The 144,179-nt window shown below is 45.1% G+C and overlaps 2 protein-coding genes across 4 annotated transcripts; both read left to right on the top strand.

Moving 5' to 3' along the window:
• Positions 1 to 36,194: 36,194 nt before the first annotated feature.
• On the top strand, positions 36,195 to 99,009 carry LOC124234355 (interferon alpha/beta receptor 2-like). 3 transcript variants are annotated; one of them, XM_046651698.1, is made up of 9 exons: positions 36,195 to 36,453; positions 78,557 to 78,648; positions 79,686 to 79,727; positions 80,930 to 81,056; positions 82,070 to 82,242; positions 84,395 to 84,555; positions 87,986 to 88,154; positions 91,721 to 91,851; positions 96,711 to 99,009. In XM_046651698.1, the coding sequence occupies exons 2-9, from the start codon at positions 78,594 to 78,596 to the stop codon at positions 97,407 to 97,409; spliced, it is 1,557 nt and encodes a 518-aa protein (XP_046507654.1). In that variant the 5' UTR covers positions 36,195 to 36,453; positions 78,557 to 78,593; the 3' UTR covers positions 97,410 to 99,009. The 3 variants fall into 3 exon arrangements, with proteins under 3 accessions (XP_046507654.1, XP_046507656.1, XP_046507653.1); XM_046651700.1 differs by lacking the exon at positions 36,195 to 36,453 and adding an exon at positions 69,010 to 69,275 and having other exon boundaries at positions 82,073 to 82,242; XM_046651697.1 differs by lacking the exon at positions 36,195 to 36,453 and adding an exon at positions 69,010 to 69,275.
• Positions 99,010 to 99,883: 874 nt separating this feature from the next.
• LOC124234363 (interleukin-10 receptor subunit beta-like) lies at positions 99,884 to 122,848 on the top strand. Its single transcript, XM_046651709.1, has 7 exons — positions 99,884 to 100,079; positions 101,340 to 101,463; positions 105,773 to 105,930; positions 108,107 to 108,273; positions 112,004 to 112,151; positions 118,405 to 118,562; positions 122,111 to 122,848. Exons 1-7 carry the CDS (start codon positions 100,031 to 100,033, stop codon positions 122,447 to 122,449), a joined length of 1,143 nt encoding a protein of 380 aa, XP_046507665.1. The 5' UTR covers positions 99,884 to 100,030; the 3' UTR covers positions 122,450 to 122,848.
• The last annotated feature ends 21,331 nt before the right edge of the window (positions 122,849 to 144,179 follow it).

Raw genomic sequence — 144,179 nt, 5'->3', positions numbered from 1 at the left:
TTTAAATGTCCCTGTGGTTGTTCACATTGAAGAACCGACTTTAAATGGTGGCTCTTAGCCTTGTTAGTAAAATTGACCTATTGTGCTGGAAGTTGGAGGCTGGGAGAAAGAGTGACAGATTTGAAGCCAGCAGTCAGCTGCCATTTCTTAAAGGTCCTCAGGATGGGTTTAGGTTTTGTCTTTTAAGTCCATCACATTTGCCACCTCTTGTCTCTCACTGACCCTGAGGGATGTGACTCCCACAGAAGCCATGTCTCAGCATCCCTTTATGACATGGTGAATGGAGCACACAGAGTTATCTGTCCCCAGGGCACAGAGCAAACCCAGTGTCCAGTGGCTGCCTCATAGACTGCCCACCTGCAGCCCCAGTGAGCCAGGCTGGAGCCCCTGGCCCTCCATGCCATGGGAGCACGAGCAGAGCAGACCCAGGCCACCATTTCGTGGCTCCCAGTGTCACCACACATCCAGCCAGAGCGGGAGATAAGGGGGGTTTTCACTGACAAGCGCTCTCTGGTTTCCAAATGTGACGGCCATCCCTCACATGTCAATGGTTGTCCCTGCTGAGGACACACATCCCCATCACTGGTCCTGGAACTCTTCCCCTTTCTCACCGTTATTCCTAATGGAAATGCCTGGGATTTGCCTCCTCTTCTTGCTTCCCCTCCTCCAAAGACCCTTCTCTCACCCTCTATCCCCCATACTGGACACTCCTCTTTCCAACATTGAACTTCAGACTGAGTTTTTGCCTAGAAATTGTATTACCCCCGTGATCAGTTTCAGGGGCACTAGAGTCCAGCACACCGCAGGCTACAGTTTTTCTGGGGTGTCCTTCAGCTCTAACAAATATATATTTATTCAATTAAATTTTTAGACATACAGCCAGGTTTCAGGGACTGGACTGGGTGTTAGAGATACACAGATAAGTGAATCAGGGTCCCTGCCCTCAAGTTCACAGGAAATCAACAATACAAAGAGACTTACGCACCCCTGTGTTCACTGCAGCATTATTCACAATAGCCGAGATGTGGAAGCAACCCAAGTGTCCATCAACTGATGATTGGACAAAGAAGATGTGGTATATATATATACAATGGAATACTACTCAGCCATAAAAAAAGACAAAATCTTCTCATTTGAAACAACATGAATGGACTTTGAGGGTATCATTTTAAGTGAAATAAGCCAGACAGAGAAAGACAAACACCATGTGACTTCAGTCATGTGTGGAAGATAAACAAATACATGGACAAAGAGAAGAGATTAGTGGTTACTAGAGAGGAAGGGGGCATGGGGGTGGGTAAAAGGTGTAAAGGGGCACATATGTTTGGTGACAGATAAAAACTAGATTATTGGTGGTGAGCACAATGCAGTCTATAGAGAAACTAATATGCTATAATGTACACCTGAAATTACACAACGTTATAAACCAACGCGACCTCAATAAAATAAAAGAAATTCACAGGGACACCAGAAAAATTATCATGAATTCATCAAAATACAATGTGATAAGTGATACCTGTTGAAAATACCATGGGGATGAGGAAAGAGCAGATAAGTTCTGCCCAGGGTCACTGGGAGAAGGTGTCACATTTGAGCTGAATCTTAAAGAGTTCAAAGGAAAACAGGAGATAGAGAGCTGGGAGGGGACATTCGGGAAAGAGGGGGAAACTGTCATTCTTTTCACTACGCAGCCCGTACTTCAAGCAAACATGGTACTGGCTGCTGGAGACCCAAAGTGAGTAAGACTCTGTCCTTGCTCCCCGGGAGCTTTATGACATACATAGAAAAATGGGTTCAATGGTACTTTTATTGACAAATAAGCTGTGAATGTCACGTGGTGATTTAACAAATGGGGTTTTGAACAGCAATTCATTTATAACAGTGCAGTTTCCTAAATATGAATGACAATTACAGACATATACTTTGCCACATATGATCCTTCAAGATTCCCTGGGACTAGCATGCATGCCACAGAAAACAGAAAAGATCCAAAGAGCAAATTGCACCCATAATCCAAATATTCAAATAGTATTTATCAGGCATGGAGCATGTGCAAAGGACCCACGAAGTGTTCTCAGTGAATTCAAGAGGAATATGGATTGGTATATTTGAGTTTATACAAACCAATTTATAAGCACTTTATATCATGTTGTTTTCTAAACAAGACCCCATAAATAATACTAACTTTAAATACTCAACGTAGGTGTGACTTTTAATACCTAAGTCTTCCTTCAGGCCTGAGGAGTTTCCCAATGACCACCAGCATCTTCAATGGGCTACCTGAAGATGCACCGTACACGAGTGGTTACCTGGGAGCAGCCTGAACCAAGAAACAATCTACTTCTTCAGATCAAGATGGGAACCAGGAAGTGTTTTTTTTTGCCTGGAAAGGATTATACTGAAAAGCAAAATTTAACTAAAAGCAAAGGCAAGAAAGTTTATATTACATATAGGTTTCCAGAAACAGTTGATGCTCATGAGAATCAACTCAGAGTTAATTAAAACATATGCATGTATCTGGTGCCTCAAAGAATCTAAGGCTGTTACATTTCCAGACAGGTAATTATATTAAAAAAACTGATCCACTGGCATTGTGGGGGCCCCTATGATCCCAACAGAAGCATTGAACTAGAGCTCTACAAGATACCACTCCATGCCCAGGGCCTGGCACAGAGTAACTGGCAATGAATGTTTGTTGAATGAATGAATGCAATGCAGTTCCAGCTGCTCTGATAACTACAAAGATAAATAAGGCTTATCTATTGTTTTGAAAAGAAAAGATACAGAATAAATAATGGTTGAATAAACTTGAGCAGCTTAATCTACCAGTAAAGACTTAATGCCATGCAAAGGCCTATGTTTCTCATGTAAACTCAGTGTAAGAAAGGAAAAGTGGTCATGAGGAAGGAGAGAAGGAAGGATAAAGAAAAGAAGGGAGGGAACTTTCTTAAAGATCTTATTGACTCCAATTCTCCCGTGGTTTCCAATGTATTCTTCTGAGATGTCACCTTGCAAATTTAATTTTAGCCTAAAATTTTTCAGCCATAAATAGAGGACATATTTTGGTAAGATGTCATTCATATAATTCAAAAGAGTGTTCTGAAGGTGCCATATCGCATGTATGGGGGCCCCGCCGCTCAGAAACCCTAACACACACTTTCCCTTTTGAAAATAGTTTAGCACTTGAGTCTCAGCAACCCGCACATGCTTAACTCATAGTGACTCCAAAATAAGGCACAAACATTGACTAATTAATCCCCATGACAACACAGGGAAGCCCTGAAAAGCTCTGGGCAGCACCCACCCCCTGGGCATCACCACAGCTTTATTTTTAGGGATCTGTTCTTTTCAGACTTTCTCTGATCAGCACATCCCCCCGCCACCCCTTCCAAAAAACAAGACAACACAAACAACAGCCCAGGAAACCCAGAAATGTGTCACATGTTGGGTTTCTGCTCTCTCTCCTCTTCCTCTCTTTCCGTCTCTCTGTGTCTCTCTGTCTCTCATCAAATGCAGAGATGTTGATCTTTGGTGTTGATTATCAGGGTCCCTGCCTGTAATTCAGCACCAAGGACACCTCCCACACTTTCAGGAACTGCTAGGGACAGACCACTCTATCATAAATGAAAGCTTTGGTCTAAAGATCAAGAAAACCAGCCCACCAAGAAAAGTTTCTCACCCCAAACATAATTCCAGCCTACTCTCGCTGCAGTGACTTTCAGGCAAGAAATATATACATATAACCCCTACTTGAGCAAACATCTGATTAAATGTTTTCATGTATAGTACAACAAACAAGGCGGAGACCCCAGAGCGTGGTTGGCACCACATACTCTTCATTTCACAGATGCTGAGACTGAGTTCCAGCAAGATAGTGGGACCTGCCTGGAGTCCGGGGACTAGGGGCTGTTTTCTGCTGACCACTCCTTCTTCTAAGCTTTGCTCAAATATTAGAAAATCAGCTTTCTGCTAAAAAATTTTCCATTTCTCTCCTAAGAACTTTTCCCTGGTTGATAAATGTTTTAACAAGTATGCTTTTGAAGAATGTCTCTCTCGGGATTTATTAGAAATTAACAACTTACAAAACTTTTTTATCTCCTTCTCCCAACCCCCACCTCAGCCTTAATAGGATCAGCAGCTTTCATTTTTGAGCATATCCTCGGGTGCTAAGCCCTCTTCACTCAGCATCACATTAGTTCTCACAGCCGCCCTATTAAAGTCCTTACCTTTAATGTGGAGAATTTTACTATTATTTTTATAGGTGAAGGAAAAAAGGCAAAGACAGTTAAGCAACCGGCCCAAGAGCACAGTTAACAAATGGTAAAACAGGGATTCTCGTCTTTTCTGCCTTATTTCAACCCCTCCTCCACCCTCCCATGACTTCCCAAAAGTCATTAGCTGCAAGTGGATTAGTGTCTAAAAGGGTCAGCGATGTATGAAGGAAAAAGAAAAATACTACTTTTAAAAGTGCCTGTTATTTTTGCCCATTTTACTTCAAAAGAGAACCAGTCTTTAGTTTTAAGGAATATTTTAACAAACTTCTTGGTTATGAGAGGGAAGGTCAAGGGCAGAGCTGGGAATGGGGAGGGTGAGACAAAGAGAACCAATGGTTCTGCATAATCATTTGCAAAGTGGGTGCTTTTAGTTTTCTCTGGATTGGTGCAAACGATGGGAGTTTATTGAGAGGAATAACCTGAGAACAGTGGAAGTGGACAGGGACCCCACTGGAAGAAACAATCCCAGGAACCCAGGAATAATGGCCAGCAAAGTGATGGCCTACCCATGATGGGTGTGGCAGACTGTGTTTCCCTAAAATGACCACAACAATATTTCCATTCCCACATGCTCTTCCAGAATCTTACCACCCTCCGTCAAGAGGTGGAGTCTATTTCTACTCCCCTTGAACTGGGGCAGGACTGCCTCAATAAATAGAATGTGGTGGAAGCAACGCTGCATAATTTCTGAGGCTAGGTAATAAAAGGTAATATAGCTTCTGCCTGGCTCGCTCTCTCAGGATGCTCGCATTTCAAACTCAGCCGCCATGTTGTAAGGAAGCCCAGGCCACATGGAGAGATCACATGGAGGTGTCCCAGCTGACAGCCCAGCTAAGATCTCAGCCAACAACCAGCACCAACAGCAAACATGTGAGTGAGCGAGCTTTCAGATGACGCCAGTCCACAGCATTCAAGCCACCCTAACTGATGCCAAGCGGGTATAGGTAAGGAACTCCAGCAACGGTGATGATAGAAACTCAGTTGTGAGTTTTCATTTGTCTGTGCTGTAATTACACTCTGGTATTCCCAAACTTTCAATAAAAAATCCATTATACAGTAAAAGTTCGTCAGCATCATGTTAGAGATGCCTTGAGAAATGAAAGAAGGAGACTGCATCCATGCTTGGGGAGAGCAGTGGAGAGAAGCCAGTAAACTGTAGCAATGAGGAAGCTCTCAAATGTGATGGAGGAAAGAGCCAGGGACCAGTATGGGCACAGAGGTGACAGACGTTAACCAGTACAATGTAAGCTCATCCCTCAGCCCAGCACATACACACACACCAGGAATCTTAGAAACAATGAGAAGGGGACAGAATTTCTTTAGAAAGCAAGTTTTTTTTAAACTACTGGTTTGGGATGCAATCTTCTGAAGGCTGCAGTAAAAAGATAACTATCTTACTTGAAAGGGGGAGCAGAAGATAACCACTAACTGCTCTGAATGAGTTGAATGTATCAGATAACCACCACCAGGTAGGACAAATGGCTCTGGTCTGGGGGAATTAAAACAAGCAGGTAAATTTTGAAGGGATAAAAGGAATTTACAAGTTAAAATTAGGTTTGGTTTCCGTTAAAAGGCCTGGAAAAAGTGGCTTGCAGGAAATATAAGTTTCTCTCTGTCATGTGAGACTCTGGATTCCGGCATGCCAGTACTGGTATGGCTTCTCCCATTTTCCTCATCTGCCAATTCTGGGGTATGGGCCTCATCTTCATGGATGGAGGAAAAGGGAAGACGGGCTGAGGGGCCTGAGCCAGTCTCTCAAGCAATCAGCGAGGACCACAGTTCCACCTCAGCAGGAGCCACAGCTCCAGGGGAAAGCGAAGTTTATTTTGGTCACCTATCCAAATGCCACAGCCTGAGCAAATTAAACCTTTGCACTCAAATTTTCTGGTGGCTATTTTGCTTTGGATTTTGGTGAATTGTGGTTCAGTCACCAGTCTTATGTTGCCGGTGGCAGTGAAGTAAACGTAATGAAGCCGGAGGCTGGTCTTAGAAGAGCATGCTTGCTAAGGTCGTAGCTCTGCAAAAACGGGAAAATCAGGAAAATGAAAAGCCACCATTCACATGGCCAGAGCTGTTGTAGGACCTTGCTCATGGCAGGGTCAGTACTTCCAGATGGCCGTTAACTCACAGGGTTCCAGCGATGGTGGTGGTGGCCACGGCGGCGATTTCCTTATTGTTTCAAATACCCTTATGTCTGCAAAGCCCTTCTACCACTTCGAGATTCTGCATCTGGTATATTTTCATCAAAATCACCAAATTTTTTACGTGCTTCCATTTCTACCAAGGCCACGTAGACTCACCTAAAATTAGGTGGAATTCACCAAGATGGTGTCACTGCTTTGCCAGAAACAGGATTGATCATGTGGCTGGGATCCCTGGGCCTCGTCTGACAGGTTAACAAGAAACGGACAATGTACAAGAAGCGTGAAGTTTAAAGTGCTTGACGAGACAGTACCAGAACAGTCACAAAAACAGCCCATCAAATGCTGGCTCGGAGACATCCCCATGTTGAATCACGTGAATAAGAATCCAGAGGAACTTGTTGATGCTAGCCCACATTTAGAAACACCGAGAAAAGTCTCAGTGTTTTTAGGGACTTCAGAGTAAAACCAGTCATCATTTTGGAAGCCAGGCATTTTCACCTGGACCCTCTCTGTCCCTTGTGTGCATCTTAACCAACCATGGAGGGGTTCGATGATAATCTAGAAGACACATCCTGCAAATAAATTAACTGTAATAGATTAGAATAATTGAGCCCATATTTTTTATTTATTTTCATTTATTTAATCTGAGTTATTAAAATAAAAGAACAGGGTAAAATATTTTCCAACAACTAAAACATTTCATATTTCCGCCTGTTGAAGCTTCCCTCCCATGGGTTCAAGATTGAAATAAGACTCTCTCCGCATCATTCCTTGCAGCCCATAGGACACATTTGTAGTCACTCCAGCTCATCCAGACAGAATTGGAAGGAGCTGCTGTGAGTTTTACAGAAGTCATTGCTCTGTGACAAAGTTCACGGCTTCCCGTAGCACCTGCCTTCCAGTCCCACCAGAAGCCATCATTCCAGATTAAAGAAAACACTGTCAACGCGGCCGAAGCCCGGGGCTGTTCCAGTCCCCTCTGAAAACATTGCCAAAACAGATTTCTGATTGGGTCACGGTAGGTCACAGTATCCACGGGTGGACAAAATGTAGTAAAATTTTTATGGGCCACTTGAGACATATCAGATCTGTACGGAACAAGCACTGTCCAAAAGAGCGCAGTTGGCTTCCAGTTCTTTCACCAACTCCCAGCATATGGAAACTTCCCCAAGACTTCTCCTGCCTCCTCCGCAGCCTGTTGCCCCCACCCCCCGTCACTCCTCTGTCAGTCCAGACGGCGAAGCCTATTCTCTGTCAGCTTCATGCCTCAGATGGAACAAAGGAAATTTCAAAGTGGGTCTCTCTCCTTTGTTAAAACCCACAAGAGCTCTTCAACGAAGAGTGGGTGGGTGTTGGGGGCGGGGAGCAATGGGGCAGTGGCTTTTCCAGAAACTGTCATCTTTACCAAATGCCTGTCAGCCTCTATTAAGTATGAATTAATTTTGAGGAATGGTTCGTACAAGAAACCTGACCCTTTTGCTCCCCCAGTTTTATCGAAGGGGTGGGAGGTCAGCAAGGTATCCAGTGCCCCTGCTGGTCTCTCCCTTCGCAGGCAGATTTTGAGGGACAACGTGAGATCACAGAGGGCCCCGAGCATCCTGCAAAGAGATTTAGACCTCATCCCCTCGGTGCTGGGAGCCACTGAAGACCTCTGAGCAAGGAGCAAACTGCTCTCAGTTTTGTAAGAGTTTTGGAGTGTCATCAGCTCCCAGATATTGCAAAATGGCTCCTGAAAACTGCGAACGGCCTCCCCACACTCACAGGGCCCCTGATGGAGGCGTCAGTGTGGAAACCAGAAATTCTTAATCCTAGTCAGTCCCAGTTCTGTTATTACGCTGGACCTCGGGTCTCTTCTCAGAACCTCAATTTCGTATCAATAAAATTAGGAAGAAGTATTTCTTAGGCACCCATCCATGCAGAAACAAGCAAAACTTTTTAAGTGCTGTCTGAAGAAATGCTACTTATGACTTAGGCCTCAAAAATCACTTGACGTATTTTTGGAAGAAGAAAGACTTTCCAGCTCTTTATTTGCAAATTGAAAGGCTCCAACTCCTTGAGAACAATCCAAGGAAAGGCGGCTTCCCCCATCACTGACAGAAGGATCAGCAGAGGAACTGCCTGTTTTTAAAACAATGTTTTGATTCAGTGTGTGGCATATTTTATATTTATATTTACATTATAATAAAATGTATAATTATAAATATGTATTACATATAATATAATATATAATTATTATTAATAATCACACCCTGAATCAAATATATTATATATATTTTATACACACACACACATATATATAATTTCCAAGATTGCTGCAAGAATATCTCCCATCCCACGTGATCTTATAGTCTATGACTTTGAAGGTTCCTCCATTGAGAGGCAGGTGTCCATGCCCACTCTCTTTGAATCTAGACAGGCTTGTAACTCACTTGTAACCAATAGAATGTGACAGAAAAGACACTGCATGACTTTCTTTTTGAGGAAGATTAGCCCTGAGCTAACATCTGCCACCAATCCTTCTCTTTTTTTTTCTGAAGAAGATTGGCCCAGAGCTAACATCCGTGCCCATCTTCCTCTACTTTATATGTGGGACGCCTGCCACAGCATGGCTTGACAAGCAGTGTGTAGATTGGCACCCGGGATCCAAACCCCAGGCCACTAAAGTGCAACGTGCAAACTTAACCACTGTGCCACCAGGCCGGCCCCCACGACACTGCATGACTTTCAAGTCTCAGTCAGAAGACGTGATGGAGCATCCACCCTGTTCCCTGGAACACTTACTTATGCAGCGCCCTGAGCCGCCATGCTGAGAAAGGGCCCATGAGGCAGCCATGTTGTAAGGAAGCCCAAACAATCCCATGTGAGTACACACAGACAGGGAGAAAGAGATGCGCAGCCAGCCCCGAGCTGCCCCAGATCCCTGAGGCTCCAGCTGCCACCACCATCTGACTACAGCCACAGGAGAGACTCCAACAAAACCGCTCAGCCGAACCTCTCCTGAATTTGTGACCCACAGAGATCATGAGAGATAATAAAATGATTGCTGTTGTTTAAACCACTAGGTTTGGGGCTGATTTGCTGCACAGCAATGGTAACCAGAATAAATAGAACACAACAAATGATATGAGAATTGTTTCTTAACTGAGGCTCACGGGATGGTGCCCGGCCCAGTCTTGCCTAAATAGCCGCCAGCACAATGGCACAGCCTCCACCCACCCCAGCACATGGGCCTTGTCCTTCCCAGTCACTTGAAGCGACTTCCTGGTTACTCAAGAATCAGCAACTTACAGCATCTTCCCCAGCCTACGTCCATCCCAAAGCTGAGAGTGATGGACCTCGGGCCTCGGGGTGTTTGACGATCACCCGCAATAGCTCTGGCCCCTCCCTGCCTCTACCCAGGTTCTGATTCAGCAGGTTTTGATGGGAGCCAGGTAATTCTGATTGCAGGTGGAGAAATTCATCCTAAGAAGATCAGAAAACAGAATGACATGTACCACTTCTGCTTGAATCCGAGCCCTCAAATGTCTGCTCCTAGGAGCTATGTTGAGTCTGGCAGCTCCCTTCCCAAGCACAGCAAAGACCTTTTTCTGGATTAATTCTGAAGCCACAAGCTTTAGGGCTCCCAAGAAAAGGTTTTCTCTAAAAACATTTTTTTTGGACGGAGACCACTGTCTGGTGCTAAGCTGGCAGAGGCATGGAAACTCAGAGCCGAGGGCATCCAACGGCTCTCCCAGGACATCTGGGATCTCTTTGGCTGAAAGCAGGGGAAACGGGGTCACCAACTGCTCTGTCAGCCTGCTCTGTATGGACCCCTCCCCTTCCTGACCCTCACACGTCCTGTCCAACCCCTCTGGTCATTGTGTGATGGGGGATTTCCATCCTCCCAGCTGAATGGTGCCAAGTGGTGCTTACCCCATTCTCATTGTTGGACCACAGGCACTGCTCAAGTCGGCTCTTCTCTGTGGTCTGTGTGCAGCCCAGAGCCGGAAGCTCACATTCCCAGCAGGCTTCACTTTTCAGGCTTTTCATGTTATCGCCAATTGAGGCTAACTCTGACACTGTATTTCTGACATGTCCAAGTGTTCAGTTGTTTAATGTAAATGTTTAAAATAGCTCTACTTTATGTCACCCTGTTTTGGCATGCCTTTTTTTTTTTCCTAGTATGTCAGGAGTTTCAGAAAAGAAAAGTAGCCCAAGCCTCATGTTAAGCTAATTCTGATTCTGAGATGCTCAGTTCGTAAATGCTTCTCTATTCCCCTTATGCGGATTCCTCCCTTTTCTTCAGATATTTTGATCCTGACTCCACCATCAGATTTAAGCTTGCTGAGGATAAGGCCCTAGACTCCTTTGTTTTGTTTCCCCTCCAAACCATCTCGTTCACAGTGGCCCTGAAGCTGATGACGTATGACACACGCCATAGGGTGGTCGACTAGCTGTGTGGCCCCTCTGAGCTTCAGTGTCCTCGCAGGTGAAATCAGGGTGATAACACGACCTACCTGACAGGGTTTCCAGGGCTATTAAATATGATTCTACAGGCAGCACACTTAGACAATACCAGGCACACAGAAAGTGTTCAGTGAATTGTAGTTTTACACATCGAATTGTGTCCCCCCCAAAAAGATACGTTGAAATCCTAACACTGGCCTCTGCCAATGTGGCCTTATTTGGAAATAGGGTCATTGCCGATGTCATCACATTAAGGTGAGGGCCTGCTGGAATAGGGTGGGCCCTAAATCTAATGACGAGTGTCCTTAAAAGGAAAAGGAAATTTGGAGACACACAGAGGGAAGAAGCCCATGTTATGATGGGAGTAGAAACTAGAATGATGAAACAACAAGCCAAGGATCACTGGCAACCATCAGAAGCTGGACGAGGCCAGGAAGAGGCTTCCTCAGAGCCTTCGGAGGGAGCACGGCCCTGCTGACCCCTTGATTTTGGAATTCCAGCCTCCTGGGATGTGAGATGAATTTCTGCTGTTTTAAGCTGCCTGGTCTGCGCTCTGTTGTCACGGCAGCCCTAGGAAGCTGGTGCTGGGAAGTCAGGTGTGTGTTTTGAAGAGGAAGAGAGCCAGCTAGACAAGGGCCAGCTACACAAGGGCCCAGGAGATGAGGGCAGTGTTGATGCCAAGCAATGCACGGGGCAGGTCTAATCTCCTGCTGCTTAGCAGCTAAGGTCCCCCCACCAGCTTTCTTCCCAGCGCTTACTGCCCAGAGTCTGACACCACGGGACCAAGAACTACGAGAAATGCAGGCAACATAAGGTTTCTATCTATGGTGATTTAACTCAGAATTCAGTCCAAGATTTTTCTTGGGCACCTGAGGCCGGATTCTCTGATGAAGCGTGTAGAAAGCACCTCGGAACTGTCCACTCAAGACATCGACAGAGAGACTATTTACCCATCAGCTCCCACCTCCATTGGTCAAGGTTGGTTGGAAGGAATGTTACGTTCCTTGAACTGCCAAGTTTACACACAGGCCAGGATAGCCTGGACAGAAAGCAAGAGGTATCCATTGTACTTCTGGCAGGCCACACCCTAGAGCTGGTCATGATAGCAACGCCCAGAACCCAAAGGTGAGCTAGAACCCAAGGAGTCCAAAGGGGGAGGTCAGAAGAAGTTGGTCGGATAGAAGAAGTGAAAGGAAGACACAAATCGAGAAGAAAGACCTGGTTTCCGGATTGACTAATCTTGTGGATGGTGATGTTCTGTCCACTTGTGTGTGGAGCACAAGGAAAAGACGAGGTCTGGAAAGATACGGGGTTTCATGTGAGAAATTCTAAGTTGAAAGGACTGTGAGAGCCTCGGGTGATGTGGGGCAAGGTTGGTGGAGAGGTCAAGCTGGAAGAGGAGCTCCTGAGGAGGACTGAGAACCCCAGGGAGAGTGGAGGAAGCCAGGAGCCTCGTGACCAAAGGCAGGGCCCTCAGAAACCTGGATGCTAAGGGGGCAGAGGAGCTGACAAAGGAGGGCAACAACAGAAGCGAAATGGGGGCAGAACCGTGTCAAGAAGCCAAGTGACTTAAAGGCGAGGTGTAGCACCCTGGAAGGCTTCCTCTGCAAGACCAACAGGTCATCTTTGCTTCCCTCGCCCTTAAAAAAACAGCACCCCTGCTCCTTGTCCTGAGCTCCCAGTCTCTGTTCTTGGCACCACCTTCCCCTGTCACCAAGTCCTGCCACCCCTTCCGCTACGATGTCACTCATACTTGCTCCCTCTTCACCGCGCTCATTGACACCATCTAGGTTCAGAACCTTGTCGCCTCAGGTCTGGACTATCCCCTAAAAGTGTTTCCTGCTCTGGCCTCCCCTACTCCTTCCATCAGGTCGATTTTCCTCAAGAAACATTCTGAGCAGGCTGCTCCCTGCTCTTTCTCTTGCTGAGGAGCATTCCCACTTTCTGTCATCACAAACAGTGTTGCTATAAATATGGATGTATTTGCCTCCTGGTGCCCTTGAGTAGGACTTCCTCTTGGGCCTACACTTAGGAGTGGAGTTTCTGAGTCAAAGGGTATGTTCAGTACCTTTCTAATTCTCAACGTTTTCCTACTGCCCACCCACGAACCCTCCATTCCGGACAAGGACAATCACTGCATCTCTAGCACGCTTTGGAACCTTTGCCTGTGTTGTTTCCACGGCATGGAGCACCTTTCCCCTTCATGCCCAATAGTCCAAACCTTGCCACCCTCTGAACCCAGCTCAGACACCACCCCCTCTTACAGGAAGGCCTCCATGATTCCTCCCCACCAGGATTAATCTCTCCTTCTCCTGGACTCTCAAGGCACGTGATTTGTCTCCCTCATCTTATTCTACCTTGCTATTGTTCACATCTCTCTGCATGGTATTTCTGCTCTCCTGGGAGTAAAGGCAGTTTCTAGATCACGAGTGCCCCCTGTACCCACTAGGATGTAGCGTATACTACCCACCCCAAAACCCACATTCTTCTCACACTTTCTCATCTCCAAACTAGGAAAGCGTCTAATGTTTGATAATGTGTCGTGGTTAAATTGGCAGCTTTTCTCTTAGTGCTTCTTAAAATAACAGCTTGCCTTACAGCCAATGATAGCTTAGACTGCATGAAACACAGTAGGAGGTGTTCAGCCAATATTGCTAAATCGGATGAGTTTAAGTCGTTTTAAGTAGGAGAGAGAATCTAGACTCAGTATCTGGATTCAAACACATTTTGCAGCCACTTAGGGCTTCCCCACGTCCCTCCAACCCTCACCTGTCCATTGGGTGAGAAGAGGGGCACCTGGAAAGACTCACACGTTTGGCACCCATCTGGGAAGCGACTCTCTCAACGATGACGTCTTCCTCACCTGCAGGACCCCTGTTGCCTCAAGCAGCAATCTCAATAATGGACCTTTCGTTGGCGCTTCCTCCCTCTCTGTTTCACAACCAGCTCTCCCTCACCCCCGCTTGCTGGAGTCCCCCCAAATAGACCACCCACACCTCAGCCCTTGTCCCAGCCTCTGCATTGGGGGACCCCAACTGAGATGCCAGGATTGCCTTAAACCATCCTCGTGGGGGCTGTGTCTGCTCCTGACAAAGGAAGAGAGTGGCCCCAGGATCTGTGGGCAGCGCAGGGAGAGTCCAGCAATCACCAGTGGGAGCTGACCCCCCTTGGCCCCCCTCACCCATCTCACATGTCCCCACCTGTCCTGCAGGCTGGTTAGAGAGCAGGATTCACCTAGACTTGTGACAGCTTATCTGTGGCCCCATGACAAGGCTCTTAGGGAGGGAACATCTCCAGGGACAGTAGGGTGGTAGGCTGGGAATTCTGCCTGGTCTGGGAGTCAGGGGGGTGACAGGAGCAGCACAACGTGCCGGGAGCAGATGGGGCTTCCTGGGCACCAGCGCTAATTAACCAGCTCAGCCATTCAGGGCCCAGGCCCAAGCATATTGCCCATGGCCCTGGGGACAGAGCACACACGGCTGCACGCAGGCGGGAGCCCCCAAGCCCAGAGTCCAGCCCCGAGACCCCAGTCTGGGAAGAAGCAGAAGGAAGGCGGGAGAGGGGAGGTCCCGGGAACAGGTCATCTCTCCATTCTCCAGGCCAGAGGCCGCTGCCCTCCCCAGGCCAGGGAGCAGCGGCTTCCAACACAGATCTAGTCTTCTTCTTCAGCTGGTGCCAAGGACCCAAGGAGAGGAACAGAGGGAGAGGAGGGCAGGGAAAAGACTGAGGGGCCCCTGCCTAAGGGGGCTGCCACCACTGCCTACCTGCGCCAGGGAAAAGTGGAACTCTCAGAGATTGAGAGAGACACTGCCTGTGTGTGTGTGTATGTGTGTGCACGCACGCGTGACAGGCATTTGACAGCTTTTCAATCACTTCATTTCCAAACCCAGGCAGCTGCTGGTACCTCCCACCACTCTGGGGAGTCCCCTGGGGACGTGGTCACACTGAGCGCCTTGTGGTGTCCGCCCTGCCTCCTCCCAGCCCTCCCGTGTGCTCCCTCTCCCCCTCTTCTCTCACATCCAAGTGGAGAATTCATTTTAAGTGTTTCCGCTAGGAAACGAGAGGCACTGTGTGTGCTGTTAGGGGAGGATGCTGAAGGGAAACAGTTCAAGCCTTGTCATTGGAGTTGCATGCGTCCAGAAAGACATCTTTGGTCTGTTTGTGAAACTATAGACACCAAAAATGGGCTGCATCTTATGTGTCCCCAATTAATTATCAACACTTGAAATTTGACCAGGATCAAGGTGCATTTTTAAGTTATGAGCAAGAGAAAGACACAGCCCAGACACAAAGCAACCCGTACACAGCTCTGCGGGGAGCCGATCGAGCTGTATTTGTATCCAGCCTGATTTGCCTGATTCTCTCCCAGCTCAGATGTTCTGTCTCTGAGTCCTCAGTGCATAGCACTTTCCTGTCTCAGAGTAGGAATTAGTATATATTTGTTGAATAAATAAATCCTCTTTTCAAAATACAGTCCCACGGGGCCAGCCCCGTGGCCAAGTGGTTAAGTTCATGCGCTCTGCTTCGGGAGCCCAGGGTTTCACCGGTTCGGATCCTGGGCACAGACATGGCACCACTCGTCAGGCCATACTGAGGTGGTGTCCCACACAGCACAACCAGAAGGACCTACAACTAGAATATACAACTATGTACGGGGGGGCTTTGGGAGGAAAAAAAGAAGAAGAAAAAAGATTGACAACAGATGTTAGCTCAGGTGCAAATAATAAAAAAAATACAGTCCCAGGTTATACAGAGTACTAAGGTATCCTCTCTTATTGAATGGGACAAGCATGTTCCCAAGTAGCAAGTCAATAGTGACAAAATAATACAGAAATTAGCACCAGTCTACAAGGCAAAATAAATTGCTTTTGTCCTATATTGCTATGTTTAAAAAAAAGGTCCTTCCCTTTTATATACTAAAGTATTTCTGGATACAATAATCTAGTGTCTAGATTTGCTCCAAACCACCTCAGCAGACTGGGAGTAGAGATAAGGTAAGATGGCCGTGTGTGGATAACGGCTGGAGCTGTCCGATGGGTACATAGGAGTTCATAAAACTATTCTCTAATTTAAAAAAATGTGTGAAATTTCCCACTATAAAATGTTTTTATTACCCCTGTCCTAGGAAAAATTTAACTGAAACAAAGTAGAAATTTCAGAAAAATTAAGCGTACAACTCACTAGGTTGGTATCATACTCTTTTAAGACACGTGCTCAGCCACAGCTCCCATCAGTCCAGTCAAAGAAGCATAATGTCCACAGCAGCTGTGTTCAAGGACATCCTTAGCTGCTGCCTTGATGATCTGCAAATATAAACTCTAGGCATCAAAAATGAGTACTGGTCAGTTACCTTACTACTTCCTCAATGGTAACTGATCAAAAAGAAAAAGTAGTAAACAATCCTAAAAACAATGCTTCAGTTTGTGGGAAATAATTATACCTTCTTGGAAAACCTTTTTCAGAGACAAGTATAAAGGGAGAAATTAACAACCGATTTCTAGCAAAGTTCCATTACTTCCACAAGTCTTGGACAAAACCTGAAGCAGGGAGAGTAAACATAAATGCTCTCACCTTTGATGATGCTGTTTTACTGTTAGGGAGCATCTTCTATGTTGGAGTCTGCAGGATGTTTTCAGTTTTGACCATTTGTTAAGGTTTTTATCCTATATCCTTTCTGCGCAATTTGGAAATTCGGTTGTTAAAAATAATTTTAAAGTACCTGGAAATTTAAACCTTGGTAGTGATTTCAAAAGACAATTAAGTGCCCGAATATTTATTATCTAAATAATAGTCTAAGAAGTGCCATTCATCTGAACAGCAAAATAAGTCGGCATGCTTGGACTTATTCTGGGCTCCCAAATGCTCTCTGACAGATTCAGGTTGCCCTGTTACAGGGGTCTGCAGCAGATTTCCGAAAGGGAGCACATTGCAATGTCACATAACCCATCTTTAGCCTGATATTTGAGCAAGCATCGCCATTCCACAAATGCTGGAATCGTATTTCCAAATGCATCCCAAAATGACCTTGGAAATTCAGCACAGTCATATAATATTTTTGGAGTTGGCAGGGGATGGAATTAAGAGAAAAATAGTTACCAGGGGTTGGGGGGGTGTGGGAGAGTAAGAGAGATGTTGTTTAAGAGAACAAACTTGCAACTAGCGGATAAATGAGTCCTGGTGATCTAATACACAGTACAGAGGGGAGGAGGTTTGCTGGACCCTGAGGTGGGGAGCTGGGCTGCAGGCGTCTGGCCTGGCTGCAAGTGGCTTGAAAGCGAATGGTCTGACTGGTCCCCCAGGCAAGCGGTTCTGAGTTTAATCTGGGGTCCAGTCCCTCCCGCCAGCTGCCTCAACCTCTGAAAGCCCTCGTTCCTCTTGTCTCACAGGCTAGGGCAGATTCTGAGGGGGCTAGGCTTGTCCGAGGGCAGCGCCTGGCTGACCAGTCCACTGGGAGTGTGAGAAAACTTCTCTGATAAGGGGACTGGCCTGGAGTTGTAGTCACTGCTCTTCTGCGACTTCCTGTGTTTTCCACTTATTCTGGAACTGTTCCTGGTCGTCATTGCATCCCTGGGGCCTAGCGCTTTATGGGTCTCTTAGAAAGTCTGGTGGAGGGATGGACGAGCGAATGGATCCTGGTAAATGGTTCCTGCCTATATCAAAGATGGGAGAGAAGAAAGGAAATGAAGTGTTTTGTTCGGGGGCTCTTGAGACTGGTCTGTGTCAGGAACGGCTGTTCTCGTCCACTTGGGGACACCTGCGTGTGCTCTCTGGCTCATCCAGGCAAGAACCCACTTGGCATTCCCAATATGCAACATTCTTTCTTCCCTCCAGGTGAAATGTGCAACTCAGCGTAAAATTTCCATTTACCTGTGGGAAGACCATCTCCTCCAATTTCCCACCCACAAGAAGGTAGACTCAAGAACTCAAGACAGATAGAAGGTAGATGGAGATGGAGTGAACTTTTGGAAGAAAGAACATTTTGAGTGCAATAGGAGTTTCCTGAAAGTCTATTTCTACCATGAAATCGAATGGGGAGGAGCAGAACCTGCTTCTCCCGTGGAGAGAGGCCCGGAGGATGAGAGGCCATTTGGGGCAGTTCCAGATTCTCCCGAGGTAAATGAGATTCACTTCAGTTTCTCTGTAAATTTATCTTTCCATCAACTGCTGTTAAAATGTACTTACTCATCGCTGTTAAGACTAAGATTTTAATTTACTTTACATTTTCCAAAGCACTTTCTTATACGTTATCCTATCTTAGGAGGTAGCGACTACCTGGTCATCTCCACTTTGCCAATGAGAAGATGTGCCCAAGGTCAGACAGGAGTACAAGGACAACCAGCTGAGTCACCAAAAGTCAACCCGCTGTGTGATCGTTCGCTGAGTGAGCAACTCACTGAATGACCATTCACTGAATGTTCACTGAAAGTTCACTAAACGTACTGATGCCTTACGGACGTCTTCATTTCCCTGTAGATTTACTGTATCTTCACTCCGGTCGTTTTACTGCGTTTGGCTCGCTCTGAATTCGTTGGCCCAGTGCAGTCGAATGTTGGTTCTCCTGGTGTGTCGCATCTCTGGAGTCAAGCACTTGCCCAGTGCATTCTTTTTTTTCCTTCTCCTTCTTTTTCTCCCCAAAGCCACCCAGGTACATAATTGTATATTTTTAGTTGTGGGTCCTTCTGGTTGTGCTATGTGGGAAGCCGCCTCAGCATGGCCTGACGAGCAGTGCCATGTCTGTGCCCAGGATCCAAACCAGTGAAATCCTGGGCCCCCCAAGCAGAGGGCACGAACTTACCCACTTGGCCAGGGGGCCGGCCCCCTGCCCATTGCATTGTGTTTGTGTGTGACTGCTCGAGCTGTCCTGCTGTGAATTTCACCGTCCTCTCTCTCTCTGCACTTACGTCCTGCCCCTGCTGCTGCTTCCGCCTTTGGCAGCAAAACCAAAATCTGCTCAGACTCAGATTTAGGAATCTATCTTACAGTTTCAGCAAATGAGTCATTCTGTGAATTAATTTTCTGCAAATTGAACTTGAGCCTCAGTAAGCAGCAGAACCAGGAGAACTTGAACTCGAAATGCTGTGCTGTGGCTCTTCAATGCGAAGTTAGCTTCATTGAGCCTTACATGACGTAAGCTGGTCACTGGGCGTTTGTTTGGGTGCTCATTCACGTTTCGGTTTTGTTTTTTTTAAAAGATTGGCACCTGAGCTAATATCTGTTGCCAATCTCCTTTTTTTTTCTTCTTCTCCCCAAGCCCCCAGTACATAGTTGTATATTCTAGTTGCAGATCCTTCTGCTTGTGCCATGTGGGACGCTGCCTAAGCATGGCCTGACAAGCAGTGCCATGTCCGTGCCCAGGATCTGAACCAGCAAAACCCTGGGCCACTGAAGCAGAGCATGCGAACTCAACCACTAGGCCACAGGGCCGGCCCCGTCCTTCACGCTTCTTGATCAGGGTCTGCACAGCCTCTGTGTGAGTGCTGGCACCTCCGATCCAGCCTCAGGCATCAGCAGGTGCAGCCTCCGCTGTGCCTTCCTGTATTTTCTCTACATCTCCCAGCACCATTCCACATGCAATTAAGTGCCTAATAAAGGCTCTCTGCTGCTGATGACGATAATGACGATGCGATGGCTGTGATGATGATCGCAACTGGGAGCAATTGAATGAAATTATGCAGAGGGATGTGAAGATACCCATCAAAATCTCCTGATGCTGAAATTTACAGAATTGTTGACTCCTCCCTAGGGTGGGTTGGAAAAACTCCTCCCTGAAGACAGCCCATCTCTCTATATCCACATCAGGGCACTTATAGCCTGTATCACTAAGCATAGGAAAGGGTTTCCGGAGAATGTGCTTCCAGACCCAGGGGCGCATGTAAGGGATGACTAGGTGCCCTTTTCTAAATCTGCTTCTAATAGTAGTTCATCAGGAATCTGTAGAAAGGGGAGCCTTGTGGTTGTAGTGCATCTAATGGGCATTCATTCTTCCTGCTCCTGCACTGAGTGGTGGAATCTATTTTGCCTCCCCTTGACTCTGAGCTGGTCTAATAAGTTGCTTTGACCAATAGAATGTGGTTTCTATAACACTGAAGTTACCTCGTGCCAGTTCCAGATCCAGACTTGAAAATGTCTTGCAGTTTCCTCTTTTGCTCTTATTGCTCAGCTGCGTGCCATGAGGCAGACTCCTGGATCGTGAGGGGTCATGTAGAGAGAGGACCTGGGTGACGAGTGGCCATCTTGGACATTTCAGCCCCAGTCGAGCTCCCAATTGAGTGTAGCCACGTATGTGATCCCAGCTGACATCACTTGGAGCAGAACAGCCTGCTGACCTCCTGAACCGCGCAATGCTGAGAACTAATACGCTGTAATTGTTTTAAGCCACTAAACTCTGGAGCAATATGTTTTGCAGAAATACACAACATGTTATTACTCTGTTGGAGCCAACAGGAAACACAGAGAATCCACCACAGACTGCAGAACTCAGACCTCTAGAGGAACTCCATTCACAAGCCCTTCCAGCCAGGACTGGTCCATCTTAGGTGTAGATGCAGAGAAGAACAGGCTGGTCAGAGGAGCCCTGGTTCCTGTTGAATTAGATGGCCCTGCCCAAGCCTTCCCAAGGGCTCAGACACCCGCATACTTACAGGGGCTAGACAAGTCATGTGGACAAGTGGAGTGGGTGGAGTGTTTGCAAATCAATCACCTAGAAATTAATATTCTTCACTTCCAAAAAGACTGATGTATCCTTCCATTTTCTTGAAACAGGCAGCCTTTCCTGGGTGTTTCATTCTTACTTTTGCTGGAGGTATCGGTGAAAGAGAAATGGTCTCTACCGTAAGACACACGACAGCACAAGGGCAACCGCAAATGACAAGTGACACTTGGCTTCGGGCTCAGGGAGGTGATAGGGTCACGGTGGTGTCGTGGATGCTTGGTGTGTGGCCCTGTCGCTCTACAGGACTGACATACTGCTGGGAGTGTGGATGCTGGGGCCTCCCAGTAGGTCGCTCTCTGGGGATGGCCCTCAGCTGAAATGATCATCTTGCCCAAGGTCATGCCCCTTCCTTGCAGCAGCCCACACAGAAATGGTCTATGTGGGATATAAAGGTCTAGCTCCCTCCCTTGAGGCAGGACAACCCTGAAAGACCATCCTACCTACCTCCTGGAAATTTCCACATTAGAATCTCAGGTGGGTCACATGGCACGACACCAGGACATCGCCTTCTGAGTGGTGAATACCCCAGTTTCTCAGCCTCTCACTCTCCCGTCCACCCGCTTTGTCCTCCATTGTCTGAACAGAAAGTCGCTAGCCATGTTGATTCCGATCAGTGAAACTCTAGAGCCTCAGCTTTAAATTTTAACTTATTTTTGAAACTCTTGGTCTGGGATCAATGCTCACATCTCAGCAAATCAGAATTCTCCTCTACGGTGCCCTGCACGTGGTAACTTACAGATGCTCCCAATAGCTGAACGAGCTAGAAACTGAAAGACAACAATGAGTGGTGGTCTGTCCATGCCCATCATCAGGCCTTCTTCATTTCTCATGTGCCTCCAATCAAGGAGAGATTTCATCTGCATCTGCTTCTTTCAAGCCACCAATCCAAAAAGGCACAGGAATGTGGACACAAACTAAGGGTCCATCGATGGATGAATGGATAAAGAAAATGTGGTATATACATAATGGAGTATTATTCAGCTGTAAAAAAGAAGGAAATCTTTTTTGCAACAACATGGATGGACCTTGAGGGCATTACGCTAAGTGAAATAAGTCAGATGGAGAAAGACAAATACTATACAATCTCACTTATATGTGGAATTTAAAAAACAAAAAAAAACAATGTTCATAGATACAGAGAACAGATTGGTGGTTTCCAGGGGGTGGGGGGGGGGGGGGGGGGGGGGTGGAGGATGGACTAAGTGAGTGAAGGGAGTCCAAAGGTATAAACTTCCAGTTCCAAGATAAATGTCATGGGGATGTAATGTACAGCGTGGGGACTAGAGTTAACAATCCTGTACTGTATATTGGAAAGTCGCTCAGATTTACTGATCTTAAAAGTTCTCATCACAAGAAATAAAAGGTTCTCTAACTATGTATGGTGATGGATGTTGACTAGACTTAGTGGTGATCATTTCTCAATATATACAAGTATCAAATCGTTATGCTGTACACCTGAAACTAATATAATATTTATGTCGGTTATATCTTGGAAAAAAAAAAAAGGCAACAGGAAACTTGCCTGTTGCTCCCTTTCTGTACGAGGAAACGCTGTTGCTTTTGTGTTTCTGCAACAGGAAGGCAGCCAACTGGTTTTGCCCATTTACAGTTAAAGTTGTCATGTCTGAGCAGCTTGATGGCATCACATCTGCGACTCTGGCCAGTTAGCATTTGTCACCGCACTGCTGGCACTCATTTGGCCCCTGCTCCTGACCATAGGTGACTGGACTAACCATTGAGAAGAAGTACGACCCCTTACAGGTGGCAGAAAAACAAACGCTGCCATACCGGTTATCCTTTTTATCCAAGTGTGCTAGGATGTGCTGGAATGTGGTAGGCTCTCAAATAAATTTTTGTGGAATGAATGAATGGCATCAATTCAGGCAATTTCTCAATGATATTCCAATATAATTATTTAAATGCTCAGAATTTAAATGTCAGCTCCTGACTTTATCAAATAATTCTACTTTTTCCCCCAAATACTTCTGATGTCCAACTTTGAGAATGTTCTTAACTTAAGCGACCAGGCTACTGAAGGCCTTACATGACCTGCCCCCAACTCACCTCTTCAGCTTCATGTCTCGTATGCTCCCTTCTACCCACAGCGCTCCCACTGCATACAACTCCCTTCTCTCCTACAAAGGAGCAGGACTCTTCTTGCCCCAGGGCCTTTGCACACCCTGCTTTCTCTGCTGCAGCATTCTTTCACTATCACCACTAGCCCAGATTTGATGTCATTTCCCTAGGACACCTTCCTCAACATCCCCCCCCCCCCAATTCCTCTGGGTTAGGTGCACTCCTGTGTTCCTAAGGTTTCCCTATTTTAGCACTCCTCACACTGCCTTGTAACAGCCTTACTACCTGTTGTAGGGAAGCTCTTGCCAGCCTGTCCAGGTAAGGCAGGGAAGTAGATTTACTATGTGTCTTCAAGGCCTGACAAATGGGAGGTGCCCGCACTTACACATGTGAGTTTTGATTGGTTGGTTGAATAAATGAATTAATTGGACACGAGAGCTCTATTCTTGTGCCCTCCAGGAGGTAGACAATGCGGGATTCGAAGAACAGACTTTGAAATCAAACAGACTTGGGTGTGCACCCTGACCTTACCAATACCAGCTATGTGAATAAGATGATAGAAACCACTCCAGATAGCTTAAACCTAAAAGGAATTTATTTCAAAATATTAGTTAGCTCATAGAAGCTCTGTGAAACATAGGAAACCAGAGATGCCAGCTGTGCTGGTTTTAAAAATCTGTCTGACTAAGGAAAACAGTATGGAGATTCTTCAGAAAATTAAGAATAGAACTACCATATGATCCAGCAATTCCACTGCTGGGTATTTACCCAAAGAACTTGAAAACACAAAAGCATAAAGATACCTGCACCCCTATGTCCATCTCAGCATTATTCACAACAGCCAAGACTTGGAAGCAACCTAGGTGCCCATCAAGGGACGAATGGATAAAGAAGATGTGGTATATATACATAATGGAATACTACTCAGCCATAAGAAATGAGGAAATCTGGTCATTCGTGACAACACGGATGGACCTTGAGAGTATTATGCTAAGTGAAATAAGTCAGAGGGAGAAAGTCAAATATCGTATGATCTCACTCATAAGTAGAAGATAAAACCAACAACAAACAATCACATAGAGACAGAGATTGGATTGGTGATTACCAGAGGGGAAGGGGGAGGGGAGGGTGAAGGGGGTGACGTGGCACATGCGTAGTGATGGATAGTAATTAGTCTTTGGGTGGCGAACATGATGTAACCCACACAGAAATCAAAATATAATAGTGTACACCTGAAATTTATATAATGTTATAAACCAACGTTACTGCAATAAAAAAAACTTTTTAATAAATAAATAACAAATAAAAATCCGTCTGAAAATTTCTGGACACACACCCCATCAAAGGTAGACTCTAATTCCCCTCCCCTTGAGTGTGGGCTGGGCTTGGCCACATGACCTCTGAAGCTAGGTGACAGCTTCTGCCTGGTTCTCTCTCTCTTTGTCTCTCTCCCGAAGTCCACCCTTGGAACCCTGCCACCATGTTGTGAGGAAGCCAAGCGGCTACATGGGAAGGTGCATGTAGGTGTTCTGGCCACAGCCCCAGCTAAGGGTCCACCCGAGAGCCAGCATCAGCTGCCAGCTATGCAGGTGAGCAAGCCTGAGGTGGTCTCAGCCACCTGCCTTCCAATCCCTCTGACGGATGCTGAAGGGAACAGAAAGATTGTCCCAGCCGAGCCCTGCCCAGCAGAAGCAGAAGCAAGATAAATATGGCCACTGTTTTAAGCCTCTAGGTTTGGGGTGGGTGCCTATACAGTAACCGATGACCAGAACAGCAGCTCTCTGGCCAAGAGCATCACCCAAGGTGCACCTCGGGAGTGCGGAGCCAAGGCCCTGTGCCTCTCCTGCTGGGCGGAGACTCGCAGATTCACACCAGGGGTGCTGGACACCGCATTCAGTGCTAGAACTCCTCCCATGGCTGCAGGGGCATCTGACTGGTGGGGCCAGGGCCACAAACGAACCCCAGTGGGAAGGAAGGCTGGGGAGGTGAATGTCTGGGGGCTTCCTGGAGGAGGAGCAGACTCAAGAGATGGAGACCTCTCCAAACAAGGAATGGATGCTTGCAGGAGCCCAGGGTCCTGGGCGTTCCTGTGGACACCTCCTCCAGAGGCTTAGCCAAGGACTTAACCTGCCAGTGATCCAACTCGGCCCAACCGGAGGACAGCCGGTCAGGCTGGGGGCAGGCTTCCCAGGAGCCCACGAGCTTCCCAGCAGGGAGAGGCCCTCCAGCCTTGTGCCTGCATCTGAGCCATGGCTGGGCCTTCCTGTGCTGCCCCCAGCCTGCCCTAAGCAGCCCCGCTCACCCCTGACCAGGCCCTCCCCCTGCTGGGGTTCCCTGGAGTCAGCTCAGGAGAGCGGGGCATCCCATGAGTTTTCATCTTGTCATCAGAGCCAAATGGCCTGGGGAGCTCCCCCGCTGCAGGAAACCAGAAAGACCAGAGCTGAGAAACACAGAAGCCGGGCATCCTGATCCAAGATCACACGGGCTTGGTCTCTGGCAGGGAGGACAGGAGGGAAAAGAAAGGACAGGTGCATGAGCGGTTTCAGAGGAAGAAGTCCATAGATGTGTGACCCCCGAGGGTCATCGTCAGGGCCCACGCCATCCGAGTCCTGCTCTCGGCACTGTGTGGCCGTGACAAGAGGCAAGGAAAGGTGACCAGGCTCAGGAGCCCAGGGGCTGGCCAAGAGTGTGAACCTGGAAGCCAGGCAACACAACGCTGCTATTGACTAGCTGTGTAACCTCAGAAAAGCTTCCTAACCATTCTGGGTCTCAATTTCCCTTCTCTAGAGTGGGATTACTAGTGGCGCGTAGTTCACAGAGTTGTTGTGAGCATTAGACAAATCAACAGAGAGAAACGATGACAGCAGCACTTGCTCAATGAGTGGTCATTATCATTTTCTGACTTAGCTCCTTCATCTCTCTCTGTCTCGTGATGTTTTCCCTTCGCAGCTGTTACCACTGTATGACCTTATTATGTCTAGCTTTGGGTTTGCTTGTTTGCTGTCTGTCCTCCGTGGACTGTAAGCTCCATGTGGGCAGGGAATTTGTTCTGTTGTCCCTGAATCTTCAGCGCCTGGAAGAGTGCCTTGCACATGCAAAGCGCTCAGTAAACGCTTACTGAGCAAACGAATGCAGAGGCTGATACAATCGCAGAGAGCTACAGTAGGGCCTCCAGTTACGTTAATGTGAAACAGAAGGCAGTGAGGCTCTAAGAGAGGTACACAAAGCTACAAGTCTTCAAGGACAGAGAAATCCATCAATTGAGCGTTCTAGGAAAGGCTTTGGAGAAGCCATGGGGGATGGGCCCCAAAGGGGAAAGAGGGCCTCAAGGGATGGAGATGTGGTGGAAGGAGCGGCTGGAGGGAGAATCAGGAAGAGCAAAAGCAAGGTAGGGAAGGCCAGCGGATGCTCAGAACGCAGTGAGTGGTGTCCTTGGGGTGGTCCAGAGGGAGTGGATGGGGCTGAGGTTATACAGGCTGCTTGGGAGAGTGCATGGAGATTTGTTACAAATTTCCTTGTGTGCGCCTCAAAGGGAGAAATGTTCTCTGGGTCCCTGGTGGCTTCACCACGGGCGCCTGCTGCTCAGCTCCATCTGGGCCTGACCCTTCCCGTGAGCACAGACTGATCCATGGCGCCGCTCTCACGGCTGAGAGGGTCCCAGGAGCTTTCAGTCTTCTCCTTTTTTTTAAGAACGGAAAGCACGGAAGTTGGGTTTTCCATTCTGAATTCTAAAAAAAGAGAATACCCCCCGCCTTTAGAGCAATGAGGCTCCCCCAACATTATTCAACACCGAGACGGACAAGCACGCTTCCAAGAAGGCCCGAGAGCGTTGCACGCCCCAAGAGGGAGTCCAGGTCTGACTTGGCTCATCAAAGGAAACTGCCTTCTCAAAGGGAAACATGGGGGACACAGCGGTGGCCGCTAGCATGGGCATTTTCTCCTATGTTGGGAGGGAAAAGAACCAAATGGGTCGCTTCTGCCCATGTCACCGCAAACAGACCCCACGTTGTGTATTTAGAAGCAGCAGCAGTGTAAGCTGCCTGGCCCAGGAGCTGACGTTCTGTGGTTGGTAGGGTAGAAAAGACGCCCTTTTCATCGGTGCGTTTAATACCAAACAAGCAGTGAAAGTTAAAATAATTACCTGCGAACGGCTGTGTATGTTTCTGTCATCTAATTAGGTAATCTGCCCAGGTGTTTAGCACCAAGGCCTCGATGCTTTAATTGGAAAAAGTCAAGGACAGAAACTAATTAGCAGCATTAATCCAAACCAGAAGTCTAATGATATTAACCACAAATCACCATTGCAATCAGGAACCTTTCTTCTAGAACATTTTCAAAGTGGGGCAGGAAGGGGAAGGAAACAAAAGATTTTTGAGCTTTCGAATACGGACTTCTAACCGCCAGTCCCTGGGAACTTTGAACCACTCTCGGAGAGAAACTGAAAGAAAGAAATGTGATTACAAACAGGCAGCACAGAATTATAAGTGAACCAAGACCTCATTCCTACCCCTTTTTTTTAGACAAGAAAGAATTAAATACCGTCTTAAACTCGATAGCACTCAGTTCTGTTCGTACATTGAGCCTCACCCCCCTCCTGCAGACCCCTCCAACTTATAGATGATAACGCACGTGTACCTGGAACTTTCAAAGGGCAGATCGATTTTCATGACCTTAAAACTCTCCTAAAATTTCCCTTTCGTTCATTCCAGTTTTTATTTCAAAGCAAGAGAAAAATAACCAAATTCCATGAAAAAAAAATCCCCAATTCCAAAGTGGCTAATGGGCTTTGGGGTTTATAGAAAGAACCACCAGGTTGTTTTTATTATGGGCCTTTTCTGCTTGCATCCTTGGCTCTTTTCCAGAATTTTCCATTTCTTGTCACATTTTTTTAGGAGACCTGGAGGTTTGAAAACACAGGTAGAAACAGAGCACACGGTTTTGGTTTGGGGTTTTTTTTGTATCGACTAACATAAAATGATATTAGCATAATTTTAGATTCCTGACACTCTGACATTTTAAGTGATTAGATAAAAAGCAAAACAGGATAAAAAGCCCAATTTGGGTTTGAGCTGAGGACAAAAGAAGCTCCACTCCAAGGATTAGGAAACTCAACTACACTCCAGTCTGAATTGGTTGTAACGGCGTGCGTTTTTGTGTTCCACGCCTCTCCTCTGATGGCTGGGTCTTGTTCATCTTGCGGTCCAGATCCCTCACGGCCAGGGCCAGCTAGCTTAAACTTGGGCCCCACCAGGAAAAGGATGTTGAACGGTCATTTGGAGGCCCACTTCTCCTCCAATTTTCTGAACCTCATTCCCCACCTTCACTACCACCTCTGAGCCCCCAAAACTGCCCCAAATAAACAAAAATTTTTTTAAAAAATAACATTTCAAAGGATAAAATCTAGGGATTTACGTAATTCACTATCTGCCTTTTAGAAATTAAAAAAAAAAAGTTTTCACTGCCTTTGGCTCACTGTGCTTCGGGAAAACATCCCTGTGTCCCGAGGACTGGCCCTCTGAGGTGGTGGCTTAGACACGAGGGTGTAAATAAAACCTGTGTATAGGGTAATGCTCCTGGCAGCTGCTCTGGGAGGTTCTCCCGGCTTGTTTATTTATTATTTTTTTTCATTCTCTCTTTGTTTGACACACGCTAGGTTTTTCTGAGCCAGCTATCAAACACAGCTCACGTTGAGGGGTTAAAATAATGGGGTCATTATGGGGCTGTTCCCGAGGAACAGGCATAGGACCCACAGCAGCCTTGCTGCAGCTGTCAGGCAGCCCAATTGCCATCCACAAGGGAATTTGTTTATTTCTATATCACAATCTCCCACCTTGATAAAAAAGAAAAAGAAAAACACACACCCATTTCATTTGGACTGTGTACTAAGAATAATTGCCACCAATATTGATTGGCCCTTCGGGACCCCGCTGAATTTAAAAATTGCAGACGGTGAAATCCCAGCTGACGTAGCCTCGAGGAGATTGCTGCTTATTTGCGACATGTTCCTATGTTTAAACTTATCTACAAAAACTGTGAAATTAATATCCTCATGTTGAGGACAATATGGTGACACACCCGGCTGAAACGCACAGCTATTTTCGTTCTTGTTGTGTTAATGCCGGCGTCTGTCTGCGTGCGCACCATTGCCAGTCTTCCTGATGCTAAGGAATAAGTACATTTGTTTCCTGGAGTCATTTTTTCTGTTTCTTTTGAGGGATTGGGTGAATGCGTGAGGTTTCTCACTCTCCTTTGCTGCACGTTTCGCTGTAGCCGGTTTTTAACCCAGCAGGCTCTCCCGGCGGCCTCTGGCTTGGTTGCAAGTTTATTCCAGTTGCCTTCTCAGTTACCCCTTCCTCGTGCATGCTTCTAACAGAGGTGGCTTGCAGCTAGAAATTTCCCAACAAGTGCTTTTGTCTGTTAAAAGCAAAGAGGAAAATGTGCTCGAGTCTTAACCACTAAATCCACAGGCTCAGGTTTCGAGGTGCAAATACATCAAGGATGGAAATTTCCAATGAAATTAATCACAGCTTAAGAGGAAAAGTCTTTTCATTCTTATTTCGTTCTTAAATCGTACAGAAACGTGCTTTCAATTGATGCAAAAAACAAATACGACTCTGACGATGGGAATTTCATGGTGTCATGGACTGTTACTACAACGTAAATAAAAGCAGCAGAAACCACGGCACTCTGCTTTCTGTCTGTCTACAGTTCTTTGTTTCATATGTTATTATCAGAGTCGTTGCAAAACCCCACCTTCCTTCCTTTCCAGTCCACTCTCCTCCCTTCCTCATATTATACGCAAATTAAATGACTGTTTTCAACGGACCTGGGCAATACCATTTTTAAAAAATAAGTACATATAGAAAAAAGGATTGAAAGGATGTACACTAAAACTCACAGAGGCCCTCTCTGCGTGGTACAATTATCTGTGGTTTTTATTTTTCTTCTTCTGTGGTTTGTTTTCTGCTTATCTCTATGTCCTAAATCCCCTCGAATGTCTGTGTATCACTATTCTAGTAAGAAAACAAATATATTTAAAGATACACCACTGCTATAAACAGCGTGACTTCTACAGTTTATGTGCAAATTATATATAATTTCACTTCTAAGTTACTTAATGTGAAAACTATATTTACAAACAAAAAAGTTGCCATTAATCTTCCTACTTAAATTTTATGTTTAAAAAGTTGACTTTTATGTTAAATTTTTTCAAGTTCATTCTGATATATCCCAGTGAGTAATTAAAACATAGCTCTTCTTTCTTCTTTTTATTGCCTATGTGGCGGGTTGGTTAGTTGGTTTCATTTGATGTTTGGCAGTGGTTTTCCTGTTCTTTACTTTTATTGAGGATTTCATCCTGAAGTGTCTAACAAAGGGTCCCAGTTTTGCAAATCCAAGCCATAATTAATAAGAAGGAAAGCCTGTAGCATGTGAAAAATACAAATGCAAAACACACACACACACACACACACACACACACTACAATTTAGGTCGCTATCCCAAATTTTGAAAGTAGTTTCAAAATCGCAAACCAGCTAGTTCAACAAAGATGCTCTAACGCACTGAAGAAGAGCAGAAAAAAGTCTAAATTCATTGACACCTCCAACAGAGACGCAAACTAATTTAAGCAGCAACTTAAGTTCTTTTCGTACAGGCCCTCTCACTTTTTACTGAAGGCAGAACATAAGAAACAAAGAGAAAGCATATTCCTAATTACTTGGGGAAAATTGTTCTCTCCGGGGGTTCTTTAGAATCAATGTATTTAAAACTGTCTGAAGCTGAGTCCACAGTGTTGATGTTACTTGCACAGAATATTTCTGCAGAAGTCATCCTTGTGTTGGGCCCACTACAGCCCCACCCCAGGAATCTGTCCCTTTTGCAGCTCAGGACGTACAGACTCGCTGCAACAGGCCGGCTGCGTGCCTGCTGCCACATGGGGCGGTCCCAAGTCAGGAGGCAAAGAGGAAGCTGTATTCCTAACCTCCGGCTGGAGGGCCTTGTTATTATGAAATGCAACTAAAGTTTGTTTTGTTGGGTGCCATTGGTTATTTTAACTTGTCATGGCAGGTGTTCCAGAGAGATGTCAAAGTGGCCCCTCAGTTTATCTCAGCTAAGTCAGGTGGTCTGTTTATAGTCATCGTCCCTCTAATTAGAAAACATAAACCCTTCGAGTTCTAGAAACTTCCTTTCAAGATTGAGCTGTGCAAAAAGGTAATTAACGAAAAGTGATGCAACACTGCTGTGATTTCAGCAGCCACCTCCTTGCCAATTGGTATCGTTTTAAAATAAATAAATGAAGGAGAGGAGGAGGATTTCCCTTATTTAAATCTGGAAGGATCACGGCTTGACCGAGCACAGACACACAAACGTTGTGTCACAGACTCTTCTGGGAAGGGGGGGGGGGGGTTGCTGCACACCCCACATCAAAAAGAGCACTCGGAAACCTGAAAATGGTGTGGAGGTTGTCTGTAAATAAACCACGAGTTTCTCGCAAACACACTAGACAGACAAAGGAACAAGTAGCAGTTTTTTTCCAATGGGTGACGTGTGTACATTCACAATGCAATGTATTCCTAGAGGTATTCTAAAATGTGGTTTTTCTTTCTAGAAAAGATTTTTTAGGAGTAGTAGTTCGTTCAGGAAATTCTTATCCGACTTCAGAAGACAGGGCAAGGGGAACCACATCCAGGCGTCACATGTGGGGATAATGCAACAAGGTCACAGCCAGCCACTGCCTCCTAGTGCCCCTGGCTAGGGCCCCAGGGGCAGGGAGCAGGGTGACAGAGAGGAGAAATGGTGATTCTGGTGATAAAGCCATCTCCTCCGGCCATGGTCTGCCCCAGTGCCATTAGTCTCACAGAGTTGCCACATAAAATACAGGACATCCAGTTAAACTTGAATATTGGCTAAACCATGAAATTTTTTTAGTATAAATATGTCCCAAATATTGCACAGGACATATTTTTTAAAGTATGCTATAATTTAGTACACAGGCTATACACTAGTAAATGTGCTAAATTATATATATATTTATTATAATATTAAAAGTTAGAATATGGGCCAGCCCTGCAGTCTAGTGGCTAAGTTTGGCACACTCTGCTTCAGCAGCCCAGGGTTTGGTTCCTGGGCACGGACCTACGCCACTTGTTGGAGGCAAGCTGTGGTGGCGACCCACATACAAAATAGAGGAAGATTGGCACAGATGTTAGTTCAGGATGAATCTTTCTCAAGCAAAAGGAGGAAGATTGGCAACAGATGTTAGCTCAGAGTGAATCTTCCTCAGCAAAAAAAGAAGTTAGTATATTATACCAAAAACGTTTATTATTGATCTGAAATTCAACTTCAACTTCGACTTCAAAACTACAGGGCATCCCATATTTTTATTTGCTAAATCTGGCAACCCTGGCACACACTGACCCACATAGTGACTTCAGAGGAGGGTGGCTGAGGATTGGCCCCAAGCCCCCCACATGGCCCCTCCTTCACTTCCTTCCCATCTCTGGTCGGATGCCCTCTGGGGGGAGAGTCCTTCCATGACCATCCCATCCACCCGCATCCTTTTGCTCACTCCAGTCCCCATTACCCTGCCTTATTTCCCTGCCCTAGCTTATCACTGCTACATGACATGCTATATATTTTAAATAAGTAAAGTGTATTTTCTGTCTCCCCCACAGCTCCATGAGGCCAAGGATTTTCATCTTTGTTCTGAGCCCTTAGAATAGTGCTCGCCACATCGTGGGTCTCAATAAACATTTGTGAGGGGGCTGTCCCCGTGGCCGAGTGGTTAAGTTCACGCGCTCCGCTGCAGGCGGCCCAGTGTTTCATTGGTTCGAATCCTGGGCGCGGACATGGCACTGCTCATCAAACCACGCTGAGGCAGCATCCCACATGCCACAACTAGAAGGACCCACAACGAAGAATATACAACTACGTACTGGGGGGCTTTGGGGAAAAAAAGTAAAAAATAAAATCTTTAAAAAAAAACATTTGTGGAATAGCACTAATGAAACTATGTGGGGCAGGAGAAAACATTGACATGAAAATAGAGACTGAACTGAGTCGAAGGTTTACAGTCATTTCAGCTCGCCTGACAGAGCTGTGTGTTCTAGTCTCTCACGGTCATGGGCGCACGGCTCACCTGGGGAACCCCGTCGAGTCAGATGTGGTCCCATGGGTCCGAGGTGGGACCCGAGAGTCAGCATTCCTAACCAGCTCGCGGGCAATGTGCTGTAGCCATTTAGAGAGCAGTCATTGAAGAGAGGTGGATAAATGGTAAAAATAACGAGCAGATCACAGCCTGAGGATTCTGCAGTTCTGTTGTATCACAGGAAGGTGCAATGGGGGGAAATTTAAGTTAATTGATGAACAATATTTTTTCAGGAAGTAGAAACCCAGTCTTGCCGAATCCAGTAGACCCATATTTCAGAAATCATCTGTTCTTACTGGTCTCCCTTAGCTCTGAAGGAAAAAACATCTGCAAGAATAATAAAATCCAACTCTCCAAGACAAACAGGGGAAATGGTGCTGCTGCCGCGGAGAGAATGGCTTCTGTGTCATCAGAATCTCAAGGGAAGTTTTAACCGGTGCCAAGAGCAGAAGCACAGGCCCTGCCCTTTTTAGCGACCTTGAATTCTGTAAGACAGGCATCCGGCACCCAAAAGGACCCTCACTGGCCTCCTCTTGACAACCCCACCCTGAGAACGTAGGACACGTCTCTCACTTTCCTCAGTTATCACTATCCCCAGAGAGTAAGCAAAAGCTTACTTTAAAAAAAAAAAAAAGTGATTTTCACAACAGAAACCTTCTAAAAGATTGAATTCTTATTCTGTACATGCCTGTGGGGATGTACCTGCCACACCCTCTCCGTAATATGCTCCACTTTCAATAAGTTACAAGAGGGGTTAAAAATAGCTATTTTGGAATTATTTTCATTACCAGGCTGCTATCCATGAGCACCTTTTAAAAACCCACATGTTGGGGCCGGCCCAGTGGCACAGTGGTTAAGTTTGCGCACTCTGCTTCGGCGGTCCGGGGTTTGTGGATTTGGGTCTCGGGCACAGACCTACACACCACTCATCAAGCCAGGCTGTGGCAGCGTCTCATATACAAAATAGAGGAAGACTGGCACAGATGTTAGCTAAGGGACAATCTTCCTCAAGCAAAAAGAGAAAGATTGGCAACAGATGGTAGCTTAGGGTGAATCTTCCTCACCAAAAGAAAAACAAAAAAATAACAAAAGCCCACATGTTGTCTCAAGTATGATCATTTAAATAGAAATCGTGCTTACTTACCTACATTTCAAAACAAAAAAGTCAGTATAGAATAAAATTCCACTCCTACCAATTATTTTGCTTCTTTCAGATGTATAGAAAAAGAAAATAAATCATCTGTTAAACCACAGATGTATAAAAAGGCTTTTATAATAAAAACCAAAACAGCTTGAATCTGGCCTGCGATTAGGAGTAACAGATGTTTGAAATTCAATGACAATTTGATTCTTTGGCAATATCTCCAGTTTAGGTATCAATGATTCATTCAACTTTGTTTTAATCATTATTCATTGCCTGATGCCTTTCAGGACCAGGAAATCCTTAGCATAGTGAAAACTGCAAAAGTGTATTATCCAAGATACCCGAGGCTAGACTTGCCCCTGTGTTGTGACTTCCAGCAAGAGTTTTTTATCACTGAGTCTCAGTTTGCTTGCATGGAAAAGTGAGGGAGTTGCAGATTCTCTCCAACTCTGTCTATATCTGAAATGATGGTCTATCAGTTCACATCCGTTTTAAAACAGGGTACCAGCATCCCCACGCCTTCCTTCCTTGAGAAACAGCGCCACCTTCAGGTCACGATGAGCATAACAGAGCTGCCCGAGGAGTTGCTTCTCCAGCAGACACGAGATATTTGCCAGATCCACAGAAACCCTTCCCCCTGGTGTCCTTTGGGACGTGGTCACACATTTGTGAGCCTGCCAGCTGGGTTAAAATCAATGTGTATGGACATGGAGCCAAGCTGAGATAACTGGCCCACAGGGGACAGATGCATGACCTTGGTCTAATTATGACAGCCCCCTGCGATCGGAGCTCACCCACGGAACAATTCCTGATAGAAGGAAGGGAAGCAAGGAAGGTACTGGATTAACGGAAGCCTGTGAGACAATGATAACGAGCTCACCTCTTCTTTAGGGAATTCCACTTACAACAGTTTCCACCCGTTCCTATTTCAACACGATAACTACTTGGAGTTATCACTCATCTATTTTTATCAAGAAAAATTATGTAACAAATTCTTAAGTAAATACCATTCTTTCCACCCAGCAAATATTTATCAAGCAGCTGCTTAACGCCAGCACAGTGCTGAGGGGTCTCAGAAAATTATTTTAGTTGAATTTTCACAACAGCCTTTGCGAGGTAGGAATTAAGATTCCCCCTGTTTTGACACAAGGAATTTCAGAAGCAGAGAGACCCAGGAGTGACAGCTCTGGCCTTGGAGCTCGAATGTGCAGACACACACATTCACGCGGTCCTCCTGAGTAAGGGTGGACCACAATCAACCATGAGACTGTACCAGCAACTTCCCCTTTCCAAAAGCTTATCTCTCAGCACAGAGTTGTTCTGCCAGTTGCAATCAGCAATTAAGGTAGCTCCAAAACTCGGCTTATTTCTTTGAAGTACGATCTATCTGCAGAAGATAGCCCTATCTTTGCAGCCATCCTCAGCCGCGGCTTGGCTCTGTGTAAGGTGTGATATGGTGATTTGTTACTAAGTATTACTGTTTCTAAATGCTGAGTCTTCTGAGAAATAGAGTAGAGATTTGAGTGTCTCTTTGATAATATCCCCCCCCCCCTCAAATTCCATAGGTTTTCTTGATTGGGAAAGACGTGGGGCGACTGCTAGCCCAGGAGGATGCATCACAACTGGAAAGACCACGGTTCCTGTGCATCACGGAGGAGAGAGACGAGGAGCCATTGCTTGGTGCTGCAGTGTTCTGGGCTGCGTACCTCGTGCTTTCCTGTACTCATGGATGTTTAGATGACTCTAGTTGGCAAGACTGGAGTTTCCAGTCTTTGTATCTCCCACCAGACTTTACAGAATACTGGGCACAGAAGTACAAAGTCACTAAATATTTGTTGATGTGTTAGGGAACAAAGATATGACCTACATGCAGAAAACAGGAATTATACACGCTGGGGTGATTGGACTTATTTGAGACGACAGCTCAGTCATTTTAGGACAGAATCGAGGAAGGAGCCAGCCTGAGACGGAGATGGGAGCTGTGTCTGTGAACTTTGGATTGTGGGTGGGGCAGGAAAAGACTCAGAAGGAACCACACACGAGTTGGGTTGACCCTTTGGGGAAGGAGAAGTTAAGACATGACATCTCAACCCCAAGGCAGATGCCAGGAAAAGAAAAAAGAATAACATATTGTGTAAGCCAGGAACTTCTCAATTTTAAGCATCTTCTTAGGCTCAGAGGAAATTATGTTATTTAGGGCTGAGTGATCACCAAGTTGCAGCTAATTAGAAGTTGAGAAAAAAATGCTCCATGGTTGTTATCCAGCTTTTTCAGATAATCAAAACTGACAGTGTCGGTTCTATGGTGTTTCAGAAGCTGAGTCTGAGGAGGAAGAAATAGAAGGGAGTCAGCCTGGCTTGGGGCTGATGGTCACACTACAGAGGGAACCACCAAAGATGAACTGGAACAGAAAAGCAGAACCGTCTGCCTGGCATATGTCTCTGGAAGAGTGTTGTGCAGCGAGCCCCAAAAGCAGCAGCAGTGGCTGAGCTAATCCTGATTGGAACCTGGTAAGACCTTTCTCAAGCCCAATAATGATGATGGTAGATTAGCCATCCATTGTCGTTTGTCAATGTCATTCATGTTTCTAACTCTGCTAGCCTCCTCTTTTCCCTCTTTCCGCCCCACCCTCAATTACCCATGCTATCTTTGTTTTTTTAAAGATTTTATTTTTCCTTTTTCTCCCCAAAGCCCCCCGGTACATAGTTGTATATTCTTCATTGTGGGTCCTTCTAGTTGTGGTATGTGGGACGCTGCCTCAGCGTGGTTTGACGAGCAGTGCCATGTCCGCGCCCAGGATTCGAACCAATGAAACACTGGGCCGCCTGCAGTGGAGCGCGTGAACTTAACCACTCGGCCACGGGGCCAGCCCCACCCATGCTATCTTTTTATAATTTCTAATCTACAGGTGGCTATGACAACAGAGAATTAGTATTAGTTATCATTGTGCTTAAAATAAGAGTTAATAAGCTAGGAGAGAGCACTGAGGGTTGCCTCTGCAGCATCCAGAGCGTGCTCCTCCATGCATTGTGTTCTGAGGCTGCTTTCTTTTGTTCTTGGTGGAGGCTGGAGGGCTGATGTAGCTTCAGAGAGATGGAATGTTAGACATGAAGAGTTTGAGTCAGCTTCGATGCATGCACAGAAGTGAGTGCTAAATGATGTTACAGTGAGGACTGCATTTGGGCAGAGTAAGAGATGTTCCCATAGGAAGGTCCCCATGTTTTTGAAAACAGATTCACTCAACTACACATTATATTGCACACCTACTATGTGCCATGCACTGGGCGTAGAGTGACAGCCACAACCAACCAAGGCCTTGGGCGACTCTAATGGAATGTAAGCAGTGAGGCATTTGGCTGGAGCCAGAGGAGGTGAGAATTTATGCAGAGGGATAAGTGACATCTCCCTGAGGGACAAGGTCGAGGGATGGAGGGTGGTTTTACCTGGACAGAGAGTCTGGTACCTGTAGGTAAAGAGGTGAACATGAGGACAGTTCAAAATGAGGAGCAGCTGGTGACTGGCAAAGAGGCTTTACTCCTGGTGAGTTGGCGCACTTTCAGTTTCTCAAATGAGCTAGGCTTTGGGACCTGCCAGCCCACAAGGCTACTTTGTGCGAGTCTGGACAAGGCATACCCTCCAGGCTGGCGCAGCCCAGGTGTGGTCTTGGCAAGCAGAGGTGGCCTCCGTGGGAACCGGGTCCCACCCACAGCCCCACAGCTGGATTTGAGTCCTGTCGGGTGTGCGTGCTGCCTGGAGCCTTGACTCGGGTTGTCCTGTCTTCCTGAAATGCTTCCTCACAAGCCCCTCTCCCCTCCTCCTTCCGGTCTCCCCCGGAGGTGACCATCTCAGGTAAGCCCTCCCAGGTCCTCGCAGCTGGAAGTTGCTTGGTTTTCCATTCTCCTGTTGCCCTGGCACCCTATACTTCTCCCTAATTAGCCTCATCACAATTCCAGGCCCTTGTGAAATTGTCTTCCTCCCCATGAGCACTCAAGCTCCCAGAAAGGAGGGTCTGTGTCCCCCGCGCTCACTGGCGTATCCCCTGCACGCGCCGGCACACAGGGTGCGCTCAGTCAATGCTTCCTGAAGGCGTGACTGGTCGAATGAATGGGAGGTCCAAGTTCAGAGTCGGTGGAAGCTACTTTGTCCTTCTAAGGGGAATGGTTTGACCACACTCTCCCCTTCATGCAGCCTGGACATGGCAGGACAGTCCCTCTGTCAAAGGCCAGGTCCTCTTATAAGACTGGGTCGTGGAGGCTGAGTCTGGACAGGCTAGCCTCTTCTGTGCTTTCACCCCGACTTTTCTCATTTGTGTCTAGAAGAGGTGCGCTCTGTGCATGTTGCAGAAATGTGCTCTTGTCTTCCCCAGACTGTACAACAGACGGAGTCCTCACTTTGTCGAGACCATCTAGAGTAGCCAGGGGCCACCCAAGTTTGCAACACAGGCCGCCATGGTGTCTAATCTCCATTCACTCATTCGGAAAAAATATTTATTGGGCACCTACTCTGTGTACCAAGCACTGTTCTAGGGGCTGATTTTTCCATTTTCATGATAGCTTTGGGGGCACAAATTACCGTAGCAATCATGCAGGCTGAAAGTGCTGGAAAGCTTAGCACTCGAACTGCGAGCGATGCACCGGGCTGCGTCTCCAGACCTGCTGTCTTGTTCTAGGCTTAGCAACGCAGCTTGACCACCAGGAGGAGAGCGGGGTGAACAGCATGAGTCTGACTTGCGGTCGCTGTGCCAAACCACAGCACAACAGTGATTTCCTGCTTAGTAGAGAGGACTTGTGTGCGGACTGTTCCAGAGCACCAGACTAAGTTACAGATTTTCGGTTTTATCAGGAAGTGTAGGAAACTATTTTTATATGATTACAAACTGATCTTCAGCCAGACGCCCAGCACAGCAACATCTTCCACGTGGGTTGGTGCATCGTCGCTCCCCCCACCCCCACTGCGCCCCACACTGTCCTGGCCACTCAGTCCCTCCCCCAGGACCCTCCCCGCCACCTCCTCCCCGTCCAGCCTCCACACTGGGCACAGCAGGGAGGAGCCACTCCCGTTGCTGAATATTTTAATATCAACTCTGATTCCAGGTGAAGGATTCCATGAAAAATTCTATAAAGATTCTACAGTCTATATTTTATAAGAGATTTTATAAAGAAGCATCGAAGTGCTTTCTTCTTAATTCTGTGCTGTCCAAACGCAGAATTCCTTGTTTCCAGGGCATTTGGCCTTAAACTTAAAGAGCCACCAGAGGGAGCTGTTCCCTAGCATAAAAGTTGACGCAGATCCTAACAAGATGGCCACGGTTGGTCTGCTAGGGTTCCCGTAACAAAGTACCACAAACTGGGTGCCCTAAACAATAGGAATTTGATCTCTCCCGGCTCTGGGGGCCAGAAGCCTACAATCGGGGTGCCAGCAGTGTTGACTCTTTCTGCAGCCTCTCTCCTTGGCTTGCAGACGGCTGTCTTCTTTCCGTGTCTGTGTCCTGATCTCCTCTTCTTATAAGGACACCAGTCCTACTGAATCAGAGCCCACCCTAATGACCTCATTCTACCTTGTTTACCTCCTTAAGGCCCTATTTCTAAATATAGTCACATTTTGAGCTACTAGGGGTTAGAACGTCAATATATGAATTTTTCAGGGGCACAGTTCGGCCCATAACAGCCACCTGTTTTCAATTTTGTTAGCTTTGAAAAAAATGTATATTTTTAAATGTTTTTCCACTGTTTTCCAAAAATTAGATCACCTATGTTATTTTTACTCCCATGATAATAGGCCTCCAGGCTAACTGGTGGCGTAGTGGTTAAGTTTGTGTGCTCTTCTTCAGCGGCCCAAGGTTCGTGGGTCCAGATCCTGGGCGCGGACATAGCACCACTCATCAAGCCATGCTGTGGCAGCATCCCACATAAAATAGAGGCAGACTGGCACAGATGTTAGCTCAGTGACAATCTTCCTCAAGCAACAAGAGGAAGATTGGCAACAGATGTTAGTTCAGGGCCAATCTTCCTCTCATACGCACACAAAAAAATAAACAGTCTTTGAAGTTCAAAGGCCTTTGTTCCCTTGCCATATCGGTACACATCAGTGGTGTGCTCAGATTGATAGAAAGCCCAGACCCAGGCACCTCTTGGTAACGTCAGGCGCGCTCACGTATCTAAAGATACAGAAGGGAAACGATGCGGTCAGGACACAAGCAGGGCAGCTGGCAGCTGTCTGCGGAGGCCAGGTGGGGTTCCCAAAGTCCCCAGTGGGGAGTTGCAGATGCTGAAGCCAGGATAGTCAGAGCATTCCCAGGCATCGTCAAGCCCAGTGCCATAGGCTCTCTCCTCCCTCCTGAATCCCCTCTCCCGCCTCAGCTCCGTGCACCCAAGGCGGGGGTAGTTCCGCTCTGGCAGCCTGGGGTCGCACTAGGAAGCCTCCTCGGGCCTGGTGGGCCTCGTCGATCCTGCAGGTAGACAACAGCAATCTGACTTCAACCGAGCACCCTCCGTTCCCCAGGCAAACAGGGCCGAGTCCACGACGCCCCTGACTCAGGGCGTCGGAGCCAGGACAAGGGTGTTACAAGTTCCTGAGACGTCAGGCTAACGGCCCCTAGGCCCACCATGGAGCTCACCCTGCAGGCCCAAAATGTGGTCTGCCGGTCTAAAGAGCTGTCTCAAGAATGAGCAAATGCATCTCAATAGTAACCAGTTGTCTGACTCCATAATCCGTTAATTGCAAGTAAACGTCACTAGAAAATTGTTGTATATACTTCTTTATGCATTCGTGTATCAGAGATTTTATGCAAAACACACCATTAGCACCCCCGGTGCAGTAGATGCCACCAGAAAAGAACAAGTCTTTGCTTAAAGCAGGAGTCTTTGCTTGAAGTGCACTTACCTTACGTGAGATTACTCATCTCATGGGGCATGTCAGCACATTGGAGGTTTCATTTACTGTTTGAAAGAGACTCAGAGCCATAGTCTGAGTCCAAAGGTGGGAGAGGCTTTCCATCCCCTCGGGCTGTGGGACCCGCCGTTCCACGAAATACCAGGTTGTTCTGAATCAACGCTGATTCACTCAGCCATTTGTTGCAGGACCTGGAAGTCAGCTGGGCCCCTGTCACCATCCAAGTGTGATAGTCCCGGATCTGTCAATATCTCGACCCAGGATGTGAGCTCACTGGCCCCGGGTCCTTAGAATCTCCCTCTCTTTATGCCAGTACGATCTGAGGATTTCTTTGAGCTCTGCCAGAGGACCCGCTCACACAAGCAAAGCATTGTGAGCACTCTGGATAATGATGTATTGGGCGGTGGAGGGGGGGAGTGTGGGGGGGGGGGGTGCAATGGTCAAAGGTTACATCACATATTCCACAGCAAACAGCCTCACAATATGTGCTTTGATATTTTGGTTCTCCCTGTGCCCCAAGGGGGTGGGGGGAGTTGCTCCCCCTCTCTCTCCTCTTCTCCCACTCTGCACCCACCTCACTGGAGCCCCATCCTCCATCCTGGACCTCCTCCACCCCCAGGCTACCTCTAGCCCCCACAGCACTCCGGTGGGCATTTGCAGGGAAATCCAGTGCCCCCCAGTCCCCATGCCACCTGTCATTCCCAACCCCACCTAGGGAGTCCCCTGAATTCTCTGCAACATGATCCACCCTTTTGAAAGATCAGTTAAGGTGACATATAGCTTTTAACTTTCTATTCTCTTAACAATACATCTAACCAGTTCTCACTGAATGCCTTCTGCATTGTGTTCACAAAGGGGACTCTGAAGCTAGACCCTAAGGTTAGAATCGTGGCTTCACCATTTACTGTGTGACTTTGAGTGAGTTACTTAACTTCTCTGGGCCTCTTTTTTCTCATCTGTAAAACTGGGGACATGATAGTGTTACTGAGCAAGGGCTTGCCACCCAACACACACAGAAGCCAACCCCATGGCACACTAGCTTTTGAGAAAAGAAAGGCTTTATTGCGAGGTCAACTAGCACAGAGACAGATCAACCTCTCAAATTTATCTTGCCCATCCAAGGTGTAGGGTATAATTTAAGGGATCATAGAGGGCAGGCTGGTACGCAGATGTGCTCACAGGATGAGTTTCAATTGGCAGGTCAAATTTTCTCTTCCATACATGCTCCTGGCTGGCTCGCTGCCCTAAAAAACAGCTTTAACATCCTGTTGTTGACATGGGGTCAGTCAATGACGGTGACCAGGTAAACTATGGTAAACAGGGGTAAAGTTGTTATGCAAGCCATTGTCTTCGCCGTCAATAAGAGTGTCTAGAGGTTTATAGGATCTTTCTCTTCCTGGCAGAGACAGAGACACCGTTGCAAATGGAGATTTCTCTTCTAAATGTTTATTTCCCTTACCAAAGGGTAACTTCTCCTAGGTTTTCAGAGCTTTCCCGTGTCTGCTGTTTCTTAATAATTATCAGCTCTAAATAATCCTTGTGCCAGAGAGGCGTATGTTGGGGTGGTAAGTTCTGCTCCTGGTCCTGTGGTTACAGTAACAGCTCCGACCACTGAGGCTGCTGTGAGGGATGACAGTGGGTGGTGAGCAGGTACAGCAGCATCCAGTGCCAGGTAAGAAGGCAGGAGGGGCTGCTGCATGGCAGGCACGGGACAAGGCGGGGAATCACACAGCGTGGGGACAAGTCAGACCTCCAGAGGGTGTCACAGTGCTATCAAGGTGGAAGTATAGGATGCCGTGGACTTGACAGGAGGGTCACCTGGCCCACACTTGGGGAAGGGAAGCGCTTCCTGGAGGAAGAGACAGCTGAATCCAGGAAGGTAAGGAGGAGCCAGAAAAGAGGTGGAAGAGTCTTCTGGGGGGTCAGGGAACAGCATTTGCATGCAAACCCCCACAGAGGCAAAGGACGCGTTGAGGGCAGGACACTAATTGAGCATAGGAGGAGCAGGGAGTGGGGTGAGGAGAGGCCCTAATAAGACTGGAGCAGGAAGCAGGCACAGGAACAGGCGGCCTGTGGGCCCAGTGGAAGAGTCTGCATTTTATTCCAAGGGCAGTGGGAGCCCAGGAGGGCTTATGCAGGGGAGCAGAGGGACCAAATTTACCTATCAGCGAAATGGTGGGGCTGCTCTGTGGAAAGCAAGTGAGAGAAAAATAATACGATAGAGCCTTACAAACACTGTAATAGGTACAGGGCTTTGCAAGGGGCTGGGGCCCTGAAGTCCAAGCTTCATTGGCCTTGGGCTAAAGCCATTTCTTTTTTTTTGCTGGGAAAGATTCGCCCTGAGCTAACCTCTGTTGCTAATCTTCCTGGGTTTTTTTTTCCTGCCCAAAGCCCCAGTGCATGGTTGTATGTCCTAGCTGTAAGTCCTTCTAGTCCTTCTGTGTGAGCTGCCCCCACAGCATGGCTACTGATAGACACGTGGTGTGGTTCTGTGCCCGGGAACTGACGTTGGGCTGCCGAAGTGGAGCACGCCAAACTTTAACCACTAGGCCATCAGGGCTGGCTCTAAAGCCGTTTCTGATTACAATCCAATACATCTATATCACATGCATGACCCACTCACACATACCACATACCACGCATGCACCATTCACCACATGCACACCCCACATATAACATACCACACACCACAGACACCAGTCACCACACACACCATTCACCACACACACACACTTGAAACAGGTCGATACTTGTCCTTCCTGTGTACTATGTGCTCTGCTGTTTTCTATTCTACTTTTCTTATTCTATTCTAGTCCATGTCTTTCCCTTTCTTTTTTTCTTTTCTAATGATGTCTGAGACTCGCTAAATTTGGAACCCACGAATAGGTCCCAAACTTCAGTTTGGAAAACCCTGACTTGGAGGGAGGCAAAGGAGGCCCACAGGCCACTGTGGAGCGGGGCTCAGCCGTGCTGTCTACGGCTGACCTCTGAGCAGGGTCACAGAGGGACACAGCTGCCTGGGACACAGCTATGGCACGAGGCCACCTCACCTCTGTGGCTGCCCCGGCCAAGAACTCGGAGGAGAGCTGGAAGGAGAGGGCCTCTCACGGCATTGGCATGACTCCTGTGAACCCAAGAGGTGACCTCATCGGTTCTTGTTTTCAATCACCCCTTCGCTTACCGTGGCCTGTGGGTTTTCTCCTCCTTCCTCCAAACGAATGCTTCCAAGCTGCGGCCTGAGACCTACTCATGGGTCATGAAATCTCTGTCCTGAGTCTCAGACAGCATTAAAGGAAAGGAAGAAGTGGAATGGAATGGAATGGAATAGAATAAAACCAGCAGAGCACATGGTGCGTGGTGGGGATTAGTACTGACTTGTTGGGGTGTGTTTGTGTGTACTGTGTTACAACTTTTCTTCAAACTAGCTGTGAAATAGGAGAAACCATAAATACGGGGCAGAGAGAATCAATCATGTTGAGTGATTCAGACACGGAAGTACAGAATGAAGCAACTTAAGAAACTACAGACTGAAAAGTAAAGATCATATCCGACGCCCACAGCCGGGACCGAATCTGCCAGATGATGACTCAGGGAAAGCTGAATTGTCTGTCCTCTCTACCAATTCTTCCTGGTTAATATTAAATCCAGCTGATCATTCCTCCTCTTTCAAACAGGCTTGAGTAGGACCAAGCCTACAGTATTAGAGTGACTCACCCTCCTAAGAATCATTTCAGAAGCCCTCAGGCCAACATCATTCTTTGCTTTTCCTCACAGAAGCCTGTGTCAGCAATGGGCCACTGCTCAAAACGTGTGGGAATTCTGCTTCTGAAATTTCCCGCAAAGCCACAGCTCAGTCCTTGGCCAGGGTATCAGAAGTTTCCTGAGTGATGACAGCATCACTGGAATATTCAGTGTTAGTTGGGTTTGTTTCTTAAAAACAAGAAAGAAGTTTTTCTCAACTAAAACTATGACGAGGAGTCTTAAGTGGATCGTTTTTCTGATTTGTCTGAAAATTATGACAAAATTCTAAAGTTTAATTCTACTAAAGTGTATTTTTAATTAATTGGCTTTGTGAGAAAGAATTAAATTTTTTTCAATGCTACTGTCCTAGAAAATCCAGGACGTGCAGCCGCCATGGATGAATATATGTATATGCACACGCATAGGTGTGCTCACGGACGTCCCCCCCCACCCCCGGCTGTCTTCCTCTCCCTTTTCTCCAACCACCTCACCCTGGCTGACACCCTCACCCACACTCCATGGACCCAGCGTTCCGAAGATCCTCATTGATTTCCAGGCTCTAAAATGCAACAGATACATGTTGGGTCTCCACTTGACTTCTCATCAGCACTCAGTACAATTGACCTCCCACTTCTTCTAAAATTACTCTCTTCCCTCGGCTTCCACCTGACACGGCGCATTCCTGGTAGTTCTCATGTCTCTCTGGCCACTTCTTCTCAGCTTTCTTTGCCAGCTCCTCTTTCTCTACAAAACCTCGGTGTTCAGAATCTGTCCTGGGTTTTCCTCTTCTCATTCTGTATCCTCTCTGTAGGCTACGAGTTCTCAAGGGGAGGTGGCATTGGGAAACGCGTGAGGGCAATTCGGGGTTGTCACAACGATGGGGTGGAGGTTGCATTACCAGCATTTAGTGGGTGGGGGCCAGAGAAGCCAGAGGACAATGTCACCAAAAAGACAGTCCACCTCCAGGTTCAATACTCTCCCTGCACTGAGAAACACTGCAGCCACATCACTCCCACAGATTCGGGTACCATTTGCAGGCCAGTGACTCCCTCGCCACACCTCTCTCCCCAGCTCGGGCATCTCACTTAAACATCTAACAGGCAGGTCAAAGTCAACGTGTCCAAACTCAACTCCCCATCTCCCCTACAAATCTGCTTCTCCTCCAAGATATCATTCGTCAACGCTCAGCATCACCATTTGGGCTTCTGCATCCAATCCAGTCCCCAGGTCCTACGAAGTCCAGCCCCTCCTTCCTCCACATCCACTGCCAGCACCCACTCTCCACCACCATCATCTCTATCCGGACGCCTGCAGTAGCTGCTTCACAGATCTCTTTGCTTCCGACTGTCTGTCCTCATTGCAGTGACAGTCATTTTCTAAAATGACAACTCTGATCCTGCCACTCTCCTACTTACCCTCTCCAGTGGCTTCCCACTGCTCTCACAATCCAGCCCCAAATCCTATCGCTGCCCGTGAAGAAGGCCCTGTCTGCCCCTCTAGCATCTCTCACCCTTTGTTCAGTTTATTGAGCCACGGGTGGCCTCCTGCCCCTCCTCAGTGGCACTGTATGTGCCAGCTACCATGATAGTTTTGTTTTTACCCAAAATAGCTATTTTTGTTACTTAAGAAACGATTGAGACTTATCAGCAAAAAATGGATTTATTGTTTCTGAGCTTTTAAATAAATAAACTACCCAATCACTGTATTTTTAAAAAGAACATTTTATTATGTTGATCAAACCTCTACTTTGTAATTAACTCTAATTACAAACAATTAAAAAAAATCCCACCTTAGCAAGTGCCCTTCTGTCTTACACACCCGCCTTTATCTTTTACCCACCAACTCTCGTCCTCCCAGTGGCTAATGCTAGCATTTCTCCAGTATCTCAGGATCAGTTCAAATGCCACTTCTTCGAGGAAGCCTTCCCTAACCCGCTAGGATGAGTCTCCCATACATTCTCAAGGCTCCTAGTCTGTCTCCTTTCTAGAACTGGTCACAATTGCCATGAATTAACTGGCCGTGAAACTGCCTATTTAATGTCTTTCTTCACTGCTCTGAAAGCAACTGTGTGAAGTGAGGAATGGACCAGCCTCGCTCACTGAGGGCTCTGTGGCACCCAGCACAGTGGTTAGCAGAGTAGCACTCAGTAAACATCCTATAAAGTGGATTCCGGGGCCAGCCTGGTGGCGCAGCACACGTTCCACTTCAGTGGCCTAGGGTTCGCTGGTTTGGATCCTGGGTGTGGACATGGCACTGCGTGGCAAGCCATGCTGTGGTAGGCATCCCACATATAAAGAAGAGGAAGATGGGCATGGATGTTAGCTCAGGGCCAGTCTTCCTCAGCAAAAAGAGGAGGATTGGCAGCAGATGTTAGCTCAGGGCTACTCTTCCTCAGGAAAAAAAAGTGGATTCCAGTTCTACTTTCAATTAAGATGCTGAATCAGCAAGAGTGCTGACTCTCATGAGAGAAACCCAGGAGGAACTATAGAAGGAGAACTGATAAAATTGTGAGAAAACTCTGGCGGATGGAGGGGGGCTGTTGTGAAGGGAGGGGGCCGCTTTGACCAGAAGCAGGACTTGGTGAACTGGCTGTGGAAAGAAAAGAAACTGCGGGCTCTGCGCTTGCTCCTCCCCCATCAACACTAAGGGCAAACCGATGCTGACTCAGAGCTGTGGTCCAGATGTCCCCAGGAGAAAAATCCAGGCATCTCAGAAGTCCTGCGCTTGTGAGGAGCTGAGAAAAACAGGTGGGAAAAGACAAACCCCAGGCAGTTACTTTCCTTCTCTGACACCTCCCTTTCCATAGCACCAGGCCAAGGGAATCTCAATCCAAAGAACTCTCTTCCTGAATTGTTTATCCCCAGGGCAAAGGATGGAGAGGTGACCCGGGGAGTTTGTTCAACAGACTGACTGACGGTGGCAAGGGGGGTCTGGGACTTATCTGTACCCACCCATCTCCCTGGGCCAAATGTGGACCAAAGTCCAGTCTTCATCCATAAATATTGCCTGACAGAGACGCCAATTCCCATCCCCCAGCCCCACCCAGCTCACAAGTCAAAACAGCAAATGACATTTGAGCAGCATAGCCATTTCCAAGACAAACAGACAAAAACAAATACTGGATTACAGATTCCATCAGAAGAAGAAATGTTGTTCAAGTCCAAGAAGTCAAAACCAGCTCAATAAAGTATTAAGAAATAAGAGAGAACGAAACAATAATAAGGAAACATTAAAAAAAAACCCACACATAAGAAATAAAATATATCAGTAATTGAAGTAAAGAGCACATTGACGGGAATAAATAACAGCACGGATGCAACTTGAAAACAAAATGGTGAACTGGAAATCCAGATCGAGGAAATCCTTTAAAAGAAGGACCAAAAGAAGAATATTAAAGAAAAGCAAAGGAATATGAGTGATTTAGGTTTCAATGCCAACATCCAGATAATCAGACTCAGAAAAACAGAGGAATAAAATGAAAAGGAGGAAATAGGTGAAGAAATAAGGGACAGAGATTTCCTAGAATTAAAAAAAAAAAAAATGAAATACTTTAGAATGAAACAGCCTATAGAACAAGAAAGAGAAAAAATAAGGGGGGGGGGGGGGAATCACACCTGGATACTTTATAGTGAATTATGGGACTATCAAAGACAAAGAAAATTCTGAAAGCTTCTAGAGGAAAAGAGCAGTTCATACAAAGAACCAAAATCAGATTGACAGCAGATTCCCCAACGGCAACAGTGGATGCAGGAGGACAATGGAGCACACTTTTCAATATTTGAAAAAATATTGAAGGAAGTGACCTTAGAGCCTAGAAATATATATCCAGCCAAACTGCCACTCAAATATCAGGGCATGAAATAAATATTCTGTTATACAAGGCCTCAAGGCTTGAATAAGGAGAGAAACAAATCGAGGAGTTGCTGCAAGAAACATAGAAATAAAAGTGATCAAATACCTTAGAAAAGTTGGCTATCATCCTCTAAAAGATGCTAAGACCAAAGAACAAGAAAAAACATGTTTATAGTTACCCAGAATTAAAGTCTAGATCAGCACTGTCCAAGAGAAATAGCATTCTGGCCACATAAGTCATTTTAAACAAAAGGTACATGAAAAAATTAAAAACAGGTGAAATTAATTTTAATAGTACTTTTATTTAACCCAATATATCCAAAACAATATCATGTCAACATATAATCAATAAAAAACTGTTAATGAGATCTTTTACATTCTAACTCTTCAAAATCCAGTGTGTATTTCATGCTTAGAGGGCATCTCAGTTCAGACTAACCGCATTTCACATGTGGCATGTGGCCATTGTGCTGGACGGTGCTGCAATAGAAGATAATGTCAGTACGATGGTGTTAGAAATGAAGGACGCCAAGGACTATGAGAATGTGCTAAATATTTATCTAATTTGATGGGGGAAACAAATGTTAATTTGTAAAGACATTGCAAGAGTGGGACAAACTGAGTAAGAAATTAAGAGCTATTCTGGCACTAGGGTGGTTCCTAGGGCACAAAATTTAAGGAGGTACTCACCTGTAGGTGCTGACCTTGAACTTGCACAGCCCAAAGAGTGAGTGCCTTCTCAAATTTTGCACCCTGGGAACCACACTTGCTTCACACTAGTCTCAGCCCTGATTAAGACAACAGAAACAAGTCCAAGTATATTAATAATGACAACAAATGTAAATGAACTAAATGTACCAATTAAAAGACGCAGATTCAGGCTGACCCCATGGCAGAGTGGTTAAAGTTCTGCATGCTCTGCTTCAGCGGCCTAGGTTCGCAGGTTCGGATCCCGGGCTCAGACCTACACTACTCATCAGCCTTGCTGTGGAGGCATCCCAGATACAAAACAGAGGAATATTGGCATGGATATTAGCTCGGGCAGGTTTTCCCTACCAAAAAAAAAAAAAAAAAAAAGCCTAGATTGACAGATTGAGTGGGGAAAAAAATCCAGATATATGCTGTCTTATATATATGAGATACACATACTTAGGGCACACAAAGGTTGAAAACAAAAGCATGGAAATAGACATATCAAACAAATACTGACCAAATGATACCTCGTATAGCAATATTAATATCATATGAAATCAATATCTAATTGATTGTCTAAATGAGCATATCTTTGAGAATAAAAGGCATTATTAAGAATTACACCAAAAAAAGAAAGGTAAACCAGGACTCTAATTTTAGGCAAATCAGGATGTGTGGTCGTCGTGCTATATAAAGTAAATCAGAAAGAATTATTAAGGATGAGGAGGGTCTCTAAAAATGATAAAAGGTTTAATTCCCCAAGACCATATGAAGTAAAAATTGATAGAAACATAGGGAGAAATTGATCAAATCTGCTTCCACAGTAGGAGATTTCAACATACCATTCTCAGTGAATGACGGGCCAAGCAAACAAACTGTTGATGCAAATAATCAATAACTAATCTATAGATAAGAAAGATAGAGTGATATTTAATTGAGCTGAGGACTAGTCCAGAAGTGCTTACTTCTGCAGGGAAGAAAGCACTCTTGGGAAAATGTGGTTTACAGCATGGTTATACACCATTTCAGAACAAAGAACATACATCAACCATGACAGGAATACAATTTTTTTCCCAAGGTCACAAGGAGATGTTTTGACCCAGTTTAGCACATACACAGCAGGTCAACTTGATCTTGGTTCTCTGGGAAAAAAAGCTTATTTTCAAAGAAGAACTGGTATTGAGGTCAGAGAGATGGAGACATTACATTCCTGTCTTTAAAGAGTGAACACTTTGCTTTGGGAAAGTCTTCCAAGCAGATGGACAAGGCATGTTTGGTAGACCATAAGTCAGGCTGCTCTGGAAAAAACAAGTTTCAAGCCAAACCAGATTTAAATCAGAATGGCTTCCCCATATACCTCAATATGAGAAAACATTATTATTACTGTTTTTGTCAAAATAAACAAAAAAGTCATCAAGAAAATAAAAGATTTGAACATCACCTGAAAATATAGAGTTATGCATTCAAAACTTAAAGAATACATTTTTCGAGCACGCATGAAACATTTACAAAAATTGATCATATACGAGGCCATAAAGAAACCCTAAACAAATTTCAAAGAATGGATATCACACAAACCAGATCTTCTGACCACATGAGATTAAGATAGAAGCTAATATAAACAGAAATCCTTGCATATTGGGGAGGAAGGGGTATAAATTGATGTAAGAACATTGGGAGAAAGTTTGGCATGTCTTCCTAAAGTTAGGAACTCACATACCATATGATTCAACAATTTTACTCTTAGAGAAATACCTGAAGCTCTTTGCACCTGTAAAACAGGCAAAATATACAAGAATGTTTACAGCAAGACCACTCTCAATAATGTAAACCTGGAAACAATCCAAATGCTTATCAAGGAAAAGTAGAATAGATTATGGCTGTGTTTGTTTTCTGCTGTATAACAAATAACCACAAACTTCAAGGCATAAAACAACACCCATTTATTATCTCAAAGTTCTGTAGCTCAGAAGTCCAGATACATCTTGGCTGGGTCTCTGCTCGGGGTCTCACCGGGCTGGATCAAGGTGTCAGACAGGGCAGCCATCACCTCTGAGGCTGGGGTCCACCTCCAAGCTCACTGGCTGTTGGTAGAATTCAGTTCCTTGTGGTTGCGGGACTGCGGCCCCACTTTCTTGCTGGCTGTTAGCTGGAGCTGTTCTTAGCTTCTAGAGAAAACTTGTCACGTGGCTCCTCCACAGCATGACCGTCTTCTTCTGCAAGGCTAGCAGGGGAATTTGACGGCAGTTTTCAATCCCTGACTCTAGACCCAGATTTAAAGGGCTCATGTTGTTACCAAGCAAGAAGGCCCACTGCCTGATGTGAATAAAAAGCCAATACTGTGACAAGGCTTTTGAGAAAAGAAAAGGCTTTCTGGTGAGGTCGACTGGCACTGAGACAGGAGGCAAGGTTCTCAAATCTGTCTCCTGATCCAGGGTTTGGGGTAAAATTTAAGGTGTTAGGGAAAGCAGGCTGGTATGTGGAAGCTCTGGCAGGGCAGTTTTCAATCGGAAGGACTTTAAACATTTATGGTAAGGTGTAGAAAGGGGCTCTGACACCAGATCTTCCTGGACAACGGACGCCTCGCTTCCATCTTTCGAGTTCTGTTTGTGTCCTGGTCCTTTTGGTTCTGTAGGGGGGAATCTTTGGTTCCAGGTGTTATTTCAGGTCAAAATTTTCTCTTCTGCCCTTGCTCTGGCAACATGTCTTGCAGTTTTGGCTCACTGCCCCTGGAAAACGACTTTAACATTCTGTTGTTGATAAGATGGGGTCAGTTTAAATTGTCCTGTGTTACCATGTGATTGGGTCAAACTCCCTTTCTTAAGTTCCATTGATTTGGGATCTGAATTATATGTGCAAAATCCCGTCACAGCAGTACCTCAATTAGCATTTGATTGAATAGTGAGTGTATACACCAGGGCCTCGGTGGCCATCTGAGCTTGGTGGCCATCTTAGTTTGGCGGCCATATTAGAATTCCACCTTCTACAATGGTCTATTCACACAATGACTATTAGATAGAAATCAAATGTTATGAATTACAGCCACCTGCCACAATTGGGATGAACTCTAGCTATTTAATACTCTATGAAAAAATATAGTCCCAAATGATCCTAAATTAAAAACAACTAAAATTTTAAAAATATTTTTAAGGGACATATATAGATGCAACAAAACAATATAAAAAAGAAAGCAAGGAGATGATGAACCAGAGTCTGGAGGCCCCGATTTGGGGTAGGAAGAGGGGCAGGACGCTGGAGGGCTGGATGTAGGTTATTGTAAAGGACCTAGATTTGGCAGAGGGAGGGAGGTAAGTGGGTTCATAGATGTTATTATATTATTTACAATAACTAATTAATTTGAAGCAAGACGAATATGGACTAATGATGAGAGAATGTCCTGAACTAAAAATTCTCATTAATCATCTTCTGTGCACCTGAGGTCTAAAAAATGGAGAAAAAATACTTGTTAAATGAAAGAACATATTACGGCATTAAAAAGTACATTCTCTCTAGGGCAGGGGAAGCTGTATGGGTTCCAGATAGCACCACAGAGGCAGTGACTTATTTCCTCAGGCAAACTCATCCCTCTGGAAAGCTTCCAACATGTAAATAGAAATTACCATTTGCTCTCGAAAAAGTCTAGACTGAAAATATCCAGGAAGATCAGACACTACCTTTACCCACTCAGCCCTCGGGGTTTTCTGTTTCCTCCACCTCCCCGGGCCGCTGGTTCCTTTGCATCAGCATTTAAACACCCTCAAGGCTCTCTTATTTGGGGGAGAAAAACGCAAGAATAAAGCAAGACCTCTCTCCCCTCCACCCCTCCTGCCCCCTCAGCTGCAACACTGTCTCCCTCCCACACTTTCCAAGCAAAACTTGCTGAAACAAGTCCTGTGCACCCTCGGTCTCAGTCCTCAGCCCCTGGCCACGTGGCTTTCGCCCTCCCCACTACAAAAGACCCACACTCTGCCAAGGCGCCAACGGCTGCTCAGCGCTGAACTCTCCTGACATTTTGGTCCCCTTTGACTCTGTCACCACTTCCTCTATAAGCCTTTTTCCTCGGCAGCTTTGACAACACTCTGGTTTTCCTGTCTCATCTGGCAGTTCATTGTCCTCTGCCGTTCCGTGAATGCTGAGGTTGCTTGTTGCTCTGTCCTCACATCCCTGGCCTCTGCTGTCTAGTCTCTTTGGAGTAGCTCGTCTGCACTCACAGCCTCAGTTGCACCTTGCACACTAGTGGTCTCCAAATCCTTTCTCGCAGCCGAAATTTTCTTCACTCTGGGCGCAGAAAACCAACTACCTTCTAGAAACTTCTTCAATGCCCTCACACCTCCTCCAACTCTCTGTGCCCTAAACTGAGCTCAACATTTCCTCCACCCCCTCACATCTGCTCCTTCCTTGATGCACACTATGTTAGTCAGGGTTCTCCAGAGAAACAGAACCAATGTGATGCACATAGAGAGAGAGAGATTTATTTAATTTTATTTATTTATTTATTTATTTTTTGCAGGGAAAGATTCGCTCTGAGCTAACATCTGTTGGGAAACTTCCCTTTTTTTCCCTCCTCCCCAAAGTCCAGTGCATGGTTGTACACCCTAGTCGTAAGTCCTTCTAGTTCTTCTTTGCAAGCCGCCACCACGGCATGGCAAGCGACTGACGGGTGGTGTGGTTCCACCACCAGGAAACAAACCGGAAGTGCTGAGAGGGCTGAACTTTAACCACTAGGCCATCAGGCTGGCTCGAGAGAGAGATTTGTTTTAAGGAACTAGTTCACAAGGTTGTGGAGGCCAGCAGGCTGGAGATGCAGGGGAGGAGCTGACGTTGCAGCTTGAGTCTAAAGGCAGTCTGGAGGGAGAATCTCTTCCTCGAGGGACTTCAGTCTTTTCTCGTAAGGCCTTTAAATGACCAGATGAGGCACCCCTCCCCCCCATAATGGAGGGTGAGCTGCTTTATTCAAAGTCTACTGATTTAAATAATAATCATATCTTAACAAAATACCTTCTCAGCAAAATCTAGACTTGGGTTTAACCAAAAACTGGGTACCACAGCCCAGCCAAGTTAACACATGAAATTAACCATCACACATGCCATCTTGGAAAATGGTAGCACCATCCAACAGATGGGAGTTTGCCTGGACTCCTCAGGTAACCGTCACTTCACACAGCAATCTAGCATCGAATCCTCTTCTTTCATCTTTCTAAATATTTCTAATCCATCCCCACCACTGAAGTCCTGGTCCAGGGCTCCACGACATCTGAGCTACCACAAGAACCCCCGCACCACACTCACATTTCCATCTCTTCTTCTTCAGATCTTCCCTAAACACAGCAAGGAGAGAACTTGCTCATCTGTGCATTGAGTCCCACTAATTTCCTGCTCTAGGCTCACCACAAATGTCACAGCTGCCATGCAGTCTGATCCAGGCCTGATCTATCAGTGCTGTTCTTGGCATGTGATTTTCCAGAATGAAGAAGACCTTGTGGTCAAGTTTTGAACAAAACAAAGCACGGCCTTCTCTCAATTTGCACAGCAGCTAAGTTTCTGGGAAATTTAACTATATTAAAACCATACTAAGTCTGCTGGCGCTGCTATAACACAATACCACAGAGCGCGTGGTTTAAACAACAGAAATTTGTTTCTCTCTGCTCTGGAGGCTGGGAAGTCAGAGATCAAGCTTTCTGGTGAGGGTCTCTTCCTCTTGTTACAAGGGCACTGATCTCATGATGAGGGCACCACAGCATTCGTCTTGGAGTCTCTTACAGCTTTCCCTCTTGGGGACACTGACTGAACTCTCTTTGGGTGACATTGGGAGACCTTTGAAGACTGCTATACTTAAAGACGTTACTGCTCCCCAACAACCCACCAGCACTTAGGATCAATTCTAAGCACCTTGATCAGTCTTTGCCAGCCTCATATGAGCTACCTTCCCTGTTGGGCTACTCCCGCAGAAAGCAGGGTCTTCTGGGAATCCATCAGCCCCTCCCCCCCCCAAGCACATGGTTCTCCCAGCCAGTGGCCATGGGACATTGAGAGACTCAAGGTACATGAGAAAACAGCTAAGTTTAGGGTTTTTTTTTTTTAATTAATCGACATTTCCATAATAACTCACTAGATGAGATTCCTTAATATATATGCGAAATTAATTCATTGCCACAGTACAAAGTTTCAAGAGACTTTTAGGAACTCCTTGGTCCATTAGCACGTTCTACGTGAGAAAGCTGTCTCAAATTCCCTCACTTCCTTTTTTCTTTCCCTTCAAACCCTGGTGGTGCCCATTTCTAAAGAAAGCTTGGAGGATGGCCCCAGGGCCCTGATACCTCGCCCCTAAGAAGTCTAGTAAGGTGAAGGTATGGTTAGAATCAAGCCTTGGAGGGTGATACTGGCTTTAAAAGAGGGTGAAAGAGGAAGGAAATGAGTAATTCTGAGAATCAGATTTGGTGAAGGGGGTCACCTGCATACAACTTAGTCCCTGAGTTGAGATTGGGGGTGGTGGAGGCAGCTGCCTATTTCTATTACACACGGCCAGAAGATGCCAAGGCTGCAACGCCCGGAACTGTTAGTAGAGACATCTTGCAGCTGAGCTGGAAGAGGCAGCCCCTCCCTGCTCCATTACCTCCCATCTGCCTGGGCTGCAGAAAGAGAGGCTAAGTGCGGTCAAATTATGGTTTGGGGTTTCTCCATCAGAGACTCGGGGAGGAACTGGCCCCCACCGTCCTCATACATGCAAGTGTGAGGGAGAGCTCATGACTTCTCATGAGCTCAGCCATCTAGAGTCTCAGCCAGGACCTGCCAAGAGGAAGCTAGAGCTAAGCATTTGGCCTCAGAAATCAACTCAGACAATGAGATGTTCATGCCAGAGTTGACACCAGATTCAGTTCTCCAGACTCCTACTTTGGCATTCTCTCCACTGTCCACCCCCCACCCCCCAGAAGAGTAGAAAGGTGTAGGGGTACAGATTTTACAAAAGGAAGGATCAAACCCACACTGTATTCTCTCCAGCCCAGAGAAATGCCTTCACTGGGTCGCTTGCCATCATGAAGTCTGTGATACACGAGAGCATCCCACATCTATAATGTTCTTTCTGCACAAACCTCCTCCCTGACCCTTCCCGCAGATCTCATTCTCAGCAGAGGACTATGCCACATACTTCCTGCAAAAAAGCAGAAAGCTATCAGATACTCTCTTACCTTCTGCCTCCAAATCTACCCACTCTTTCTACCTTCTTTTCTCTCATTACAAAGGACAAAGGTCCCTGCTCCTACCTGAGATCAGGCTCTCCAGTGTTCCTGGATCCCCCCTCCCATCTCAGCGACTTCACTCTTGCCTTTATCACCTCTCTTCCCCGTTATCAATTTATCACTCTCTACACAGTCATTCTCAGTAGACTATGAACATGCATGATAATCTCCCATCTTAAAAATATCCACCCACTAAAACAACGAGGTACCACTACACATACATTAGAATGGCTAAAATCTGAAACACTGATGACACCAAATGCTGGTGAAGATATGGAGCAGTAAGAACGCTCCTTCCTTGCTGGTGGGAATACACAATGGTACAGCCACTTTGCAAGACAGTTGCGTGGTTTCTTACAAAATTAAACATACCCTTACAGTGCAATCTAACACTTGCACTCCTTAATATTAACCCAAAGGAGTTGAAAACATCTTCACACAAAAACCTTCACACAAATGTTTATAGCAGCTTTATTCATAATTGCCAAAACTTGGAAGCAACCAAGACGTCCTTCAGCAGGTGAATGGATAAACTGTCGTACATCTATGCAGTGGAGTAGTATTCTGCACTAAAAAGAAAAGAGATATCAAGCCACAAACAGACACGGAGAAAACTTCATATATGCCCTGAATATTGCTAAGTGAAAGAAGTCAAGCTGACAAGGTCACATACTGTATGACTCCAACTATATGTCATGCAGGGAAAAGCAAAACTATGGAGACAGTAAAAAGAACAGTGATTGCCTGGAGTTAGTAGGGACGAAAAGAAGGATGCATGGGTGGAGCACAGAGCATTTTTAGGGAAGTGAAATTATTCCGTATGATTAATGGTCCATATATCTCATTATACACTTCTCAAAACTCATAGAATGTTCAGCAGAATGAGCCCTAGTATGAACTATGGACTTTAGTTAATAATAACGTATCAAAATCAGCTCATCATTTGCAACAAATGTACCACACTACTGCAGGATGTTACTAGAGGAAACGGAAGGAGGGGTAATATGGGAACTCTATACTTTCCACTCAATTGTTCTGTAAATCCAAAACTGCTCTAAAAAATAGTCTATTTATTTTAAGAAAAATAAGAATACCCACTCTTGGCCCCCATGGCCCACCCTGGCTCCCACCCCGTTTCTCTTCTCACTTTCACAGCAAAACTTCTCCAAACTTGCCTTCTCTCTTTTCTCACCTCCCATTTTTATTCCCAATCCTCTCTCTATATATTAGCTTCCTATTGCTGCTGTAAGAAATTATCACAATCTTAGTGGCTTAAAACAACACAAATATATTATCATACAGTTTTGGAGCTCAGGAGTCTTCAAATCAAGGTGACAGCAGGGCTGCGTTCCTTCTGGAGACGGTAGGGAAAGATCCATTTCCTTGCCTTTTCCAGCTTCTGAAGGCCACCAGCATTCACTCGCTTAGGACTCCTGTCTCCATCTTCAAGGACAGCAGCCTAGCATCTTCCAATGTCTGGCTTCTCCTTCTGTTCTCCTGTCTTCTTTCTCTGACTCTGATCTTCCTGCCTCCCTCTTATACGGACCTCGTGATCACCTTGGATCCACCAATTAATCCTGGATAATCCGCGCATCTCAAGATCCTTAATCATATCTACAAAGTCCTTTTTCCCATCTCGGGTAACATGGTCACAGATTCTAGGGATCAGGATGTGGACATCTTTGGGGGTCATTATTCAGCCTGCCACCCTCTCTAACTGAGCTCCATTGGGACAGCTCTTGTCAGGATGTTACTGGTTGCCTTTGAGCTGCAAAGCCTAATGGTCACTCCTTCATCTTGCTTAACCCCTCAGCCACAGTCAACAGAACTGATCAATAAATTCTCCTCTCTCAGCTTCCATGACATCCAGTCTCTTGGTTTTCTCCCATCCACTCTGATCATATGCCGCAGTTTCCTGGGCCCACTTCTTCCTGTACGTCTAAAGATTGGTGAGACCCAGGACCTGGTCCTCAACCCTCTTCTCTGTCTGTTCTTTAGGTGACCTAACACAACGGATGACTTAACATTTCAGCTCTATGCCAAGGATGTGCAAATTTATAATTCCAGCTCATACTTTCCACCGAGACCCAAAATTGTATGTCTCACTACCTTCTTCGTATGTCATCAGTAAGTTTTTACTTTTAAACAATCACAAACTTACAGAAAAGTTGAACTACAGTACAAAGAACTTTTTTCTGAACCATTTTCTGGTGCCCCATCACCCCTAAATACTTTCATGTTTATTTCCTACAGGCAAGGACACTCTTTGACATAATTGCAATACAACCATCACAATCAGGAAATTAACTTTGATACATGAAGACCACCTGATCCTCTGACTCTCTTCAAAGTCACCAGTCATGTCCTCTCTAGTAAAAGGATCCAGTTCAGAGTCACAGATCACATTTATTTGCCATGTCTCTTTAGTCTCCTTCAGTTTCAAACAGTTCCTCAGACTTTGACCTTCATGACCTTGACCCTTATCACTTTTGCAGCCTACAGGCCAATTATTTCATAGAATGTCCCTCTATTTGGTTATGCACCTTTGGCAGGGGTGTCACAGATGTGGTACCACTGTCTTCTCATTGCTCCCTGTTGAGTGGTGTGCAGTTTTGCTTTGTCCCATCATTGATGATGTTCAATCGTACCATTTGATTAAGATAACCTCTGCCAGCATTTGTCACTGTCAAGTTACTCTTTTCCCCTTTGTAATTAGTAAGTATTTTTGTGGGGAGATACTTTGAAACTATGTAAATATCCTGCTATTTATCAAACTTTCGATTTATTCAGTATAAAAAAAGGAAACCACCAGTATGGACTCATAATTTTCTTTTTTATTCAATGGGTTATAATCCATGACTAGCACTATTTATTTTGATACTCTAATTGTCCCTGTTTGGGCCAATCCTTTTGACACGCCCCTATCATTCTCTGAGCACTTCCTTGCTTTCCTGAATAAGATATTCCAGATTTACCTTGTGCCTTCCCTGCCCTTATGCTGGAATCAACCATTTCTCCAAGGAACCCAGTTCCTTTTACTGGGGAATTATATTTAGAATCAAAGATCTGGGTACCAGATGTGCTCATCACTACTGGAATGTCACCAGGCCCCTCAGAGGGCAGAGCTGGGAGAGAAAATATACACACGCACGTGAATGCATTTATATCTCAGAAGGCAGCATTAGGGGGAATATATATATACACACACATACACATATATGCATTTATATCTATACTGATTTCTATATCTATCTATCTTTCTATGGACCTATCTATCCATCTATAGAAGATTATGAGTTCACATCCATACTTCTAGTTCCAATCCAACACCACAGAGTTGGTTCTAGTCTCTCCTTTTCAATATTTGTAACCTCTCTAACCGTGAGAACCCTAGCTCCCATTAGCCTTAATAGATTTATATGTTAATTGATCCCCCTGTATGTAACTGATCTCCCATCTCCCCTACCACCCACTTCCCAGCACGGATGCCCTCCTCAGAGCACCTGGGTCCAAACACCCCACTCCAGGCTGTTCCAATGAGAACTCCCTCCTCATCCCTCTCAGGCTTTAGTGGCTTACACTGCCCCCGCCCCCAGCGTGGGTGCAACCCTCACACTCTGACATGCTCTGAGGCCTCATACCAGGTTGCCCCCACGGATGTACCCCTCACCCTGTTAAGATTCTGACACCTGTGATGGGTTTCCATGGCTCCCCCATCCCTCATTGTCATGGCCCCCTGCCTTGCTCTGCCCCACGTAGTGGCTTTAGGACTCTCTTTCTTCCTGATCCTCAATAGGCATCTCATACTTAGCACTCCAAAACAAGTTGGGTTTCCATCCTCCACCCCTGGGCCGTTTCTCCTTCTCGGTCTTTCCCATGTTGATTCATGATCCCACCAGCCACTCTGCTGCTCAAGCCCACGAGCACGGCCATCTAGGATTCCACGCCAGGCTCTTTCCTTCCTTGGCTGGTTCCTGCCCCAGGGGCTTTTGGATTTTAGCATTTGCTCTTCTTCCAGCCTGGTCCTCTAGAAACTCTCGGCCTCAGCCTTCCAATGGTTCAGGTCTCAGCCCAGGTGTCCTCAGCCGAAGGAGGCCCTTCTGGACCAGCCTGTCTGCTGTAGCTCTCCAGGCACTCTCCAGCTTACCACCTGTTGCTTTGTCTTCATGCCACTCTGAAATTATCTTGTTCACTTGGGGTTTGTGTCTATACCACCGTGCCCCACCCATGGGAGTGTAGGAACTCAGCCTGTGTCACATACTGAACTATCTCCAAAACCCACAACAGTGCTTGGCATGGGTGGGTGCTCAATAAATATTTCAGAGTGAACAAATGTGAATTTTTAAAAATATAATGGACTTTATTTATGGAAAAATAGGGCATGTAGTACCCAAATTTCCCGTACACCCCTTCTCCACCACATTTCCTCTATTGTCAACACCTTGCATAGTGTGATACATTTGTGACAATCCATGAGCCAATATTGATACATTATTATTAACTGAAGTCTTTAGTTTCCATTAGGGCTCATTCTTTATGTATACAGTTCTATGGACTTTGACAAATGCATAATGTCATATATCCACCATTACAGAATAGTTTCACCGCCCTAAAAATCCCCTCTCTTCCACTTACTCATTCCTACCCTCTTCACACCAAAACCCTGGAATCCACTGATCTTTTTACTGTGTCTGTAGTTTCACCTTTTCCAAAATGCCATGTAACTGGAATCGTACAGTAGGTAGCCTTTTCAGACTGACTCTTTCCATTTAGCAATATCCATTTAAGGTTTCTCTAAGTCTTTGTGTCTTGACAGTTCATTGCTCTTTATTACTGAATAATATTTCGTTGTACGGATGTGGCACAGTTGGGGTATCCATTCACCTGTTGAAGGAAATCTCGGTTGCTTCCAGTTTGGGGCAATTACGAATAAAGCTGCTATAGACATTTGTGCGCAGGTATCTGCGTGAACACAAGTTTTCAATTCACTGCAGTAAGTGCACGGCTGCTGGATCATATGATAACAGTATGTTTAGCTTTGTAAGTTGAAACTGCCAAACTCTCTTCCGAAATGGCTGTACCATGTCACATTTCCACCAAGAAGCAATGAGCATTCCTGTTGCCCCACATCCTCACCAGCAATTGATGTTGTCAGTGTTTTGGATTTTTGCCATTCTAATAGGTATTTGGTGGTACCTCATTGTTGTTTTAATTTGCGATTAATTCCTCTGTTTTGGAAGGTTATCAATTGTCGATTCAATTTCTTTTTTTCCGTAAGATTGACACCTGAGCTAACAACTGTTGCCAATCTTCTTTTTTTCTTTTTCTGCTTTATCTCCCCAAATCCCCCCCATACATTGTTGTATATCCTAGTCTCAGGTCCTTCTAGTTGTGGCATGTGGGATGCTGCCTCAACATGGCCTGACAAGCGGTGTCATGTCCACGCCCAGGATCAGAACCAGTGAAACCCTGGGCCGCCAAGGCAGAGCACATGAACTTAACCACTCGGCCACGGGGCCGGCCCCCCAATTTCTCTAATAGATATGGGATGATTCTGATTATTTCTCTTTGTGTGAGTTTTGATAGATCGTGTCCTTCAAGAAATTGATCCATTTCATCTAAGTTATCAGATTTGTGGGCATAAAGTTGTTCATAATTTTCCTTTATTATCCTTTTAATGTCCATGGGATCAGTAGTAATGGCCCCTCTTTTATTCCTGATATTAGTAATCTGTGTCTTCTCTCTTTTTTTCTTAGTTAGCCTGACTAGAGGTTTATCAATTTTATTTCTCTTTTCAAGAAACCAGTTTTTGGTTTTATCGATTTTCTCTATTGATTTCTTGTTTTCGATTCCTTTGGTTTCCTTTCTCATTTTTATTAATTCTTTTCTTCAGCTTGCTTTAAATCTATATTGCTTTTCTTTCTTCAGTTTCCTAAAATGGAAGCTTAGATTATTGATTTTAGGTCTTTCTTCTTTTTGTTTTTGTTTGGTTGGTTGTTTTTTTTCTTGAGGAAGAATAGCCCTGAGCTAATATCTGTGCCCATCTTCCTCTACTTTATATGTGGGACACCTGCCACAGCATGGCTCGATAAGCAGTGTGTAGGTCCATACTTGGGATCCCAACCTATGATCCCTGGGCTGCCAAAGTGGAGCACGTGAACTTAACCACTGCATCACCAGGCTGGCCCCTCTTCTTTTTTAACATAAGCACTCAATGCTATAAATTTCCCTCTAAGCACTGTTTTCACTGCTTCCCACAAATTTTGATAAGTTATGTTTTTACTTTCATTTAGTTGAAATGTTTTTAAATTCCTCTTAAGACTTCTTCTTTGACTTATGTGTTATTTAGAAGTGTGTTGTTTAATCTCCAAATTTGGAGGATTTTCTAGCTATCTTTCTGTTATTGATTCTTAGTTTAATTCCCTTGTGATCTGATTGGATACTTCATGTGATTTCTATTATTTCAAATTTGTTAAGATGTGTGTTTTTTTGTTTTTGTTTTTGTTTTTGAGGAAGATTAGCCCTGAGCTAACATTCATTCCCATCTTCCTCTACTTTATATGTGGGACACCTGCACAGCCTGGCTTGACAAGCAGTACATAGGTCTGCGCCCAGGATCCAAACTGGCAAACCTTGGGCCACTGAAATGGAGCTTATGAACTTAACCACTACACCGCTGGGCTGGCCCCATTCAGCTCTGTTTTATAGCCCAGAATGTGGTCTATTTTTGTGAATGTTCCATTTGAGCTTGGAAGCTTGCCGTTGTGGGATGCAGTATTCTCTAAATGTCAATTAGATTAAGTTGACTGATGGTATTGGTCAGCTCAACTGTATCTTTATTGATTTTCTGCCTGCTGGATTTGTCAATTACTGGTAAAGGACTATTGAAGCCTCCAACTATAATCACAGGTTTGTCTTTTTCTCCTTGCAGTTCTATCAAGTTTTGCCTCACATATTTTGACACTTTGTTGTTAGGCACATACACATTAAGGACTGTTGTGTTTTCTTGGAGAATTGACCCCTTTATCATCACATAATGTCCTCTTTATCCCTGATAATCTTCTTTGTTCTGAAATTTGCTTGTCTGACATTAACATAGCTATTTCGGCTTTCTTTTGACTAATGTTAGCATATCATATATTTCCCTATCCTTCTACATTTAATCAATCTGTGTCTTAGATTTAAAGTGGGTTTCTTGCAGACAACTTACAGTTGGGTCTTGTTTTTTATCCACTCTGTCAGTCTCTGTCTTTCAATTGACATATTTAGACCATTCACACTTAAAGTTATTATTGATATAGTTGAATTAATATCTACCATACTTGTAACTGTTTTCTATTCATTACACTTGTTCTTTGTTTCTTTTTTTATCTTCTACTCTTTTTTCTGCCTTCTCTGGTTGTTGTTTTTCTTTTTTTAGGAAGATTAGCCCCAAGTTAACATCCATCACCAATCCTCCTCTTTTTGCTGAGGAAGACTGGCCCTGAGCTAACATCTGTGCCCATCTTCCTCTACTTTACATGTGGGATGCCTGCCACAGCATGGCTTGATAAGCAGCGCATAGGTCCGTGCCTAAATCCGAACTGGTGAACCCCAGGCCCCGAAGCAGAGTGCACGAACTTAACCACTGCACCACTGGGCCAGCCCCCTGCCTTCTCTGGTTTTAACTAGCATTTTATATGATTGCTTTTTCTCTCCTCAGTAAGTACATCCATTATATTTCTTTTTAACATACCTTTAATGATTGCCCTAGAGTATTCAATGTACATTTACAACTAATCTAAATCCACCTTCAAATAACACTATACCACTTCATGAATAGTACACGTACCTTATAACAGAGTATTCCCAGTTCTTCCGTCCCATTCCTTATAAAATTACTATTATACATTTCACTTAGCTATAAGCTATAATCACCCCATACATTTCTGCTATTATTATTTTGAAAAGTAATCTTTTAGATCGATTTAGAATAAGAACATAAAAGATTTTACTTCACCTTCGTTCACTCCTTCTCTAACACTCTTCCTTTCTTTATGTAAATCCAAGTTTTGGGCCTATATTATTTTTTTCTTTCTGAAGAACTTCTTTTTCAAAAAATTGTCTTTATTGAGATCATAATAGTTTATAACTGTGAAATTTCAGGTGTACATTATTATTTGTCAGTCACCATACATATGTGCCCGTTTACCCCTTCTGCCCACTTCCCAACCCCCTTCCCCTCTGGTAACCACTAATCTGTTCTCTTTGTCCATGTGTTTGTTTATCTTCCACATATGACTGAAATCCTGCAGGGTTTGTCTTTCTCTGTCTGGTTTATTTCACTTAACATAATACCCTCAAGATCCATCCATGTTGTTGCAAATGGGACAATTTTGTCTTTTTTATGGCTGAGTAGTATTCCATTGTGTATGTATATATATATACACCACATCTTCTTTATCCATTCATCAGTCAATGGGCACTTGGGTTGCTTCCATGTCTTGGCTATTGTAAATAATGCTGCAATGAACATAGGGGTGCATGGTCTCTTTGAATTGCTGATTTTAAGTTATTTGGGTAGATACCCAGTAGTGGGATAGCTGGGTCATATGGTATTTCTATTTTTAACTTCTTGAGAAATCTCCATGCTGTTTTCCATAGTGGCATTCCCACCAGCAGTGTATGAGGTGCTTTTCTCCACATCCTCTCCAACATTTGTTGTTTTTTGTCTTGGTGATTATAGCCATTCTGACCTGTGTAAGGTGATATCTCATTGTAGTTTTGATTTGCATTTCCTTAATAATTAGTGATATCGAACATCTTTTCATGTGTCTGTTGGCCATCTGTACATTGAAGAACCTCTTTTAACATTTTTGCTTTCTGAAGAACTTCTTTTAACATTTCTTGTAAGGCATGTCTACTGGCAACAAATTCCTTCAGTTTTTGTTGACCTGAGAAAGTTTTTATTTCTCCTTCACTTTTGAAGAATAATTTTGCTGGATGCAGAACTCTAGGTTGCCGGGGGTTTTATATTTCACTCCACTCTCTTCCTGCTTGCACGGTTTCTAAAGAGAAGTTGGATGTAATTCTTATCCTTTTTTGTGTAGGTAAGGTGTTTCTTTCTTCTGGATTCTTTTAAACTTTTCTCTTTGTCTTTGGTATTCTGTAGTTTGAATATAGAATGCCTAGGTGTGGTTTTTGGTATTTATTCTGCTTAGTATTTTCTGAGCTTCCTGGATCCATGGTTTGGTGCCCCTCATTAAAATTTTGGAAAATTCTCAGCCATTATTGCCAGAGATTTCTTCTGCTCCTTTCTTACCTCCTTCTGCTTCTGACATTCCTATTGTGTATATGTTCCACCTTTTGTAATTGTCCCACAGTTCTTGAATATCCTGTTCCTTTTTTTCTTTCATCCTTTTCTCTTTATTAGTATGGGGATTTTCTATTGACATATCTTCAAGCTCACCGATTCTTTCCTCAGCTGTGCCCAGTCTACTGATGAACTCATCAAAAGTATTCATTTCTGTTAAAGTATTTTTTACTTCTAGCATTTCCTTTTGATTCTTTCTGAGAATTTTCATCTCTCTACTTACATTGCTTATCTGTTCTTGCTAGTTATCCACTCTTCCATTAGAACCTGAGAAGTTATTTTTCCCCTTGATATCAACCAATTCTAACACCAATTGGGTATTCTAGAATTCAACTCAATTCTGACACTGCCTACCTTGAATTAGTGTCAACTTCACAGGTTTCAGGGCTCAATCCCACAAGGCTGCCCTCACTTCAGACACGAGTCACAAATACTGGGTCCCCAGGTTACTCACACTTCTCTCCAACTTGACCACAAAGTCGGGGGTTCCCATGACCCCCTCCTCAGGTTCAATAATTTGCTAGAATGACTCGCAGAACTCAGGAAAGTGCTTTACTTACTATTAATGGTTTATTATAAAGGATACAACTCGGGAACAGCCCAATGGAAGAGATTCATAGGGCATGGGACAGACAGGAGGGGCACAGAACTTCTCTGTCCTCTCCAAGGGGGTCACCCTCCCAGTGTCTCAATGCGTTCACCAAACCAGAAACTCTCTAAATCCTGCTGTTTAGCGGTGCGTATGGAGGTTTCATCACGTAGGCATGATTGACTATTAACTCAGTCTCCAGCCCTCCTCCCATCCCCAGAGGTTGGGGGGTGGGGACTGAAAGTTCCAGTCCTCATTGATTATAAGGTTTGTCTTTCTGGCAACCTGTCCTCATCCTGAAGCTATGTAGGGGCCTACCAAGTGTCACCTCATTAGAACAAAAGATGCTCCTATCACCCCTATTGCTCAGGAAACTACAAGGGATTTAGGAGCTCTGTGTCAAGAACTGAGGGCAAAGACCAAGTAACTGTCTATGAGACTACAGAACCCTCACCATATTAATCATGAGGATTTTACATCCCTAGTCTGATCGTTCCAAATTCTCTGCCACATCTTAGTCTTGTTCTCAAGCTTCCTTTGTCTCTTTAGATTGTGTTTTTTCCTGCCATTTAGGATACACTATACTTCTGTTGAAAGCTGGTCAAGATGTATCAGATAACAGGAGCTAAAGTAAATAATCCTTTAGTGTGAGGTGCTATGTTTATCCGACTAAGAGTTAGGCTGTGTTTAATGTTTGCTGTGCCTGTAGGTGTCAGAGGCTTTGATTCCATCTAGTGTCCTCTTTTTTGTCTCCGCTATTGTCTTTGGGTTTCCCTAGAAACTCTCTCTTAAACGGAGTGGTAATCTGCTGTTATTACACTAGAGTCACGTGGATGCGATGGGAAGGTATTGTGGAAGGGAGCATTCTATAAGCTGTGATTCAACCTCAGAGTTTGTTTTGAATGGACCTGAGATCCTCAGAGGAGTTTCTTAGCCCCCCTCCTTTTCATACTTCCCCTCACGACAGACAAGTAAACTAGAGGGGGCTGAGCCGTCTAATTGCCCTCCAGCTAGGTCAGATTAGGCTCTGGCAGCATAATTCCCCTGGAAGGCAGGCTTTTGCCACGGAACACCCTGAGTGTATTTCAGAATGGTTACTTTTCCCCTTCGCCTGGCCAAACAGGAGAGAAGTTTTCTCTGGGGTTCACCAGGAGAACCTGGTGGGGGCACCTGGGAGGAAAGCTGAGGAAAAGGAGACAGCCTCACTAAGACTTGGCCTCTGGGAGTTTTAACTCTCACGCTAGTCCATGCTCAGTCTCCAGCAATGAGTCAAGCACAGGTTAAGTTTTCCTTGAGTTCCAGAAGCTTCCACTCCCTGTACACTGAATCCTTGCATTTGTTTGTCTCTCCAGTTTTCGGGGCTGCTGTTTTCCCTGTGACCTCCATTCACTGATGGCTCTAAGAAGAGTCATTGATTTTCAGTTAGTTCAGCTTTTCTCTTGTTGCGAGGAGGGGAGTGACAACTTCTAAACTGTTTACATCTTGGAGCAGGCTGCATTTGCTTTTTAAAATCTCTTTCCTGATTATATAAGTGAAAATATTTACTACAAAAATTGGGGAAGTAAAAAGAAGAAAATTAAAAATTATCTATAATGGCCCAACCTGCAATTAATCATAGTTAACATTTTGATAGATTTCTATTTATAATATATACATTTATATAAAAGGGGGCCTGCAGCACATGGAGTTTGGCAGGGGCTTTCCCCCACTTTCAGAGACTATTTCTGCAGCTTCTCTAAACTGCTGCTGAAAATATTTTCAATGTTGAACGTCTTTTGTGAGGAGCAGGACCCTGTGATGAGTTCCCTTCAGATCTTGTGGGGCTGGTGAGAATTCCGCTGCTCTTGAAAACTGAGGGAACATGTGTCGCAGACTGACATCCTCTCATGACCACCTGTGTGCTTATGGTACAACCGGGGGTCAGCAAATGGCAGTTGACTCAATAGATGAAAATGTTCCTTTTTTCATCTACAAAAAGTATGAAAGCTCCTCCTCCTTCCTTTCCTCAGAAGCCAGAAAATTGAGTGAGATGGAATGCTCCATTAGGATAACCTAGGTGGTTAGCGTATTTCTTTTCTCTCCTTGAAAAGTATTTTAACATTTCCATTTTAGTAGCTTTAATGTTTAAAATATGCATACATTTTACTGAAAGCTACCTCATATTCTACTCTGGAAGTTGACAGGATATAAATAATAGGTAAACAAGATAACGACGGACTAACGTGTCTTTTCTTCACCTACTCCGAACATATTGATGAGTGGGGGACTGGGGGAAAGACCCACAGAGAAGGGGGTCAATATTTACAAAGGCTTGCTAGAGCCTGGAAGTATACCAGCCTTTACAACTCAATAGTAGCTATTTTTATCCCTGTTTTATTGACTGGAGAATTACGATGGGAGCGCTTTATATAGCAACCAGTAAGTGGGGGAACCAGGAGAGACTCCATTCACATATTCAACACACTTTTATTGAGTTAATAAAAGGTGCCAGGCATTGTTCTAAGAGCAAGCACTCTTCTAGCCCCTGAAGATACTGTTTGTAGATGAACAGGCCAAATCCCTTCTTTCTCCCCCTGCGCAGCTTACATGGGGCCGGGGTCTGGGGTGCTAAGAGATCAACTCAATAAACACTAATTGCTGGATCTGGTGGCCCCGCCCCCGGCCCGCCCCCGGCCCGCCCCCCACCCGCGGGCCCGGAGGCTGGCGGAGCCCGGCGCTCGGCGCGCGCACTCGCGTTGGGCACTTGGTTCACCCGCGGGGACGGGACCCGGCGGTCGAGCCCTCCCGAGCGGCGTCCGCGGGCCACCACCGGCCGCTCTGCCCGCCTTTGCCCCCCGTCGGCCGGAGGGGCCGCCAGCAGCGCGCATCCTGGCCGCGAGCGCCGAACCCGGGTGCGGAGGGGCGCCGGCGGAGCCCGGCTCCCGGGGGGCCCGAGGCTAGCACCCCTGGGGGGAGCGGTGAGGCGAAACTGCCAAGGTAACTCGGGGATGGCGGGGACGGGGGTTGGGGACCGCCAGTGCGGATGATCCCCGGCCACCGCCGCCTGCTGCGGCCGTTTCCCGGAATCCTCCTCCCCGACTCCGCCCCTCCCGCCTGTCCTCCGGCCCGCGTCCCCGGCTCGCGCGCCGCTGCCCCCTCCCGGGCGCGCCCCCCGCCCCGCGGCCGTGCGGGGCTTCAAGGGCCTCCGCCCGCCGACTCCGCGGCCGCGCTGCCCCGGGCCGCGCGCAGGCCTCCTCCACCCATCGCCCTTCCTGGAAGCCCTCTTTCTTGGCTCTCAGCCCTGCGCCGCCCGGCACCGCCGTCCCCACCGAGGATGCCCGGGACGCCCGAGCACTGGCCGCTGCAAGATGTTAGCTGTTGCGAATTTGAGGGTCACATCCTCAAGATCCTCTCCGCCTTGCAAAACTGGGTTACTCGCTCGGGCCCTCCGGTTCGGGGCTTTCCGCCCGCCCTCCAAGAGAACCCCCGGAATTAACCGTCCTTTGTTCCCGTGCGGGAGAGGGTCAGAGGGGCGGCCGGGGCTGGAGTGCCCCATGTCCTTCCAGAGCCATCGCTTGGATGCTGGAGGGTGGAGAGGGCAAGGGGACATCGTCGCGGCGGCAGAGGAGTGGACTCCGCTCCAGGGTCAGGAGGGCATGGGGAACTGGGTGCGAGTCGGCGCTTATGTTTCAACCCCAAGCCCATCCGCCAGTTAAACCTAGTTACGGTTCGATCCATCGGCTAGAGATGGCATTACTGAGAAACTCTAAGTATCCCGCCTCCTCTTCTTTCAATATTTGTTTTATTTCCTTGCTTTCGTTTGGCAAGAAGTCTTAGAAACTAATATAACGTGCCTGAGGGTCAGATCTAAGCGGGACGAGGTGGGAGGTGCAGAGGCAGGCGCGGGAGGAAGGGGGAGGGGGACAGTCCGGCCCGTCCCACGGATGTCATTCTAACTTACCCTGAGGACTAAGATCCACAGGCTGTCCCACCCCTTGGCAAGATTTTTAAGTACCCAGCCCTCTCCTGCTGTTCAGGCTTAGGGAGGAAAGAGTGGGAGCGCAGGGCGTGCCAAAATATGCTGTAAAGAAAATGTCTCTTTCCTAGCAATATGGGCATCGTTGATAAGGTTTGACCTCTTTGTCTCAGGAAATGGCTTGAACTTGTCAATTCTGTAATTTACAGGTTGCTTTTCGATTTTAGATTATCAATATATGCATGGCTCTTTTAACTGTATTTCCTCTAAAGTTTCTCACATACCTACTTAGAAGTTAAAGACAAGCTGCCTGAGACTTGGTTCCTGTGATTTGACAAATGATCATTTGTCTTAAAAAAAAAAGTTAGGGCCAGCTCCCATGGCCTAGTGGTTAAAGTTCCGGGCTCTCCACTTTGGCAGCCCCGGTTCATTCCTGGCTTGGAACCACACCCCTCCTCTGTCAGTGGCCATGCTGTGGCAGCAGCTCACATTAAGGAGAAAAGAGGAAGACTGGCAACAGATATCAGCTCAAGGTGAATCTTCCTCAGGAAAAAGAATATATTTTTGGAATGACCATAGCCCCAGAGGTTCTATCTCAGAAGGGAAACTTTTATTAAAATATGTATTCCATTCCTCCTGCTTGCACACAGAGAGCCACATTGGCCTCATTTTCCTGTTACGTTTATAAACCTTCCGACTATCAAAGAGTCAATGGCATGTAGTATATTCTTTGACTATCAGTCATCATATTTTACCAAAACTAAAATGCCATCGAGTAGAAGATGCACTTTTATTTTATGTAACCAAGTAAGAAAATACACTGTCCACGGCACTATGTCATGCCACTGGACGAAGCATTCTGATTTCAGAGATGTTCAAATGGAAGAAGGAAATGTGCGTTTTGTAATTTGTGAATTCTAATCTGAGCTAGAGCAGAGCTTGCCAGGACTTCTCCCTTAGAACTTTTCATTCCTTGGAAGAATGAAACTGGTGGTCTGCAATTCAGGAAGCATAAAGGAAAAGTAGTTGGGAGAGCAGGTTGGCCGAAGGAAGAGTGATGAGAAGTGGAGAAAAGAGAAAACAAAGGAGAGAAGGAGGGAGATGTTGCGCTGGGAGGAGTTCAGACCCGCTGAAAATAAGCCAGCAGGAAAATGAGTATGTTTAGTTTCCCCACATGCCAAGGTTTTACAAATGGGTGCATGGGAGAGTTGTTCTTAAGCAGTGTTGTTGTTGTTTGAATTATGAGATTTTAAAAATATATTTAAAATATCAGTGTGCCCAACCACCAGAATCTATACTGGTGAGTCAGCAAAAATCTTGAAAATCCTCCCTAATAAACAGGAAGTAAGGAAACCAAATCTTAGTTTACTTAGCTTTTCATTTTCTGACAAAGGAGGAGTAAGTGGGCTCTTCATGCTGGTTGGAGGCAAGTGAGATGGGCAAAGTCAGCTGGGCTGGGTGGGAGCAGAGAAAGCCAACGCCACCATCAGGAGAACCACCCAAAGGCCCGGTGGTTAACCAGCCCTCACCTCTCCACCAGAGGCAGTGGACTTGCCTATAGGATGCTTAACAAAATCTTCCTGAAGAGAGCAGGGCCCAGTATCCTGACATACTGTGCACTCCCTTGACTTAGCTCCCCCAACCCAACACTGGTCCTCTGGGCTGGGAAACTGCCCAGTCTTTACAGAACAAACTGGAATCAGGTACAGTTGTGAAAAGGAGGTCAAGATTTCATTCCAGTGTATCACAGTAACCAGTGACAAAGCCATCCAAGTATGAGCAAGGTCAACAGAAATGGTGTGGGGGAAGAAAGAAAGAACGAAAGGAAAGGAAAGAACAACGTAGCTTGCAAGGAGCCTTACTAAAAAGAAAAGTTGCGCTTGGAGCAAAGGAAATTCCTTATGCTAGCCTAATATCCTACAACAACTTGATAAAAGTATGAATTCCATAAAATAAACTCAAAGATGAGAACAATTTTTAAATTGAGATGAAAAGGGAGATTGCAGACTTAAGGCAATAAATTGAAGACCATAGAAACATAATTAGAGAAGAAATAAGAGGAAAGAGTAAAATAGATGCTACCGAAAATAAAAATGTTTTAATAGAGGAAAAGCTTGATTTAAGCCCAGTAAATGAAGATGAAAAGAGGCAAAGCTTAGGCCCACTAGAAAGAATCTGATGTAAGGGGCTGGCCAGGTGTCATCGTGGTTGGTTCACGCACTCTGCTTTAGCAGCCCAGGTTTCCCAGGTTCGGATCCTGGGCGCAGACCTACACACCGATCATCAAGCCATGCTGTGGCAGCAACCCACATGCAAAATACAGGCAGAATGGCAACAGATGTTCGCTCAGGGCCAATCTTCTTCACATACACAAAAAAAAATCTGGTGTGGAAGACAGACCAAGCACAATCAAGCATAGGATAATTGAGATCCCTGATATGGAGAAGCCAACAAATGGGATAGAAAATGCAAATAAAAATAGGATAAAAGAGATTTTATTGAAATGAGGAAAAAACGGACTGTAGGATAAAAGAACATGCCATTTTGCAGAAATTTTCTTATGGGAATGCTCGGCGCCAAGATATCTTAAATGGTTTAAATTCAAAGAAATAGAATTATTTAGGAATCCAAGAAGAAAAAGACAGAAAGGAGGGAAAACCAAATCAAGCTGGCCTCAGACTTCTCCAGTTCTAAGGGAAAGAAACTTTTCCCAAGAGGGTATTTCATCCAGCTAGGATGTCTTTCAAGTTGAGAGCCAGTAGGCAGGCCTTGTCGAATATGAAAGAACAGAAGGCATTCAGCACCCTTGAGCGCTCTTTGAAAAAAACCTACTGGATTTCGAAATCCAACAAATAGCAAATTAAGAGATAAACCAAAATAAAGTACTGAGGCATGGGGACCTCACGATAAAAACGACTGTGGATGAGCACTTGCTTAAATGCAGAATTATTACAAAAATCTTTGGAAATTGTAGGTAGAATAAAATGGGATTGTTATATAAATCTAGACACAAAGAACCAAAACTTATAAGGAAGTAGGCGAGGAAGATGGCAGGAAATATGGGAATACTGAAGCTCTCGTCTTTGAAAGCATGGATCAATCAGTATGGTTTAAAATTAAAAAGTTCTGTGAGCATATAAGACTCCAACTTCCTAATGTTTTCCATAATCTTTTTTTCTTTTAAACCTTGGATATTTCAGAAAGTTTTTCTTATGGAGAAAAATTATTTAAATTTCAACAACTCCTTCAGCCTTTGCTTCAGTTTTTTTCCAAGTAAAATTAAATTTAGTCAGAAACACTTTGTGTATGTGTGTTTGTGTGTATGAGTGTTTATGTATAAAAGATCTCGGATTGTGTTCACCTAATATTAATGATGGAAATATCTAGATGCTGAGATTTCTACTTTTCTACATTATTTTTAATTTTTTCATGAACATGTAAATTTTTACAGAAACAAGAAAGATACTTGAAAAATAGACTAGAAACAAATAGGCCAAGATATTAACAAAGGTTGATGCTGGGGGAATAGGAAATAAGGATAATTGTTACTTTCTTCTTTGTACCTTTTTGTATTTTTTTTAATTTCCAGGAAAAAATTATATAATTGTATTTGTGTAGTATTTCTGAATCGAGTTCATTCATTGCTCGTTGACTGCCACTGACGTGCCAGGCATCAGTCCGTGCCAGATAGAAGAAAAGACGCAATTATGCTCTCTACCGGGAGACTGGGAGGCAGCGAGTTCCGTGAGGGTTGTCTGTCTGTCTGTCTATCTGTTTAGGAGGCGTTGGAATTCAGAGAAGAATCACTTCACCCGGGTAGTATCTGTTTGAGCTGGGCGTTGAAAATCAGTAACATTTGTTTGGGTGTCAGTGGCAAGGATTGCTCACAGGGAGAAATGGAAAGACCCAGTAGGGAGTGATGCGTTGCCTGGAGCCCCTTGTTTTTGTGGGACAGTGACTCCAGGGGAATCCAGAAAGGCTGACGACAGCCTTGCCTTCAACCTAAAGCTCTTGGTGCCTTGTTAGGCAACAGTGAGCTACAGGCTGGGCTGACTACAGAACTTGCAGGGCCCAGAGCAAAATAAAAATGCAGGGCCCGCTTGTTTAAAAAGCAGGAAAAAGTACCATGGAAGGTACTAAAATATACTTGGTCTCTCCACTTGTCATTTTTTTAATTTGCTTTTTAATGTCATTCTAAGTAAAAAAAATTTAGCATGAATTTTACCATTCTCCTTTTATTGTGCAAAACCAGATCTAAATGCAAATGTGAGAAGCATTTGATCATATGGGGAGTCACTGAATTGCTCATTTCATAGCACATCTGGGGAGGGTGCCTCGAAATAGGCAGAAGAAGCAAACTTCAGCCAGACTCAGGAAGGTGGCAAGGAGGAAGGAAGGGTCCACCACCCACACAGCCAGCCCACGAAGCACTCCCTCCTGCACAGGGACACTCTCAGGCCCAGGGCAGCTCTTCACAGGCTCCTGGGGCCCCTGTGCGCTGATGATTCTGGACATGCATGAATGCACTTGGGCCTGAAGTATGCTGGGGTCCCCCTCCTGTGAGCTGTCCACACCCCAGCCTAAGGTGGGCTCTGGAGAAGTCGAGCCCTGAGTCTCCACGTCCCGAGGACCTGCCATCCCACCCCACAGCCTACTGGCAGCATCCAAGGGTCTTTAAACCACTGCTCCTGGACCTGCTAGGTACTTGGATCAAGGGCGACCCAAGTGCTCACCCCGACTAGACCACTTGCTGCCCCTGGGCGAGGCGGGGCACTGCCAGGCCAGGGCAGGGCCAGCTTCCACCCTGCCTGACCCCCATCCTCCCTGCACACATACCAGGAGGGCTTCAAGGCAACATGGGACTCTCCGATGGTGTGACCCAGCTGCCGCCCCACCTGGAGGGCATCAGCAGTCATGGGGTGTAGAAAGAGAGGTCAGGCAGGGCCTGGGACCCATCCTGCAGGGGAGGGGAGAGTAAGACCAAGTATGTGCTGAGGCTCCAAGCCTGGCGCATGTTCCATTGTCCATCAGACTTGACTGCAAAACACAAGCTCAAAGACAGAATTGTTAAGAATTTCAAGACGGCCACAGGAGAGCAGCAAACCAAGTGGAGGATCCTTCTGCGTGCAGGGCCCTGGGGAGCTGAAGCTGGCCCTGGCTAGAGAGATGAGAGTAACAAGAACTATGCTTTAGGAAAGCTGATCTTTCTGTAGTCAGGGAAAGTTTTAAGGGGCCTTGTTAACAATTGCAGGCAGAATACCAAAATGGGAAATTAGATTTCCCAAGCAAGCAAGAATGTATTTGCCAGATATCTGGTTGGAAGTGGAGTGTGGGTCACCAGGAACAAAGAGGGGGAGGAGGCATTCCCTGGCCCAGAGGCGGAAAGCAGGATTTCTAATCGCGTAATTGTGTGTCTATGTTTCTCAGCCACTGGAGGGACCGAGTGTTCTGCAGATGCAGAACAAAGGCGAAGATGTGCCATCTTCAGAACAAAACAAAGGGACCGGAGGCCACAGGGCAGATGTTCAAGTATAAGGGAATCACCCCCAACTTGGCATCCTATAACCTAGGTGCACCCAGCACCCAGGGAATGTCCACAACCATGCAAGCCCTCTGCCCAGGGGTCATGGTGGGAGATGACATATCACAGAGATATCTCCGTAGATGTTCTAAATGGGTGCGGTATGATGGCATAGGTTGTGGGCAGAGGTGCCTAGATATCTCATGGGTGGTGGAGCCTTCAGCGCGGATGGCCACTTTGTCTTGGAATCTTGGATTTCTCTAGAATATCCTGATGCTATCTGTTATCGTGATAGTCAGGAGGACTTTTTAACTTGTTTTTTGTTTTGTTTTGTTGAGGAAGATTCACCCCAAGCTAACATCTGTTGCCAATCCTCCTCTTTGTTTTGCTTGAGGAAGATTCTCCCTGAGCTAGCATCTGTGCCAGTCTTCCTCTATTTTGTATGCGGGTTGCACAGCACGGTGGCCAACGAGCAGTGTAGGTCTGTGCCCAGGAACCAAACCCGGGCTGCCAAAGAGGAGCATGATGAACTTAACCACTAGGCCACGGGACTGGCCCTTTAATTTATTTTTAGCTCGAAGTCAAGTCTGCTAGTTTGTGGTTGTTTTTCATTTTGACTTGAGGCTTGATGTTGCCCCAGTGTTTGGGGAGCAGAGAAACACCAAGAATCTGTAGGACTCAGCTGCTAGGATGGAGACAAAAGCTGAGGGAGAGAAAGAACAAGACTGACTGGGGGCTCCTTAAAGTTCTTGAAGAATTCCTTCCCTCATCTTAGAGTGAGGAAGGCTTTCTAACTATGACTCAAAATGCAGGTGCTAAGCAAGAAAATGCCTTTAAATCTGAAAAGAGAAAACTCAGAAACCCGTGTGGTTGAAAAAAAAAAAACAGCACAAGCAAATCAAAGGGCAAGTGACAACGGGAGGAGAAAAACAAGGTGGGAGTCAGATCACAAAAGGCCCGTTTCCCTCATACTTAAAAAGCTCCTGCAAACCATTAAGAAAAACAAGCAATGACTCTGTAGAAAAATGGGGAAAAATACAAATGGGCAGTTAACAAAAAAGGACACACAAGAAGCTCTTACATCTGTGAACACACACGCGATCTCATTCAGAAGAAGCAAAATACAGTTAACATTAGTCTGAAGACAGTTTTTCATTTATGAATTTGATTTGTAAAAGTTCCAGGAGCTTGATGATAACCTCTGTGAAGAGGCTGTGGGGAAGCCAAACTTCTCGCACACTGCAGGCGGTTGCATAATTCAGTAGAGTCTTGAGGGCGGGAGTGTGGTCGTTTCTGTGAAAATTACAGCTGCATGACCGCTTTGTGCCAGCTGTCTTCCGTCTGCCCCTCTAGACCCAGCCTCCACCTTCTCCACTCTTTACTTTGCCCTGGGATCTGTCGTATATGGGGACAGCCCCCAGCACCCTTGTCCTGTGACATCTGGTTGGGTTCAGCCAACAGGGAACCCCAAGTAAGAGAAGGGAGGGAAGATGGAGGGATATTCCCCCCCCCCCCACCCAGCCCCCTGCCTGCACAGTCACCTTGGGCTGTCTGAGGCTGGCTTGCATCGTAGCTCCTCACACAGGATTCTCTCCTTCCGAATTCCAGTGTTGGCACCTTGCCCTGGCCCCTTCCAGCCCAGGATGGTGACAGCCCCCACAGCTGTTAGCTCCAGGAACTACACTCTTCGTTATGGTTTGCCTACATCCTGTTCGCACGTTCACAAATAGCCCCTTATTAAAATCTTCCTCAAAATACACTAACTTGAATGTGCTCTTTCCTCCTGGGACCCTAACTGATATGCCTTTTTGCCTAGGAATCCCACTTCTGGAAAGTTTTCCTATATTTACTTGCACAGATGCAGAGTGACTCATTTCCAAGATAATTCATTGCAGATAAGATCGGAAGTCACTCAAATGTCCATCGTAGGGACTGCTTATATAAACGATAGTATGCCCGTAGAGTAGACCATACAACTGTTTAAAAAAAACAAGGAAATTCTCTTTGATGCTTATGTAGAAAGATCTCCTAAAAATATTCATAAGTGGAAAAAGCAGGGCTTGGACAGCAAATATATATACTACCGCTTATGTAAAGAAGGGGGGAAATAAGAATATATGTTTGTTTTTGCTTAAGCATAAAGATATTCTGAAGTACCTACACACACAAAAAATAATAAGGGGCCGGCTCCATGGCCAAGTGGTTAAGTTCACGCGCTCCGCTGCGGCGGCCCAGGGTTCGGATCCTGGGCACGGACATGGCACTGCTCGTCAGGCCGCGTTGAGACGGTGTCCCACATCCCACAACTAGAAGGACATGCAACTAAGATATACAACTGTGTACGGGGGTGGGGGGGGGGGGGGGGCTTGGAGAGATAAAGCAGAAAAAAAAAAAAAGATTGGCGACAGTTGTTAGCCCAGGTGGCAATCTTTGAAAAAGAAGAAAAAAAATAATAACAATAATAAAAATATTTTCTGAAGGGAGCAAGACTCTTCACTATTTCCTTTTTTGTACGTTTAAAATGTTGGAACCAAATGACTGCGTTACCCGTTCAAAAGTGAAATTTAAAATTTCTCCCTGACTAGATAGGGAATTGGCCCCAGAAGCTGGAGTAGGCTCTGTGTAAATGGGGTAAATGGTCCAGCTCCCAAAAGGGCAGAGAAAGCCTGGTACCAAAAATTTCCTGCTGGTCTTTCGTTGTCTTGTGTTTGTCCATTTTTATCTTTGCAATTTAATTAGACACTTCAGAATTTTGATCACCTAATACTGATTTCCTTTCAGATGTAACAGTAAAGACAAGACTTATAAAGTAACAAAGATGCTTCTGAGCCAGAATGCCTTGGCGATTAGACCACTAAATTTGTATCCTGTGGGTAAGTGTTACTTTTCATCCTAGCTCTTGTAGGAGCAAGCCCTGTTGGGGAGTAGAGGTTGATTTCCCTCACTGGAGGACACAGTATCAGCCTGCCCAATGTCAAGAACCAAATGGAACGTAGATAGAAAGCCTGTGTTCATGGTTTGGATTCAAATACGGATTTCTGCCCTACGGTTAAGTTTAGGAAAACAATCAAATAAACAAGAATGACTTAAGGCTCAGGGGAATATCCTGGTATGTACTTTGAAGACTAAATTTCTCTTAATACCCTCCTTCTAATCCACAGTGGAGTTTGTCACTCTACTCCTCTATTTGGGGAGAGGCCAAATCTCTTATCTCCTACGTCACCAGACTGAAAAGTCATCCTTGAACTTTGGTCTCCACACTTCATTTATTATCTATTTTTTTTCTAGAGCCCTATTCATTTGTGCCTTTTCTCTACCTTCTTTTGTTTCTATTTCAGTATCACTGTGTCATCTGTCCCATGGTTGATCAGTAGGGGCTATGTGGGTGGACACTCCCCTGTGCCCATGCAGTGGAGCATTCAACATCCTTGGCCTCCGCCTACGAAAAATGCCAGTGACCCTTCCCCCCAAGTCATTGTGACATCCAGAGAACAAAGGAGAATCCCCAGTTCCCAACACCAACACCTTTCTTTGTCCACCACCCTTGGGAAATAGCTTTACCTCTAAAGTGTATTAATTAGCAACATGCTTATTCAGATTCTGAGAATTTTCCCGGACAGATAAATGCTGCTCAGGAAACTCCCTCAACCAGCCAACACTTGTTATTAGTGTCAGCTCCCAAACAGATTTCTTTTGGATCCACTCAGGATGAAATCCTTGGACCATGCGCTGTGGATACCAATGCCAACTCTTGAAGAATCATTTCCTTGAGCATTCGTTTTTAGCACAAGAAAGCCTCCATCCAATATTAATATGTGTGTGTCAAAGAATGTCACATTCAGAGCAATGATTATAAATTGAGCCTGGAGAAAGCCTGGTTGCTTGTCTAACGTGTTTTTCTTCTTCCTAGTGTACATCAGCCTCCTGTTTGGTATTTTACATGCTGTGTCCGGTAAGAGATTTTCTTGGCTTCACTAGATTTTATATAAGACTCAGCGTGTTGAGGCGACCATTCAGAAGTCTAAAATGTGGGAAATTTGATTTCTGATCCAAGATCTGTTGCCCATTTTGTTTGAATCCTTTTTCTCAAATACTTTCTCTATAAAAGGTGCCAAAATTAGAAAATTCTGCTTTTCACATTTGTCTGATAAAACTATTACAAGAAATTCACACTAGAGATCAATTTAAAACCCCTTAAAAGAATGCTCAATTTAAAACCCCTTAACAAAAGAATGGGGAGACACGGACTATGCCAAACAAAAAATGATCCAGAAATAATTTCCCTCTAATTTGCATTCTTCCATCTGTTATCTGGTACTAGGTAAAGGAAAATAGTTTTTTTTTTTTAACTAAACTTCTTGCCTGTATAGATTAATCTTTCCACAAAACTTCACTCCACATTCAATATGTGTCCAGCCTTGTGAACACTGGAAGATAAAGAATCGGCAACTGAGAAGCCATGGCCCCGATCCTAACCACACGAAACTGAGATGATCTTAAAAACTTTAACCATATAAGGCAGGACTTGACAAGTACAGTTTTAGACTCATTTGCTGCTGCCACATCCCAGCTACATAACATTGCATAACTCAACTTTTCTCAATCTTGCCGTCTATAGAATGGGTCTATTAATAGGTGCCTACGCCAGCATTGTTGGGATTAAACGCCGGGAGAGGGCCAGTCTGAGCACAGATTATTCTCTCCCTCCCCTCTGTGATGGGGCAGTAAGTGCGCTGGGGAATTCAGAGAAGGGAAAACTGGTCCTGGGCTGAGCTGCTTACGGAACACTGCAGGAGAAGTTGGGAGTTGAGCTGAAAGAATAAGGTGACCCAGGATGATATGAGTTATTTTGATCCCAGGAGTCATTGTGAGTCAGTGATAATTGGGAGAGCCCAAATTCTGTTTCCACAATGCTGAGTTTCTGTTCCCTAAGCTTTCCTGTCCTGACAATGTGTTGCTCATTATTGCTTTGGTTCACATCTCAAGTCCAGTAGAACCATTTCCTTCCTGTATTTCTAAGACCCCAGGACACTTGGGAGGGTTTCTCTGCTGGAAGGGTGGGGTCTAGACCCCAAGGGATAGTTTGAACAGTGGCCAAGGTACAACCCTAGGTTCCAGGTTTCAATGTTTCTTTTTTTCTCCTGTTTCCTTTAGTTTCTCCAGATGAATCTTGCATTTCTTTTAATTTGACATTACGAAATTTCCGGTTAATTTTATCATGGGAATTAAAAAACCGTTCCATTGTACCGACTCATTATGCATTGTCCTACACCATCATGAGGTTGGTTTGACGTTTCATTTTTCTCTTGCTAAATATATTCTCTTCCTGTTATGTGGGGAATGGGGAAGAGGTAATCCTTGTGACAGCTTCTCTCTCTTTGTCTCTCTCTTTTTGACTCAGAGCTTTAAAGGTGCCAAAACAAAACACAAATCCATTTTCAGTTAAACGAACTACCTTAACAATCTGAAGCTCTTTTTGACAAAGCTTGTATTTATAACCAAAGCCAATTTCTACAGGTCAGAACCTCAGATGTGAAATAATTATTGCATGTAATTTTCACAGTTATTTCTCTAATTCTGTAAATCTGATTTAAAAGTGCTGTGTTTTCTGAGGAGAGGAGTCCAAAGGTCTGGTGACCATATTGATGGTTTGTGTTCACTTTACTCAGGGAGGCATGTGGCACATCAGAAAGCTACCTGGCCCAGATTAGGAGAGGCCCAGGTCCAAAGTCTGGCTGGGTCATGAACCAGCTGGAACCCTTGGGCGTAGAGCTCAGCCTCTCTGAGCTAACCCTTCTACTTAAGGGTTGCTGCAAGATTAATGACATAATGGATGGAGGCTTCTCTGGCTCTCGTCTTCCCACATCTGGCAGTCATCCTCATAAGTCATTATTTTGATCCAGTGGTCCCTGGAAGTGTCCTTTTGTTCTAGCACATAGTTAGCAAGCACCTTCTGCATGCCAGGGATCCAACCCTAAGCCAGAGTCCCTGCCCTCCTGGAGCAGACATCCTGAAAGTAGGTGGAGAAATCAATAAACAAAGAAAGATATCTAGCAGCTGGTGGTAAAGGGTATGAAGAAATTAAAGCCGGGTCAGAAGGATCAGGAGAGACAGGGTGGTGGGTGGGGCAGAGTGAAGTGTTCTGTTTTAATCCAGGTGCTTCAGACAGACAACTTGATACAGTGATGTTTGAGCAGAGCTGTAAAGGAATGAGGAAGTGGGGCACGCAGTTAAATGGATTCTTATCACCTAAATGCTGAAGGTCCCCTTTTATCCTTTCTTTTCCTTTCAAAGTAGACCAGCAGGTGAGATGATTGTTGAGGACTGTACAAATATCACGAGATCATTCTGTGACCTCACAGATGAGTGGGACAGCATGACTGAGACATACGTCACCACGGTAGTCGGAATCAGAGGGAACACGACGCTGGTCAATTGCTGGGACAGAGTCTTCCCGGCATTGGACAGTGAGTTGATCTCTGTTGTGTCATCTTCACTGTCATCATCAAGATCATCATCATTTGCTTTGCCATGAAATAGGAAGGTCTGCAAAGGAGCTTTAGATTCGGAGCTAGGCTCACCTCTGGGCCCTGCCACTTCCCAGCTCTGTAACCGTGGAGTAGTTACTTTGTTTCTCTGAGCTTCGGTTTTCTTATCCAAAAAGTTGGAATGATAATCTGTGCTTTGAAGACGGTTACTCAATGTCTGTATAAAGCAGACATGTAGGCAGTAGTGGCTGCTGCTTTTGGGGTTGTTTCACAGCCTGACAGGAAGTGAGAGGCCTGCATCTCAGCTATCACAACTCTCTGGGCCAATGTTTTCCTTAATACTGCAGCCCCTCCCTCAGGTCATAACCCAGTAGCTCTCATACGTGCGAACACCCAGCTGCGCATGCACCTGGGTCCCAGACTCAGAGGAGACTGGAGCCTAAGAGTGGGCCTGCTCTTTCTTTCTTACCTGATAACTGGAGTCAGCTCCCTAGGGCACTTGTGTTAACAGCTCCAGGGCACTTGTCAGTGGCCCACAGCTAGACTCCATCACTTCTTCAGTATCCTAATTTGCAACCTGTTTCCAAGAGAAAGATTAAATGTTAAAGGCTGTGTGGATATGCACTCCCGTGTACACGCTTAGCAAAGTGATGACTCCTGAATCCCACTGTAGCCAACAACTTAGATACTTCTGAGAGTCACTGGAATTGGTTCATGTGTATGTGTGTATATAGATAGACAAATCTATGTGCGTCCACATAGAAAAGAAAGAAAAGCACAGCTTATAGATCATGGTGTTCAGACCATGAAAGAAGGTATATTAAAGTAATAATGAGATATCATTTTTCAAGACTCAAAATGGTAAATATTAAAAATATGTAAATGCACAGGTTTAGAGGAAATGCAGGGAGAGTACTTTGGCATGGCCTTTCTGAATGTTTTTAAAACCTTGACACATGTCTGCTCTAATCCAGAATTCCTCTTTAATAATTGGTCCTAAAGATAGGGACAATTATGGATAAAGGCAAAGATTTAGCTCCAAGAATACTCGTTGATACATGGATACCATTCAGAAAAATGAGAGATAATCTAAATGTTCAAAACAGTGAACAGGTTAAATCGTGGTATAGCCACTTTGTGGAATAGAATTAGTCATGGAAAATTATGATGAAGATCAGGGGTCAGCCAACTTTCTGTAAAGGGTCAGAAAAGAAACACTTTAGACTTTGTGGGCCACATATCATCTCTGTCACATATCCTTCTTCATTTGTTTATAACTCCTTCAAAAATAAAAACCATTGTGAACTTGCATGCTGTGCAAAAATCCAACCCACAGGCCACAGTTTGTCAGCCCTTGATGTGGATAAATATGTACCAATATGTTTATGAAATAAGTTAAGTGAAAATATATACCATGCAAAATAGTGTGGGTGAGAATGAGTTAATTTTAGTTCAGATATATATGTGTGTGTGTACACACTAGTTCAGTTTATTTATGTATATATATATATATTTACATATATACAGCATAGACAAAAGATGATGGACTCATTCAATTCAAGGACAATTGCCTGTCTGTATTTTATGATGTTTCTACAATGGTTATGTATTATGATTGTACAGTCATGCACCACATAACAATGTTTCTGTCAATGACAGACTACATATATGATGGTGGTCTCATAAGATCAGTACCATAAAGCTAGGTATGTGGTAGACTCTACCATCTATGTTTTCCCAAGTCCATTCTGTGATGCTCACATGACAAAGTCACCTAATGACGCATTTCTTAGAACTTATCCCCATTGTTAAGCGACACATGGCGATAATATGAAAAGAAGTCATTTTTACTTTTGTGTTTAGAATATAGCCTGAAAACTGGGAAAGTACTGACTTCCATCTCAAAATCTGTTCTCCATTTATTTTGGTAATATTAAGCAAACCACTTTATCTTATTGTTTCTCAGTTTTTTGCCAGTGAAAAAATATAACTTATGCCTTAACTAGGACCATAGGCAGAATAAAAAGAAGATAGCTGTGAAGATGTAAGATTGTATCATGACAATGGGAACATTACTGTTGTGCAGTCATCGACTGACCAGGGTTTGTTTCTGAATTTGTTTTCTAAACAGCATCTTTGGAACCACCAGAATTTGAGATTGTTGGTTTTACCAACCACATTAATGTGATAGTGGAATTTCCACCTGTCATCCCCAAGATGCTAGTTATGAAAAACTTACAGACTCAGTTATCACTTATCATCGAAGAAAAGTCAGGGAGCATTGTAAAGCTGGTAAGTAGTCAAAACAGTTCTGAATTGGCAGTGAATACATTTGACTCTCTTCTTTAAAAAAATAACAAGATATTTGTAATGATTCGAACAAGTAAAACTAAAGGGTCTGGGTCAATGTGGTCTGATTTTAAGAAAGAATTCTCCATAGTTCATTCCTTGTGGGACTTTGTTAGCTTAGCCCAGCAGTGCAGTCTTCTTTCAAGGAATAAGCCACATGCACAACCTGAAGGGACACAGAAGAGAGAGAGGCATGTGGTGTAGAGAGGAGAACAGGCAGTTTTCAACATGCCAGGGTGAGATCTTTTTCAAAAGGGATGGTTTAGCTGCACATAAAAAGCATCTGTCTTTACCACTCCAGCCCTCCTACACTGTAAGGGAAGTGGCCCTTTCCAGCAATTCTGTCCCCTCCCGATTTCCGCGAGGGACCTAACTAAATGTCTGTGACCTCCGGGTGATCCAGGTAAAAGACGTACCTGGATCTTTAATGATTTGTTCTCTCAATCCCTCAGAATTCTGGAATGAATGAAAATGGACAAACCGTGCTCACTGGTGGGCCCTGCTGTAACAGCAGCTTACATTCATATAGCCCTTTGCAATTATAAAACCCTTGGAAGTGATACCAGCCTGCAGGATATAGGGGCAGGGCATGGTAGGCAGAGGGCACAGGGAGTCGGAGGTCCTGAGGCTGGAGTGGGCCCAGTGGGTTTGAGAAATAGCAAGGAACTGGAATGGAGTGGCCGAGATAGGAGAATATGAGGAGGTGAGGTCAAGGAGGTAATGGGACTGGATCTTACAGGGCTTTGTGGGTCTAAGTCTTTGGAGTGTGATGGAAGCCACTGGAAGACCGAAGGCTTTAACAGGGCATCCTAGCTGATGTGTTAAGAATGGACCATAGGCGTCAAAGGCAGAAGTTGGGAGACCAGTTAAGAGGCTACTGGGATGGTAATTACTTAATAGGAAGTAGCACATTATATAATTATTATAAGTTTTCCTTTATTATCCACCTGGATTATAATCAACACCCTAATCTATTGATTAGGAAAAGGGAGCAAAAATAACAGAGGAAAAAATAAGCTTGTGTAGCTCAGACTATATCAAGTTTTATTAAATATCAATTTATTAATAATAAATATTTTATTAAATATTCTGGTCACACCTAATTTATATTCAACCCGTGAACTACTAGCTCTGTTTCAGATTATTATTTCTAAAATAAGAGCCCTGTGCTTTAAGATATTGACAAAACTGTAAGAGGAAAACTATAGTTAATAAGCATCTTCTTCACTAAAGAAAATGAGTCTGTAAGTTAGAGTAAAGATAATTAAAAAGAGGCTATTGGTGTAATTCAAGTGACAGATGGTGGTGTCATGGACCACCTGGCAATAGGGAGAAGTGGTTAAATATTTGCATATATTTTACAAATGGAGTCAACAGTATTTTTGGATGGATCAGATGTGTAGGGTGGTGAAGAAAGAGAGAAGTTAGGACTCCAACACTTTCCGCATGAGCACCCGGATAGATGGAGGTGCCATGAATTAAAATGGGAAAGATTGTGGACAGAGCAGGTGGATGCTTGGATATCAGTAGCTCGGTTTTGGACATGTCAGGCATCCAGGAGGAGATGCTGAGCAGATGAGTAACCGAGACTGGAGTCAGGGGAGAGCTCCCAGCCAGAGATGTCCTGGGGAGCCATTGGCTTCTTGGTGTGTATTGAATACCTTGAGACTAGATGAGATCACCCAGGAGTGGACATGCAAAGAGAAGAGAAGATATCCAAGGATGGAGTCCCCGAAGATTCCAAAATGTGGAGATCTAGCAAATGAGGAGGAAATCACAAAAGAGACTGGGAAGGAGCACCCAGCATGGTAGGAGGAGAACTGGGTGAGAGTGATGTCCTGGTAGCTGAGAGAAGAAAGTTCCAGAAGGACAGAGTGATCTAACTGAGTCAAATGCTATAAATGGGACAAGTGAGAAGAGGACTATGAATTGAGTAGTGGATTTAACCAAATGAAAGTCATGGTTTTGGTGGAGTGATGGGTAAAGACCTGGTGAGAGTGGATTCAGGAAAGAGAAGGAAGAGAGAAATTGGAGACAGAGGGGAGAGTTAATTCTTCTAAGGAGTTTTTCTTTAAAGGGAAGGAGAGTTACGCTGTGGTGCCTGGCAGGGAAAGTGGGGTCAAGGGAGGGACTTTTTAAGGTGGGAGAAATTACAGCATGTTCATATACAGACGGAGTGTTCCAGGGGACATTCCTGGAGCAAGGGTCTAGAGGAGATGAGGGGAGATGGCATCTCGGGAGCACCGGAAGGGGTTGGCCTAGGCTGGGAGCAGGGGCTGTGCATCCGAGTCACGTCACAGGGGTGAGGCAGCGAGCACAGGCACAGGTGCAGGGCGGAGGGAGCTTCCGTTTGCTCGGTGAAACAGGAAGCAAGCGTTGCAGACTTAATCAGGACCTCACAGTGGCAATGCCAGGTGTGGAACTCAGATGTTCTCACTCTCAGCCACCGCCATGCTGTTCCATTGTGAGGCGAGAGCCCCTCCTCCGTAACACTCTTTGTGCTCTGGCCCCTTTCTCCTCTTCATTGCCAATTTGCCACACATGAGCATTTAGTTTGTTGGGTTTAAAAAAAAAAAATTCTTCCTTCTTCCAGACGGAAACTTGCAGAAAAACATTTTTACAGAAGGCTGTATTTGAACTGCTGTAAATCCTAATTTATAAAACTGCTTGTAAGAATGTATTTTGAAAACTATAAAACATTATACAAAAATTGTTTTTCATGAACAAACCTTCATATCATCTGTTTAATTCCAAAATGAAACAGAAAGAAATTTCCCCTACCTGGGAAAGGAGAGGCAAAGTGTTTTAAGGGAGAAGACAGGGATCTAGACATCAGCCTTAATTCTGCTACAGACAGGCTGTGTGGCCTTGGGGCAGTTACTTACCCACTCTGAGCTGCAGTTTCCTCATCTGGAGAATGGGGATAGTGCCTATTTTGAAGACTGTTTTGATAATCAAATGAGTTAATATGTGTGAAAGTTCTTTTTGAAGTGTAAAGTGGACACATCATTAATGAAATAAGATAATCTCATTTTTTTTTAATTTTCTTACCTTTGCAAGCTTATCTTACTGCAAGACAGAATAATCCTGCAAAGATAATATCATGGAGACTTTTATTCCTCATTGAGACTGTTTCCCCTCATTTGTAAAATGAAGTTGCTAGACTAGGTTTTGTGGCTTAAGAACGTGTGGGTGTGCAGGTACATGGAATTTTGTGATGAATTGCTTGCCCCAAGTGACTTATAAATACTTTTTCTTGCCAAGCCTATGATATTTCTATCCCTGTTTAAGATTTGAAGACAAACCCCCAAAGAATTGCCTCTATGTGCAATTCTCGCTCAAAGTCTTACTGATTTTTTGCTTATTTTTACAGCATAGACCCAAAATAGATGGAAACACCACTGGAAATTTCACTTATGTCATCGACAAGTTAATTCCAAACACAGAGTACTGTGTATCTGTTTATTTGGAGCCTAAAGAGGCGGAAAAAATACGTAGATCTCCTTTAAAATGTACCCTCCTTCAACCTGGACAAGAGTCAGGTATGACAGTTTTTGAAAACTCGTGTTTTGCTTTTACTCTTTAAAACCTATTTAAAGAAAAAAATCTGAAAGTCGTGGGGCACTAAAGGTATTTCGTCCACTAAGGGAAGATCACAGAGGTGTTTTCTTTCTTTTTCTTTTTCCTTTTCCTTGAGGAAGATTGATGCTAAGCTAACATCTATGCCAATCTTCCTCTATTTTATGTGGGATGCCGCCACAGCATGGCTGATGAGTGGTGTGTAGATTTGCACCCGGGATCTGAACCCACGCACCCCGGGCTGCCGTGAACTTAACCACTATGCCACCAAGCTGGCCCCCTAGAGAGGTGTTTTCTGCTGGTGGTCTCTACTATGTGGTGGAGTCACTTTTGTGTTGCCATATCATAGGGACAATCAGATGTCTACCTTTATAAGGTCAGAAATCCTTCTGAAATGGAAACGCTTTGATTTCAGGGGGTCAGGGTTAAATTGAGTTCTGGGTACCCTGAGTTTGGCCATTATTGGAGCTGAGTGCTAGAGGGGGCCGGGTTGCTGGAAGCATCTGCATGCCGGAGAATCGGTGAAAGGATGGAGGCAACCAGGTTGGGTGTGGTTCATCGAGGTGGCCTGGCTCTCAGGAAGCTTGGCTGTAGCTCATAGCTGAGAGGGCGCCTGATCCGTGTGGACGAGATAGTCACTGATGAAGGCTGAAAACCCTTCTGTGGCAAAGGCAGCAGAATAGTAAACAGTGTGACCCCCGAACCTTCCTCCACAGGGAGAAATTTGCGGTGACAGCAATCAGGCCTAGGATCAGTCACTGCTGATTATTTTCTCAGGAAGAAAACTGTTTTCTCGATTCTGACACCATGTACCCGAGGGAGCGTCAGATCCCACAGGTTAAGGCCTCAGTCCCACAACACTGCCCTCCCCACCACTATTTGAGATGCCAATCACAGGTCCAAGTGGTCACCTGGGCTTCTGCCCAACCGGCTATACATCAGATTCCCACAATCCCCTCCTTGGGTTTGATAATTTGCTGGAATGGCTCACAGAACTCGGAAAAACAGTTTCCTTACTAGATTCCTGGTTTATAAAAGGACACAACTCAGGAACAGCTAGAAGGAAGAGATGCCTAGGGCAAGATATGGGGGAAAGAGCACAGAGCTTCTGTGCCCTCTCTGGGCACACCACCCTCCCAGCATCTCCATGTGTTCACCAAGCTGGAGGCTCTCTGAACCCCATCATTTAGGATTTTTACAGAGGCTTCATTACATAGCCGTGACTGCCTCAATCCTTGGCCGTTGGCAATTAAGCAGCCTCCAGTCCCTCCACCCCCCCTAGAGGTTGAGGGGTGGGGCTGAAAGTTCCAACCCTCTAAGGAGTTGGTTGGTTCCCCTGGCAACCAGCCCCCAGCCTTTGGGGCTTTCCAAAGGTCACCTCCTTAGCATAAACTCAAGTGTGGTTCAAAGGGGCTTGCTATAAATGACAAGACTCCTTTCGCCTTCTTTGCTCTTATGACAGGAAATTCTAAAGGTTTTTGTTACTCTATGCCAGGAATTGGGGACAAAGACCAATTATGTATTTCTTATTATAAATCACATTATCACACCAATAAAAACTCAAATTAGTAATATGACAGGACAGATGATGATTTGCTGAAACTCAGCCCCCGCTTAGAAACTGAACGTAAGGCTGACCGAAGACGCAGTTTCCTTTGGAGGTTGATGTGCTCTGTGCTGATGCGGTTTCTCCCCTGACTTTTCTCTGTTTCACCTAAGAAATGGTCATGCAACAGCATGCTCTCAGGTCATTTCCTCTTTACTTGGTGTGAACACATCATTTGGCATATTAAGTCAGCCTCCATTCTTTTATCATTCCCCAAGACAGTAACAGTACAGGTATCCCTCACTACCCAAATATCTCATGTTCCGATTCTTGCTGTCTGAAACTCAGGAACCAAGTAGGTCCAGATGTCGTGGCCTCTCTCACTGTCCAGTCTTGCCATCTGAACTACCCTCAATTAGCCAGACCCAGGAACCAGACAGGTTTGGATGGGCTCGATTCTTGAAGGACACCCTGGGACCGGTGTTAACTTCCTCAGACTCAGCTGTGACCGATGCTCTCTTAAGGCGCTAGTGACGTGGGGGGATTTTAGTGCGGAGATCTGGAGAAATGCCTTCCCTTTGGCAAGCCTTAGATCAACTGGCTGGCTCTTTTAGTAAGGCCTTGAGGGCAAGCTGTGCTCATCCATTTGACAGCTATTTACTGGGGGCCTACTATGCGCTGGATTCTCTTCTGGATACTGGGGATGCAGCAGTGAACAAAACAGATAAAAATTGCTGACCTTGTGGGCTTACCTTGCAGTAGAGAGACAGAAAAACAAGATTTAAAAAATTACATAGGATGTTAAGTGATGGTAAGCGCTGTGGAGAAAAATTAAGCAGGAAGGGAGTGAGGCTAATGTCAAATAGAGGGTGGTAGGTCTCTGTTTTAAATAGGGTGGTGTCTTGGTTTACATTCCCTAGAAGCCGAGCCTAAAAGGAAAATCTGGTTCAAGTGATTTACTGGGGGCAGGAGACAGGGTGAGGACACAGGGGTGAGAATCCTATTACATCATTGCTGCTCCAAAGAAATCACTTGGGTTCACAGAATCCTTTTCAGGAGTGTAAACTCTATACGTGTAAGAATTTTGTCTCATGAGTGTGTGCCTTTGTGGCTAGATGTAACTCTAGAGCCGTCATTGATAAGACGTTCCTTCACTCTTGATAGAAAGCAGCGAGGGTTCCTGAACCCTCCGCTCTCCCACAGTGCAAGGGTCTCCCCTGGGTTTCTTTCTGTTCATTCCTTAACTTTCCGAAAGACTTTTAAAACGCAATCCACCTTTATTTCTTTTTTTCTATCCTGTATCTGTTTTGCCTGAGGCTGTGGTTACAGGATTAATGTTAATAAAGGTCTTTCTGGAAATTTAAGAGAAGCTTAGTTTCGTAATTACTGAGATCTTCTCAGTCCAGTCGGACTTATGAAAAAAAACTGTTTTCAGTCAGAAGGTTGGAATTTTCCAAAAGGAATTTTGACAAGAACCTAAAGGGGGACCCATTATAGCACAAAGTGAGTTCTGCAGAACCCTGATTTGGGGACCCCGTGTGACCCAAGTCCAGCCTCATAAAGACCCCATTGTTTTCTTCAGGCAAACCCCTTTTCCACTTCCACCTTCCTGCACTGCCTTCTAATGTGTGGCTATTGAGCACCTGAGATGTGGCTAATGTGACTGAGAAACTGACGGGGTTTTTTTCAATTTTGATAATTCACATTTAAATGGTCACATGTGGCCAATGGCTACCGTATTGGTCAGTACAATCACAGGACAATTATAAACTGGAAGCAATTTTACTTTTAAAAACTAAATTTTGTCATTTTTTAAAAAATGTATACTTGTATTACTTTCCATTCTTTTGTATTTAACAAGTTTTTCCAACTTTTGCTCTTTTCCTGTCTTCTTTCACCACCAAACCAATGTGCATTTATTCCCACCTGTGATTGTTTATTGGATTTGTTTTGAAATAAAGTCATCTAACTTTTCATCAACAGAGTCATCAGAATCTGCCAAAATAGGAGGAATAATTACTGTGTTTTTAATAGCAGCTGTCTTCACAAGCACCATAATAACACTGAGACGGATTGGTTATATATGCTTAAGAAATAATTACCCCAAAGTTTTGGTATGTAGTTTTTCTTTCAGTTCTATCTTTATTTTTTATTTTAACTTAAGAATTTTTCTTATGTACTTAAATATTTTCACAGAAGAAAATCCCATTTTCTAAAAACACTAAGGTGTTTTATTGCTCTGGGTTCTTTCCATCCCTATAAACGTGTATTTTGCATTTTATGTTTTCTTTTCACGGTTTGTCTCTGTATTATTTTTATGATCACGTAGTATTCCATTGTTATTAGTGTATCATTTTTCCCTTAATCATTTCTCAGCTGTAAGGCATTTGAATTAATTTCTTTTTCCTTTCCTTCTCTCTTTGGCGATTAGGAATAGTGCAATGAACATTTTTGTACAGATTGTCTTCTTATTTTGGATTACTTCAGTGGAACATATACACAAAGTGGATTTATCTTATAAAAGGAGAAAGAACTGGGCTGGCCTAGTGGTGTAGTGGTTAAGTTCATGCGCTCTGCTTCTGCAGCCCAGGGTCCATGGGTTCAGATCCCAGGTGTGGACCTACACACCACTCATCAAGCCATGCTGTGGCAGCATCCCACATATGAAATAGAAGAAGATTGGCACAGATGTTAGCTCAGCAACAATCTTCCCCAAGCAAAAAAAGGATGATTGGCAACAGATGTTAGCTCAGGGCCAATCTTCCTCACCAAAAAAAAAAAAAGAAGAAGAAAAGAAAGAACTAGTTTATAATGCCAGCAGTGACATATAGGTGCACATATTTCTCCAAAAGCTCTGCTGGTGTTGATGAATCATTTATACTACTTTTTTTTTTTTTTTTTTGAGGAAGATTAGCCCTGAGCTAACATCTACTGCCAATCCTCCCCTTTTTGCTGAGGAAGACTAGCCCTGAGCTAACATCCGTGCCCATCTTCCTCCACTTTATATGTGGGACGCCTACCACAGCATGGCTTGCCAAGAGGTGCCAGGTCCACAGCTGGGATCCAAACCAGCAAACCCCAGGCCGCCAAAGCGAAATGTGCACACTTAACTGCTGCACCACTGGGCCAGCCCCCTATACTACTTTTTTTCAATTATCTTGTGTATCATGGTCCCACCTAGTTGTTCTCGTCTGTATTAATTATTAGTGAAACCGGCCACTTTGCTTGTCTGTGTTTCCTCCGTGCTCCCCGAGGCCCACACTTTCCACTGAGAGTTTTTAACGAGTCAGCCACATCTGGGTATTGATCTTACGTATTTCCAAAACCTCATGTCTTTTGACTCACTCCTTTTGCCCATCATTAATCATTATATCCCATTGCTTTCTTTGTATATCAGTTTTGTAGTATTTCACACAGAAATATCTTATTTTTCTGTGTTTAAGCTCATTCGCCTATTCTTATAATGTGTTAACATGTTCAAATACCCCTCCACAGTTGATAAAACTGTAGTCTTCTTTTTCTTGTTGTTTTTATGTGTTCGGATTGGGCTGGGGATGGCATTTTTTATTGGGTGTATGTGTGTGTGCTTTGGGAGATTTTAATTACAGTTAGTATTTGAACCTGGCTGGCATTTGGGTCTGCCTTTTGAGATGTGATGGCTCTGTGCTGGTGTCATCTACACTATGATCCCTATCTTACAAGAATGGGCGTTTTTTTACCTATCAGTGCACTATATCTTTTAGAGCCTTTTATCTTAGTCTTTGGTTGAGGCTTTGCTCTCAGCCTTCGTTCCAACTCTTCCTGTCTGCCATGCATTACTTGGGCTTCAGGTCTTACATAAATCCTACTCCAACTCATTTTTCTCATGCAGCCTTGAGGTGTAAAGGCCCTTATCCTCTCCTAGATAAATCTTCTGCCTGAATCACCTCAACTCGTAATTAACCCTCCTCCCGGGTCTCCCTGGGGTTCCTCCCGTCCTTAAGATACATCCAAATTATATGCCAATTATTCACATGTGCGTTATTCTGTGAACACCAAGTAATGACTGGAGTTGTTGTTATTTTATGTCTGTCTGGTATTTCTCCATTAAAAATTGTTGCTCCGTGTTTCAGCAAAAACTCTAGGAATAGTAAAACAGAACACTCTAAGCCTAGTGTGTTTATATGTTTAGTTAAAAATTTTAAATGGCGTCTTTTCTCTTTTTCTCTTCTGCTTTTTTTTTTTTTTTTTGCATTTAACAAGTATTTTCTGAGTATTTGCTATGTGTCCACCTGTTTTAGGTGGCGGGGCTATAGAATTGAAGAAAACAAACCAAAATCTCTGCCCTCGTGGAGCTTAAAGCCTGGGGAGCAGGGGGACAGACAGCGATAACTGATAGATGACACGACTGGCTAAGTCAAAAGTTCATGTGATCCTAAAGATAAATTCTTAGGATTAATAAGTTTCGTGAAGTTACTACATACAAAATAATCAGTTCAAAAGTGCTTGCATTTTTATACACTAGCAACAACTAGAGAATAAACATGAAGCTGCTTTTCAACATCTGAGAAATTAGGTCCACAAGTCATAGTGCAAAGCTTTGTGAACTTCCACAAACTCAACATGCCCATGTAACTCATGCACAGATCAAGAAAGAGAGTATAACCAGCCTCCCCAGAAGCTTCTCTCCTGCCACCTTCTAGTCACTATCCCCCACCAAGGGTAACCACTATCCTGATTACTAACAACATAGATTAGTTTTACCTGGTTTTGAACTTGGAATCATACAGTTAAGTGGAATCATATGGTTAAAAAAAAAAAGAGTACCATTACAATAGTGATAAAAAATATTTTTAAAACATTTAAGGAAGATATCTAACAGAAGATGTTACAAGCCCTTTGTGGAGAAAATTATCAAACCTTATTGAAAGGTATTAACAAAGATCTAGTCAAATGGGGAGCCCAGAAACTGCCCCACACATATGGAAACATGAAAAATGACCAGTACAAACGGGAGTGGGAAAAGGATTGGCTAGTCAACAAATGTTATCTATGTTGGGGAAGATGAAATTGGATCCCTACCTCACACCATACACAAACATCAGTTCCAAGTAGATTAAAGACTGTAATGTGAAAGGCAAAACTGTTAAAGTTTTGGAAGGCAATATAGGAGATTCTATATGACTTTGGGGTAAGGAAGTTTCTCTCAGACACAAAAAGCAAAAAACCATAAAGGAAGAAAATTGATACATTTCCTTACATTAAAATTAAGTATTTCTTTTTGTCAAATGTCATCGTAAAGAGAGTAAAATGATAAACCACAGACTAGGGGAAAATATAGGTAACATAAATAATTGACAAATAACTAGCATCCACATTATATAAAGAGCTCCTATGAATCAATAAGAAAAAAGATGAACAACTCAATAGAAAAATTAACCCCAAGGCTGGGGCTGGGTGGAGTAGGGGAAGAGCAGTTTTGTCTAATTGGGCAGTTGAGTCAGGCAGGCATGGGAGAACAGAGAGGAGGAGAGTGCTGATGATGATTCCAGGCCTGTGAAAGGCATCTCGTGACCACCCTCCTCACCAATGGCCCCATTGTAGTCAACCTGGATACACTGAAATGCAGCCTGCCTCCTGTTCTCTTTACCTCACCCCACCCCACTGTGTCCTGCAGACGTTTTCTTCCAAGGGCTGCAATAGAGAAGCTCCAAGCTCCCTGCTCTTCTCATCCCTGATCCTTAAGGGGTCATCATCATCTTTAAGGTCCTCCAGTCCAGAGGGCTTTGACCCCAGTAGAATCAGCTCCCTAGAGTCTCTCCTCACCCACAGTTTCCTTGACACTCCTTAAGAATGTCTTAGCAATCCAGAATTGAAGTCTATCCTCATTTGAGATTCAGCCCCCACCACTTACTAGACAGGAACCTTGGGCAACCTTAACCTCTCTGCCTCATTTTCTCATCAGTAAAGTGGGGATAAGACTAGTAAGTGTACTTCATAGAGCGGTTGTGAGTGTCGAGACAAATAATCAATAGCAATTCTGTAGATGAGAGGGAGAAGGTGAGTTTTGCTTGAGCCAGGGTAAGGATTACAACCCAGGAAGGCAGTCCCCACAAAGGGAGAAAGCATTCGGGAGAAGCATGATTTCCAGTACAGTTTTATACCTTTTGGGAACAAAGAACAGACATTAAACACACCCAGATACATAATCATCAAAGTTTCAAAGAGATATTCAGCTGCAAATTAGCAGAGCCATGTGACCCTGTCCCAGAAAGGAAATTTAGGAATACTGATGAAGGCTTACGGATACTGGCATCTTAGGAGGGGAAGGTTGCATTCTTATCTTAAAAGAGTGCATTCCTTTATTTTGATAGAGTGTTTAATGCATTCTTTAATGGTTAAAGCAGATGTATCATGTATGTCTACAGGCCATAAGTCAGGCTTCTTTAGGTCAAGCTGAATCACTTTTAAACCAGCATAGCTACCCCGTAGACCTCAATATGTGGAAATATCTTGTCCTGAGGATAAAACGAATTACAACATGCAACGTACTAAGAGCAGTGCCCAGCAAATAGTAAACACTGTGGTATAGCTGTTAGCTATTATCATTGTTGTTGTTGTTGTTGTTGATGTTGTATTGATGGTCGTCATCGTCACCATCCTCATCGCTGTGCAGTTAATCTCAGTAAGTTTTATTACGTCAAAAAATAAAGAACAAGGGGCTGGCCCCGTGGCCGAGTGGTTAAGTTCGCGCACTCCGCTGCAGGCGGCCCAGTGTTTCGTTGGTTCAAATCCTGGGCGCGGACGTGGCACTGCTCATCAAACCACGCTGAGGCAGCATCCCACATGCCACAACTAGGTGGACCCACAACGAAGAATATACAACTATGTAATGGGGGGCTTTGGGGAGAAAAAGGAAAAAAATAAAATCTTTAAAAAAATAAAGAACAAACCCTCAGAATTGATCATCTCTCTCTCTCTCTCTTTTTTTAAGAATTTTCGTAACTGGTCAGCCTGGGTATTTCCCAAGCTACCACCATTGGAAGCGGTGGCTATAGTGGAGATCATTCACATCAACAGAAAGAAGAAAGTGTGGGATTATACATATGATGATGAAAGTGACAGCGATAATGAAGCTGTTCCCCAGGCGAGCGCAGGCGGTTACACCATGCATGGACTGACAGGCCTGTGTCCGGCCTCCACGTCCTCGGCCTCCTCTGAGGACTGCTTCGACCCAGACCCTGAGGAACCTCCCCTGCCCCAGCCTGGGGCTGAGTCTGAGCCCCTGATGGCACCAGGGCCTGGCCCCTGGCAGTCGGAATGCACAGATGGGGCCTATGAGAGGACAGGGAACCTGCTTCAGGACCCCTTCCCTGAGGAGGACAGCTGCTCCACTGAGGGGTCTGAGGACAGAATTATCTTCAATGTGGATTTAAACTCTGTGTGTGTGAGCACCCTCGACGACGACGACCCAGAAGTCCCTCCAGTGTTATCATGTATTCCAGAAGAGACAGTGGACCTAGAGGATGCCGAGGAAATGGAAACGAGCCTTCTGGTGTCCGGTGGAGAAGGCATGCAGCTGCCCTTCCCCAGCCCCCCTGTGGAGTGCCTCTGGCCTGAAGATGCTCCATCTGAAAAGAGCGACACTGCCGAGTCGGATGTTGACATAGGGGATGGTTATATAATGAGATGAAGCCAAAAATATTTAACTTGAACTGACAAATACCTCCAGGGTTCTCTCTCCTTGTACCCCCAGATGCTCCTTTGTGGTTTGCAAGTGTTCTCTGAGAGAAGGAGCAGGAGACTGCAGAGTTGGCTGCGTTCTTCCTGGTGACGCCATCTATGCAAATTCGCCACATGGAGGCAGGGGAAGTGGGAAACAGCATCGCCCGGTGCATTGTTTACAGTACAGTGTATTACAAAGTGATACACTTTGATGGGAAAATGCCCATTCCCTTTACTCTCATGCACTTATATAATGTTTCTGCAGCATGTTTCCCAGTGGAGGGAGCAAGGTTCCCTGTGGTTTTCAGAGGTGGTCCAGGGCCCTGTAAGATTTCTGGGAAATAGTTAAGTTGGGCCTGAGTGGGAGTGGGGAGAGAAAAGGAAGACACTCAGCAGGGTTCATAGCTGGAGCAGTCAGCAGTGTGGAGCCCAGCAGGCTCAAGGAAGGAGCCGGAAAGAAAAGAGGCAAGAAAAGAGGAGGGAGGAAGGGCCGAGGAAGGGAAAGAAGGGGGATTCACAAGGCAACAGAAGCACATGCACTGAGCTGGAAGTAGGGCAGGTCCAGCTGAGTCTTCGGCACCTCCCCGATGTCCTACTCTGTCACCCGTACTCTGAGAATTTAACTCTCAGCCCTCGTGTGAATGAGGATGATAGATTGGCACACATAAATAACTCTAGCGTCAGGCGGGTGACTAAAAGAGGAAGCATTTGCATGAGGGAGAGGGTTGGAGCCTCAGAGCCGTATTTTAAGATTTAGAAAAAGCAAGTGAGAGAACGAATGCAAATGTGCTTTTAGGTCTTCAGAAGCAATAAGGCGTAAAATTCCCAGAGATCGTGTTCAACAATTTAAGAAGTGCTATATGTGCTGACTCCAAATGTCCTGCACCTGACTACAGTTCCTGTGAATCTGGGGGTAGAAAGGGGAAGGAAAGTTCTAGAAGAGCACGTAGCAAACAACACAAGGACTGGGGTGAAGGGTCTGCCTGCCATTTCACCGTGTGACCCAGAGCACTTGGCTTCTCTGAGCCTCAGTTTCTTCATTTATGAAATAAGGGGATTGGACGAGGTAATCTCCAAGATCCTATGATGCTAGGAGAAATATTAGAAAACACATAGGAATAAAGGATCTGGTGGAGGTACTGCAACCCTGAGGGGCTCCCAGATTCTCCTATCCCGTACCCCTCACCCCAAGAGCAGGGTTCTCAGATCTTTCTTCTGGGCCCCTTCAAAAGGGGGAAAACAAAAATTATATGAGTCCCAGTTCAAGGACTTTGAATAGATTTCTTTTATAATTGCTCTAAAAGAACTCAAAGGAGAGGGCTGAGACACGGGGAGCTGTTATTTGATAATAATCTAACAAAATTCCATAGGAAAGGGGCCTTATCATACATGAAGTCCATTTCTCAGCCCTCTGAATGCATCGATCATATTTTGAAGGATTTCCAGAGTGATCTTCTGGGATAACCTTTGTATGGCTGCTTTTATCTATGGGCGTGTGTGTGTATTTTTAAATTTTGTATAATGGTTGGAGGTTGGGAAAGGATACTACAAATACACTTTTTAATACAAACTCGGTAATGTCTCCGGAGTTGTTTCTCATCACAGAGCGTATATATGCAGATTTGCGGTTCTGCCGGCATCTCCGGGTTTGCACAGGGCCCACCCTAACTCTGTGCAGTGGTCTACAGGGAGCAAGGGCACGTTCCGTCCGCCGCCTGTGCTCTTTCACGTAGAGTGTTCTAGGTCAATGTCAGCCGGCGGTTACATCACCCTGTACTTACCCTGCTCTGGTTTTCCCCCCTCACCACAGAGCCAAAAAAAAAAAAAAGAGGAAATTCAACCTTTCTCAGCAGGGTTGTGAGAGAAACGATTTGTTACCAAATAAATGACTTGGTTTTGTGTTATTTATCCCTTGCGGGGGGAGGGGGAGGGGGGGAGGGGGAGCAGAGGGGGAGGGGGGAGGGGGAGCGGGGGGGGGGGACGGGGGCGTAAAGAAGACCCTCTGCAGCTTGATTTGCTGATAGAGTGCCTGAAAATCATTTTACATGTGGGGAGAGAGAATTATAGGGGCCGTGCTGCCTCACTGGAGAAAACCTGGGAATACTGAATGGCGTAAAGGAAACCCACCAGCACCCAGAGTTCCACCACCCAGACATGGCCTCCGGGTTGGCACTGCGGTGTATGGATTTAATTTGTACGCTCCTTTCAAAGCATGCATTTGATGTTGGCGGGCGTCCCCCAAATCGGGACACTGTGCGCACAGTTTCGTAACCTGTTTTACTAGCGGTGTTTTCCACTCCCGCGGAGGGAGGGGCAAGGTCCCCTTCCCCCTCTGCGTTGCCCTCTGCCAAGCCGGTGACACCGACCTCTCGAGCAGGGCACCCGGGGGTGCAAGAGGACCCCGGCGGGGGGCCGGACACTGGTGAGCGCCCGGGGGCGGGGCCGCAGGGGGCGGGGCCCCGGATCGCCCTGCCACACGCAGGTTCCCGGAACTGGCTGCGGGAGGGCCGGGCTGGCGCTCTCCGGCTCGGGCACCGGGGCTTGGGCCCGGCGGCCCCCGGAGTGCCTTCCTGGGCTCCCGGCGCGGGCATGGCACGGAGCCTCTGGAGCTGGCTGGGCGGCTGCCTCCTGGTGTCAGGTGAGGGGTCTGCGGGGAGGGGGCGCCGGGCGATCTCCGGGGCGCGGGCTCGTTCGCGCGCCTCCCCAGGCCCGACTGCCGGCCCAGGGACCCCGACCCACCTTGGCGCCGCGTCCGGCCCCGGGGTGCGCTTGGGAACCGGGAGGCCCGGCGAGGTGCGCTTGGCTACGACGCGCGGCCGCGATGGCCCCAAGGGGAACCCCCGAGTGGACCCCATAGGCTCACTGATCGGGTCTCCAGGACCTCCCATTCAGCCCTCAGCACCCCGGGATCTGAATTCTGCTCCTCAACTCCGCAGCTGTGTGGATTCTGAGCTCTAAATCCTGTGAAACCTCTTCTGGACTCCTCTAAATTGCCTGCCCAGGTTCAGACAACACAATGGACCCGTCCTTCCTTGCTGATGAACTCATCCCTGGCCTTCCAGGGTACCACATTCGCCGGGTTTCCTCCTACCTCTCACGCTGTTTCTACTTGGGGTCCTCAGGCTCTCCCAGATATCTATATAGATCCTGCCGGAGCCCGCTTTTCTTCTTCCCCTACAGTTTCCCTGTGGGGGAGAGCAGGAGAACCCTGGCACTAAATATCAGCTATACACCAGTGGCTCTCAACTGTAAAACTCTGTTGGCACTAGTTGGGTGATGGGCCGGTGGTGGTTTATTATACTCTCCCTACTGTTGTGTATGTTTGACATTTTCTATTTAAAAGTTTAAAAATGATTTGTATCTCTAGCTCAGATCTGCCCTCTGGGCTCCAGGCTCATTCTTCCAGCTGTCTCTGACATTCCTAATTGAATATTCTCCCTCATCTCAGATTCCATGCAAATTCTGAAATGGAACTCTTGATTTCCCTGCCCCCAGCCCCGATCAGGGCATCAGATGCTTAAGCCAGGAATGGATATTAACTTCTGCTTCTCCACACCCAGATATTGGGAAATCTAGAGCTTATACCTCTGGAAATAGAGCTAAAATCCACTTACCCAGCCCCTCACACCTTTCTACCACCACCCAAATCCACGTCTCCCTCATCCATCCCCACTTCCCTCTTGCTCTCTGCCCCACCACCCCTCCCAGCAATTTCTTCCCGTGGCTCTTCAAATAAAACCCAACCTCCTCAGCACAGTTACCATGTGTCTGCCTCTCACCCACATGCCCATTTAAAGACCTAGAGCGTTAGGGGAGACCTGAGTGTAGTGTATGGTCATTTGTTTGGGCATCCCCTTTGAGGAAAAAAGTTGCAAACGTTTTCCCTTTATTTTCACAGCATTAGGAATGGTGCCACCTCCTGAAAACGTCAGAATGAATTCAGTTAATTTCAGGAACATTCTACAGTGGGAGTCACCTGCTTTTCCCAAAGGAGATCTGACTTTCACAGCTCAGTTCCAAAGGTGGGTGTAGGCAAGGAAGAACAATTCCTCTACCCTCCGGGTCCTTCTGGCTGGTCTAAGAAATAAATTGACATCAGACAGAGTAACAGGAGAAAATCAAACAAAGTTTAATAATATGTATACATTGGAGAAACCTAAGAAAACTCAGTAACTCACCAAAAAGGCTGAGGCTGCCACCTTAAATACCATCTTCTGATAAAGACAAAGGAGGGTGTTGCGGGTAGGAGTTTGGGACTTCGAAGGGGAGGAAGGCAAGGGGAGGAAGGCAATTCACGTAGGGGTGAAAAAGTAAATGTTTGATAAATAAATGTTTGCTGGGCCATCTCCAGACCACGTGACCTGAGAGAGAGAACTTTGATAAGAATGGGCTTATGGGCCTCCCAGTTTATTATACCCAGAGTTATCTATGGTGATGGCCTGTCCTGGGGACAGGCCTTCTCTCTTGAATTCATTTAAGCAGTTAGGGGGAAGGTCAAAGTTTCCTTCAGAATCTTTTGTCCTCAAAAATAATTAAGCCAAAGAGACGCATTTTGGGCTGGCCAATTCTGATCTCCTGTATGGGTCTGAGGCACTTAGCAGGAAGGTAGCAGAGGATCATGGCCCTGGGCTGGGCCACAGGAGAGAGGCTGACTGCTGTCACTCACGTGACCACAACAGCTCATGGGGAGCCTCCGTCCTGGGTTTTTTCTTTCTGTCCAGGAAATTCTTGTGAAAGCTCTGTTCTCTGGAAACAGACAAGTAAAATCCTTTTTATTTTTTCTTGGTGTGATGAGTCATGGTTCAGTGATCACAGGGCCACTGGTACATGCAGTTCATCATGTGGGCGTGGATGTTATCAGCTGCAGTGGTAGCCTACTGCAATGTGATCATATCATGTTTGTCACAATAGATGTTTTTTAAGAGAAAAATGCCACTGATAACATCTCCAGTTATTCGAGTAATATTGCTAGAAATCAACAATGTTTAGTTGGAAGCTATGCAAGAAAATTGAGGTATGCAAAGCAGTGAGGAAGACCCTTGCTGTCTTACCACCCACTCCCTCCAATAGATTGTGACTGCATGCTCCAGGGCTGTGGGGTGCAGATAATTTGCATAGTGCGTTCTCAGTGACTTCATGTCTACGTCCTGAAATTGAAAGTAAGGCTGCTACTGGCTGTTAAAAGCTCTGTTCTCTGAAAACAGCAGAGGCTCATGAAGGGTGAGTGTCACCCAAGACAGCTGGCTCAGTGGTGCTTCATCCCCCTGCCCTGCCTCTCAGTTTTTCCCTGTGCCAGCCCTCCTTTGGCAGCCTGCTGTCATACAGCACAGGCTGGACTTCAGGAGACCCACCTTTGTGCCGGGTGCCAACAGCTGCAGGAGGCCAAAGGCTGATGAGCCAACACACCTGCTTCCAATGTGACTCAGAAACATACAAAGATGGACAACTCCTTCAGTGGGGCGGGACCAAATGTGAGTCCAAGATCCCATTAATCCCATACTCCTTCTCATCCAGCTTTCATTTTACAAACATATCCAAGGCCTGCTAAGTGGGAGAAGAAGTAGAAGGATGAATAAGATGGTCCTTGTTTACATTTTTTTTAACTTTTCAGTTCAAAGTAATTCCAAGCTAACAGAACATTTCAAAATTTCAAGTATAGTACAAAGAACTTCCAAACAGCCCACATCCAGATTCACCAGTTTTTCAAGTTCGCCGTATTTTCTCTCTCCATCTCTCACATACATAATGCCTTTGCCCCTTAATATTTCCTTGTGTATTTCATAAGAGCAAGGATAATCTTTTGCATTCCCTCAGTACAGCTATCAAGATTCGCAGCTTTAACATTGATAAAATACTTTCATCTAACCTATGGTCCACAGTCCAGTTTTGTCAGTTTTCCCAAGGACTTAAGCAGAGTCATTCTGCGACTTATTTTTTTCCTGCGGTAGATTTTCCAGCACTGATTGGTTTTATCATGTCATCTCTGTGTTTTCTCCACTCAATCTTGATAGCTCTAGAGATTTCACTGTGAAAAATTAACTTCCCTCTCCGTCTGCCTCGCTCCCCATCATTTATTTCTCGGTTGTTCTGTGTTTTGCTTCTTGGCCTTTGGAGTAGGGGTGTTCGTCTTTTAGATGAGAGTTCCAGTGACTCCCCCATAACTGAGAGTCAATGGCTGGGTTCCAGTCTTCTCAGCATGGAAGTGCACACCAAACATGCCTGTGCTGAGTGTGTCCTTGGGGAAGAAATTTGGTGCTGAAATATCTGACTGCTTTTCTATGGCTCTGTAAAAGGTTTGTTTAGAATTTAGCCTGAGCGGTTGCATAGCACAAACTCTGTTATATGTGTGCGTTGGGTAGGGGTGGCCAGAGGAGGGGCACTTGAGAGGATGTATTAGTGACTTTAACATGGAACTGTCTGAAACAATTAGGTAAACGTGGGGAATGGGTCATATTACCTATTTACTGGGAAGAAAAATATTTTAAAATATCATAAAAACAACCTAGTGAAAGAGAAGTTGTTGCAAAACAACTTTTGAAATACTCTGTGCTCCAGCCAAGTGATGCGTTGGTTTAAATGAAGGAAATGACCCTATGTGAGACAGCCCCCTTAATGAAACGACCCCTGGATTTTCCAAATGATGGGATGTGAGGCAGCCATGAAGAGATGATTGATGGAGAAATGTTTGTGGTATATTAAGTGAAAAAGAGGCAGATTGTAAAATAGTATGAACCTAATTATCGCTACCTAATAGGAGCACAACGGGGTGTGGTATGGTGCCTGAGACCGTGGGCTCTAAAGTCAAACTTGAGTTCCATTGGGCAAGTTTCTTAGTCCCTCCATGTCTGTGCCTCAACTGTAAAATAGGAGTGATTTCAGTTCTGCCCACCTGGGGTTGTGAAAATTCAATGAGATCATACTGATAAGACACTTAGCGCCCTGCCTGATGCCTTAAGTGCTTGACCAGTGTTGGCTGTTATTATTTTTATCAGCATCACCATCATTGTCATCTCTAAGAGCAGCTAAATTGGCTTTGGCACCAAGACCAGAAGGAATACTGAGGAACCAGTCAGAGAAAATCTTAACTTTTTGCAAGACAAGAGCTTGGGTTTCCTTAAGTCTGGTGGAGTTTATTACACCTCCTTAGGCTGTTGTAAGGTTAAGTTACAGCACTTGGTAGGTAATTCCAACCATCCCTTTGCTTCTTCCATTTTATGTTTCTGCCACCCTCCCTTCAATGTTTGGTGTCAGGGCTAGAGATCTGAGATCAACAAATTGTTTTATACTTTTTCCAGAATAATTAAACAGTTGTCACCTACAGGATATTATTTGAAATCATTGTAAGATACTTATTTTGGCTAATCTGTGTATATCGATATTTCACAAACTGTGCCCCACTGCTTTCAGAAATACATAGTCAAGAAAGGAATCTTTCTTGGTCAAATATGTAGAATACTCAACTCCTTTTTGGAGGGGCACCTGTTCATTAGGATGTGAAAGTCTCTGAGAAGTTCTTTCGTAAAGACAGACACCAATTTATGTTTCATCCAGTTTTTACCCAAAATTGTTTGACCACGGGATGGATTATTTTTGAAACTGATACTGAACCTCTTAATCTCAAATTCCTGTGCCCAATGTACAATAAGCCAGGCACTGAGACACCAGTGCTTGGAGATGGAAAAAAGTGTATTCCAACTGGCCTAAACGAGAAGGCAGGAGGACAGGTTCTCTCAAATCTGCCTTAACAAAAGAAGAAATCATGGAGTTTTATAGAGCTAAAGGGCTTGGGAGGAGAAACTTCAAAGAAACAAAGGGGAAATCAGCATTTCTTTCATTCCAGATAAACCCTTGGGCAATCAAATTTAGCCCTTGGGCAATCAGACTTCTGGTCATCACCAGCAGCTGAGAGCTGGTTATCTGCTGATCATAACTTCCTTGGAGGCATTCTTTTTCATCTGCAAAATAAGCTCATAAATCCTTGCGACCCTGAGTCACCCCTCGGATTAAACAAGATTAACTTCCTTTCATCTGTGTCTGTGTTGGGAATAAAGTCAAAGGGTAATCATGTTCTTATTAAATATATACAGTAACCCTCAGGTACCGGCTTCAAACATCTTATGATATCTCAAGGCTCATTGAGGTTTTACGGAGCACAGTTTGGAAAATGCTCATATAATTGATGCATACTATTCATCAAAACTGATTATTAAGTATTTGCTTTATTTTTCTCTCATTATCTTCCATTATCCTTTGCTAGCAGGGGGACTAAAGCCCCGGTCAGCCTCAGAGAGACTGGAGTTAGAACTCTCATGATTCTTTCTGATTTTGTAGTTATAGGAAATTTGAAGATATATGCACAAGTACCACCTTGATGGAATGTGATTTCTCAAGTATTTCCAAATATGGTTACCATACCTTGCGAGTCAGGGCTGAATTTGAGGACGAGCGTTCAGACTGGGTAAACATCACCTTCTGTCCTGTGGATGACAGTAAGCCTCTTTGTTTCCCATTTCATTGTAATGTCATCATCTTGCATGGTTGATTTCCCATTGGTTGGCCCATCGACAAGAAATCTTTGAGTGCTCACAAAGGGGGTGGCCCTGCACAAGAAGCTTAGGGAAGATAATAAAGAGGGCTGTGGCTTTTAAGAACTTCATGGGAGAGACAAGAAAGGATAAGCATAAAGTCAATAAAATAAGTAAATATACGTGTAATAACTTTAACGCCTTGAGGATGAGAATGAGTTGGGGCCAGTGCTGTTAATGAGAAGAACTGAAAAGATTAATGTTGCAAATTTTCTGGGAGCAAGTCAGTTTGGAATTATGACTTAAAGAAATGTGACATGATAGGCAGAAGAATAAAGGTTATTCTAGACAGATGTGGAGACAGGAAGACCAGACGCAGATAGCCAGCTTGTCCGGAATGAAGGATAGAGACATGGATGCAGCTGAGGGCAGATGGATTGAGTCAGGCTGACTGGTAAACATCAAAAAGAGTATTCCCAAGTTAGATCTGGAGGGTCATGGGAACCCACCAGAGGTCATGAGATGAACTCAATTAGAGTATCAGGAATGGAAAACTAATTAAACCACCATATAGCAATTGAGAGAATAAAAGGATAAGGGGTTATAAGAACTCAAGTGCAGCCTTCCAAGGAGTAGATGGAGAGAAGCGTTAGGAGGATTGTTAATGTAGGGAGGGGTCTGTATTCCATTCCCTGCTCTGGACCCCCATGGCTCCCACAAGCTCACCCTCCCTGGTAGGAAATGTGGCTAGGATGCCCTTCTGCCCTTTCCCGATTCTGTCCCAGGCTCAGGCAAAGAACTCTTATTTCTGAAGTCAGAAATTATCAGTTACATTATCTTTCCTAAAGGTATCTTTATATAAACTAAGGCAAAATGAACATTAAAATGTACGAACAGCTTAACAATAAACAAGTTTCCAAAACATAGTATAGGTCTCTGCTCTTATAATTGCTAACTGATTTACCAGGTCCTGACTGGTTCCAAATTTTAGGGCCCATCTGTGGAAGTTCCCTTTAGAAACTGACACACAATAGATAGGCAGCTTGCCCAAAGGTCACACAGGTAATGAGTGGCCGATCAATGAGTCAGACCCAGGCTCCTGCTTCTGCACTCTTAGCAATGACTACCCTACACTGGATATTTGCCTCTTGAAGTTTATGATAGGAATGTCCTTCAAGATGTCATGTGGAACCTATTTATGCTTGCTTTGGGAAAATATCTAATTAAGTTTTCTTATCTGATTTTCAGCTACTAGCAGGTTAGAAACAGGGTAGAATGCCAGAAGCAGGCCCATTAGCAGCCCCAAAAAAGTAACAACAGCCAGAGAAGAATACAGGCTATAACTCAAACAGCCTGCTTATCCAGAGCCATCTATTATTCATTCTACGATTATTTTTGAGCACCTATGTGCCAGGTACATTCTTAGTACTAAAGCTACAGCAGTGAATGAGACAAAATCCATCCCCTCAGGGCATGCATTCTAATAGGAAGACAGATAATAAACAAATAGACACATATTATATGACAGATAGTGACTATGGCTCTCAAGAAAATAAAGCGAGGTGCTGGAGCAGGAAGTGTTGGGAGCTGCTCTTTAGATAGGGTGTAAGAGACAATTTCTCTGAGGAGGTGATGTTTGAACCGAGACCCAAACAAAGTGAAAGGGCCAGCCACGTGACTATCTATAAAAGAGCGTTCAGAAGACAACAGCTTCAGAAGACTTTGTTGGAAAAGATATATGGTTAATTATATACGTTAAACACTAAAAATAATAGAAATACCATGTTTAACTTCCAACCCAGCAAAGGAAATAGAGAAAATTCAACCCAAATGAAAGAAAAAAAATGCAGTCTTTACAGGAAAAACAAAATCATGTAGTTGGAATAATTCCAAATATATCAGAAATCACATTGAATATAAATGGACTAAACCTGATTAATAAAGGCAAAGGTTATCAGATTTTCTTTAAGAAATAAAACCCAGCTACCCTCCTTAGCCACATCGATCAACATCATAGCGATGGTATATCAAAGAGCAGAGCACTTCTGTACCAAGTGATCAACACAGTTATGAAAAATAAATGTTGACGTTTCTAAAAATGTGATTTTTGATTGTCATTTTGCTTTGTTCTCTTACTTAGCCGTTATTGGACCTCCTGGAATGCAAGTAGAAGCACTTGCTAATTCTTTACATCTGCGTTTCTTAGCCCCCAAAATTGAGAATGAACCTGAAACATGGACCATGAAGAACATTTATAACTCATGGGCTTATAATGTGCAATATTGGAAAAACGGCTCTGATGAAAAGGTAAGCTCGGCAAATTGTATGCATTTGAGATGTAAGCTCCCTGTTCTTTGCTCAGTGTTGGTCTGAGTCCCTGACAATGGAGAGAGGAGGCCAGGAGGTCATCCAGTCAGGGTCTTGCAAGGTGGCAGCACCTTTCCGTCCAGAGGGTCCAAGGCCTGGTCCTCTGAGCACCGGAAGTTCCCGATCTGAAGGATGACCAGTATCTCTGGCACGCACTTCCCAGACGCCACCAGAAATGCGTAGAGACTTCCAAGGTTGCTAGTGCAGTGACAGCAGGCTTTTTTCTCCCTGAAGGGAAGTTCCAGGAGAAGACAGAGCTGACTCAGCAGTTGGCTGGGGGAACTGGGAGTCTGCATAATCAGATGGTCAGCTGAATGACTACCGTTTCATGTCACGAACCTTGTTCCCCACGCACACCACAGAATGGTCAAGTCCATGGTCAGGGCAGCCCCACCTCTGGATGCTGGATGAACAGGATCACATTTTACTTTCTGACCCCACTTTTCCCCATTGCTCTCCTCCTCTTCACAGGATAGTTCCCTTAAAAACATGGGCTGGGAGTGGAAAGGCCTGGTTGGAATGTGGCCCTTGTCACTGACTCTGGTCATGCTCTTAACCTCAGCTTCCTTATGTCTGCAAAATGAGCAGAATAACCCACTTCATTAATAAAGTGGAGATAATAACCTGCTTCATAGGATTGCTGTGGAATTTAATGACATGAAAAAAATAAATTTGTCCCATTGCCTGAACAACGTATATGGTCGCTATGTGAGGTTCCCTTCCCCTTATGTAGACATCTTAAGGCCATTTTCATTCGTCCTTGGTCAAGCTTTATTCTTATACTTAGTGCTTTGGAGCTGAATGCCATCTCTGGTCCTAAACTGACTTACATGTATGTTATGTAAATTAAGTTACATATATGTTATCTTTTCTACGTTAAATGTTGATTTTATCACCTAATTCTCAAGAGTTTGGGAGGAAAGGGTCCCCTATATGTATTGCCTTAGGAGTGATGTAATTAAATTTATATGTGCATACTGTGTAGCCCAAAAAATCTCAAGTTAATTTTTCCCACCCAAAAAATGCTCCATTAAAAATGATGAGGGCTATCTGCCTTCTTCACAGAATAGATTATTTTGCTTATAGTCAAGACCCCAGGAAATGTGCACCTAGAAAACAATACAGAAAAATGAGTTTCATTGTCACTTATCACATGCAGGTGTCTCTGCTAAGCTCTGGGATGCAAAGATAAGACAGGATTGGCCCTCTGAAGGACATAGCAGCGTGCTTGAAATAAGGATGGGATTCTGTAGTTACCATGCCTGAGTGCCTGTTGCACTGGGCATGAAGCATAAAACCCACTTTATATTTAGCTTCTTGTCTAGAATGCGCCCACAGCACAGATATGTGGTTACCCATTTGTTCACGCTGTTGTATGCAAGCCTTTGATGTGACATGCGGAGAGTGTTGGAAAGGCTGCCGACGCCCCAGTTCCTCCCGCACTGGTGCCGACAGTGTCACCATTTCCAGTTTCTGTGTGTTGTAAACTGAATGTGTATGTCTTCTCTGCAAATTCGTGTGTTGAAACCTAATCCCCAGTGTGATGGTATTAGGAGGTGGGGCCTTTGGGAGGTCATTAGGTTGTCAAAGTGGGGCCCTCATAAATGGGTTAGTGCCCTTGTAAAAGGGACCCCAAAGAGCTCTCTCAGCCCCTCCACCATGTGAGGACGCAAAAGACAGCAGCTCTGAACCAGGAAGCGGTCCTCACCAGGCTCCAAATCTGCCAGTGCCTTGAACTTGGGCTTCTCAGCCTCCAGGACTGTGAGGCGTAAATGTTGTTTGTAAGCCACTCAGTCTGTGGTGTTCTGTTACAGCAGCCCGGAGGAATAAGATGATAAGCTTCCCTTTGAGAATGCACATGTTTCTGAGAGGCGCCGTGTTAGGTCCCTAAACTAAGAGCATAGAAGACTTTTGGAAATTCTGTTTCTTCCTGATGGGAGGAAGTGAGAAGATAAACCCAGAAGTTGCCCAGAAGTGAAAGGCTAGAAAAAGCAATCCAAGGGACGTAAGCAGGTCCCCTCACATCTGTGCTGCCTTCTTCCCTGCCTGCCACTTATGGGCCAGCCTCTGAGTTCAGTCTTTGAAAAAATAGCGTTGTAAGGTTTTCGAGGTATTGGATTTCTAAAAATGAAAGCCAGGACTTTTTGTGTTTATTTCTTTCTTTCGAGGAAGATTGTCCCTGAGCTAACGTCTGTTGCCAATCTTCCTCTTTTTTTTTCTCCCCAAAGCCCCAGTACATAGTTGTATATTCTAGTTGTAGGTCATTCTAGTTCTTCTATGTGGGATGCCGCCTCAGCATGGCTTGATGAGTGGTGTGTAGGTCTGTGCCCAGGATCCGAACCAGCAAACCCTGGGTCACCAAAGGGGAGCGTGCAAACTTAACCATTACACCACCAGGTCGGCCCCTGTTATTATTGTTAATCATTAGAAGCTATACTGTACTTTTTATGTATTCAATTGGTATAATCCAATTCTTGCCCTCAATGAGCTTAGCTTCTCATTGAGAGAAGATGTCAATAAACCCAACCCCAAATGAAAAATAACTAATTACTAAAGTAAAAAAGAGTCTGTGTCCACTTTATATTGAAGTTCCTATTCGTGTAACAAATTTTACATAGGACCCTTCCATAAGGAAATTATAACCACGGTGGAAATACAGGTAATATATAGTCTTTTAATTTCCTTTATTTTGCCTGAAACTATTTTGGTTTCTCAAATTCAGGAATATGTCATCCATTATGATATGTTCGAATTAAACTAGGCTGAGTCAGAGCTGCCTGCACCAGAGACAGGCTGTAGCATGTGCCCTCGAGGTGAGGTGGGGCCTCTTGGGGAGCACAGCCCAGGTGCACCAGCAGAGAAGTGATTCCGAGGAGAACCCAGCAGCCAGAGTCAGAAACATGATTTGACTTAGAAAGAAAACCATCTTGAGTCTTCCTGGTGTATTAGTTTGTTAGGGCTGCCGTAACAAAGCACCGCAAACTGGGCAGCTCAAACAACAGAAATGTATTATCTCAAGGTTCTGGAGGCTGGAAGTCTGAGATCAGGGTGTCAGCAGGGTGATTCCTTCTGAGGACTGTGAAGAAGGACCTGTTCCATGCCGCTCCCTGAGGTTCTGGTGGTTTCCTGGTAATCTTTGGTCCCTTAGGTAGTAGAAGCGTCACCCCGATCTCTGCCTTCATCCTCAGATGGCGTTCTCCCTGTGTGTGTCAGTGTCCAGATTTCCTCTTCTTATAAGGACACCAGTCATGTTGGATTAGGGTCTGCCCTAATGACCTCATTTTAACTTGATTGTCTCTATAAAGACCCTATATCCAACTATGTCACTTTCTAAGGTACTAGGAGTTAGGACTTCAGCATATGAATTTCGGGCAGACACAGTTCAACCCATACAACTGGTTTATCTTTTAAAAAAGGGAGGTGGGATGGTTTGCATGTCATTTAAACTAGAGAATTCAGGGTATGAGAGGGTTTATCAGGATCACGGTCAGTCCTTGCCCCATCCCTGAGAATGGTATCAGGGTCCCCCGAAATGAACTGGGAGGAGCACCTGCTTCCTTCATCTTCCTATTTTGAGCCTGAAGTAAATATTATAACTATTAAATTGGGGCGGGGGGAGATGGTGTCCCTTCACTCTGAGCCTTGTTCTTATTTTTGTCTTTGTTACTAGTATCCAATTACTTGTCAATATGACTTTGAAGTTCTCAGAAATCTTGAGCCGTGGACAACTTACTGTATTCAAGTTCGAGGGTTTCTTCCTGAGCGGAACAAAACCGGGGAATGGAGTGAGCCTGTCTGTGAGCAAACAACTATTGACGGTAAGTCTTGAGATGCACCCCCGGTGATTCTGCCCCCTCTGGGCTTTTTAAACAGCTGTATGGACTCCCAATGGGTGTTCGAGTTGGAAGCCTCCTTAGACATCGTATCCAGCTCAAACTCCAACCTGGTTCAGCCCTGGTTGAAGGACTTCATACTGGGAAGGAGACCACCACCTTCTGAGCCAGTTTCTTTGCTCTTAGTCCCAAGGGATTGGTGGACACAGCTTCTGTCCACGGTGCTGAAGTCTCCCTCGGTGCGCCCACCTCCACTGCACTCATTCTGTCCTCTCAGGCTCCCCAAAGCAAGTCTCGTCAGTCCTCCTAAGACCACCCAGCAAGGTCGAGCCCTGTCACACCCCTCAGAAGCCTTTCCTTCCCAGGCTGCACGCCTCCAATTCCTTCATACACATGATGGGGAGAGTTTGGAAACTCTATCACTATCCTCAGCAAGCACTGCTTGTCTCAGGGTCCCTCGTAAAATACGGTGCCAGGACCTGAACAGAGTCCCTCACATGTGACGTGGAGCTCAGTGTCTAGCAGAGTGCCTCCACACTTGGTGTTTCTTAAAAAAAGACAAAGTGAAAGAAAAAGAGAAGGAGGAAAAGAGAGAGAGGGAAGGGTACCAGTTGCCCTAGACACTGAGATGATTTACATACAGACGCATTGCAGTTGCATACAAGGTGATAAAAACTTGTGGCCTAGATGTCTGCGTGCAAATGACAGGACTTTTTATTATTTTTATTTTTTGTTTAATTTTTTTTATTTAATTTTTTTGTTGAGGTAACATCGGTTTATATCACTATTTACGTTTCAGGTGTATATCATTATATTCCAACTTCTATATAGACTACATCATGTTCACTACCAAAAGTCTAGTTGCCATCTGTCACCATACACATGTGCCCCTTTACCCCTGCCCACTTCCCCTCTGGTAACCACCAATCTATTCTCTGTGTCTGTGTGTTGCTTGTTGTTGTTGTTCTTATCTTCTACATCTGAGTGAAATCACGTGGTACTTGCCTTTCTCCATCTGACTCACTTTGCTTATCGTAAAACCCTCAAGGTCCATCCATGTTATCACAAATGGCAAGATTTCATCTTTTTTGTGGCTGAGTAGTATTCCGTTGTGTATATATATATATATATATATATATATATATATATACATACCACGTCTGCTTTATCCAATCATCTGTTGATGGGCACTTAGGTTGTTTCCAAGTCTTGGCTGTTGTGAATAATGCTGCAGTGCACATAGGGGTACATCTATCTTTTCAAATTAGTGTTTTTGTCTTCTTTAATAGCCATTCTGACGGGCTCACGTGAGGTGATATCTCATTGTGGTTTTGATTTGCATTCCCCTGGTAATCAGTGATGTTGAACATCTTTTCATGCGCCTCGTGGCCACAGGCCTTTTTATTGTTTAAAGATGTTATCGTGAGGCTCAGCCAGCTCAGACCACAGAAGGATGAATCCTTGCGGGCCCACTCCTGGCCATTTTCAGGCCCTCCTGGGAGCAAGGCACTGATCCGGGGTTACAAAAATACAAAGGAGATTAAGAAAGAATTCCCTCCAGAAAGAGCACAGAGCTTTTCTTCTTCTGCGTCACTGTGCATTTCTGAGAAAATTGTGATGCCTGCTTGATTCTTCATTGCAGCTGATCACATTCTTCTTGAATGTTGGTTTTTGTCATTGAACGTATTTCTCACCCAGTTTTGCTTGGTCTCGTCTACTGACTTGCAAGGAAGAGCTTCAGGATCCTCACCAGTTGCCATTTAAACTGTTGCTGTGTTCTAGGACACACCTTCCTCCAGACTGCCTAGCTTCTTGCTTTTTGGTCACCAATCCACGTGAACATAGTGGATATAGGCTACTTGGTTTTGTGGTCCACAAAGTCATTGTGAAAGACTTTGGCAAATATCAGCTGAAATCAATACCCAGTGCCAAGTGCAGCGTTGCCCCAACTGTGTTCCCTGAGTGTTTATGGAAATGTCTCAAGGGAAGAGCCCTGTAGTCAGGTGTGCTTGGAAATGGTGGCGCACCGTATTTCCCTCTCAAAAAGTGGCCCTGTATGTTAGCATTTTTAGCCTATTTGATCTTTCAACACCTTTTTTGAGAATTAGCATTCCAAGAAATGCAGCTCGGGAAAAACCAGCCCATAATATGCCATAATTTACCAACAAGTAACCGTATCCAAAAAAGGAAAGGCAGCCACTTTGAGCTAGTTTCTGCTTGGTGCCCTAATGTTATTATTTTTAGTTATCATTCTTACTTTTTTTTATAGGTCTATAATTAGCCACTTAATTATCCATTCTGGAATATTTGTATTTTTTCTGGAGATCAGCATCAGTAAACATCAAGCTTCCTGGCCTGTAGTTTCCTGAGTCTTGTTTTATTTTATTTTTTTTCCCTTCTTTTGTAAATGCACAAATTATTTGCCAGAATTCAGCCTTCTTTCGCCTCTCTCAGGTGTGTGGTCTTTCCAGGGCCATCCAGAGCTGTTCTGCAATTGTATTAGCTTCCTTCAGACTGCAGAGCCCCATTGAGGATGAGAGTCTTTCCATCTCTAGGGAATTCTCTGTCGCTCTCCTCCCTTTTTTCTGCGGCCTCAGCTCAGGGCCTTGCCTCCACAGGCCCCAGTTCAGTGGCTGAGTGGCCTGCCTGTGTTAGTCCTTCCGTGCTCTGAGCTGGCTGAGCCTGTCAACAGTGCCTTTAAATAACAAGAAAGCCTACTTCTTCTGTGCCTCCAGTTATTTTCTGGGCCATAGGTTGTTTTCACAGACTCTCTTGATGTTTTTCCTCATTTTGGTCCTCTTTTGAGTCATTTGTATTTGAATCAGAATTCCATATCTTGGGAACCCCCCATTCTGCTTGCATCACTAGAATCTCCGATCTTGGAGTCATCCCTCTTTCCTCTAAGCATCTTCCTTCTGCCTTCCCAGGGCCTTGAGTACGTGTCCTGATCACCTGGTGCCCCTGCCCTCGCCGCTGTGAACTGCAACAGAACGTGTGAGGTGGGGCAAGTCCTGAACTGCCCCATGCCTCAGCCACCTTGTCTGCAAAATGGGGGAATAAAATGGTGCCACCACCCATGGGGGTTGGGAGGACTCAGAACAGAGACCAACAGAGTGAGCCCTTAAAACATGTTACATATTTTTACTGTTATTATTAATGACATTATTAAAATCACATTGTTAAATATTCCCAAACATTTATGTCATGAAACACGGCATGAGGTGTACAATTTGACCAAAAAGAAAAATATTTCGAATATTGGCTGTAAATGATCATCCATTAACTGACAAAATCCACACATTTTATAAAAGGAAAGGAAAAGTCTAACCCATTGAAAACCTGCTTCTGTCAAACATCATTTTAGGTTTGTTTAAACATAGTTATCTCATTTAAGCCTCACAACACGTTTTCAATGAGAGCATTGTAAGGATCTCCTTCCCTTTTACAGACTGGAAAATGAAGGTTCAGAGAGGTGAAGTAACTTGCCCAACGTTGCTCAGCTAGTAAATGACGGGGATGAAATGGAACACAGGCCCATCTAAGCCCAGGTTGTCTTTCCTGTAATTTACTACCTACAGATGTATTCCGTAGGTAAACAAAGGCTTGATTTCCCTGAGGATAAAACAGAGAAAGATTGTCTGCCAGACAACGTGGTCAGATGGAACTGAAACAAGTTAGAGAGTTTTACCCAGAAGGTATTGGTTGATAGATTCTCCCACAATTCACAGCCTGTGTAAAGCAGTGTCCTCTCTCCTTCCTCGGGGTGAGCCACAAAAGTGTCCTTTGAATTTTGTCACCATCAACCAAGTGTGCCTGAGGAATGTCCTTGTCTAAGATGCTAAGACGTCGTGGCTGGAGACACAAGGACACCCAGATGTTGCCTTCCAGGGGGTCATCACAATGTCATCCACAGTGCCAGGGTGGGGCCCAGCAATCAGTGTTTAATCAGCATTCAATGAGAGATTCTGATCGTGACACTGAGAGAGCTCCTGAAATACTCAATGGAACCACAGATGGATGAGTGGGATCCCGGAACATCCTTCCGAGCTGGGAAGTCAGATCCCCATCTGACCTCCTGTTATTAGCTGGGATACAGCCTGGGGGCCACTCCCCACAGCTCACTTGCCACATGACCCTGATTCACCAAGAAAACACGTCTGAGTCGAACGTGACTCAAGTGTGGGTTAGGCAACACCTCCCCTTGATTCTAGTGTCCACACAAACGACCAAGAGCCATTCTGTACATAAGAGAGAGAAGGTGAGTTTTGCTTGAGCCGGGGTGAGGATTATAACCCTGGAAGGCCGTCTCCACAAAGGGAGAAAGTGTTCTGGAGAAGCGTGGTTCCCAGTACAGTCTCAGACCTTTTGAGAACAAAGAAGAGACAGTAAACATGCCCAGGATACATAATCATCAAGCTTTCTAAGAGATATGCATTTGCAAATTAGCAGATCAATGTGACCCTGATGTCCAGGAAAGGGAACTTATCTTCAGGAGTACTGATGCAGGCTTACGAATCCTGGCCTCCTAGAAGGGGAAGGATGCCCTCTTATCTTAGAAGAGTACATTCTTTTACTTTGAGATAATGTTTAATGCACTCTTTACATTAATGGGTAAAGAAGATGTACCACCTTATATGCGATAGGCCATATGTCAGGCTTCTTTACGTCAAGCCGAATCAGTTTTAAACCAGCATAGCTACCCCCATATACCTCAATATGTGGAAATAAATGAAACGAAAATTCACAGGGGAACTGGGATGAGGAGTTGCTCTGAACTGAGCAAGGGGACAAGCTGGAAAGATTTTGAAGTCACTGCTAGCGTGAATTGCAAAACGAGAGGACCAAGGGGGAAAGGGTAGGCTCGCCTAGCCTCTTGCCCCTTAGAAATGACATATCCATTCATCAGCTATTTAGGGAGCATCTGAGCCCCACCCTGTGGTGAGCGCTGCGAGGGCCCAGCAGGTGACGGCCGTTGATGTCACTCCAGGACCATTTGCTGTTCCAGGGTTCTCTGATCTGCTCTCTCTAAGTAGGAATTGACATTTCCCCCCCACATAGTCCCCTTCAAACAACTTGCTCTTACAGGACAGGGTTTGTTCTCTTGGCCTCTTGCAGCACCAAACGCTTTGGGTTTTGATCAGGAGGGTGGGGCTGGTTGCCAGGGGTTGGTCACAGGGAGGTTAGGTGGCCAGAGCAGCTGGGGAAGAGGCCTGGTGCCGAACCAGGGAGTTAGGACTGCCAATGACCAGGGCAATGTTCTGGATGTCAAAGATAAGGACAGACATTAGTTAGAGCACTCAAAACAGATTTTATTCAGTGATGACTGCAGGAGGGGCAAGAGCTGACTGGGCATTTTAAAGGAAGAATGGGGGGGGGAAGGGAGCGGAGTCAGGGAAGTGAAAAATTGCAAAAGCGAAGGAGAGGGCTAGTCAGTGTCAGTGCAGTTTGGCCATCTGTGTCCAATGCTAACTGATGTTTGTCAAGTTAGGCTTCTGCCCTCCCACAGAGGCTGGGAGACAGGCCACCCCTTCCTGATGATTCTGTTTTAAAGGAATGGCTTTCAGGTCCTTGAGAAAGAGGCTGCTGGCTTGTAGGAGAAGCATATACGTCCCAAAGGGACAGAGGAAGGATTTACGATCATAAAATTGTTATAGTAAGTGCTCTAAGAAAGGAAGGTCAGATATTAGCAGAACAAATGCTAATTCATTTGGCAGCCTTGGGTTTTTCCAGGCTGGTGCTGGGCGGTCCCAGCAGTGCGGCCTCAGGCTGGCGTTTGGGCCAGTGTCTAGTGCAGGGGTTTGGATGGGGTCGTCCGTGCCAAGGGCTCTTGCAGTTCTCAGTAGAAGGCGCTGCCGTGCTTGTGTTCAAGTCGGGCTCTGGGACCCAGGGGCATCCTGTTTTCTGCTTTAAGACAAAAGACGTTTATCCAGAACGGGAACACTCATTGCTACCTTGCAAGTAGATAAAGTATATTGGAGTTCTTGCTTATTACTCTTTTTGAGAATATTAGCAGTCATGCCAGTAAGCAAACCAGAAGAAGACAGGAGAGGGATGAAACTGGTTGGAAGTCTCTGGATCCTCGAGCAGCCGCTGTATATCCTCCCACCTTCCCGAGATGAGCATATGGGCCCTGTTCTCAGGGATTGCCATGGGATTGTGATGGTGAAAATAGCGTTAAAGGTCACTGTGACCAGGTCTGTACATGACAAGAGCATAACACAGCCCGTTGTCCTTGCAGAAACACCCTCCTCGTGGATCATCGCTGTCATCCTCGCAGCCTCGGTTTGTGCGGCCTTCCTGCTGCTCCTGGGCTGCATCGCCTTGGTGTGGTGCATTTACGTGAAGACCAAGTACGCCTTCTCCCCGGGGAACGTGCTCCCTCAGCACCTGAAAGAGGTAGGCGGTAGGCTGGAGCCAGAGGTAGATGAGAAAACCCTGACTGGAAGGGCTTTCCTGTATGTCGGGAGTGCCCAAGTCAGCACAGCATCCTTTCCTGGAGAATGGCACACGTGTTGCCTCCTGGTCCATCCCCCGATGCCCATTTCAGGGAAGTCTGTGGTCACAGAACAGCTCTGAAGAAGGAGGCAGAGGTTTGTTCTGGAAGGTCTTCCTGCAACCTGGATGTTCCTTCTCTGACCTTCCCTGCCTAACACCCATGGGGTCAGGGAGCAAAGGTGAGATTCCAGGACAGGAAGAGAAAAAGCAGAGCTCAGAGTGGAGAAGGTGAGAAAGAGAAAACCCTGGCAGAGAAAATGGGAGGAGAGCCAGGCACGTTTTCAGTTTGGGTGTATCTGAGAGTGACTGAATGATGGGATGTGTATCCCAGACTTTAGGAAAGCTCTTTTCAAAAGGTTTAGAAAGAAGAAAGGGTCTACCTGGACAGAGACTGTATGATGGAAGAGGCCCTAAAGAAATGAAATTCTGGATATACACTAACGCTTAAAGTTGAAAATATGCATGGGCTGGCCCCATGGCCTAGTGGTTAAGTTCGGCACATTCCACTTCATGAGCCTGGGTTTGGTTCCCAGGCATGGACCTACACCGTTTGTCACTGGCCATGCTGTGGCTGCGACCCACATACAAAATAGAGGAAGATGGGTGTAGATGTTAGCTCAGGGCGAATCTTCCTCAAGCAGAAAGAAGAAGATTGGCAACAGATGTTAGCTCAGGGCAAATCTTCCTCAGCCAAAAGAAAAAGAAAATATGCCAAGCCCAGCCTAAAAAGAACCTATCTTTGGTCTCATTCCCCAGGAAACACACTCTGAGATGGAGATTTGCTTTCAGAAGGCTCAATGGGGAGTACCCTTGGGAATAATACCTCTCAGGGAGTGAGGGCAGCAGGATGGAGGAGAGAGAGGGTTGAGCTGTGGTACAGTCACCACAAAGGGCTCAGCCAGTCCAAGTCTGGAGCCAGGGGAGCATTGGAGAAACCACATTTGCAGCAGGAAGAACAAGGAGGGGGGGCCCTTTGCACCGGGTGGGTGTTTTGTAAATGAAGAGCCAAGAGGAAGCAAAATTATTCACCTGCTAGTTTTGCTTCTGGCTTCGCCATCAAATAGAGGGGTCAGACAGGAAAAGACAGAGGGGACGAACATGCTGCCAAGCAAACCAAAGCTGGAGACAAGCGTCATCCCATCCAGAGGGGCTATTTGGAGTGAGCGCCCGCCTCCAAGGCTGGAAGACTTTGCAGACTTGACTCTGGAGCCTACCCCTGGAATATCTGAAAACTACAAGGAGTGGGGGTGCTGGAGAAGGCCTGGAGGAGTGAGGACGAGGGAAATGCCAGGGAACTACGCAGCAAATCAGGGTCCTCAGATCACCAGATTCTCCAGTTTGACTCATAATGTAGAGAATTTGTTAACCATGGCCCAGAGAATAATTCTGAGTTTAGGGACATTTGCTGGGGATGCGGACTTAGTTGAAAAAGCAATAGGGAGATTTATCCAATACAGACAGACTGAGCCAGCTCGCCAGTTTCTGTGCGTGCCTCCAGCCAGGAGACCAGCCTGCTGTTTGCTTTCTTGAGATTTAGCACATCTTCCTTTGTTCTTCTCTCCTTTTCCCGTTTTCCAGGAAAAGCAAGGGTAGCTTCCAATCTGTTCTTAGCAATCCACTGGATCTGAGGATTTGGGGAGGTTCTCACCCCTTCCAGCTTCCTCTCTTGCCCAACAGAGATCTGGACATAATTCTTCTTACCCCTCCCCCTCCCTTCCATCTGCTGGTCAAGGCTGAGGCAGGTGGGGGTCAGTAACTGTGGGGGGGAGGGGGTCCTGCAAGTTCACACTGGTAGGCAGTGCACCCAAGGGCTTGGTTAAGTCACATCAAAGGGCTTGAGTGTGGAGATTACATTAAGAGAGGAGCAGACTGATCGATTACAGGTGCAACTAGGAGTAAATAGTTGGAGGGGAGAAGTTAAAAATGCAAACCTTTAAAGAATGTTTCTCCATCTCAACCTGAAGATTAAGAGTATGGACCTATGAAGATGAAAAATGGGGACCATGAAATCAGATATTCCAGGAAAGATAGATGGGCATCTTCATTGTTCAAACAGTTGGTGAGACAAGAATGATTAGGCTATGGTTCCTGTGCATGGCTAGCCCCGTCTACTGGGACACACAAACTGTGAGGAGTCAGTGTCCATCAAATGTGCTGGATAAAAACATAGCACAAGCTACATATGTTTTCCATTTGCTAGTAGCCACATTATTTTAAAAAGTAAAAAGGAACAGATGAAATTAATATTAACAACATATTTTATGTAACCTAATATACCCAAAATATCATTTCAACATGTAATCAATATTTTTAAAAATTGTTGAAACATTTACATTTTTTGTACAGTCTTCAGAATCCCGTATGTATTTCACACTTAGAGCCCACATTGATTTGGACAAACCACATTTCAAGGGGTCAGTAGCCACATGTGGCTCATGGCTACCCTACTGGACAGTACAGGGCTGAGGGCTGAAACTGAGGGACACACAGGATGCTGGGGAGCACCAACGAGGGCCCCCTGACCTAGCCTGAGGACACAGGAGAGGTTCTGCTTGTTCCAAGACACATTTATCCTGGGCCTGTGACATCCCAGCTTCCTAAAGGAAATGATGCCCAGGCTGTGTCAGCCCCACAGCATCGTGATCATCCTAAAAATCTCCCTCTGTGTTTACAAGAGGAACTGTCAGAGGGCAACCTGTGATCATTTAGCAAATGAGGTGCAGATTTGTTGTCAAATTTTTTTTAATTGTGTTAAAATATTCATAACATAACATTTACCGTCTTAACCATCTTTAAGTATACAGCTCAGCGGTATTAAGTACATTCCCATTGTTGTGCAGCCATCACCACCATCCATGCACAGAGCTCTTCTCGTCTTCTAAGACAGAAACTCTGTACCCACTAAACAATAACTCCCCATTCTCCTCCCTCCAGCCCCTGGCACCACCGTTCTACTTTCTGTCTGTGAATTTGACTACTCTGGGTCCATGATACAAGTGGAATCATACAGTATTTGTCCTTTTGTGTCTGGCTTATTTCACTTAGCATAAGGTTCATCCGTGTTGTAGCACATATCAGGATTTCATGACTTTTTAAAGCTGAGTAATATTCCATTGTATGGACATACCACATTTTGTTTATCCATTCGTCTGTTGATTGACACATGGGCTGCCTCCACCTTTGGCTGTTGTGAACAATGCTGCTCTGAATGTGGGTGTACAATATCTCTTTGAGACCCTGCTTTCAGTTCTTTTGGGCGTTCACCCAGAAGTGGAATTGCTGGGTCATATGGTAATTCTATTTTTAATTTTTTGAGGAACTGTCAGAGTGTCATGGTCACGTGTTTTAAAACAACATTTTCCAGAAAGGAGTTCTGTATAAAATCGTTGTAAGCCCAGAAAAAGAAATGGGAACATTTTTTATTAATTTTCTTTTTTTTTCTCCTACAGTTTTTGGGCCACCCACATCACAACAAGCTTCTGTTCTTCTCTTTCCCACTCTCTGATGAGGATGAAGTTTTTGACAAACTGAGTATCATTACACAAGTCTCTGGAAACGGCAAGCTGAATTCAGGGGATGGCTGCAGCCTCGGGACCCGGTGTGGGCAGGGCTCCTTCGAGCTCGTCTCTGGGGAGGAAACACACTCACCTGGGTACAGCGACCCCCTGTTTCTCACATCTGCCTCGGATGATGATCAGAGCAACAAACAAGGGCCGAGGCCACCTGGGCAAACCCCAACTCTAGAACTCTCAGACTCTGCGACAGCGTCCGAACAGGCAAAGAGCTAGATTTCAAAGGCTCGCTTGGCAAAAATACTCCATCTTGGCACCTTGCTCTTTTAGAAAGGCCTTAATGATTGAAAAAATTACTTGGCCCCTGAGAGTATAATTTTCAGCCCCTGAAGCTTGCTAATATAAAGAACAACTTTTAATTATGAGGAATAAAAACTGAGATGCTGTAAAATCCTGTCAGACCACCGATAGACTGATCCGAAAGACAGTGTCAGCTCAGAAGGGGTCAGCGGACACTGTACGGAGCGTGGGTGTTTGGATTCTCAGGGAAACTCCGACTGGATTTATTTTTCTACCTGTGTATGTCTTATATAGTGCTGGTGCTCTATAGTTTTGTTCTCTATTTAATCTGTATGTATTAACGATAACACGTTTGTATAGTTGTCACATATTGAATGAGGCTCTTGTGTGCCATTTGTGATATCCATTCATTCAACAGGTGTTCCTTGTCCCTGCCCGCCGTCACCCAGGAACCATGCCAGGTGTGAGGACCTAATAGCATCTGCGAGCTCTTGGTGTGTAGGAAGCTTCAAAGAATAGTAGGACTCTGGGCTCTGAATTCCACCTCAGCCACGTACTGGTCTATGACCTCTCAGTTTCCTCACCTGGACAAGGATTAGCGATATCCCATGAAAAATGCCTACCCCAGGGCCAGCACAGCAACTGTTCTTACCAGCAACATAATCTCATGGGTGTGACTTTAGCTCCACAGACTTAGGTCAGCAAGAAATGTCCCTTCCTCTGTGCCAGATTGCCCAATAAAGCAGATTCATCAAAGGTCCCAAAATAGAAAAAACACTTTTTGAGATAATTTGACATTTCAAAAATGAAGCATCATGGAGGGAAAAGTCAAGAGTTTATTGATCTTTCTTGTATTCATCTTCCAGTTCAGCATTTTGAAATTCTTTTTAATAACGTTGTAAGGGAGCACTCAGCACGTTTTCAGTTCTCAGTGCCCCCAGAGATCTTACTCTGGTCTGGGGCTAGTCTTAGGACAAAGGAGAGATTGATTCTCTTCCCCAGTTGAGCTCTTCCTCCCGGAATGTGGAGGGACAGGAGGCCTGTCAAGTTCTGCACCCCGCGGATGCGTCTGGCTCTGGAGAAGAGAGGAGATGCTCTCGTTCAGCCTTTCCCTGCCGTGGACACTGGGCATTCTTTTTGCCTACCTTGCGTCTGAATCCCCTTCTTATGTCTGAGGAATCTCCTACCTTGTGAATGTAACCCCGTTTCCCTTTTTAGGGGCTCAAAATGCCGCCTGCTCATTTCCCAGCCCCCTTGCTGCTGGGCTGTGGGCACACAACCCAGGCCACCGCCCAGCCTTGAGTTAGAAGACCGGAGACAGCCGCAGAGGCAGCGGTTCTGGTAGAAGCGTCCGGTGGCCAGGGGGACTCAACACCAGCAGCAGGGATGTCCCCACCAGACCAGGTCGAATTTGGACCTTGTTCCTGCCTGTGTCCCCCCCCGAGCCTCTTCCTCCAACCTTTGCAGAGATGCTGTGAGCTCCCCAGCCGCCTACTGAGAAACACCTTTTCTCGTACATCAGCCACAGGCAGTTTCTAATGTTTGTAACTGAAACCCTGAGCAAGGCTCTGAGAAGAAAAGAGAGAGGATGCGGGTTTCCCAGTCCTGAAAATCCGCCTGATCAGGCGCAGGAGTGAGAGGAATGAGACATCTGTCTGGAGGGGTTCCTAGCAGAGGGAGTTGACAGCACACCTTCCCTCCAGAGTGGGGAGGTCCTGAAGGGCTTCTGGGGGAGACAGTTGGAGACTGAGGGGCTAAGAGTCTCCTGTGCCAGGAATGAGAGACACAGTGCAGGGAAGACAAGGGGAGAGAAAGGCATAGGCCCTCCTGGGCCAGGAGCTGACCCCTGGGCTGCTGCCCCACCCTGCTGGGGAAGACCCTCGTATTCTGTGTTGTGCAGGTGGACCAAGAGGCATCTCAGTGACCAAGGACTCCAACCACTGAGAAACACACTGTCCATTGTCTGCTCACCTCCCCCTTGCACATGCATCCCCATCTCCCACCACTGATGGATATTTGCTTAGTGCTGAAAACACATTCTCCCACGTGTTCGCCATCCTCCTAGTAACTGTTTATCTTTTGAGAGACTCTTTAATGATGAAATGTGCTCATGTCTCTGGCATGACAAACAGCAAGAGGACGTTTGAGCTGCAATATATCAGTGATCTTAGCGATAAGGAATTCCATTTCCCACAATGTGGCTGATTAGGCAACCTCCCTGCCCTTCAGATGAAATCCACAAAAATGCTGCATGTAATGTTTTAAAAACAATGTTTCCCAGCAAGGAAAGAAGGAATATTCAGAGGCCAAAACCCACAGGAGCTGGTCCAGTGCCACCTTTCACCTTGAGGGCATTTGACAAAGCCTGGAGATTTCAGCCCCTCACAAGGGCTCAGGGGACAGAAGACAAAGCTCAGGGCTCAGCCAAGATGGCATCTAAAGGAGACCTCCCGCATAAATCTGAAGTCCTAAAGAGCCACCCCCTCTGTATAAGGGCGCACTAGGAATAAATGAATCACATCACACCCTGTATTAGTTTCCTGCAGCTGCCAAAAGAAAGTACCACAAACTTGGGAACTTAGAATAACAGAAGCTTATTCTCCCACAGTTCTGGACTCCAGAAGTCCAAAATCAGTATCACTAGGCCGAATTCAAGGTGGTGAAAAAGACTTCATAGGTTCTAAGGGACATTCTGTTCCTCACCTCTTCCAAATGCCAACGTTCCTTGCCTTGTGGCAGCATCACTCCAATTTCCACCTCCATATTCACTTGTATTCACATCTAAGGCCTACCCAGATAATCCAGGATAATCTCCCCATCTCAAGATCCTTGATTTAATCACATCTGCAAAGACCCTTTTTCCAAATAAGGTCACATTCACAGGTGCCAGGGATTAAAATCTGGTATCTTTGGGGGTCAGGATTGAACCTATTACATACCGCCACCAGGGATCACAAGGGAACTTCTTTGGTTTTGGTTTTGTCTTCTGATTGAAAGGGCAAAGTATATCTTTCCCAAGAAGTTATCATCTCAAACAGTTGGTTTGCAGCCCCAAATCACACTATCTGGGTCACCAAATAAAACCCGGGGTTAACTGTTAGAAATCACAAAACCCCAAAGGAAAGCATCATAAGCAAGAGCCAGCAGAAACCACAAGCAGCTGAGCCAGACCCACAAAGACTTCAGATCCTGACATAAACAGTCAGAGAATATACAGTGTGCTTAGTATAGTTAAATAAATGTAAGAAGGCATTGGTAATGTCAGGAAAACACAAGAGGCTGAGCAATTCAGCTTTGTTTTGGTAACACGTGAACCCCAAATCTCAGTGGCTTTTAATAACAAAGACTTGCTTCTCACTCATTTTATGTGTGGCTGGAGGTCAATTGTGGGTCTGCTGTAATCTCAGTGACTCCTTCATTCTAGGATCTAAGCTGAAGGATGTGCCAAATTGGAAAAGAGATACCAACCCCCACTGTAGTTCTTAGAGCTTCTGCTTGGACATGAGGCATGTCACTTCCGTCCACATTGCTTTGGCCAAAGACATGGCCAAGTCCAATATCAACAGAGTGGAGAAGTGTACTGCTCCCCAGGGAAAAGCTGCAAGTCACATGGCAACAGGTGAGAATGTGTAATTCTCTTACAAGCAAGGAGAAAACGATTGGAAACAGTAATTACAATCTATTACAGACTAAGAAATAACCAAACAGATTTGGGGAGAGATGGCAAATAGTCCTCTAAAAGTCAGAGGATGAGCTTAACAGCCAATTAGACGCAGCTGAAGAGAGAATAAGTAAAGTGGGCAGAAGGGGGAGTGTATTAGTCAGGGTTCAGAGAAACAGAACCAATAGGATATGTGTACATATATATATAGGAGAGAAATTTATCTTAAGGAATTAGTGCACACAGTTATGGAGGCTGGCAAGTCTGAAATATGTAGGGCAGACTGATAGGCTGGAGACCCAGGGAAGAGTTGATGTTTCGGTTAAGTTCAAAGGCTGTCTCAAGGCAGAATGAGCTCTTTCACTGGGGACCTCAGTCTTTCTTCTCTTAAGGCCTTCAAGTGATAAGATGACATCCACCCATATTAGGGAGGGTAATCTGCTTTACTCAAAGTCTACTGATTGAAATGTTAATGTCATCTAAAAAATATCTTCACAGCAACATTCAGACTGGTGTTTGATCAATATCTGGGTTCTTTGGCTTAGGCAAGTTGACACATAAAATTAACCATCACTGGGAGGGTAGATCTGAAGTGATTATCAAGGGCACAGTACAGAGAAACATAAGGATGTAAAATATGAGAGGTTAATATATAAGATATATGAAGGATACACTGAGATGATCTATTCCATGTCTAATCACAGTCTCAGAAGGAGAGATGAGAAAGGATGAGGCAAAAGCAATATTTGAATATATGACAAAACAATGGTTGATAAAAGACATCTGTCTACAAATTCAGGAATCCAAATAAATCCCAAGCTGGACAAATAAGAAAAAATCACATCAGGATGAAATGGAAGGAAATCAAAATCAGAGAAGGCAGATTCCCTCAAAGGAAGAACAATGACATTTATGGATGATTTCTCAGCAGTAGTAGAAGCCAAAAAATGATAGAATACTTTCAAGTGCATCAAAAATCTTTGTCAAAGTAGAATTGTATATCCTGCAAAAAATATTTTTCAGGAAAAGGGGTAAAATAAAGACTCAGACAAACAAAAGTTGAAAGCATTTAACATCAAAAGACCTTTATGAGATAAAGATCTAAAGAATATATTTCAGGCAGAAGGAAACCATTCCCAGATGGGAGTTATGACATGAAAGAAGAAACATAGGAAAGAAACTGGTAAACGTAGGAGTAAATCTAAACAAATACTGATGGCATAAAACAATAATAATATATGCTGGGTTTAAAAAACAACTAAAACATAGAAAGGGGAAAAATTGAAGATAAAGTATTTCAAAGTTCCTGTTGTGTTTCAGAGAAGAATAAAGACACTGATTAATTTGAGATATGGATAAGTTGGTTAAAATTTTTAGAATAACCTCATTACTAGAGAAGTGGTTCTCAATGGGAGATGGGGGGAATTTTGTCCCTTAGGGGGCATTTGGATACTGTCTGGAAACATTTTCAGTTGTCCCAACTGGAGGAGTGTTACCGGCGTCCAGTGAGTGGAAGAAATGATGCTGCACAGCATCTCACAATGCACAGGACAGCCCCCACACAGCCAAGATCATCTGGGCCAAAACGTCAATAGTGTAGAGGTTGAGAAACTCTGTACTAAAAGGAAAAAGTGAAATAAGAAAAATTACTCTGTCACAATATCACTCCAACAAGAAAGGAGAAGATACCTAAAAATTTAAAAAGGCAGAAAAATAGAAAACATAAGGTAATAAAACAGAAATAAACCCAAAAGAAAATGGGCTAAATGCTCCAGTGAAAGACAAGATTGTCAGACTGTATTTTAAAAAAATAATAGTAAAGATTTAGTTGTTTTCAAAGGACCCACAGAAAGCATAAGGATACAGAAAAATTGGGAGTAAAAAGAGGGCAAAGGATACACTAGCCAAATTCTAACCAAGAAAGTTGATTTCATGAAATTAACATCATACAAATTAGACTTTAAGACACAAAGTGTTGCTAGAGCTATAGAGGACCACTATATAATCACAAACAGTTTCAGTTCAGCAGGAAGATAAAAAGGTTCTAAACAGATATACACTTAACAACATAGCTTCAAAATAATCAAAATTGATGGAGCCATAAGAAGGGCTGCACAAACTCACCATCATGGTAATAGAGTAATAGCAGCTAAGAGTTCTGTAGCACGGACAGTGAGCTGGACACTGCTCAGCACGTTACCGATTCGGTTGTCTGCTGAATCTAAGATGATATCAACAGTAAGATGAACCATTAGTATTAGTATTTTTCCACTGGGGAAAAACAGAAAGAAATGTGGTCACTTGAGCTGTACGACATTATCAATTATTGACACATCTAAATGTCAGGGATGTTAAGATGTTTCTGTGTGTGTGTGTGTGTGTGTGTGTGTGTGTGTGTGTGTATGGAGAGAGAAAAAGGAAGCAAATGTGGTGAAGAGTTAATGGTGATTCTAGATGAAGGGCACCTGGCATTCAACTTTTTTTATGGGCTTAAAAGTTTTCAAAATAAAAAATTGGAAAAATTGTGATGAATATACAAATGAGTACAAAGAGTCATCATTCGAACATATATTCAACTCCCATATGTGTTCCAAACACAGTATTTTCTTAAAATGAGCTGGTAATGGGTCTTTGTCTCAGAAAAAAAATCTGTTCAGGCATCTCACACTTATTTTGCTGCTTAACCTTACAAATGGTTTTGTCCCAGTGGCTTTCTGTCTGGTAGGTAACCTTTCCACTGCAGCTTGAAGAAGGGTGTTGTTGGGGGCTATCGACATGAGAGGACACTGCCTGTGCTGAGAGGTGTCCTCAAACAGCAGAGAACTGCTGAGCACTGGACCCTGGTGTGGACAGTGTCCACACTGGCTGGTGAGGGAGATGGGCTGAGCCTGTGTCCCCTTCACAGGACTTAATTGGAGAGATACAGGAGAAGAGCAGAGCTGACGGCATTCACCCTGCACCACCAGGATGCTGCTGAGGAACCAACTCCAGCCCTGGGCAGCTGTCCTGCTGATTCCTTTTTATTTGCATCCTTGGTTTGTCAGACACTCAGAGGCCTTTTCTCCCCAGGATTGTTCAAATCCCTCTTTCCACATCACGCAACTATTTGAGACCTGAGGAATTAAGACAACAGGTGTCTTCCTCTTAAATGTACTTGAATCTTCTTCTCTTTTCTTTTAAAATAAGTAATAATATTGACAAAGGTGCCGCGTATTAAGTGCCGACTGTGTGCCAGGCTTTGTGATAAATGTTTTACATTTTATTTTCTCACTTATTCTTTCTGGTTCAGCCTTCCGCAGGAAACTCTGAAACCTTGCAACAGAAGCCCAAGGCAGGCCTCGAGAGCCACGCTGAGAGCTTACCCCGGGCGTGTGACAAGGGCCATGACTGTGCGCCGCTGGTCATCCGGGTGGATTCCGCGGCCTGTGGAGTCTCTGGAGCCCCATTATATTGAGGAAGATGTGGGCGACCAGCTGCAGAGGCTTCAAACTTTGTAGTTAGGAAGTGAAGAGGGAAGGAAGAACCCCACCTGTGAGAAAATGTCCAAGAATTCTGAGAGCAGAGGGGGATTCAGCAGGTGATCTCATGGGCCACCACCAAGACCTTGGTAGCAGAAACATGTGTGCTGCTTGTTTGAAAGGTGCCCAGAGAGACACCAGCCCCAAGCAACTGCCCCTCCTCCCCATCCTTCCCCTCGCTGGCTCTTTCTGGCATCCCAGACTTGTGGGAAAGGAAGGCACTACACCTCCTCGTGGGGCTCATCCCCTGCCCACCGTTAGCCTTCAAGGGGTTCTGTTCCTCCTCTCAAACTGGTTCTCAGCCATGGCTACCCATTGTAGAGCTCTCCCACTGGAGAGCTTTAAAAACGTCAACGCCCAAGCCTCGCCCTGACCAACTAATTCCGGTTCTCTGCCATGGGAGTCAGGCATCATTATTTTCTAAAGCTCTCCCACATTATTCTAGTGTGCAGCCAAGGAGGAAAACCCCTCCTCTATCTATCGCACCAACAGGTTGTGAGAACCTGTTGACCTGCACTCGCATATTTCTCTAGCCTTCAAAGGGGTCACTCTCGCTTTTAATGCCCAGCTCACAGGCTCCACCCATCACCTTGTGCTTTCACAGGAAGGTCAGAAGTCATCTGAGGTTGTGAGCATCTCTGGGATATGTTTGCATGGCCAACACGTTTCCCTCCCAGCACAGCTCAAGGCTTCTGAGCTGCTCATCTCTGCTGATCTGGGAAGCAATTCTCCACGCTGCTACCCCTTTTGCTGGCCAGCACCTAACACAGTGCCTAGTATTAAGAAAAATCTATTGAACTAATGAATAATTAAAAGGGGTAAGCTGAGCCCACCCTGATGGTCTAGTGGTTAAAGTTTGGTGCTCTCATCGCGTCGGGGTCCTGGTTCACTTCCCTGGGGCACAGAACCATGCCACCCATCTATCAGTCGCCATGCTGTGGCTGCACTTCATATGGAAGCACTAGAAGGACTTACAACTATGATATACGACCATGCACTGGGGCTTTAGGGAGAAAAAAAAGAGGAAGATGGGCAACAGATGTTAGCTCAGGGCAAATTCTTCCCTGAAAAAAAAAAAATAGTAAACTGAAGCCTTCTTGAATATGTGCCAATTACACCGCAGATTAAATAGTCGTTAACAAATGCAGATTAGATGGAGATAATTCTATGTAGGTTAACAAAACATTATACAACATACGCAAGAGAAAAATGAAGCCAGTGAAAATATTTCAGGTAAAAGAAAAAGGTTATATTCTGTGAGGTTACCCTGACTACTTGTAAATTGAGTTCAAGTTGTTTTTCAACTGCAACTGTGTATCAGAAGTTACTCTGAATTTTACAACGCCTCTATTCTCCATTTTTAACATTTTTGGTTCCTGTTGCCAAAATGTAGCCCTTATTTTAATTAGCAGCAGACGAGTGGGTTAGAAATTAGACCCTCAATGGCAAACTTTGTTTTAATGTTAGAAGCCATCTTTGAGGGCAAGGACCAATGACAGAGTGTTTTTACTAAATGAGCTTTTAAAATTTAGCTCTTTGGCTGTTTAGATGAGCCCAGTGGTTGGAGAGTTCTAGATTCAATATTTGGTCAAATATTCTTGGTCCTCATTTGATGCTCTGATTATCCTTAGAGACAGATATGAGAATTAAGGGGTTGTTGTACCCCCAAACTTGAGTTTTCCTCAAAGCTTGGCTTTAAGGATTCCTGCCAGGATGGAGTCCTGGGTCTATAGCCATCGCCAGAGTCATTAGAAATTCCATTTAATTCAAGACTTCATTCTCACCAAAAGGTGAGGAAGAAAGAAATGGAGAGCTGTGATAAGGGTGAACCAAATATTGGAGAAGATTAAGTTTGAAAAAAAATCAGCACTTGCCCTTTCTTCTTCCAGCCTTCCAGACATTTCTTGTGGAATGCATGGCTAGAAAATATGGTGTTAAAAAATGGCAACAGATTACATTTGCCAAATAAAAGGAGGAAACACGCACACTTGGATGATTCCTATTTTACACTGGAGGAAGCTTTTGTGGCTGAGCACAACACTGGAGGGGGCCTCCAGGAACCTGCACAGAGGAGCAATGCTAGCGATGGTTCAGAGAACACAGGAAGCTCTCGGTGAAGCTTCTAGACGAGTTAGAGGCCCTCCTCAGTCCTGCCCCAGCATCCTGTGTGTACCGCAATTTCAGCACTTAAAAAAATAATAATAACAGCTTTACTGAGACAAAATTCAGATACTATACAATTCACCCATTTAACGTGTACAATCCAAAAGCTTTTAGTATATTTGTAACCACAGGTCCTCCAGGATGAGTTCAACTGACCCCAACTCTTATCAACAGAGTGATTAAGAATTGCCTTTCAGAAAATTCTCAAAGTCACTTAGCCAGAGCATGTGCAAAAGAAGAAATCTTGACCTGAAATGACCATGGAACTAAAGATCCTCCTTCCCACAGAACCCCAGGGCCGGGACGCCACTGGAACTTGAAAATCAGACTCTTATCAGAAGTGAGGGGTTCCTCGTTTAAGAAGATCCAGGGTCAGCCCAGTGATGCAACAGTTAGTTATCACGCTCTGCTTCGGCACCCAGGGTTCACTGGTTGGATCCTGGGTACAAAACTATGCATCGCTTGTCAAGCCATGCTGTGGTAGGCATCCCACGTATAAAGTAGAGCAAGATGGGCATGGATGTTAGCTCAGGGCCAGTGTTCCTCAGCAAAAAAAAAAGAGGATTGGCAGCAGATGTTAGCTCAGGGCTAATCTTCCTCAAAAAAAATAAATAAATAAAAAGAAGATCCAGTGTTAAAATTCCTTCCCTGCCTCATCAAAAATGTTTAGAACCCTGTCATAAAAGTTTAGAACCCTGTCATAAATGTTTAATACCTTTCTATAAATGCTTGAAGCCCATCAATCAAAACCTGTACCACCAGCATTTCCGGGTGCCAGCCTGTTTTCCATAGCCACTTAAATTTCACCCCAAATCCTGAATCAAGGAAATAGACCTAAGGGCACATGCCGCCTGTTCTCCCTGCAGATCCATCTCACAGGATAAAGCTGATCTCTTTTCCCAAAGGCTGATGCTGTAATTAATTGGCTGTCTCTGTGCATTGGGCAAGTAAACCCCAGTTTTGTGCAGTAACATATTCACAAAGTTGTGCAGCTGAAGCCGAGTACCTGAGGGTTACTGCAAATATTCAATAAGAACATGATTACCTTTCAACCTTGTTCCCAGCATGGATGCAGATGAAAAAAGTTCATCTTGCTAATTTGTTGTGTTCTTGTTTAATCTGAGGGGTGACTCAAGGGTCACAAGGATTTATGAGCTTCTTCTGCAGAAGAAAAGAATGCCTTCAAGGAAGTTAAGATCACCAGGTAACTGGCCTCCAGCTGCCACTGATACTCAGAAGTCTGATTGCCCAAGGGCTTATCTGGAGTGAAAGAAACAGATTTCCCCTTTGTTTCTCCAAGACTCCTCCTGCCCAGCCCCTTAGCTCTATAAAAACCTCTGCCTTCTTCTTTTGTTAAGGTGGATTTGAGAGAAACTATCCTCCCACCTTCTCACTTTGGCCAATTCGAATATACTTTTCTCCATCACCAAGCTCCAGTGTCTCAGTGATTGGCTTATTGTGCCTCAGGTACACGAACTTAAGATTTAGTGGTTTGGTATCACAGCCATCATCACTATCTCATTGCAGAACATTTTCATCACCCCAAAAAGAGGCCCCCTAACCATTAGCAGTCATTCCCTTTCTCCCATCCTCTCCCAGCTATAGGCAACCGCTAATCTACTTTCTGTGTCAATGGGTTTTCCTATTCTGGACATTTCATATAAGTGAAGTGATAGAGTACATGATCCTTTGTAATGGGTTTCTTTCACTTAGCATTGTGTTTTCAAAGTTCATCCATGCTGTAGCATGTATTGAGACTTGTTTGTTTTTTATGGCTGTGTACTATTTCATGGTATGGATAGACCACATTTTGTTTATCAGTTCATCATTTGTTGAATATTTGGGCTGTTTCCACGTTTTGACTATTATGAATAATGCTGCTATAAACATTTGTGTACAAGTTTTTGTGTGGACATCTTGTTTTCAATTCTCTTGGTTATATACCTAGGAGCAGAATTGCTGAGTAATATGATTTTATGTTTAACTGTTTAATGAACTGCCAGGCTCTTTTCCAAAGCAGTTCTGAACTTTTTAACAGTCTTTTCACAGTGTCTGTCCCCACTGTTATTTATTAGAGCGGCGGGACCACATTCTGGTCCTAACCTTGTTTCCCCAGCACTCGGAACAACAAAGGTGCTACTGGGTGTTTGCTGAGACTTCTGCCAATTTAGAGCTCTCCATCCATTGAGATATCTTCCTCAGTCCACTAAACGATCTCAACACTCACTGTGAGATGGAGAAACATTTCTTGGTAAAGAGTTGCATGCATTTGCTCCCTGCTCCCCAAGCTAACTCCTTGTTACCACTTCCTAAAATAGTCTCTTCCCTCTTAAAATTTCTGCTGGCAGCCCTCTGGCTGGTCCAGCGCCATCAGGATCTCCCTTGGGCTCAATGTCTTCATCTGCCTTATTTGCATCCAATGGGGAAGGTGATTGGGGTGAGGAGTATAGGCAAGAGGATCTGTGTCCAGGCTGGCTTATGGAATAAGGGATGGGAGACGGGGCAGGGAGCTCCCAAGAGCTACACCCTCTTTATTATTCTTGAAAAGGGCAGGTGAGCTGGCTCAATATAACAATATTGGCTAAATCTCCCTATTGCTTTTCAACTAAAAGTCTCCAACCCCAGCGAATCTCCCTAAACTCAAAATTATTCTGTGGGCCTCAGTTAGAAGGTTCTCTACATTATGCACCAAACCAGAGAACGTCATGATGTGAGGACCCTGATCTGCATAGGTCCCTGTGTTTCCTTCGTGCTCACTCCTCTGGACTCCTTCTCCAGCACCTTCACCCTCCTTATTTCTCAGGTATTACAGGGTCTGGTTTCAGAGTCAAGTCTGCAAAGTCTTCTAGGCTTGGAGGTGAGAGTTCATTCCAACGGCCCCTTCACCACACGCCATATGCTTGGCAGCACGTTCGTCCCACCTATTTTTTCCTGTCTGACTCGCCTCTTTGACGGCGAAGTGAGAACAAAAATAGCAGGTGAATAGTTTTGCTTCCTCTTGGCTCTCCGTTTACAAAACACCTTCTACGCAGTGTGACCCCCCCACCCCCACCCCCGCTTTGTTCTTCCTGCTGCAAATGTGGTGTCTCAAAAGCTCACCTCTAGGAGATTCTTGGCTCATTCTGCTGCTACAGTCTTACTGGCCTTCCTCTTAGCTGGTTCCAGCTGCTCTGAAACAATTGCCTTTGGCTGTGTGCCCACTTTAAATCTTTACAACAGATTCTCTTTGAGTCTGGGCTCAAAAACATTCACAGGTAAACATTACTTTATTTGCACTCCTCCTTCATCTTCTTGCATTACTACGTAGTTGTAATTTCAGTTCCTAAGGCCTCTTTCTCTTTACGGTGCCTTGGTGGTGGCCTTACTTTGTTCTAAAATGTCTGGAAATGCCTTTCCTATAGTCTACGATGTCAGCACCTCTCACCTTTTCCATGACGGGGCGCCATGGAGGCAGTTCCCCGCTTTGTCCACAACAGCATCATGCATTCATTAAACCATGGAATTAATCCGGCGGTAGGATGGGATGGTGTGGTAGGCTGAAAAAATGTCCCCTGAAAGATATACAGGTCCTAACCCCTGGACCCTGGGAATGTGACCTTATTTGGAGACAGGGTCTTTGCAGATGGGGTTAAGTTCAAGATCTTGAGATAAAGACTGGATTATTGAGACGGCCCCAAATGCCCTTCTTACAAGTGTGCTTCTAAAGGAGGCAGAGGGAGACTATGTGGACAGAAGAGGAGGGGGCGACGTGACCACAGAAGTGGAGATCGGAGTGATGCGGCCACAGTCAAGGGATGTCTGCAACTACCCGAAGCTGGAAGGAACAGACTCTCTCCTCCAGCCTCTGGAGGGAGCCCGGCCCTGCCAACACCTTGATTTTGGCTCAGTGGCACTGATTGTGGACTTTTTGGCCTCCACTATGAGAGAATACCTTTCTATTATTTTAAGCCACACAGTTTGTGGTACTTTGTTACAGCAGCCACAAGAAACGCCTACAGATGGGGAGGTTACCTTGTGCTCTAGAGGTAGCCTGGCCTGTGTGCCAATTCTGGCTCTGTCATTACCAGCTGAGCAGCCTTGGCAAAATACTTAACATCTTCTATCCGCCCAAGCTTTCTACTCTGTAACCATATGGAAGGTGACCAAAAGGATGCCCACCTTGAAGACAATTAACGATTAAATGTGGGAAGTGCATAAAATAACATCTTATATAGATCATTCTTTTAAGGTGTTTTCTTACTGAAATAAAAAATGAATAACCTTGAATTTATCAATTCAATGGTGACAATTTATATTGTGGGGGCCTGGAATTGGCCACCCCAAGATATGTCTCTTTGGCATGAGGATTTAGGGCTGGTTACTTTGCAGACAGGAAAGCAACTGAAAAGTAGAATTTACTTACCCTTTGTTAGGAGACATTTACATTGTAAAGGAAATCTCCATCTGTAAAGATGCCTCCCTCTCTGTACCAGGAAGAATGGGGATGACTTATCACTAGAAACTCTTAATCAACGCCAAAGGCAAAGACTTAAATCTGCATAATAATCTTATTCCTGTTTCTGGTAACCTCGTGTAACTGACTGCCCCCACCCCCAACATTCTCCTTTGTGGTTAACCGAAGATGATATTTAAGGTGGGGGCTTCAGCCATTTTGGCGAGTTACTCAGCTTGCCTGACCTCTCTCATGTATACATGTTATAAAGCTTTGTTTAATTTTCTCCTGCTATTCTTTCGTTCTCCGGCCAGAAGATCCCAGAGAGGGTAGAGGAAATGTCTTCCTCCCCTACAATATGCACAAAATAATTGAAATGCATTCTTTTTGGTCAGATTTTTATGTCTCATACTATGTTCCATGGCCTGAGCTTTTAGTAGAACATGACAAAGACAATGCTTCTTAATAATAATCGTAATAATAGTAATATCAAACACATATTAAGGGCTTACTCTGTTGGGCCCTGTTCTGAGTCCTCGCAACTCCCGCCGCAGTGGCACCGTTTTATTCCCCCCATTTTGCAGATGTGGCAGCTGAGGCCCAGGGCAGTTCAGGACTTGCCCCACATCACACATTACACAGCGGGGAAGGACAGGACACCAGGTGACCAGGACATGGACTCCATGCCTTGGGGAGGCAGAAGGAAGCTGTTTAGAGGAGAGAGGGCTGACTCCATGATCAGGGGTTTGAGTGACTCACACAGGATGGGGGCTCCCGAGGTGCAGAATTCTGATTCAAATACAAGTGATTCAAGAGACGAATAAAACGAGAAAAGACAGAGTGTTATGGGCTGGATTGCATCCTACCAAAAATCCTATGTTGCAGCCGTAACCCCCCAGGACTTCAGAATGTGTCTGTTTGGAGATGGGGCTTTTAAAGAGGTGAGTAAGTTAAAATGAGGTGATTAGGGTTGGCCCCAACCCGTATGACTGCTGTTCTTATAAGAAGAGGAGATCAGAATGCACAGAGAGACACAGATATAAAGAAAAGGTCATGTGCAGACACAGTGAGAAGATGGTCATCTCCCAGCCAAAGAGAGAGGCCTCAGGAGAAACCAACCCTGCAGATGCCTTATCTCAGACTTCCAACCTCCAGAAGTGTGAGGAAATAAGTGTCTGTGGGGGGAGCCACCCAGTCTGTGGGACTTTGTCATGGCAGCTGTAGACAACTAATACAGAGAGGGTAGGTAAAAACAACTGGCGGCCTAGACGTAGCCACACATCTAATTATTGTTTAAAGACTTTGCTGAGAATGCTCAGCGAGCTCAGGTTTCCAAAGGTCTTACACTGGCCTAGAACGAAGGTCAGGTATTAAGAGCCTACTGCATACACAGCACTGAGCCAAGAACTGTGAAACACCAAGAAGAGTTACCCAGACACCCCTCCAGAGCAAAGACAAAGCCACTCAACTTGTACGTTGCCTCACAGGCCTAACAGAACTTGCAACAGTGATCGCAGAACCCAGTGAGTGAGATTGGAGAAATTGCAGTGATTAAGAAGATGACAACACACCAGATGTTGAAAAAGAAAATCACATTTTCAGAAAGAGGGAAAAAGCAACTATAAACCATTAGGAAATTATAAAGCATTAAGATTAATTCTGATTTACCAGAAAAAAAAATTAATATTTAGGATTGATTATTGAATGGATGGTTTTGAACACTGTCAAAGTAACCTCATCTCTTTCTCGGGGTGGGGTCACTTGCACAGTGAAGGAGTGGAATGTTATAGAGCAGCTTCTCCTTCATGGTGTTTCTCTTAACACTAGTGTTCCTTAAAATGGTCACCATAAAAACGGGAATGGTTTGATGGAGGAATTTGCAATGCACTTGATCAAAGAAAATGAGTTTGAAAATGTATTATTATTGCTGGACTTTTCGGACCATATAGTATGCTAATACATGTAGCGAATTGTCCCAAAGGGAGAATATAGTACACATCATTTTTATTTTTATTATTTTTTTGAGGAAGATTACCCCTGAGCTAACATCTGCTGCCAATCCTCCTTTTTTTGCTGAGGAAAACTGGCCCTGAGCTAACATCCGTGCGCATCTTCCTCTACTTTATATGTGGGATGCCTGCCACAGCATGGCTTGCCACGTGGTGCCATGTCCTCACACGGGATCTGAACCAGCCAACTCTGGGCCCCCAAAACAGAACACGCGAACTTAACTGCTGCACCACTGGGCTGGCCCCTAGTACATATCATTTTTAAACATTTGATGAGAGGACCCATGTTTGGAAGAATATCCATAAATACTCATGAGACTAGTCAAGGAACCTAGTTTGGAAACTGCTACAATTAACATGGGGTATGTGGATTTCAGCAGGCCATGTAAAACAATGTCTTCATGATAACCATGTGCAAAATAAGAGGAAATATAGCCTAGACAATAACAATAGAATCAGAAGGATTTGTGGCCAAAGAAACAATCAGTTAATAACTTCCCTCAGCATAAGGAAGGTGTGCCCAGAACTACCTTTAGTCATTTAATCAACAAACTGAATAAAGGTCTGGAAGCCATTCCTTTCAAATCTGCAGATAAGACAAAGCTAAGATGAGTGATGAACATGTTTCACAAGACATTCAACAAGACTTTGACAAGCTGCCATGATGGACTAAAAGTAACAAGACTCTCTTACCAGAGGTTTCTCCTTGAACCGAGGTTTCTCATGGGTGAGTGCCAGAAGGAAGAAGGCAAGAATTGAAAATGAGCTGGAGAATGTGTTTAATGTCAAACCCAGCCCATGGTAACTGTGTGTGACAGGTCCCCCAAAAGTTATGCAACTTGCGACCGCATTCCCTGAATCCCAGTGCACAGGCCACGTGGACGATCTGCTGAACCCTCACTGCCTTGTCATGGGCCCGTCCTGTTTTCTAAAAACACCAAGTACCAATCAGTGCACCTGGGTTAAGGGCACAAAGGAGTTCTTTGTATGGTTTCTACAACTTCTCTATCAGTTTCACGTTATTTCAAAATAAAAAGTTTGAAACAAAAAGGAAGAGAAATACTAAGTGTCCAGGGCCTGTGTCAGACCATATATGGAAAATTATATATAAGCCTTGGTACCACCCTGAAAACCTGTGCACATTGTGAGCAGGGTGACAGGATAGGGAGTTTTGTTTTTTTTTTTTTTTTAAAGGAACTGGGAATACGATCGGGGGTCGGGGGCTGAAGATTTCCCGGGCTGTCTTGTGGAAGACTGATGAGAAGGCAGACCAGTGGAGGTGGGCGCACCGAGGGAGACTTCGGCACCGTGGACAGAGATGTGTCCATCAATCCCTTGGGTCTACAAGCGGACGAGCTGGCTCAGAAGGTGGTGGTCTCCTTCCCAGCATGAAGCCGATCAGCCAGGGGTGAACCGGGTTGGAGTTTGAGCTGGACGCAATGATGTCTAAGGAGGCTTCCAACTCAAACACCCATTGGGAGTCTACACAGCTGTTTAAAAAGCCTAAAGGAAGCAGTGACAGGTGGTGCATCTCAGGACTCATCACCATCGGTTGTTTGCTCACAGACAGGCTCACTCCATTCCATGACTTTGTCCTAATCAAGAATAAATCCTAGGACTGGAACACAATAAGTTGTCCATGGCTCCAGATTTCTGAGGACTTCAGTGCTATAATGAGAGGCAATTTGAAACTAGTGAAGATAAATACATGAAAATGTTTAGTAGCTGTACAGGGATGAATAGTGTCACCCCAAAATCCACATCTACCCCAAACCTCAGAATGTGGTCTTATTTGAAAATAGCATGTTGGCAAATGTAATTAGTTAACTCAAGATGAGGTCAAACTACAGTAAGGTGGACCCTAATACATTGACCAGTGTCCTGATAAGAAGAGACACAAGGACACACACAGGGAGCAGGCCATGTGAAGATGGAGGCAGAGATTGGGGTGATGTGTCTACAAGCCAAGAAATGCCAAGGATGGTGGGCCACCATCAGAAACTAGGGAGAGGCAAGGAAGAATCCTTCCCAGAACCTTTGGAAGGAGCGTGGCCCTGCCACACCTTGATTTCAGACTTCTAGTCTCCAGATGTGTCAGAGGATGCATTTCTGTTTCAAACCACTCTGCTTGCGGTAATGTGTTCAGGCAGCCAGGAAACTCACACAGCAGTGGAAGGCTGTCTCGCTTCCCGCTGACCAGTTATAACCTCTTCTTAGCGCTTAAAATGGGAAGGAGGGAGAGCAGGGGGTCGGCCCACTTCTTTTATGGGAACCTGATACCTCACTTTCCTCAGCAAGGGACTTACCTTAAGGACAGACAGCTTGCGGTCTGTATCTTGAGCTCCCGAGTTCAGACCATGCTCCAGCCAGTTCACTTCCTTGAAAAACAAAAGAAGAGGAAGTCTGTCTCATGCAGCAGAAACTTAATGTAATTTTCTTCCTGAGTCAAGTTCACGTTCTGTCTCCTGGTTACCTCAACGATCAGATCTGGGCCATCAGACACCACACCATGCCTCTGTTTCCATGCCCATCAGAACTCTTCGTTAAGCAGCCACTAACCCACGAGCTGGCATTTGATGATCCCAGATTTATTGCCCTTGGTTTATGACTCAAAAATTCCCAGAAAGTTCAACCTATGGGGGCAAAGTCTCTAAGCAGGAGAAATTGTGGCACGAACAGTGTCTAGATTGGACTGAACAATCCCACAGAAGGAGGAAACACGGGGCAGCTTTCACTGCACTTCCTTTAAGGGTTACGCTGCATGCCTGCCCAAAGGAGCAGGAGTAACAGCCAATTGTTACTTAGCTCTTCCGTGTGCAGGCCCTGTTCTAAGCACTTCTGTATCCTTATTTAATTCCCACAACAACCTTATGAAGCAGATACTATTATTTGCCTAATTTTTCAAAGGTTGAAGCTAAAGTACAGAGAGGTTAAGTAACTTACCTAAGATCACACAGGAAAGAAGTGACAGAGCAGGGATTTGAACCCTGGCTCCAGAGTCTGTGTGCCTACCCACCTGTGACAGGCAGACTCAAAGATGAGATGGCCACCTGCTCCCCATCTCTTAGTCTTCATAGCTTTGAGTAATCCCCTCCTCCTGAGTGTGGACGGTACCTATGACTCAATTGAATGTGACGAAGGTGATGGATGCTGCTTCCGTATTTCGGTTACAGATGATTATGATTCCATCTTGCTAGCAGACTCTCTCCGCTGCCTTCTCAGCTGGCGCCCTTGGAGGAAGCAACCTCCCACAGCGGAAAGGCTCACGTGGCAAGGACCTGAGGCCGCCTCCAGCCAACAGGCAGCATGGAATTGAGGTCCTCAATCTAACAACCCTAAAGGAACAGAATTCGGCCAACAACCACGTGAGCTTAAAAGTGGATTTGCCCCCAGTGGACTGCAGCCCTGGCCGACACTGCGAGAGACCTTGAACAGAGAGGCCAGGGCCAGCTAAGCTGCGCCTGATTCCTGACCCGCAGAAACTATGACATAATAAACGTCATTTGAAGCTATTAAGTTTGATGCAGCAATAGATAACAGCGCCCTGGGTTGAGTCCCAGCTTAGGCACAAACCCACTGAACATGCACCATCCCGGGCCTCCAGACCCTCAATCCAGGGAGAGATGGGTTAGTTTCATCCATTCACTCAAGAACCAGTTACTAAGCAGCCACTTGGAGCCAGGTGGAATTCTAGGTGCTGGGGACACCACAGAGAAGGAAACGGATAGAGTCCCTGCCCTCATAGGGTTTCTGTTTTAGTGAAGGGAGACGAATGTGATGGTGACTTTTATGTGTCAACTTGACTGGGACAGGAGGTGCCCAGATATTTGGCTCAACGCTATTCTGGGCGTGTCTGTGAGGATGTTTCCGGATGAGATGAACATTCAATTCCGAAGACGGAGTAAAGCAAGTCGCCCTCCACAATGTGAGGGGGCCTCGTCTAATCCATCGGAGGCTTGAATAGAACAAAAGAGAGAATTCACTAAAAGAGAATTCATTCCCTCTGCCTTTTTTCAAGCTAGGACATTGGTTTTCCTCCTGCGCGTGGAGTGGAACTTACACCATCAGCTCTCCTGGTCCTCAGGCCTTCAGACTCGACTTGGAACTACACCACAGGTTCCCCAGAGCAATTGGAGACTAAGAACGAGCTCTTAAAGTGAAAAAGATTTCAGATGCAATCAAATCAAGCATATTAACGTTTCTGGGATAGAAGTTTTGAATAGTCACGCTAAAAGGAAAAATTCAAACTATAAGCAGATTTACATCAGTTTGGGTCACATTTGCCACAAATACCTTCGGGCCAGGTAAGGGCTTGCCATCAAATGAGTTCAGTTCTAGCTTTGCCACCAAAGGAAGGAGGGAAAAACTACACTTGGTTTTCAGAGCTTTTTAGATATGGAGCATTGCAGGTAAGTGTCTGTGGACAGTGACTCCTTGAGTAGACCTCGGTTTTCCTGGAAAATTTCGAAAGATGAACCTCTCACCTCTAACCATGTTACTCCTATAACTGGCAATGATCTCAGGGATATTTCTCTCTAAAAAAGGTAAATTGAGGCAAATGAGCAATGTTCTCCATAGTATTAAACTCACTGACTGTGTCTACATGTACAGGATAAAACGTTTATGTCCACTTGCAGCTCTGTGATAAATTGTCTAACTAGGAGCCACAGCAAGAAAAAGGAAAAAGGAAAAGCTGACTATAAGAATTTCCTGGGCAGAAAGAAAAAGGCCAGGAGGGAGGCTCGTGTGGGCTGTCACGGGCCTGTGGGTGACAGCAGTCAGACTCTCTCTTACGGTACAGCCCATTGACCAGCCCAGGGCCACCATCCTCTGGCACCTTCCTGCCAAGAGCCCCCTACCCCTGCCTACGGTTACTGAGCCATGAAAGTCAAACTCCCTTTGGCAAAAGCAGGCGACTCCCACTGTAGAATGTTCCTGAGATTAACTGAATTCATCCTGACGTCAGGAAGAGGTGACACCACACTCAGGTCCCTTCCATGACTCTGCAGCCTTAAATACAGCGAGGATGCTGCAGACAGCAGCAGAAGCTGAGGTTGGAGAGGTAGGCAGGATGGGGATGGCACCCAGAGAAGACACCTGTGCCCGGCGTGGAGGAGCTTGGATTCTCTCTGAGTCATGGCAGGTCCACATCTGGCTGCTGTGTGGAGGAGGGTGTGGGAAGGGTCAGGTGTGCAATGGGAAGGGAGTGGGAGGCTCTCCTTCGTGGGGTGTGCTGGAGGTGAGGGCAGGAGAGCAGTGGAGGCATTCAAGAAGGTAGAAGCAACTGAGCAAAAGAGAGAAATCTAGGATACAGCCCTGGTTTCCAGCTTTGAGAAGCTGGATCGGAAGTGGTGCCATTTTCTGAAATGGAAAAGAGCAGGCAGGGAAGGAACAGTTACAGTGGAGCAGGGAAGCCAAGACATCCGCTGTGGCTGTGACGAGTAGATGCCCGTGAGGTACCCACAGGTTGGTAGCTGCATGTATTAGCTAGAAGCTCAGAAAAAGTTTTGGGCTAGAGACATAAACATTGGCATCCAAGAGCATTGTTTTTTTTAACTGGTGAGACGGTGTGAGATCACTGGGAGAGAAGAACCAGAAGAATGGAGTGCCCAGGAGGAGGAAGGGGAGACTCTGAAAGGGAGTAAGGAGAAACGGCCAGAGAGATAGAAGAAAAAAACAAAGGTGTGGTCTCCGGGGAACCAAGGAAGGGCTCTTTTCTAGGAGGGAGTGGTCAACTGCGCTGAAGCTTCTGCGAAGTTAGGTAAGAAGAGGACAGGAAATGCTGCAATAGACATGAGGGCACCGAGGCCGTGGGTGTGCCGTCCAAGTCCCCCTTCAGGACAGAGGTACTCATTCCCCCAGCTGCTAGCAGTGGTGGCAGCTGACAGCTCACAGCAGAGCCTCCAGCCAGAAATGGGCCTCA

Source organism: Equus quagga, unplaced genomic scaffold (assembly GCF_021613505.1).
Source record: "Equus quagga isolate Etosha38 unplaced genomic scaffold, UCLA_HA_Equagga_1.0 73442_RagTag, whole genome shotgun sequence".
In the NCBI taxonomy this organism is placed as follows: domain Eukaryota; kingdom Metazoa; phylum Chordata; class Mammalia; order Perissodactyla; family Equidae; genus Equus; species Equus quagga.
Note: the sequence above shows the minus strand (reverse complement) of the source record. Positions and strands in the feature narration are given on the sequence as shown.

What these genes read in the sequence shown, in the direction of transcription:
- LOC124234363 (XM_046651709.1), top strand. Translation starts at nt 100,031, where the DNA reads ATGGCACGGAGCCTCTGGAGCTGGCTGGGCGGCTGCCTCCTGGTGTCA. An exon ending in CGGCTGCCTCCTGGTGTCAG is followed by an intron (nt 100,080 to 101,339) that starts GTGAGGGGTCTG and finishes TTATTTTCACAG; the next exon opens with CATTAGGAATGGTGCCACCT. An exon ending in AAAACGGCTCTGATGAAAAG is followed by an intron (nt 108,274 to 112,003) that starts GTAAGCTCGGCA and finishes CTTTGTTACTAG; the next exon opens with TATCCAATTACTTGTCAATA.
- LOC124234355 (XM_046651698.1), top strand. Translation starts at nt 78,594, where the DNA reads ATGCTTCTGAGCCAGAATGCCTTGGCGATTAGACCACTAAATTTGTAT. An exon ending in TTGTCCTACACCATCATGAG is followed by an intron (nt 81,057 to 82,069) that starts GTTGGTTTGACG and finishes TTCCTTTCAAAG; the next exon opens with TAGACCAGCAGGTGAGATGA. An exon ending in ATAATTACCCCAAAGTTTTG is followed by an intron (nt 91,852 to 96,710) that starts GTATGTAGTTTT and finishes TCTTTTTTTAAG; the next exon opens with AATTTTCGTAACTGGTCAGC.